General features: G+C 40.0%; 1 protein-coding gene across 1 annotated transcript; it reads right to left on the minus strand.

The window, feature by feature from the left end:
• Window positions 1-6,571: 6,571 nt before the first annotated feature.
• mtx2 (metaxin 2) lies at window positions 6,572-113,161 on the minus strand. The gene is made up of 10 exons (XM_043693536.2): window positions 113,028-113,161; window positions 93,672-93,719; window positions 92,898-92,944; window positions 45,879-45,951; window positions 24,298-24,374; window positions 22,786-22,878; window positions 22,550-22,588; window positions 20,887-21,012; window positions 11,843-11,919; window positions 6,572-11,176 (listed from the first exon to the last, which is right to left on the minus strand). Exons 1-10 carry the CDS (start codon window positions 113,065-113,067, stop codon window positions 10,966-10,968), a joined length of 831 nt encoding a protein of 276 aa, XP_043549471.1. The 5' UTR covers window positions 113,068-113,161; the 3' UTR covers window positions 6,572-10,965.
• Window positions 113,162-137,718: the final 24,557 nt, after the last annotated feature.

The following is a 137,718-nucleotide window of genomic DNA, read 5'->3' on the forward strand; positions in this document are numbered from 1 at the left end:
CCTAGGTTAAGGGTGAGAGGGGCAAGAAATAAAATACACTTAAGGCACAACATTTTCACGCAGAAGGTGGTACGTGTATGGAATGAACGTAGACTTGCATATCTAAACTAATAATAATTATATCCAAAACCAATACTTTCCAAATTCAATTAGGCTTTAAAGGGTCCATTAAATGGATTTTTAATGGACCCTTTAAAACCCATAAAATTGCTTTTACAGGGAAAATTATTCCCGCAAGACATACTTTAGAAAAACATCATTTGAATGCCATTTCTTTTGGGCACTATAAATAAGATGTCTCAAAAATAGGGGTCTAATTCCAACTATGAATTTTAAGAGAAAGTGAGGACTGCAGATGCTGGAGATCAGAGCTGAAAATGTGTTGCTGGAAAAGCGCAGCAGATCAGGCAGCGTTCAAGGAACAGGAGAATCGACGTTTCGGGCATAAGCCCTTCTTCAGGAATGAGGAAAGTGTGTCCAGCAGGCTAAGATGTCTTAGCCTGCTGGACACACTTTCCTCATTCCTGAATAAGGGTTTATGCCCGAAACGTCGATTCTCCTGTTCCTTGGATGCTGCCTGACCTGCTATGAATTTTAAGAAACTAGCTCCAACCATAGCAAAGATACTAACCATAGCCAAATCATTTTGACTGCTTTAACATCGAAACATAAAATATAGGAACAGGTGTAGTCCATTGGGCCTTTGCAGCGTGCTTCACAAGTCAATAGGATCATGGTTGACCATCCCATTCCGTGTTTTCCATATATTTTTTGATCCCTTTGCCCTGAAGAAATATATATAATTGCTTCTTGAAACCATTCAATGTTTTGGCCTTCATGGTTTTCTGTGGCAAAGAATCCTGTAGACACACTACTGTCTGGGTGAAGAAATTTCTCATCTGTCCTTAAACGCCTACACCTTGTCCCAGCGTTTTCAACTCCCCATGCACCAAGATCATTCCTGCATTTAACCAGTCTAATCTTAGAGTCATAGAGATGTACAGCACCGAAACAGACCGTAGCAAAAACAGACCTTGGAGTACAGGTTCATAGCTCCTTGAAAGTAGTCGCAAGTAGACAAGATAGTGAAAGCGGTGTTTGATATGCTTTCCTTTATTGGTCAGAAATATTGAGTATTTCATCCATGCTAAACTCATCCATGCTAACCAGATATCTGAAATTAATCTAGTCTGGTTTACCAGCATTTGACCCATATCCCTCTAAACTCTTCCTATTCATATACCGATCAAAATGCCTTTTAAATTTTGTAATTGCACCAGCCTCCACCACTTCCATACACACTCCACTGTCTGCATGAAAAAAGTTGCCCCTTGGGTCCCTTTTAAATCTTTCCCCTCACCCTAAACCTCCAGTTCTGGATTCCCCCAGCCCAAGGAAAAGACTTTGTCTATTTACTCTATCCATGCACCTCACAATTTTATAAATGTCTATAATGTGCCTCCAACACCACAGGGAAAATAGCCCCAGCCTATTCAGATCTTGTTAAAATTTGATATGTTTTAATGAGATCTCTTCCTCATTCTTCTAAAATCTATTGAATACAGTCCAAACCAATCCAGTCTCTCCCTATACATTCCCAGGAAAGAGAATTTTTAAAAAGTCTTTCACCAGAATATCCTTCCTCAGATAAGGAGACAAAAACTGCACACAGTACTCAAAGTGTGGTCTAATCAATGCCTGTACAGTTACAGCAAGATGTCCTTGTTCCTGTACTTGAATCCTCTTGCTATGAAGGCCAACATACAATTTGCTTTTTTCACTGCCTGCTCTACTGCATCCTTACCCTCAGCGACTGGTGTTCAAGGACTGCTCCATTTTCTAACTTACCGCCATTCACATAATAATCTGCCTTCCTGTTTTTGCTACCAAAGTGGATAATCTCACATTTACCCACATCATACTTCCTTCACCATGTATTTGCCAACTTACTCAATTTGCCTAAATCACACTGAAGCACCTCTGTACCTCCTCATGACATACCCTCATCCCTAGCTTTGCGTCATCAGCAAACTTGGAGATATAACACTTAAGTGTCATAGAGATGTACAGCATTGAAACAGACCCTTCAGTCCAACCCGTCCATGCCGAGCAGATATCCCAACCCAATCTAGTCCCACCTGCCAGCACCCGGCCCATATCCCTCCAAACACTTCCTATTCATATACCCATCCAAATGCCTCTTAAATATTGTAATTGTACCAGCCTTCACCACATCCTCTGGCAGCTCATTCCTTACACGTACCACCCTCTGCGTGAAAAAGTTGCCCATTGGGTCTCTTTTGTATCTTTCCCCTCTCACCCTAAGCCTATGTCCTCTAGTTCTGGATTCCCCGACCCCAGGGAAAAGACTTTGTCTATTTATCCTATCCATGCCCCTCATAATTTTGTAAACCTCTGTAAGGTCACCCCTCAGCTTCCGAGATTCCAGGGAAAACAGCCGTAGCCTGTTCAGTCTCTCCCTATAGCTCAAATTCTCCAACCCTGGCAACATCCTTGTAAAGCTTTTCTGAACCCTTTCAAGTTTCACAACATCTTTCCGATAGGAAGGAGGCCAGAATTGCACGCAATATTCCAACAGTGGCCTAACCAATGTCCTGTACAGCCGCAACATGACCTCCCAACTCCTGTACTCAATACTCTGACCAATAAAGCATACCAAACACATTCTTCACTATCCTATCTACCTGCGACTCCACTTTCAAGGAGCTATGAACCTGCACTCCAAGGTCTCTTTGTTCAGCAACACTTCATAGGACCTTACCATTAAGTGTATAAGTCCTGCTAAGATTTGCTTTCCCAAAATGCAGCATCTCGCATTTATCTGAATTAAACTCCATCTGCCACATCTCAGCCCATTGGCCCATCTGTTCCAGATCCTGTTGTAATCTGAAGTAACCCTCTTCGCTGTCCACTACACCTCCAATTTTGGTGTCATCTGCAAACTTACTAACTGTACCTCTTATGTTCGCATCCAAATAATTTATGTAAATGACAAAAAGTAGAGGACCCAGCACCGATCCTTGTGGCACTCCACTGGTCACAGGCCTCCAGTCTGAAAAACAACCCTCCACCATCACCCTCTGTCTTCTACCTTTGAGCCAGTTCTGTATCCAAATGGCTAGTTCTCCCTTTAACCCATGAGATCTAACCTTGCTAATCAGTCTCCCATGGGGAACCTTGTTAAACGCCTTACTGAAGTCCATATAGATCACATCTACTACTCTGCCCTCATCAATCCTCTTTCTTACTTCTTCAAAGAACTCAATCAAGTTTGTGAGACATGATTTCCCACGCACAAAGCCATGTTGACTATCCCGAATCAGTCCTTGCCTTTCCAAATAAACGTACATCCTGTCCCTCAGGATTCCCTCCAACAATTTGCCCACCACCGAGGTCAGGCTCACCAGTCTATAGTTCCCTAGCTTGTCTTTACCGCCCTTCTTAAACAGTGGCACCACGTTTGCCAACCTCCAGTCTTCTGGCACCTCACCTGTGACTATCGATGATACAAGTATCTCAGCAAGAGGCCCAGCAATCACTTCTCTAGCTTCCCACAAAGTTTGCGGGTACACCTGATCAGGCCCTGGGGAGATATCCACCTTTAACCATTACAAAACATCCAGCACTTCCTCCTCTGTAATCTGGACATTTTGCAAGATGTCACCATCTATTTCCCTACAGTCTATATCTTCCATATCCTTTTCCACAGTAAATACTGATGCAAAATATTTATTTGACTCTAGCATTTTTTCCACTATTATTAACAAGCTAACTGATCTATAATTGGCTATTTTTGTCCACTGTCTCCCTTATTAAATAATGGGGTTACATTAGTTACCATCCAATTCATAGGAACTGTTCTAGAGTCTATAGAATTTTGGTAATCATTCATTATAGTTAAGTATAAATTATGTCTGATGAAGAAATTGATAACTCATTCCAATAAGTCAACGCTCATATTCTCTGGTGTGGCGGTAGCGGTGTTGGACTGGAATGGACAAAGTCAAAACTCATATGACACTGGGTTATATTCCAACAGGTTTATTTGAACCGGCAAGATTTTAGAGCCCCACTCCTCCTTAAGGTAGCTAGAAGGAGCGGGGCCCCAAAAGCTTGTGGTTTCAAATAAATCTGTTGGACTATAACTGGTGTCAAATGATTTTTGATATTGTTATGAGATGCAGAAAGAAAACAATAAATATATTTTAGCGAGTCATGTTATTGTGTACACCAGTAAACGAATTAATAAACACAAACAAAATGAGTTATTCCAAAACTGCAAGTTTTTTTTTGTTAATATCTTCTTGATTCTGTTGTGTTAATGTTCGCCTTTAGTTGACAACTGCGGTCAAAAGTTTAAGCAGTAATTGAATGTATCTTAACCTTCACCTATGTAGAAATGAGCATTTTGCTTTTAAGCTATCACCTTTCTAATGAATAGCTGAGGTTTATCATGGAAAGAAAATTCATGTTAACATCATATTTCCTCACTGCATCATCTCATTCCACTAGCACTGCATTATCAAGGGACAATGTATGGGAAGCTCCAAAAACAAATAAAATCTACAACTAACTCAGTTGAAGGGCTCTGTCAAATTGTTGCAAACTATAGTGGTACTGCGAATATCTTAATCTGGCACATTAGTACTTGAGTGATACCCTCTATTTGTCAAACTATTTGCAAATTATTTATGTCACTTTTCCAGTATTGTTTTAACAGTACATAAACAGCCTCTCTTGTGCCAGCAGAAAAAGCTGAACTGAGCTTTTTCCTACAGTTGGATGCTGAGCAATTGTACAGGGATGAATGTACACAGGGCTGTCATTTGTCCAAGACTGTACATGATCTGAAGGTTTTTTCACTTTAAACGCCAACCTATGTGGCAGATGATGTATGTGTTTCTTCAGTTCTGTGATTACCAGCTCAGAGCTGTGGTGCAGCACTCTTCACCTCATCAGTTCTAGGAGCTGCGCTCCAGCGTGGGTGAAGTATTCGCAGCAAGATGGCTTCTGACATTCAGTGAGGAGGTGGCATTCTGCTGTAATTTCGGTTTATAGATTTTTGAACAAATCTTCTGCTGCTGGCCAACTAAAACAATGTGTCTGCTGGACTATTAGTATCCATACATTATATTTGTGGATTTATCTTTTCAAAAAGATCTAACTTTTATAGAAAGCTGCTGTCACTATCTGAAAGTAGCAATGGACACAATTCTTCAAGCACATAACCCAGTTTGGATTTGTAAGACCAGATAATGAGCAGCAGTTTCTCTCTGTAGTGAATCATTAATCAGAGAAATGATCCTTGCTGGTGTTTAGATGTTTTACTTAATTCCTTACCTCTGGCCTGCTGCCCCACTAGTGTCAAAATTATTATTTCTCACCCAGCAGGTGATAAATAACAACTTCAGCCATGATTAATACTGTGAATTTCTCAACTAGACTGATGTAAAAAACAAAACCTGCAGAACAAGTGGGTGATAATTGTTGTGAGTGCCATGGGAGCTGTGGTCTTGCTTGTAAAAAAACTGCAGGAAATGAAGCGCACACTAGTATCCCAGCTGATCCTAAGAGGCATCATTAGAGGAACATCACTCGCAGCCTTCATTTGAACATCCTTTTTCTTTCCTCTCCCAACTGCACATTTGAATCATTTGGTCAAAAATCAGTTTGTATATCTGGTTGACATCCACTGAAAAATAGTAGAATTTTGTATGATTCAGAGGAGTGCTGCACTAACAATAACTACGATTATCAATTATGCCTAGTTAGTCATGAACATACAGCTACAAAAGGATATCACCTAGTATTTGATATGCATCTTCTTCAAGCTATTTCAGTGCTTGAGTAATGAATTGTAATGCATCGAAAAGTCCGCATATTTCAAAAAAGTTTAAAATATGCTGTGTTTTGTAACAATTTGAGCACTTCAAGTTTTTGATAAAATTGTGGGATTTGGCATTTAATTTCACTTTTGATTTTTGAACTGTGGTTAAACTGTGTTTCTTATTTTGCTTTCTTTAAACTTCCTGGCGTGATGTGCAAGATCAGCTCACATTAGGTTTATTCCAATTCTAGAATGCAAAAGATACAGCAAAATATATTTTAGCACATATCAGGCAAATTTTGGTTGGAATTAATACTTCCATTATTTTATAAAAGCTACCTTCTGTACTCAATTAGTATAAATTTTTTTTATAAGGTTTGCAAACCACACAGACTTTTGTTCACCCACTTCTTTGCTCCTGACTTACATGTCATCACTTGTTCTTTTTTAGCTTTCTTTCCAATATTCAAAACCTATCACACTGCCATGGGGGACTTGCAATCTCAATTCAAAACATTCCAGTCACATTATTAGTAATTCAAATATCTGCAAATTTAGAAATGAAATGGTTAGAAAGAAAGACTTAGAAAATTCTATTGTGTATTAGTTCTGTACAAATTACACTGCAAACAGTTTCTCATCAAAATGTCAGCAAATGTTAACATTTAAGAATGAAATTACTGAGTTATATAGTGAAACAAACAGATATTGACAAACGTTACACTGACTGCATTCAATTTTAATAGACAGGCAAGTCTCCAAAATACAGGTTTACAGATGGATTGTTGGAACAGTTAGATGTTTACTATATTCTGTAGGCTTTGAAAAAATTGAGATTAAATTTTCAATTTTGTGGAAATGTCTAGCACTAAGAGGAAATGGGATATCATTGTTGCAAGATTAGCTTAATTTTCGAATAACAGTGCTCTACATTGAAGCAGAGCCTGATATTTTGTAAAGAAAATCTATACAACTCATTAAACATACCCAAATGTGTTATGCTACCATGCAATATTAAGATTGCACAAAACAAATAATACAATAAATCCATCTATACATGCATAAAATATGCCACAGATCTTAGCTTTTCATCACAATCATTTCTTTGAACAAGAAAAGCAATACAACATTAAAGAAGCCTTCAGTAAATTTAAGTTAAGGTTCACATCAAAGTACACACACATACAAGGTGAAGACAGAACCTTATGCGGCTACATCTGATTGCTCCCTCAACCATGCCCATTAACTGCAATGCTGGCAGCATGCTACTGTTTTAAACAATTTCAGCATTGTTAGTTATTGTGAGTAGCCAGCACCAATTAAGGCTAGCCTGCACCACTTAAGGAGAAGTTGCAATATGGCTACTGCAGCTGACGGAAGACTCTGGTGAGCTTATTTTTTCTGGAAAACACTGAAGAGTGGTGCAACATGACAGCACTAACATTTTGAGATTCTTTTGCGGAGACCTTGGATGGGAGAGAATAAACGCCGTGTCTTCAAGGTCAAATCATCACTCAGTCACATGTTGGGGAGTGCAGAAAGTATAGTTATCAAGACCAAGACAGCACCATAAGAATTTCAATAACCTCAAGGTTAGTAAGCACAGCTTCAAAAGTCATGTCCTACCAATTGCAGTGCCAATATCAGACTGCTCAAAAACTAGATCCCCACTCGCCAAACAACTGTCTCTCTCGATCATGACTCACATCTGACAACCGCATGGCTCCCTCAAGATATTTAGCTCCACTGCAAACTGCATTCCCAAATCTCTCAGCTTTCACAGACTGACAAATATTTAACCACAGCATTGCACACAACACCAAAACAAAATGTACCACAGTCACTAACATTTCCTCACTCTTGCAAGACAAGGTGGTACGTCATTTGAGGCAGATCAAATGCCCTAACCCCTTAGCACTGAGGTTATGGGCAAAGCCATCAAAGTGATGATATTTTCACACCTAATTCTCTGCCTACCTCCCCTTCATCCTGTACACTCTTCTGATTTACAAACTGCAGATGGTGTAAGCATGCACCTCTTCACCACACAATCTTTCTGAACTCAGATATTTGAGAAATACATCTGGAGAGTGGAGGAAAGTGTGGAAGTGAAGAAGATAAAGCAGCAACAGCTGACTTCATACTCATAACTGCCAGCTCAGATAGTGGCAAAATGTGTAATCTAGAGGACGGTATGGAGACAGCATCTATATATGGTGTGATAAGAGGCAGTGGCAGTGACTTTATAGAACATGAAGCTGTTGTTTAGTCACTGTCACCACTCCATCTGTTGGTGATGGTTTACAGTTCCCAGTCAGCTAGACAGCCCACAGCTGCCCATACTAAGAAATATGAATTATGCAGTCAGGAATTCTTTGCCCAGAATTTCTCAAGCATGTTGTCTAAAGCCAATCTTCAGTGTTGAAAGTCAGCCGCTTTCCATCAATCATGCTGCAGGCACTGGGAAGCACTAGAGCAGGCAAATTAACATAAAAGACAGGCACTAAAGTAATCCACAAGGGTAATTAGTTCACATTATGATATGAAATTATATGCTTGATGCATTTATTTGTGCTGGCATTTATTTTGTATTCTGCACAAGTAGACACTATGATGGTCAGTGACATAACGGCAGTAAAATATTGAACCGTTAGTGAATTGGCAATTAGCGTTACAGATCTTGGCATTACACTTAGAGGAAATATTCGTGGACAAATTTTCATTGTATTCATTTGGTTAACTCTTCAAAATGCATATTCTTTTGAGAAGAATGTATTGGCCTTTGATAGAATGCAATACATATTAGAATGATACCTGGACTCCAACATTTAAGTGATAAGGAGTAATTAAACAAACTAGGTTTATAGTCTGTGGAATTTAGAAGGTAATGGTAATTGAACTGATTTACACAAGATGTTAAAGGGAACAGAGAGGGGATAGGTTGGGAGAACTATTCCCAATTAGTTGGTCAGTCTAGGGTTAAAGCACATACCTCAAAATTAGAGTCAGACTTATCGTGACAAAATTAGGAAACCGCTTCAAGCAAAGAGTGATAGAAGTTTGAAACTCTCTTCACAAATGACAACTGATGCTACACCTTTGTTAGCCAAAGGTATTAAGGGATATGGAACAATATTTAGGGTGCAGGTCAACCATAATCTCACCAAATTGGGGAATAGGTCAGGGAATAAATGGCCTATTCCAGTCCTATATTTATTACATCTGATCTAAACTAAGATGGCAGCCCTCTCATCGGAGAGTTATAATGTTATAGTTCAAATTCCACTTCAGGACTTGAGCATTAGAATCAAGATTGAGCACACTCTTAAATATCAGAGATGCCACTTCTTGGATGAGACATGAAACTGAGGTCCTTTCTGCTCTCTTATTTAGATGAGAAGATCCTATGGCATTATTTTGAAGATAAGTTAGGAATTATTCTGGGCCAACGGTTATCACTCAATATAAAAAGATTGGTCTTCATTACATTATTGTAGTGGAACTTTGCAACTTGTAAATTGTCTATTTTTACAATATTGTAACAGTGAATACTTAATTAACTATAAAGCACTGCAATAGAAATGTAGAAGCATTGGGGTTGGAGTAGGCATTCATTCAATCAATCCTGCTCTTTCATTCACACTGATCACTGCAGATCCTCCACCTCAAACACCATACATGTTTTATCCATATCCTTTTAGCTTCCAGAAATCTATTTCTTTCTAAAGTATATTCTTAAATATATACTTTTTCAGTGGTAGAGCATTTCACAAGTTCACCACCCCCGGAGAGAAGACATTTCTTATTTTGGTCTGAATGGCCTACTGTGTATCTTGAGACAGTGTCTTCTTGCTCTGGATTTCCCTGCCAAGGGAAACATAATTTCTGCATCAAATCTGTCCAGCCATGTCAGAATGTTACACATTTCAGCGAGATCCCCCACCCCGTTATTCTTCTAAATGCCAGTGAATATAGGTCTAGTTGAGGAGAAAGTGAGGACTGCAGATGCTGGAGATCAGAGCTGAAAAATGTGTTGCTGGAAAAGCGCAGCAGGTCAGGCAGCATCCAAAAAGCAGGAGAATCGACGTTTCGGGCTGTGCTTTTCCAGCAACACATTTTTCAGCATAGGTCTAGTTGACCCAATCTCTTCTCATTTATGAGATTAACCTGCAATGCCAGGATTCAGTCTGGTAAGCCTTTGCTGGTATATCTTTCCTGAGGTAAGGAGACTAAAACTGCATATAATAATCCTGGTATGTTTCAGTGTGTAGAAATCATGAAAAGTGCAGCATAAACCTAAGTTTATCAATGATACACCTGCAGGCCAAGGTATGCCCAGACCAATCAATCTGTATGAAGGCAAATTTAATTATAAAGATACATTTTAAACATCTCACTAAAATTAAATATATTTCTATTTTGTATTATATACTTACTCAGAAAATATCTAGGCAAAGCAAACCTCTCATAAAGGGAATTTTTGCCCAAATGTAGAGAAACCAGCTAATAGGGAGGACTCTGTTGCCTGTACTTGGACAAGCAAGCTACTTTCAAGTGGGCTGACCCTCTTTCCAAGTCATTTCTAGAGGGAGTAAGCCCATGAATGTTAATATGAAAAGGGGACTAATCACCTTGTAAAGCAAGGATCTTCTTTCAATACTTACTTGTTAAAACACAAAGAGAGCAGATTACCAGTTGAGCCTAGAACAGCTAACGTTATAATCCTCTAATGTGTAATGCAAATTGTACCCTTTTGTGCTTGTGGGGGATAATCAGGAGTCACTGTGTTTGCTCATATTTAAAAGCACTGTGATCAAAGAGGACATTTAGAGTTTCCCAATTACTCTTTAATTGGTTTTTCACAAACACAATTCCATCAAATTGTCATTAAATTTATATTAAATATAAAATAAAGCACAGGGTCATCTTGCTAATAATTAAAGTCTGCAGATTTTTGAATAATCTTACATGAAAAAATGTTACAGGAGATTGAACTGTAACTGTGTTAATCACACACAACTTGGAAATCATTTTTTTTCAACAGCCTTCAGTTTTTATGTAGTTTGATATAATATTAATTATTTCAATAATCATTCCCTCCTTTTGTTCTTTATTAATTACTTTGTGGAAGAACCTCTTGAACACCTGGATACTGAACTCAAAACACTCTCCTGATCATGCTCTTCAAAGTATTGTTGCTCTATTCTTCTGCAAAACTTGATGAGATTTTCATAATTTTTTACTTTTTCACAAAGTGCATCATCGGTCAGCTGAGTTGTAAGGATGGTGAACAGATGACCAAACACCAATGCATCCAGTTCTGTTGGCCTATGGCACAAACATGAAAGGGTTAGCTTATCATTATTTTCAAAGGCAACATTGATGCCTGTAGCAATATTCTGTTGCAAGGAAGAGGTTAAGAAAAGGTCATTGCAAGGGATATTAACATACTACTTCAGTTCCCCAAAAAGCTGTTGACATTTCCTAACTAAATTAGGCCAATCTCTATAGATTTCACAGACGCAGACCATCTTAATTTTTATTACTGTAATTTATTATACAGGTACATCAGCCTTATGAATAAACCTGCCATTAACAGATTAATTACATTTTTCCCAAATGAACATAAATTAAATATACCAAAATAGTACACTTAAAATGTGTGTAGGATAATGTCTTCTGATCACTGACAGTTGCTCTTCATTTCTCAGTGAAGAAAAAAAGGTCTGTGTCCTCTGAAGCTATTGTGCGTAAAAAAGCCATCCCTCATATAGAATGCTGCACTTCAAATAGCAAAATGCATGGCTTCTGAGTGCTTCATTTGCCAAAGTTTCTTAACGCTGTTGATGAAATGAAGTACACGGTGGTAGAATTCTTTTGTATTAAATATGTGGAACTAGCGAGAATACAACAATCAAGTGAATATGTCCCTCGTCTAAAAAGACCATACCTTTTCCTTAACATTATATCTTTAGTCATTCCAATGCAACTTACTGTTTGGTAAAGAAATAGGGTTGGGTACCCAGCCTTTGAGAGAGAGCTTGACAGCATCGATCCACATCTTCGAGCACCTAGCAGTCAATCAGAAGGAAAATGTTAAAATTTGTACAAATGATAGACTTGTAAAGCTTGGCATTGAGTGCCTAAAGGTCTTCTCGCTTTTGGGTTGAAAACTCTAAATATAAGACAGATAATATTCCTGACTGAATACTGTATATACCACTAGCATTTCATATAAATACAATATTCTTTGAAATTAGATTTCAAAAACTGCTAAATTTGTGGTTGGTAATACCCTACATCAGATTCTACATTGAAAATTTAATATCAGAGAAGTTCAGTAAACTTGTGTCTTGACGGTTCTTCAAAAGCTTTAAAAATTGTTGATTTTAAAAACCGAATCATCAAAATTAAAATAAGGCACTGGCATTAATTTCATGGCTCTGTAATTGAGAATTCTTATTAGAACAGTATTAGTAGTCTATTCTTAACCTGACAGGTGGCAACTTTACGAGCCAAAAGGGAGTTTTGAACTCCTATTTACAGAGCAAAATGTTGATATCAACTCTTTAGTAAAATAAGAAAACAAGAGGCAGGCACAGCAGACTTTTCCATTTTGTGGTAAGTGCTTCCATCATATAAAGGCAATTTTTTTCCCTTTATCCATTTATGGAAATTGGGGTCGCTGCTGGGCCAAAATCCATTGTTCATTTTCAATTGAGAAGGTGGTTCTTGAACTGCTGCAGTCCTTGAGGAGTAAGGATATCCATGTTGCGTTAGGGATGTAGTTGCATGATTTTGACCCAATAACAATGAAGTAACAGTGATACAGTTCCAAATCTGGATGCTGTGTAGCTTGGAGGGGACTGTATAGGTGGTGGTGCGTCCATGCAGCACCCTAAGCATTCACCCCTCTTACCAGCAGTACACTGTGGTAAGAGTGACTGCGCTTGACAATAAGGCAGCATTTGACCAAGTGTGGAAGCCTGAGTAAAACTGGATTCAGTTTGAATTGGAAGATAACTTTTCACTGGTTGAAATCTTACCTAGGACAAATTAAGGTAGTTGTGGTTGTTGGAAGTCAATCATCTCAACTACTTGACATCACTGCAGGAGATCTTCAGGATAGTGTCTTAATGTCAACCACCTTCAGCTTTCAACAACCTTCCCTCCGAATCAAGGTCCAAATCAATGCGGGCGTTCACCGATAATTGCCCAGCATTCATTTCCATTTGTTATTTCTCAGCAATCAGTGCCTGTATGCAGCAAGACCTGGACAATCTTCAGGCTTGAGTTTACTAAGCAACAAGTAATGTTAGTGCCTCACATGTACTGGGCAATGACCATCTCCTACAAAAGAAAATGCAAGCATCTCCCTTTCACATTCAGTATCACTACTAACATTTAAACTCCCATCATCAGCACTCTATATGTTTATTAATGATTTAAAACTCAACTAGTCCAGCCACATTGATTTTGCAATTACAAGAGCGGATCAGAGCCTGGGAATTATGTGCCAAGTGTCTAAGATTAGAGACATGAACACGTGGCTCAAAGATTGCCATGAGAGAAATAGGTTCAGGTCCTGGAGCACTGGGTTCAGACTGTTAGGAATGTCCCACATTGGAAGCATGATGGGATCAATGTTCTGGTGAATGATGTCAGTAGGGCAGTGTAAGGCCTTTAAAAAGTTGGGGGGGGGGGGGGGTGGATATCAAATTAGGGGAGATATAGTAAATTTAAGGAAAACAACAATTACAGCAGGGCAGGAAATGGGTAATGACTACCAGAGTATGACATGAAAGAGCAGAATATGCAAACATAAAAGGGCACCATTAAGCAAGGCCAGAGTTTGCAAAAATGTTTTAAAAATTGTATCTAATTTCAGAAAGCATTTGTAAGAGAAGTGATGAATTGCTTTCACACAAAGAAAAAAAGTATGATCTGATAAGCATTATAAAGACAGTTGAAACATGACCAAGACAGGGATTGACTGTTGAATCATGTTTCACATCTTGAAATCACATGAAGCTAGGAAAAAGTGGCAAATAGCTCTATTAATTAAAGACAGAATTACTTCAGTGTTAAGAGTTGACCTTAACTTGAAAGATCAAGGCGTAGAATCAGTTTGGGTAGAGATAAGAAATATTAAGAGGTCACTAGTGGGTGTACCTTATAGGCAGGCACCAGTGACCCTGCACAACAGAACATTCAAGAAGAGCTCTATCTTCTGCCAGAAGTGCCGAATGGATGATCCATCTCCTCAATTCCCCAGTATCATAGACGCCAACCTTCAATCAATTTAATTCATTTTAAGACATCACAAACAAGACACAGTAGGCTCTGGGCCCTAACAACAGTCCAGCAATCTTGAAGATTGTGCTCCAGGACTAGCCACTTCACTGTCCAAGCTATTGCAGTACAACTAGAAAACGCTCATCTACCTGACAATATGGAAAATTGTCCAAGTATATCCAGTTCACAGCATTTACCAAAACTGTTCACAGTACTCCAGATGTGGTTATTTAGACATTGTCACATGTACTCAAGTACAAAATTACAGTGAAAAGTTTTCAATGTCGCCACATATGGCGTCATCTTAGGTACAAGTACCTTGGTACAAAAGTTTAAGAACAAGGTAGAAAGAAATAAGAAACAAAGTTAAAAGTTAACACTGGAGTCCTTTGTAATATTAAATCAAAGAAAAAAGAAATAAAGCTAAACGTTCAACCACTGTAATCTTTCTTAAGTGCTCAGCTATGCTGATTTCTGCACTTCCTACAAGGATTTGATCTCCTTGTCTTTGGCATGCCTTCTCGCACTAGCTCGATCTCCTTGCTCTCATTATTGCTGCAGGCATCAGGGGAACCTCCACTGTCACGTTCATCTCACTCCTAGGATCTCAGACCATCAAAGTCCTGATCCAGGCACTACCCACACAGGGCCTTTGGCTTTACCCTTGGTCTGTGTGCCAATCCTTGGTCTCACCTTTGGTCCATGTGAGGGGCATCAGGAACTCATTGAGAATCCCAGATTGGGCCCTCTATCACTGCCTTGCAATGGATATCTAGCTGACTACCTGATGCAACAAACCTGATACTGCCACTGCTGCTGCCTCTCACCAGAAAATAAACTAGCAGGAAAAAACTTTTTAAAAAAACATTAAAACTAAAACAAAAAAAAGCAAAAAGTAAAAAAGAAGTTGTCCAGTTATAATTAGACTTCCCTACTTAGATGCCAATTTCTTGAAATAAGGGCCAACATTCCATTAGTCTTCCTGATTGCCTGTCACACTTGTGTGCAAGCTTTCAGTGTTTTGTGTACAAGTATACCCAAAGTCCTTTTGTGTTGCAGCTTTCTGCACATTTTCTCCATTTAAATAATGTTCTGTTCTTTTGTTCTCTCTTTCAAAATGAACAACTTTGCATTTTCCCACATTATACTCCATTTGCCAGCTTTTTTCTGCACTTACCTAATCAATCAATGTCTTGTATAAACTGTTGGTATCCCTCTCATAACCTGCCTGTTTCTGTCTTGTCCGCAAATTTGGCTCCAGAACATTCACTTGCTTCCTCGAAGTCATTAACATACATTGTAAACAGTTGCAGTCACAAAATGATCCCGGTGATCCCCCACTGGTCATGTGTCACCATCCTCAAAAAGAAACCCTTATAACCACTTTCTGTTTCCTGCATATGATCCAATTCTCTATCCATGCCAATGTTCTACCTCTAACACCATGGGCTTTTATTTTGTGACTTAACCTTTTGTGAGGTACTTTATCAAACACCTTCATAAAGTCCAAATACAGCATATCTACTGGTGACTCTCCATTTGCTTTGGTTGAGACTTGCTCGAAAAATTCTTAAAATAAAATTAGCCTGACACGATCTCCTTCTCATAAAGCCATATTGACTCTGCTTGGTTCGATTATCAATTTCCAAATTTTCTGTTATTACTTTCTCAATAATTAGTTCTAATACTTTTCAAACAATAGATGTTAGGCTATTCAATTTTCAGTTTAGAACAACAAGGCTACAGGCAATATCTTTCAGCAGAATTTAGTTGAAATGGTGTGTTGCCTAAAAGAATTAAACTATTGATAATAAAGGACCCTGTTCAGAATGAGTTAGACTTCTGGGATAGCCAAGCAGACAAAACATGCAAGCAAGCCAGTAAGAGAGCACAGGAGATAGCTTGCAGTACAGAACTCCAAAGTTAAAGAATAGTAGATCCAGAAGCCTGATCCAAGCCTGATCACATTTAAGATGTGGGACTAACATTATTAAAGATACAGGAATTATGTTATTATAGTGTCCAGATAATCACATTTTTAAGCAAGCTTAATCCTAGTCACCAAAAGCACTCCTCAGTTGAAAGGAAAGCATTGAGGTTTGTGTTAGCCCTTCAACAATTTGAAAAACTAACTTTCAGAAATATCAGAGACTGTGATCTATGATCCATCTACCACTCATGTTTTGAAGAAATTTAAATTTAAATCCAATAATTCCCATTTATTCATGAGAGAGAACAAACAGAGTGAGTGAAAGTGAGGGAGGCTGCTGAGGGTGAAGACAACTGTAGAGATTTCGATGCAAAACGCCAGAGTTGAAGAAGAGTAGAACCTTAATTGTCATAACCTGATGTTTAAGATGTCTGTGTTATAAAGCAGAGGTTGACTGCGCCTCCCCCCGAACTTAAACCAAAATACCCAAAGAGGAGCACCTCACCCTATAATCTGTTAAAAGGAGTGAGAGAAGGGGTGTAACCCGCTTTTCAGCAACTTCTAGTGGCTAAATAAAACAAACCCCTGACACTCATTTTACAATTAGCAATTTATTTATCTAACTTTAACAGTGAACAAATTAACAAAACTATTAACAAACCAAACAAATCCCTTCTCCTATTCCCAAACAACATAAGATTCAAATGGTATGCTGTTCTAATAAATACCAGTCCCACTCACATAAAAAAAAATAGAATTTAGTCTCAAAAATTATAGCCAGGCTCCATCTTCTGGAACTTTGTGTGTCTTTTCTACTGATCCTTCTGTTAGGAATGTTTTCTCTGTAGATTCTTTGGTCAGGAATTTAGATGGTGTGCTGCAATATCGTAATAAATAGATGGTGCTTTCTCTAAGAGCTGATAGCTATTAGCAGATGGCAGTTAGCTCTGGGGCTCTGTCCAACTACCTCCTTCTTTTACACCCAAGACAATATATCAATGTCTTAGAATAGGATTGGTCCCATGTTGTCAAAGCCATCAGATTTAAATTTAATAGGTTTTTGGTAGTTAAGGACCTGATGTAAATTAATTGGCTTAATTTAAAACCTGTTGTCTTGATAAAAACTGCTGCTTGGCCTTTGATACAAAATTTTTCAATTTGGGTATTCTGTGCATCTGCAAACTTTAAAGTTGCTGTTCAAACATCCATTATTAAATCTAATCTCTAAGCAGAGGGAAAAAAACACCATCTTTTAAAGGGACCATGTAATGCTTTTCCCGAGCATTTTACAAACACCAACTTGACAACACGAACAGGGAGTTTATAAACGTGGAACAGTCATCACCCCAAATCCTACTCAACTCACCCACCTACATTAGTTAAGAAAACTGGATCATTAAATACTTTCCAGAATATGCCAACTAGTGCTATAATAAATGGAAATGTCCTCTCCCCCAACTCTAACCCACTCAGAGCTTTTCAGGGGACTTTGCTGCACATTTCTTTGACAGCAATGATCAAAAGATCAGAAATGAAATGTACAGTACAGGTCAAGATAATCTTTATATGCAATGGCTCATAATTTTGCAATTGGTTTTTCAGAAAAGCCAATATGTTAAGAACGAATCTCTCAGAGGTCTACTGTGGATGTTGACCAGCTTATACACAAATAATTTATTTCAAAGAATTAACGTGTACATGGCGACAGTTTACAATCCATGAACATTCCAAGTCCATTACAGGCACTGAAGTAGTTTTGAAACATAGCCTGTAAATAAGGAATTATGAATGATTATTTGTCACTTGTACTCTACAATGAACAACACAATGAAATATAGTGAAACGCTTCAACTGTTACCAAAATCTAGGGCTATTTGAATATTTTACGAAGAATAAAAGATAAAGATGGAAGAAAGTCCTCTTTATTCCACTGCCTCGACCACAAGTCCTGTGTCCTGAACCAGCTGACCAACAACACCTGCACTGGACCCACCAGCAGTGTCATTCTTCAGGCACTATCACTTTGTTGCTGGGCCCACTTTGCAGATGGGTCGCTGAGGCCGGGTTTTATGCTGGACCAGCACCGGCCCCACAATCACAGGGCCCTGGCTCCAAGCCTACCACAATCACAAGCTGCCAGCACCACCACGCTGATAACCAGAAGATCCTCTCCAGGCCTACTGCAACCAGGAGTCCCTGGCACCACTACCACCTCGATGACACCTAGAATCCCTGCTGCAGGTTTATCACAACCAGGCGTCCTTGGCTCTGCTGAAGCTGCCACCTGGAGTTCCCACTCCGGACATACCACATCACCGCTGCTTCGAATGTTGTCTTGCCGAAGCCTGGCCAGGTCACTGCCTTGCCTGCTCTGGTTGCTCTCCTCCACAATGTCACATTCTTCGCCATCGCCAAAAGGAAGATGAAGAAGAAAATTAAAACCAAAGATGATGAAAAGGGTAAGGATAAATGGGCGGAAACAGCTGCCTGGAGTGGACAGGCCCAGGAGCCTGAACACTGCCTACCTTGCCGGCGCCAGAAACACAGAAGCCAAATTAAACAATGTAAGATTCCACAGATAAGAGAATAATCAAATAATCAGTTTTAGAAATATTTTTGGAGAGATAAATATTTACCAAGACTCAGAGAAAGCTCTCCTGCTCTTAATTTATCTAACTTTCTCTCAAGTGGGGAGAAAAGGCCTTTATTTAACATTGCACACTAAAAACAGTATTTATGGCGTATGCATTGAAGCTTCATATTGCATTATGTACTCATGTCATGGAGCAGGATTTGAATTCATGACCTTCTGATCCAGAGGTGACCATGCTACCACCAGCAAAGACTAAACCAAGGGTTGAGAGCAGCTGTAAATATGCCTGTCATCAATACAACCTCCTGTTCTATCAGTGCTGCTAAACAGTCTCAGTGATGTATCACAAACTTTCATGATGGCATCTTTCTATGTGTGACCACTCCGTCATCCTCAATCTCTACCGATGACCCTCTTCGTATGCGAACATTTCTGATTCACAAATTATATAAAAGGAACTCAAACTGCAATATTAAAATGGAATGGGTGTCAGCAGAGTCACCCAAATTCGAATGAACAGAAAATTAATCAGATAAAATTCAAATGGAATCCACAAGGACTGCAGCAGTTCAAGAAGCCAGCTCATCACCACATTCCCAAGGGCAATTAAAGATGAGCAATAAATGTTGGCTGTCCAAGCAACATTCACATCACATGAATGAATAAAATTAATAAAAAGAACACAGATTAAAGTTAATATGGTTAAATATATCATTAAACATTTAAAAAATGACGACTTTCTCTCCACAAATGGTAATGAACTCATTGACCTAGATAATGTTGAAAATGTTTCTCATTGTTCAGCAACAATTAACAAATGAAAAAAATGTTTAAGTAATTGTTAAATCAATAGAGTACAAGTTAGAGGATGTTGTGTTGAAACTATACGGTGATGACTAATATTGTGCGAATCATGTTACAGCTTTAAGTAATAAATTGTCAGAAGGAGTGTGCAAGGCAATAAACAGCTTCACAGTAGATTAGCTGCCAGAGCTACAGGCAATGGTGTTTAATCAAAGTGTAGGAGCAGTTTATTGCTACACACTTTATAAAGTCGAAAAGCATGAGTGAATTTAAAATTGTGGCATCCAATTTGGTTAAGTGTATTTTTGTTTGTCAAGATATTGTCATTTACTTGGATGGTATCAAGTTCGTTGGTGCCAATTGACACTCAATTGAATTTTAACTGAATATAACATACCATTTGGGAATTAATAGTCACAATATACAAGTGAATTTATAACAATAGCTTCATGCAGGTCTCAGATGTGGCTAATTTGATCATTTTGATAACTGGTATTTGCAGATGCATGGGCAACAACTTGTATTTAACGGATTCTTCACTTTAATGAAAATGTCCCCGAGCAGAAGTAAAATCAGTGAAAAGGTGCATTAAGCCATAGAAGAGGTACTAAGAGAGGTGGCCAATATTTGATCAAAGAGATGGGTCTTAAAGGATGAACAGAAAATGGAAATCTTCTGTTTGATAGCAATTGCACAGGAAGTTGTCTGCTCCTGATCAAATTGGCATTTTCAGCTGGGGTAGTAGGCAAGGTTTACAAATCTTCTAACAGGTGAGTTTGTCTGTGTGCATGTGGCTGTAGTAGTGGCGAAAGAACGACTCAGGCGAGAATGTACATGGGTACTTGGAAAAGTCTTCCAGTCAGAATGTTTAGATTGGAAGGGGTAGTGGACACAGGTTTTGGGAAAGAGCTGTGATGATTTAGGGGTAATATCGGGTATTATGCTCAGTTCTGTTACTCTGGTTAATTTCAGAGTCATGCTAGAGACTAAACTATGTTGTACTTGTCAATAAGTTTCCGATTAAGTCTCACATAACTGGCTAAATTTTCCAAGCCTGGACTTAGGGTCAGAGACATTTTCAAAGTACCTAAGGCAGCAAGATCAACCCATCTGAACTTTAAATTTCTCAAATAATAACAGTGCATGTGTTTGCTGAAAGTTTTGCAAGATTCTATCATGCAACATATATATAAGACCACAACTTGCTGGCCTGAAGATAGAACATACATAATGACGAACTTTTAGGGAAGAAACTCCAGCATTTGAATTCCAGTTTGAATCCAAAAAATCAATTCTATCTCAAAAATAATTTATTTTAAAAATAGTAAATACTTTCATGCAATACAAACTTTTGTATTATCGGCACTGAGTTAGAAAACAACTAATAAATATAACAATGGCAACACAGGGACTAACCTGCTTTAGAGATTTTCCACCCCATCCAATTGCCTTCATCTTGCGCCTTATTTCCCATTGTTTCTGATAGGCTAATATATGGTTTAAAGGCCAAGGATATGGTGAACCATACCTCGAACGAGTTATCTGAAACCATCAAAAGGTCCATTAAGGGTCTTTAATGTTACACAATATACAAAATATCAAGAACTATACAGTTGATCCTTTAGTTGGTGTGATAGACCACTTAAAAGTAGTAGTAAAATCATCCAAAACCATAAAAGTCTTAAAATCTATAAATGTACTAGTACCAGATAAACCTGGATCGCATACGGAGATTTTGTTTTCAGAATCATCCCTCCACCCACTTAATTAGATATTTTGAATTATCTGATGGCACTAGATGCACCAATAGGATCCCACGATTTGATAATTCTGACTCTTTCATCCCTAGCTTGTTCAAGTCTCATTTTTTAAAAAAACATGATATTGCGGTATAAATTCTATATTCATATTCACTCATCAGTTTCTTTCAAGCATAAATTATATAAATGAAAATTTTGTATTGGGGTACAAACATAATAGTGATTATATAAGTAAAGACTTACAAATTTCTCATTAAAACTAACATAACCCCAGATTGTGGTGTATACATTGACCTTTGAAGTCATCAGAATCTTTCAAAAAGCAGTGGTTGATTTATACATAATGTATAAAATGTGAAGTGCTAATGTGAGCTTGGATGGCCGCCATTTTGAAATGTTTAAAACATTGATAATTCATATCAAATTAATTAGGCATGATTAATTGAATGAATAAACTGTGCAAAGATACCTCTAACCACATCAAAATGCTTTAAAATACATAAAATTTGCTGTCTTCTGCATCTCATACAAAGGTTCATTAAATTCATTTTGTCCCTTCAGCTATAAGAACACCATAAAGTTCCCACTTTGGATTGCGCACAATGATTTTGTTTTCAGAATCACCTTCCACCCAATTAATTAGACATTTTGAATTTTTGAACAATCTGATGGCACTAGATGCACCAATAGGATCCAATGATTTTGATAATTAAACCTCACCAAAAATCAAGCAGGACAGCTCACATTTTTTAATCTATGTGAAAGCTTCCTATCAACTGTTCATCTATTCTATTTGGCATGAACATTACCATTGAATGGCTCGCTTAGGCATACATCCAAAGGATGAACCACAGATGTCAAACCTACAGGTATAATTATCGTGGCACAGCTGGATTTAAATTGGCAAGATGCTGACTAATTTTTTTGCCTGGTCAAGAAAACAAGCTTTGTAAAGTTCATTGCAGATGGAGGAATTTTAATTCCATTAATTCATAAATAAACTTGAGAAAAAATGCTAGTCTCATCAATATTGATCATTAAACTATTGGAATGTCTTCGAATTCCCTGGTTCTCTTGAGTCTGTCAGGGAAGGAAATCTACTTTCTTTGCCCAATCTGGCCTGCAACTTCAGACCCATGATAATGATAATCAGAATATTTATAAAGTTATTCTGTTTTAAAATGTTTGAGAATGCAATGCTTCTGAAATGGAAGAAAAATATGCAATAGTTTCTGTAGTGCTCAAGTTAACAATGTTGATGCTGACACAAGTTATAAGCTTATTTTGTTAAATTGTTGTGAATGCTGACAGTTTCTCACCTTTGCTGATGTACTATCATCACACCACTGAACGTAAAGCTGTAAGGTAAAGCATATTATCAAAAGTTAGTCAAGAATTAGTCACACTGTAGTAAATTGCAAAAATATATTAAACGTGACAACTTTAGCTGCAATCATTAATCAAAGGAACAGAAAATAACAATTGTGGTGTTAGTTATTGGTTTTCAGTATTAAGGGAACAAAAGATAAGGTTATAATTCTTTGAGCTAACTTACCTCTGCTGTCAACAGCATATTATTCACCAATTCTGTATAAGCTTTCATCTCAGCTTTTTGAATTTCATCTAGTCCGTCACTTAGCGAGTGACCCTAAAGAGTCATAATATTCAACAGTGGGTAAACTCATAAGTCAAGCCATAATCACCAATAGTAGAATTGCACTTATTTCCTTTCAATTAAACACATCACCAATACAGGTGTTGTGAAAAAGTGAGTCAAAATTGTTTTAATATTTGTAGATTGCATATTCTAATTATTTTACTAAAAAACAATTTATTTTCACAAAGTTATCATAGAGATGTACAGCATGGAAACAGACCCTTCGGTCCAACTCATCCATGCCGACCAGGTATTCCAACTCAACCTAGTCCCACCTACCAGAACCCGGCCCATATCCCTCCAAACCCTTCCTATTCATATACCCATCCAGATGCCTTTTAAATGTTGCAATTGTACCAGCCTCCACCACTTCCTCTGGCAGCTCATTCCATACACTACCACCCTCTGCGTGAAAGTTGCCCCTTAGGTCCCTTTTATATCTTTCCCCTCTCACCCTAAACCTATGCCCTCTAGTTCTGGACTCCTCCACCCCAGGGAAGAGACCTTGACTATTTATCCTATCCATGCCCCTCAGGATTTTATAAACCTCTATAAAGTCACCACTCAGCCTCCAATGCTCCAGGGAAAACAACCCCACAGCCTATTCAACTTCTCCCTATAGCTCAAATCCTCCAACCCTGGCAGCATCCTTGTAAATCTTTTCTGAACACTTTCAAGTTTCACAACATCCTTCCGATAGAAAGAAGACCAGAATTGCACGCAATATTCCAAAAGTGGCCTAACCAGTGTCCTGTACAGCCTAACATGACCTCCCAACTCCTGTACTCAATACCCTGACCAATAAAGGAAAACATACCAAACGCCTTTTTCACTATCTTATCTACCTGCAACTCTACTTTTAAGGAGATCTGAACCTGCACTCCAAGGTCTCTTTGTTCAGCAACACTCCCTAGGACCCTTATCATTAAGTGTATAAGTCCTGCTAAGATTTGCTTTCCCAAAATGCAGCACCTCGCATTTATCTAAATTAAATTCCACCTGCCACTTCTCAGCCCATTGGCCTATCTGATCAAGATCCCGTTGTAATCTGAGGTAACTTTCTTCAATGTCCACAGCACCTCCAATTTTGGTGTCATCTGCAAACTTACTAACTATACCTTTTATGCTTGCATCCAAATCATTTATCCTTTTAACTTAAACTCCAATGTTAAATTATTCATAGATTTAGAGGATTTGAAATGCCAGAAATTACCCATGACTAATTATCATGGACATTATAATAGTTTTGGACAATATTACGTATGGAAGAATAACGAAAAAGTACTTAATTAAAAATGGCAATAAATACTTTTTTTTAAAGATAGATGCTAAAACTGCACATGCCAAAACATTGACACATGAAGTCGTATTTATAGGTAAAATAATGCAAGTAGCAGTCATTTTTCTTACCTTGGCTTTTGCAAACTGTACTATGGGACCAAGTTCTGATACAACATGATTACCAACATGTATAAAGGGAGCCTTGCCTGTGTAAAATAAGATTACTTTAGTTATTACAGTAACTTTATAAAGGAAATGGAAACAATTGCCAAAAAGGCTTGCATAGATTAAAACGTTGAAATGTCATGAGAACAAAGAAAAAGCTAATAGGCTCAATTGCAAATCATATGCTAACATAAATATATACCCCAGCAGAAAAATGTGGTACTTCACTTTATTATAGAGTCATAGAGACATACAGCATGGAAACAGACACTTCAGTCCAACTTGTCCAGGTCAACCAGATATCCTAACCCAATCTAGTCCCACCAGCCAGCACCCGGCCCACATCCCTCCAAACCCTTCCTATTCATATACCCATCTAAATGCCTCTTAAATGCTGCAATTGTACCAGCCTCCACCACTCCCTCTGGCAGCTCATTCCATACACGTATTACCCTCTGTGTGAAAATGTTGCTCCTTAAGGTCTCTTTTATATCTTTTCCCTCTCACCCTAAACCTATGCCGTCTAGTTCTGGCTCCCCCACCCCAGGGAAAAGACTTTGTCTATTTACCCTATCCATGCCCCTCATAATTTTATAAACCTCTATAAGGTCACTCCTCAGCCTCCGAAGCTCCAGGGAAAACAGCACCAACCTAATAAACCTCTCTCTATAGCTCAAATCCTCCAACGATGGCAACATCCTTGTAAATCTTTCCTGAACCCTTTCAAGTTTCACAACATCCTTCAGATAGTAAGGAGTGCAGAATTGCACGCAATATTCCAATAGTGGCCTAACCAATGTCGCAACACAATCTTCCAACTCCTGTACTCAATACTCTGATCTATAAAGGAAAGCATACCAAACGCCTTCCTCACTATCCCATCTATCTGCGTCGCTGCTTTCAAGGAGCTATGAACCTGCACTCCAAGGTCTCTTCATTCAGCAACATTCCTTAGGACCTTACTATTAAGTGCACAAGTCCTGCTAAGATTTGCTTTCCCAAAATGCAGCACCTGACATTTATCTATTGTTTGTTTGCTATTTTCAAATCTACTTTACGTTTTTAGAATCACTTTGCACTGCAAGAATGTACATTTTGTTACATTCATTCAAGCTCACTTGTTTACAAAACTAATGGTGTTAGCAATTTTTCGAGGATGACATCAGTAATGAATACAAGTTCACCCTTGTAAATCCATGTATTTCAGCTGATCACTGAGACAGTGGAAAAGCCCACTACTGGGAGATCACAAATTAGTTTGAAGGATTCCAGTTTCCTTCTATTTCCCATGTATTTCTAATCTAATTTATAAAGCTAATCAAGGGTAGCTGTCCAGATATCATCAGTGGAAACAAACATCAGCAATGTATTTTCACTTGTCTAAAGGGGAAGTGTAAACACTGCTGCCAGCAGTTTGGTGCAATTAATTATGAATAAGTGCAGGATTGGAAGTCAATTTATAAATAGAGTCTGTGGAGTATTATTCTATACCTTTGTATACAGTCTTATTTATAATATTCAGAAAAGTTGATGAGCAGCACTGAAGTACTAAACAAGGCCCCCAAAAGGCTAACAACTTAAAAAATGAGAAAAATGGTCCCAAAGTTAAGCAACCAAGGTCAGTGCTACATCGAGACTGAATAAGTTAAATTCATTTTCAGTGAAATAAACTTCAGGATTTTGCTTGATGTTCCATAACTCTGTGTTTTCGCCATGAAATCCATTGTTGACATGCAAAATAAACAAAAATGGTATACCTTCATTTAAAGCTGTTACCTATGCACATTGTTCACAATAGCTATTGTCAGAACTGCTTCTAAGTCATTTATGTCCATTATGTAGTAAGGAGACTAAAATTGTACAAAATCCTCGAGATTAGGTCTCAGCAATGTCTGACTAAACGGTGGCAAAACATCCATCCTTTAGTATTCCATTTCCCTTGTAATGAACAACAACATTCTATTTGTCTTCCTGATCACTTGCTGTCCCTGCATACTAATCATTTACTCATGCATCAGGTCACCCATATCCCTCTGTACCCAAGAGCTCTACAATTTCTTAATTAAATTGTATGTTTCTTCTCTATACTTCTTGTCAAAGTGGACAAGTTCACATTTATCCACACTATATTCCTTTGCCAACTTTTTGTCAACTCACATATCTGTATCCTTTTGCAAGCTCACTTATGTCCTGTTCATAACTTATTTCCCTACCTGTTTTTTAAATCATCAGTGAACTTAGCAAAAATAGACTTGTTCCCTTCATCCAAGCCATTTATTTGGACTGTAAATAACTGAGGGCCCAACACTGATCCCTTTGGCTTGATCAATAATCACATCCTACAAGACAACTTAAAAAATCACGTCAAAGTTAAATATTTCAGAGATATGTATGCATAATTTCAGGACATTTTTGGATAAAGACAAGAAATAAAAGCAGTAAAAACTCAGTCAACAATGATTTGCAGACAGAGTTTAAGAAACAGTGGAAATAAGTGTTAAACATTGGTGGTTAGCATGGCAATTGTGGCTGCTCGGGAGAGGCCTCAGAAAATAAGCAACGGTTATAAAACCAGACAGCAATGAGGAATCAGTACTTGGGAAGAATAGGAAAAAGGTTATTCTCCCCTTAAATCTGCTATGGGTGGGAATATGTCAAAAGTGTGAGAAAATAAAATAATTAGCTAAGAACTAATTCTGAACAGCCAAGTGTATCACTAAGGCAGGAAGTGACTGAAATGAGGTAGGACTCATAAGAGGAAAGCACAGTCACATCTTTTAAGATGATAATTCAAAAATAGTGTAGGCATTTAAGAAATAATTTGCACGGGCTATTATTGAGGCAGGAAATTACTATATTTGCAAGGATACATGGTTTATCGAAAGGAGAGGCAAGAACAAGAGGTGGTGAAGTAACTTCATGAGAATGAGTTGGAATAAGTACATTAGCAAGAAATATCCTGGATAACAGGCAATAGACAATAGGTGCAGGAGTAGGCCATTCTGCCCTTCGAGCCTGCACCACCATTCAATATGATTATGGCTGATCATCCTTAATCAGTATCCTGTTCCTGCCTTATCTCCATAACCCTTGATTCCACTATCCTCGAGAGCACTATCCAACTCTTTCTTAAATGAATCCAGAGACTGGGCCTCCACTGCCTTCTGGGGCAGAGCATTCCACACAGTCACCACTCTCTGGGTGAAGAAGTTTCTCTGTCCTAAATGGTCTACCCCGTATTTTTAAGCTGTGTCCTCTGGTTCGGCACTCACCCATCAGTGGAAACATGTTTCCTGCCTCAAGTGCCCTTTAATAATCTTATATGTCCCAATCAGATCCCCTCTCAGTCTTCTAAACTCAAGGGTATACATGCCCAGTCGCTCCAGTCTTTCAGTGTAAGGTAGTCCTGCCATTCCAGGAATTGACCTCATGAGCCTACGCTGCACTCCCTCAAAAGCCAGAATGTCTTTCCTCAAATTTGGAGACCAGAACTGCACACAATACTCCAGGTGTGGTCTCACCAGGGCCCTGTACAGCTGCAGAAGAACCTCTTTGCTTCTATACTCAATCCCTCTTGTTCTGAAGGCCAGCATGCTATTAGCCTTCTTCAATACCTGCTGTACCTGCATGCTTACCTTCATTGACTGATGTACAAGAACACCCAGATCTCTTTGTACTGCCCCTTTACCTAAATTGATTCCATTTAGGTAGCAATCTGCCTTCCTGTTCTTGCCACCAAAGTAGATAACCATACATTTATCCACATTAAACTGCATCTGCCATGCATCTGACCACTCACCTAACCTGTCCAGGTCACCCTGTAATCTTCTAACATTCTCCTCACATTTCACCCTGCCATCCAGCTTAGTATCATCAGCAAATTTGCTAATGTTATTACTAATACCATCTTCTATATCATTAATATATATTGTAAAAAGCTGCAGTCCCAGCACTGATCCCTGCGGTACCCCACTGGTCACTGCCTGCCATTCCGAAATGGAGCCGTTTAGCAGTACTTTGTTTCCTATCAGCCAACCAACTTTCAATCCAAGTTAGTACTTTGCCTCCAATACCATGCGCCCTAATTTTGCTCACTAACCTCCTATGTGGGACTTTTCAAAAGCTTTCTGAAAGTCCAGGTACATTACATCTCCTGGATCTCCCTCGTCCATCTTCAGAGTTACATCCTCAAAAAGTTCCAGAAGATTAATCAAGCATAATTTCCCCTTCATAAATCCATGCTGACTCTGACCTATCCTGTTACTACTATCCAGATGTGTCGTAATTTCATCCTTTATAATAGACTCCAGCATCTTTCCCACCACTGAGGTCAGACTAACTTGTCTATAATTTCCTGCTTTCTCTCTCCCACCTTTCTTAAAAAGTGGTACAACATTAGCCACCCTCCAATCTGCAGGAACTGATCCAGAATCTATCGAACTCTGGAAAATAATCACCAACGCATCCACGATTTCTCAAGCCACCTCCTTCAGTACCCTGGGATGTAGACCATCAGGCCCCGGCGACTTATCAACCTTCAGACCTAACAGTCTCTCCAACATCAATTCCTGGCAAATATGAATTCCCTTAAGTTCAGGTCCTTCAGCCACTGTTACCTCAGGGAGATTGCTTGTGTCTTCAGAAGATATGGAATTTATATGGATGTAGGTAAGAAATAACAATGGGAAGATGGTACTGGTGTGAGTAGTCTAAAGGCCAGCTATTAGTAGCCATACTGTAGGAGAGGGAATAAGTCAGCATATGGCAGCGGGGGGGGGGGGGGGGGATGTAAAAAAATGAATATTAATCACGGTAGACTTTAATCTTTATGTAGGTTGGAAAAGTCAAATTGGCAGAGGTAGCCATGAGGAAGAATTCACAGACTGCATTCAAAACAGTTTCTCAGAACAACATGCTGCCCTTTCGATATGTCACAATTTCCTGAATTTTTAGTTATATTCAATATTTCTTGGACCATTGTAATTTCCTACCTTAATTAAGGCAAATTACCTATTAAATCCACCATGTTTTTTGGATTCTCATCTGAAAAAAAGTGGTTTCATCTGGGGAGCTTTCATTTTTGACAGCTCTCACCTTACTGATATACCTTACTATTCAGAATTCGTTAATAACCAGTTGAACTACAGTAAACTTTGTTTAAACCAGCACCTAATGAATCAACATTCTTGATCAATCGGCAAAAACTATATACCTGAAATACCGGAGCTTTACTGTGTTATCACGATGTCCAAGTAGTCAGTTGAGGATGTAAGTAAGAAAGCTGCAAATAAGTTTTATTTAAGACAAAGTTGCATCATTATTTAAGTGATTTATGCTACAAATAAAGTAGAACACTGATGTATGTATCCCGTGCATTACTTTTCTATTACTTAGTGTGTGTTTTTATATCGACTAATGTGGACGTCTTGATCAACCAGAATATTTGATCAACTGCCACACTCCTGGGCCCCACAGGTGCTTGCTAATAAAAGCTTTACTGTATTTTGTTTTCTCACACCTTTTTTGACTTATTTCCATCCATGGCAGTTCAAAGGAAAAAAATAACCTTTTTTCCACCTTTTCCCTTCAAAGTGCAGATTATAACCAAGCTACTGAATAGGGTGCAGAGCAAGTCTTCCAGGATTTGGTTGGGCCTGTTTTCAAATGACATTTAGAAGAATAGGAGGTAACCTCATCAATACAGATAAGATAGCTTTGAAATTTGATAGGGTGGATAAGGAGAAGTTGTTTCCTCTTCTGGGAGAGTCTAAAACCAGATGGTATAATCTGAGTAAAGGTTGTCCATTATGAGTCTGTAGAATTCTTTACTGCAGAGAACTGGAGATGCTGGGTTGTTAAGAGTATTCAAGGCTGACAGACCATATTTTAATTAGGAAGGGAGTCACAGGATGTGAAGAAAAGGCAGGAACATAAAGTCGAGGATTATATTAAATCAGCCATAATCCCATTGGATGGCAGAGCAAACCTAATGGTTGAATGGCCGACTTCTGGTCCTACATCTTATAAACTTATTACAATGCACATTTCCCAGGACTTGTGCTATTCTAATGGCATATTGACATTGTACAAGGGTACAAAAGAAAATGAAAATTACAGAGTAAGCTACTTCTGTCACTATTTTCTTGTGACCTTTGTGCCACTCATCATTACCTTTATCAAAGAAGTTAGGCAATTACCAGAACCCTGCCTCAATAAAATTAGCAACTACAAACTTAGAACATAGAACAATACAGCGCAGAACAGGCCCTTCTGTCCTCAATGTTGTGCCGGCCTGTGAACTATTCTCAGCTCATCCCCCTACACTATCCTATCATCATCCATGCGCTTATCCAAGCTTTGTTTAAATCTCCCTAATGTGGCTGAGTTAACTACATTGGCAGGTAGGGCATTCCATGCCCTTACCACTCTCTGAGTAAAGAACCTGTCTCTGATATCTGTCTTAAATCTATCACCCCTCAATTTGTAGTTATGCTCCCTTGTACAAGCTGGTGTCATCATCCTAGGAAAAAGATTTTCACTGTCTACCCTATCTAATCCTCTGATCATCTTGTATGTCTCTATCAAATCCCCTCTTAGCCTTCTTCTTTCCAATGAGAACAGACGCAAGTCCCTCAACCTTTCCTCATAAGACTTTCCCTCCAGACCAGGCAACATGCTGGTAAATCTCCTCTGCACCTTTTCCAATGCTTCCACATCCTTCCCAAAATATGGCAACTAGAACTGTACACAATATTCCAAGTGTGGCCGCACTAGCATTTTGTATAGTTGCAGCATTATGTTGCAGCTCCTGAACTCAATCCCTCTACTAATGAAACCTAACACACCGTATGCCTTCTTAACAGCACTATCAACCTGGGTGGCAACTTTCAGGGATCTGTGTACATGGACTTCAAGATCCCTCTGCACATCCACACTATCAAGAATCTTTCCATTGACCCAGTATTCTGCCTTCCTGTTATTCTTCCAAAAGTGAATCATCTCACATTTATCTGCATTGAACGCTATTTGCCATCTCTCAGCTCAATTCTGCAGTTTATCCAAGTCCCCCTGCAACCTGCAACATTCTTCCACACTGTCCACTACTCCACCGACTTTAATGTCATCAGCAAATTTACTAATCCATCCACCTATGCCTGCGTCTAAGTCATTTATAAAAATGACAAACAGCAGTGGTCCCAAAACAGATCCTTGTGGCACAGCACTAGTAACTGGACTCCAAGCTGAATATTTTCCATCAACCACCACTCGCTGGCTTCTTTCAGAAAGCCAGTTTCTAATCCAAACTGCTAAATCATCCTCAATCCCATGCCTCTGCAGTTTTTCCAACAGCCTACCATGTGGAACCTTACCAAAGCTTGACTGAAGTCCATGTATAACATGTCAACTGCCCTACCCACTTTTACATGCATGGTCACCTTCTCAAAAAATTCAATGAGGTTTGTGAGACACTACCTTATAGATTAGATTAGATTACTTTAGTGTGAAAACAGGCCCTTCGGCCCAACAAGTCCACACCGACCCGCCGAAGCGCAACCCACCCAGACCCATTCCCCTACATTTACCCCTGCACCTAACACTACGGGCAATTTAGCATGGCCAATTCACCTGACCTGCACATTTTTGGACTGTGGGAGGAAACCAGAGCACCCGGAGGAAACCCACGCAGACACGGGGAGAATGTGCAAACTCCAGACAGTCAGTCGCCTGAGGCGGGAATTGAACCCGGGTCTCTGGCGCTGTGAGGCAGCAGTGCTAACCACTGTGTCACCTGCGCCCTTGAAGAAACTATGTTTACTATCTGAAATCAAATTGTTGCTTGCTAGATGATTATAAATATTATCTCTTATAATCCTTTCCAAAACCTTTCCTACAACAGGAGTAAGGCTCATTGGTCTATAATTACCTGGGTATCTCTACTGCCCTTCTTGAACAAGGACACATTTGCAATCCTCCAGTCCTTTGGTACCAAACCTGCAGACAATGATGACTCAAATATGAAAGCCAAAGGCACTGCTTTCTCCTCCCTAGCTTCCCAGAATCCTCAGATAAATCCCATCCGGCCCAGGGAACTTGTAGACTTTCACTCCTTCTAGAAATGATAACACCTCTTCGTAACTAACCTCGATCCTTTCAAGTCTAATATCTCTTACCTCATTCTTCTCCTCTATAATATTCTCCTTTTCCTGAGTGAAAACCAATGAGAAATGTTCGTTTAGCACCCCCCAATCTCCCCAGGGTCCACACTCAACTTCCCACTTCTGTCTTTGACTGGCCCTATTCCTCACATACCTATAGAAAGCTTTAGGGTTCTCCTTTATTCTATTTGCTAAAGACTGCTTGTGTCCTCTCTTTGCTCTTCTTGACTCTCTCTGTAGCTGATCTGTAACTCTCCACTGCCTCATCTGAACCATCTTGCCTCATCAACACATAAGCCTCCTTCTTCTGCTCAACAAGAGATGCAACTTCTGTAGTAAACCACGGTTCCCTTACCTTATCATCTCCTCCCTGCCTGACAAGGACATACCTATCAAGGACACACACAATATCTGTTCCTTAAACCAGCTCCACATTTCCATTGTCTGCATCCCCTGCATTTTGCTACCTCATTCTATATATCCTAACTCTTGCCTATTCGCATTATAATTGCCCTTGGCCCATCGATAACTCTTGACCTGTGGCATGTATCTATCCCTTTCCATTTTTTTTCCCAGATTTAAGTCACCTTTCAACAGTAATGCTGCACAGACTTAAAACAATAGTCTAGGTGATCTTACAGGAGCCTGACTTCTTGTACCAAGACTGTGTTTAAATTTCCAGGTGTTAAAAACTAGATTACTGTTGCCAAGATTAAACTTAGGATCTTTGAATATCCACTCAGAACACCTGGGATTTTCAGTTTGAATACCATACGTCCAGAGTTCACTTAAATTAATATATAATTTTTAGAATTTAAAAGGCCATTTCCTCTCCAGTACTTAACCTCAGAATAGCCACCGACACACCAAACATATATTGCCATTAGTCTAATGCACATTACTTAACTTTAAATAAAATTGTAATTGTAATTTGTTGTATGTATACTTCAAATATATTTACAACCCATCGTTTCAGAGAAACGTTAGCCTACCATCATTTAAATTGCTGCTGTCTACAAAGATTTGAAATTTTGAGTGTCACTCAATAAAAAAGTCAAGTTCAAGTTAAAAATTCAAGGTTAGCTTGTCTAAATTAATCATTTATAAATGTAGTGACTTGGGAGTGGCCTGGATTCATAGATCACGCACACTGTAGCAAAAATGACAGAAATCTTAAACTTGCAAAGGGATGCATTTAAGAAGTTATGGTTTCTATTCACTGACACCCTCCAGTGGCTCTTAATGGTGAATGTGACAACACTGCAACTCTTAGATCACCGACCAATGATTGAGCCCAACAAGCTCAAGTGGCATACTCTAATTCGAAATGAAGCAAACTCTAGCATATTAGCAATGGCAAAACTGGTGCAACAGATAACAAGATTTGCAGTTATGTCACCAAATCTTGATTCCACACGTAAACCTGGGACAGTATTTCACAAAACATAGAAATGTAGAAACTAGGAGCAGGAGCAGGCTATTTGGCCCTTCAAACCTACTCCACAATTCAAGACGGTCATGGCTGATCAGCTACTGCAATGCTGCATTCCCGCTTTCTCCCCAAACACTTTGATGCATTTAGTATCTAAAAAAATGATCATTCTTTTTTCTGAATATATTCAATGACTTGGCATTGATCTGTAGGAGAGAATTCTACAGGTTCCCTACCCTTTGAGTGAAGAAATCTTTCCTCATCTCAGTCCTAAATGGATTGCCCCATATCCTAAGATTTTGTTCCCTGGTTCAAGATTACCCAACAAGGAAAAAAATCCTCCCTGCATTGAGTTTGCCTTGGCCTGTTAGGATATTATATATTGCAACCAGATTCCACCCCCCAACCCCCACATTCTTCTAAATGTTACATACCTAATTGAATCAATCATTCCATGTAAGACAGTTCTGTCATCTCTGGGATCAGTCTAATGCACTTCTGCTTTACTCGCTTTTTGCTAAATTTATTCTTTTTTGTGTAGGGAGACAAAAACTGCATTTAGTAGTCCAGATGTGGTCTCATAAAACCCTTTTTAACTGCAGTAAGATATCCCCACTCTTAACTCAAATCCTATTGCCATGAAGTCTAATGTACCATTCGCCTTCCTAATTGCTTACTGCATCGGATTGTCTCCTTTCATTAACTGGTGTAAAGGACACCCAAGATCCCTTTGTATATAGACACCCAGATCGGTGTGTACACCTATGTTTCCTAATACATCATACCATTTAAATAATACTTTGCCTATTTTTCACACCAAAGTGAATAATTGCATACTTAGCCATGTTGCACTGCATCTGCTATGTATTTGCCCACTCAATCATCTAAATCAACTTGCAGTCTCTTTGTATACTCCCTACAACTCACAACCCTGCCCAGTTTTAGGTCTTCAGTAAGCTTCAATATACTTCATTTGGTTTCATCATTTATATAAATGATTTGGATGTGAGCATTAGAGGTACAATTAGTAAGTTTGCAGACAATACCAAAATTGGAGGTGTAGTGGACAGCAAAGATTACCTCAGATTACAACAGGACCTTGATAAAATGGGCTAATAGGCTGAGAAGTGGCAGATGGAGTTTAATTCAGATTAAATGAGAGGTGCTGCATTTTGGGAAAGCAAATCTTAGCAGGACGTATACACTTAATGGTAAGGTCCTAGGGAGTGTTGCTGAACAAAGAGATCTTGGAGTGCAGGTTCATAGCTCCTTTGGAGTCACAGGTAGATAGGATAGTGAAGGCGGCATTTGGTATGATTTTCTTTATTGGTCAGATCATTGAGTACAGGAATTGGGAGGACATGTTGCGGCTGTACAGGACATTGGTTAGGCCACTGTTGGAATATTACATGCCATTCTGGTCTCCTTCCTATCAGAAAGATGTTGTGAAACTTGAAACAGTTCAGAAAAGATTTACAAGGATATTGCCAGGGTTGGAGGATTTCAGCTATAGGGAGAGGTTGAACAGGCTGGGGCTGTTTTCCCTGGAGTATTGGAGGCCGAGGGGTGATCGTATAGACATTTATAAAATCATGAGGGGCGTGGATAGGGTAAACAGACAAGGTCTTTTCTCCGGAGTGGAGGAGACCAGAAATAGAGGTCATAGATTTAGGGTGAGAGGAGAAAGATATAAATGAGCCCTAAGGGGCAACCTTTTCACACAGAAGGTGGTGCATGTATGGAATGAGCTGCCAGAGGAAGTGGTGGAGGTTAGTACAATTGCAACATTTAAAAGGCATCTGGATAGGTATATGGATAGGAAGGGCTTGGAGGGATATGGATCAGGTGTTGGCAGGTGGGACTAGATTGGATTGGGCTACCTGGTCGACATGGAGGAGTTGGACCGAGAGGTCTGTTTTCGTGCTGTACATCTCTATTACTCCATAACTCTATGTTTCACTCATCCAGGTCAGTCGTATTTATTGTGAACAGCTGGGGCCCAAGCGATATCTTACAGCATCCCCTCTCATCACTCATTGCCTGCCAGCCAGAAAAATACCCCTTTATTCCTATTGTCTATTTCTCATCTGTCAACCAACGCTCAATCGATTCTAATATATATTTTAATTTTGCCTGCTGACCTGTTATCAGACGTCTTCTTAAAATCCAAATACATCACATCCACGGGTGCTCCCTTATTTACTCTACCAGCAACATCCTTAAAAAAACTGCATATATTTAATAAGTATGATTTGCCTTTTATAAACCCGTGCTGACTTTGTTAATGCTTTCTAAGTATTCTGTTGTCATATCTTTTATAATATTCTAACATTCCCCCACTAATGATATTAGGCTAACTGGTCTAAAATTCTGTTTTTTGCCTCTATCTCCTTTTGTAAAGCGATGTTACATTTGCCACCTTCCAATGTGTAGGAACCGCTCCAGAATGTATAGAATTTTGGGAGACGCATCCAGCATTTCCAGGACAACTTTCTGAAGCACTCTGTGACATAGATTATTTGCCCTATGGTTTGTCAGCCTTTAACTCCATTAATTTCCCAAACAGTATTTTTTTGTTAATATAAAACAAAACGCTGCAGATGCTGGAGAAACTCAACAGGTCTGACAGGATCTGTGGACGGAAAACAGAGTTAATGCTTCCAGTCTAGTGACCCTTCTTCAGAACATTCTGAAGACCTGCTGAGCTTCCCCAGCAATTTCTGTTTTTGTTTGTTTCTTACAAACAGATGAAATGCATTAACAGATGGACAAGCTAGTACTTGAATTGTCTAAGGCTTCCACAGCTTGCAAGCCATGACTCAGCTGCATAACCTATTAAGTTAATGAAAGAGCATCTAACAATTAAACGCACATGTATAAATACAGAAAGAACATATTCTGCATGCTGGCAATGGGAAATAAATATAATGCTGAAAATACACAGATCAGACACATCAGTCTATAAAGTATTAATCATGACTGATTTATTTGAACATATTTTGTATGAACAAATCAAATTGGCAAATACAGTCTGGAAGATGAGTTTGCAAGCTGTTTGTAGACTTTTGTAAAGTTTCCTGTAACAGTATAATGTGGAATCAACTATGCATAAAGTTAAAATAAAAGCAGAACACTGCAGATGTTGGGAGGTCTGATGAGTCAGATCCAGTTAAAAATATTGATTCTGTTTTGCTTTACAGGTCTGCTAGACAAATTATTTCCAGCACTTCCTTATTTCAGGCATAAAGCTATTTTACACCTAATATTGCGCAATTAGGTAGGTTTAATTAGTAATCTTAAATTGTCAAAGATCCTCTAGGGAAAAAGTTATACAATGGGCTTCCATTTTAAATTTAAAAGCAATATCATTCAGTCCAAAACCAGAGTCAAAGAAAAAAGCCAATTACATAGGAATGCCAGGAGTGCTGGCTAAGGGTGAATGGATAAACGTTAAGAACAAGCAACTAACATTAGAGTTAAGCAGCCAGGAATATAATAATACTATAAGAGCTTTGACAAGTATGCAAAAAGGAGAGTAGCTACAGCAAGTATTGGTAATTTAGAGTCACATTCCAGGGTGTCAGTCTAAAAATCAAAGCTGACACTCCAGAACAGAACTCAGAAAACACTACTGTTGGAGGTTCTTCTTTTCAGATGACACATTAAACTAAGGCCCGAACTGCCTGCTCAGTTGGATGCAAAAGATCCCATGGCATTATTTCAAAGAAGAGTGGGCGAGTTATCCAGAATGGAATTCAAAATATACTTGAAAAGGATAATTTTGGAGATTATATGGAAAGAGTAGGTGAGTGGGACCAACTGAGTAGGTCTTTGCAAGATGAATTCAAAAATGAATGACAGAAGAACCGTATATTTATGTACATTTAGCGAATGGTTAGGATTTAGAATGCATTGGCTGAGAATATGATGGTGAGAAAATTCATCCACAGATATTAAAAGGCAATTAGATAGTTATCAAAACAGACAAGATTTACAGGGCAATGAGGATAAGTGGAAATGATGTTAGTGGAATTAGCTGAATAGCTCTCACAAAAGCTGATGTGGATATAACAGACTAAATGGATTCTTTCAGTACTGTAAACACTTTACAATTATACAGATGAAAGCTGGCTCCGCCTAGCCAACAAACCAAATGCCAATTTATGGGAGGTACCCTTTCTCATTCAAAAATTAGTCATATATTAAAGCAGACAAAACACGTCAAGAAACCCTAGCCACTTTCCCCTACATCAAAGACATATCGGAAATGACTGCCAGACTATTCAGATCCATTGGCATCATGGTAGCCCACAAACCCACCAACACATTAAAACAGCAGCTAATGAACTTGGAAGACCCTACACAGACAACAAGCAAAACTAATGTCATTTACAAATACCGTGCAAGAACTGTAACAAACGCTACATTGGACAAACAGGCAGAAAACTAGCCACAAAACGACATGACCCTGTCTCACTAGTATCCTTACATACAGTTAAGGAAGGACACCACTTCAACTGGGACAACACACCCAAACCGAGACACACACGAGAATTCCTAGAAGCATGGCATTCCAAACGGAACTCTATCAACAAACACATCGACTTGGATCCCATTTACCACTCCCTGAAAAAAACAGAAAATAATGTCACCACAGGAAATGACATCACCAACCCAAAGAAACCCAAACATATAAATAGTAAGCAGGAATCATGTACAGTGCTTCGCCTGGAGGCCCACTAAAGATGTTATCTAGTCGGGTGATGAAACGTCTGGAAATGAATCTTCCAGCTCAGCGAGCAAACCTACATCCAGAACCTCAACCGAAGCTACAAATCTTCTCAAAACTCGCTAGGATTAATTCTAGCTTTTTAAAAACGCACTAGAAAACGTATTTACGGAAAATCAGAACATGTATGTTCCTGAAAGAGGATAGAGAGATGTAGAGTAGGAGGGTTTTAGGGAAGGAATTCAAGAATATAGAGCTGAGGCAGTTAATGATAGATAGATTAGTCATAGAAGAGAAGGGTTTGAGTGAGAAGTTGTAAAACTGGATCATGTTACAGAAAGGTCCAACATCATGATGGACTAATAATCTAATGAAGTGATGAGAATTGAATTTGTGGTTGCAGATGGAAAGCAGGAGCCAAGGGGAGACAAATGACTTGGGTTAGGATGTGGGAAGTAGAGTTTGGATAAGCAAATGTTAATGGGGAAAAGAAACATGATCAGCAAAAAGAATGAATCTAGAAGAAACAAAATAAGTCATGCATCAGTATTTCACTTTAATTATTTAGTTCCTTTAAACACTCTATGGAGAAATTTCAAATTTACTTTTTAAATTTGATATCTCACTTGAACATGGCTCTAATGTAGTGACTGTAATGAGGTCAGCCAGATGAGTGTCACAGAATAGCAATTCCCTGACTGGGGCTGTTAATTTGATCTATTCATGGAGCCCTGCCCAACAGCTATGAACAGGAATGTCAGACATGCTCAAACTGAGAGAGCTGGCTCTGACAGCTCTGGACCAGCATCAAGGGCTTTTGATGTGTAAATAAAGGGTGACCTGGTGACAAGATACCAGTCTCTGTGGAGTTAATTCAGTGGTAACAAGAGTAAAGGCAAGTTCCTGAAGAAACTCACTCGCAATGGTTATCTTTGAATTGGGGTAAGGATTTCTGGCATCATGCCATTATTTGGGTAGCTTGACTCTTTTGATCCTGCCAAAGACTAGGCCCAGTGTGTGGAACGAATACACTACTTTTTCCAGGCAAACAACACTGGAGCAGATGAAATGCAACAATCAATTCTCCTGACAGCTTGAGGATCTGCAGCTTTTTTGATTATTAGGAGCCTAACCTTCCCTGAGGCACCAGATACTAAAACCTTTCAAGAGTTGATGGATTTAATTAAGAAATATTATAACACCAAACTTCCTCTAATTCTGAGACACTGTCATTTTTGCTCAGCAATTCGAGAACCAGGGGAAAGCCATATCAGGATTGACTAGGTTAAGTCAACTGGCAGAAGCAGGTGACTATGGTTTAACTCTCAATGAGATGCTGAGAGACCAGTTGGTGTGTGGGACTAATGATGTAATTATGCAAAAGTGCCTACTAGCTGAAGCCCAGCTGAACTTTAAACAGGCACTACAACTGGCTTTATCTTTGGAAAATGTGGCAAGTGTAACATATGGGTTGCAGGGTAATCCAATGGAAGTGGACACCTTCGCCAATCCGACTGAGCTTGGGGAACACTACTTGACTGAAAACAATTGCATAGCCTGACTCTGGACATATCCTAAATAGAGGAATTCTAAATCAGCCTGCAGCAAAACCCCAAAACAAAGATAAAGACAAACTTCAGCCAAATGGTTAACATTTTCTCAAGGATCTGAGCCGACAAGCCATTGTAGTTGCTGCCAGTATGTGCTCTCAAGACAACAAAAGAGTCCCACTAGACCCAAACTGAGTACGAGAACTCATAGGCTGGTAGTCAGGAGAGTACATACCCTAAAACATCCACCTACATCTGGTTTGGAACAGTTAAATTGCCTTGCAATATCCAAATCAGAACCAAAATAAACAGTTGGTTAAATGGTCATCTGGTTCTAATGGACGTCAATACCAGTGTAACTGTTCAGTGATTGCAGAACCATGCTTTAACAAAATTCAGTCTGGACTTCAACCCTTAAGTTTGTGCAAGGCTTCAGCTGGGGAGCCTTAACAGATTAAAAGGTACAAATCAATTCTGGTCCCTATGAGAAGCAACTGATTGTTACCACTGATTGTAGTAAAAGGCTTGGGCTCAAGCTTATTGGGGCATAATTCATTGATAAAGATTCACCTAGATTGGCTCAACATTTTTCAATTAGAAAATGACTGCCGAATGAAGTCCTAATTAAATACCAAGAAGGCTTTCAGAAAAGTCTAGGGACTATCAAAGCAACCAAGGCTACCTTGCATGTTGACCAAGAAGCAATTCCATGATTCTGCAAGGCCTTCCCAGTACTATTTGCCTTACAGGTCAAGGGAGAGGCAGAAATCAGAAGGCTAGAAAGTGAAATCACCAAACCAGTCCAGTTTGCAGAATGGGCAGCGACGGTCATACTCATGTTGAAGCCCAATGGGTGGTTTGCCTTTGTAGCATTTTAAACAAATGGTAAACTGCTTTTGCAGCTGTACAAATACCTAATCCCTCGCACACAGAATTATACGCAAAGCTGGCAGGGGGGCTATCCTCCACGAAGCTGGACGTGGGGCGTATGTACAGGTCGTTCTGTTATAGTACAAGTTTCTTCAATGTGAATTCACTGTAACATGATTGATGAATTGGGGTCACTGTTTCTAAAGCACAAACTTTTAAAATGCCAAATGTAAGTGCTGTTTATAAAGCAGAATTTTTTTATAACACAGGGTTGCACAAGAATGCAACCATTCAGTTATCGAATGCACGAGACTGCCATTTAGGGTATCATCAGCCTGTGCAATTTTTCAGTGGATGACGGAAAATATTTTGCAAAGTCTGCCTTAGGTCACCATTTATCTAGGTGACATGCTAATAACAGGAATGACCAATAAGGAACACGTACAGAACTGGGACATAGTCCTTGGGTGGTTTTCCTAGATTGGCATATGCCTAAGGAAAAGAAATGTGTGCTTCAGGCATCCCAAGCGACCTATTTGGGCTACAGAGCTGACAAGACCAGGTTACACCTGCTGGACGGCATTCAAAGCTGCCTTGGCTCCTTAGTCTGTAACGGTGCTTATGTCTTTCCTTGGGCTGAAGAATTGTTATGGAACATTCGTATGTTAACAGTTTTGGGCTAGTGATTCCCAGGTGTCTGTGGGAATGCCATATTCGCCAGTAAGGCCTTGAGGCTATCACTGAAGCACCTCCACTGTTCATTTGCCATTTCCAAGCTGGGAATACAGACCTGCTTGGAGAGTCTCATGTTGGCCCTGTGCACGACATGCCTAACCCATCATAGCCAATTAAGGGTGGTCAGTGCATCTTTCTTCCAAGCATATACACAGGATCTTGCACAGCAAAGCATTGGTGGTACTGCTCCAGTCCCTTGAAAGTCTAACTATAGACAGTGCACGTCTCAGAACCAAAAGAAGGTGGGAACCACCACCATTCTGTAAATCACAATCTTAGTGTTGGATCTGATGTTGCTGTTGTCAAACACCCATTTCCTCAGGCAGCCAAAGTCTGTGCCAGCAGACAGGAGGCGATGCTGGATCTCTTCTTCAATAGCTGCTTTGGCCGACAGGATACTTCCAAAGTATTGGAAGTGGTCAACATTCTCTTACACTTCCCCTTGGAACTTGGTAATCGGGGGTTTGGTTCACAATGACAGGCCAGGTTGATTGAGGACCTTCATCTTCTGGATGTTCAGGGAGAGACTCATGCTCTCATATGCTTTCATAAAAAAGTGCTGATGATGGTCTGCACTACGCCCTCTGAGATTGTGTATACCTAAGCATCATCTGCGTACTGCAGCTCAATGACATTGGTTGGGGTGACTTAGGTTTTAGCTTCAAGACAGCAGAGGTTGAATAATTTCCTACAGATTCTGTTAAATTAGGTCCACACCACTAGAGCTTGTCGGCGGTGAGGTGAGGCATTGCAGCGAGGTAGATCGTGTAGCCCTGCTTGACACAGGGCTGAACAGGGAATGGGTTTATTGTGGAGCCATTTGTCATTGCCACGACTTCCATGTCATCATGGAGCAGGCAAAGATGATTCATTTCTAAGTCAGAAGACTGTCCGTGAAGACAGTAGCGAATGCAGATGCTTTGAACCAACTACCACTGCAGATACACCACCAGACTGCTACTAGAAGAGTCCATAATTGTTTTAAATTTTCTGGATACACACAGTCACAGCTGACAATATCAGACTTTGGGCGCAGAAAGATCCGGTCTTGACAAACCTGAAACAGCTGGTGGTGATGAGGAAAACCAAAGGGCCGAGACCACCAGAAGTGAAACCTTTTTAGACCCGGAGAGACCAGATCACATATAGGACAGCATATTAATATAGAGAGCAAGAGTGAATATCCCAAGCAAAGGTCAGCACCAGCTAAACTCACCAAGGTCATCCGGAGTCTCCAAAACAAAGATGTTGCAAGAAGTTATCTTAGTTGGCCAGGCTTGAATGCAGACATAGGCATATAAGTGGGGCAATGCCAACAAGGGCAAATATTACCACCCTCATAGAATCACAAAAGCCCTACACAGTGTGGAAGCAGGCCATTCGGTCAATCAAGTCCACACCGACCCTCTGAAGAGCAACCCACCCAGAACCACTTCCCCACCTTATTCTATTCTACCCCTGTCACCCTGTATTTCCCATGGCTATCCCACCTAGCTTGCGCATCCCTAGATACTATGGGCAATTTATTATAGCCAGTCCACCTAGCCTGCACAGCTTTGGACTGTGGGAGGAAACCGCAACACCCGGAGGAAACCCACGCAGACAGGTTGATAATGTGCTTCCCCCACATTTGTGGAAACAGCCAGGTAAACCCCGGACTCAGTTAAATACCAACTATGCAGTCCCTTTCATCATCTCAATGTCCTTAGTCATAGTAGCTGCCCACTCAAAGTAGCTGGATGTGGATAGATTTTATTCGTCAAACACAAGAACAACAATAGGAAAACTCTGCACATCTTTTACGCTAAATGGACTCCGAGAAGTGTTTGTCTCAGATAACTGGCCATTGTTCACCAGCAGAGAATCTGAGTATTTCCTAAAAACAAATGAGATTTGACATATTAGCACAGCACCATAACCACCCATCATCCAATGGCCTGGCAGATAGAGCAATCCAAACCTTTAAAGCAGTCTTGAAGAAACAGTCTACACTTTTGCTAGATACCAAACTGTCCCAGTTCCTATTTGTGTCCACAAATTGTAACAAGGTCAGCCAGGTGGATCTCATAGAATAGGACATCCCTTAATGATAGTTGTTACTCTGGTCCAATCAGAGAGCCCTGGCTGACAGATAGAGGAGTGTCAGATATTCTGGCATGAAGAGCTGGTTTTGAGGGATCTGGGCCAGTGTCAATGACCTTCCTCTTGCAAATAAAGGGTGACTTAGAGATGGGATACTGGCTTTTTGGAGTTAATTCACTAGCATGTCCAATAACATTAATACACATTTCCCAACTTTACCCCTCCATTTCTGTAAGTCCCTAACTCGTGTCCCAGACTGCAAATCATATGTGCAAAAATGAACCATTGGAAATCAGAGTGGAAACCTGGCTATTTTTGCCCTCCCTTATCTCATAAAATTGTATGCTCTCTGTATGACTATATTATCCGCAACAGAAATAAGCTAATTCAACACAAGTAGAATCTGAGGTCTCCCTGATTCCAATGATTCAATAGTACAGAAAACAATGTACACGTTATAAGCAATTGCATTAATTCAATTTATTTAGATTCTTCCTCCAGAAAATACCATTCCGCAACTGTGAAGACAGGAATTCAGCTATTCACAACTTCTGTCAATGATGCTCTTGAGAACATTCATCAGAATATATAGCAGTAGGCCACCTTATCTTTATATTCTCCTTTTAGGTCAGGAGGGGGAGCAGCAAAAAAATCTTTTCAGATAGCCATCTGGGATTATAACCCATTGTGGGAACTGTATGAGCAATGAGACAGCAAATGACCATGACATATAGCATGTATGAAATCTACATTGAAATAAACTCTTTAGATTATATCCAAAACCACTATCTCAACTCTCAAGTAGACTTGGATCATGATTGAGACAATTGTGGTTAAAAATGTAAGTGGGTAATTAAAGTAGATTTAAAAGTTATCAAATCAGTTAGGATCAAACAATTAGCCTAATGTTCTCAGTCAACCGTTGAGGGGCCCTTGTACAATGTGAGATATCCCTTTTGAAATGGGAAGGCAGCTGATTTGTTCTAAGGTCTCTACCTATTACTGTTCGATAATCAACTGCTCGGAGGTATGGTTAGGGCAATTGCATTCTCCAATTTTATTTTCCTTTACTCAGCACCTGGTGCTACAGAATTATACGTGCTTTTTGGTAATTGTAAAATTTTCTTTTGATAGCACTCAGCAGTAAACATTTCATAAAATCTTCAGTTTTTGTTTAAATCAAATTTAACTGAACCACTAGTCAAGATTTTGTACAAACATATACACATTGTGCTTTGTTTCATTTCTTATCTTTTTCTTTTCAAAACGTATCTTACTCAAATGCACAAAACCTGCTGTTAAGGCCAGTTCATATACAGTTCACACTAACAGCAGGCTCTGTCATGCTTCTTTTAAATAGATTCATTCTTCATTGCCTTCACAGGCAGCCTGAGGGTAATAGATGAGGTAAACCGTATGAACAAAAGCCTCATCTGCATCCATATGATAAGTGTATCACAAAAGAAATGCAGGTCTCTTTGAACATAGTGATCTCTGAGCTTTTATTCATATGTGTTCAAGCACAAAGGAAATCCCAATAAAAGGCCAACAGCATCACATAGACACTAAGATCCAAGTGTTAATCTATGGAATTTTGAGTTTATCCACCATTTAATTTCCCTTTTCTTACAACTGTGTACAAAACAGCCAGAAGAGAAGTGAATTTTGCTGAAAAAGGTATCTATAAATCTGTGTTTTTTAAAAAAAAATTGGTAGGTAATATTTATAATTAACTGCTTGAACAATCATTCACACTGGAACATATATGGTTGTATAAGACAGTTTACACCACTCAATAAACATTACCAAACAACAGCAATCTTTAGTCATCTATTCCTCACATAAGCCAGGTTAAGAATGATAGAGTAATGTAAAAGCATATGAAAAATAGGCCTATAACCAGTACTGGTTGTAGACTACACGATTAGATATGTTGCCATGGCATCACACAAAACAACCCCTCCAGGAATTTAAGTCAGCTCCAGACTTACCAGATGGAGACATGTATTCTGCATTTGCCCGACAAACCACTTGGACTGGTAGATTGCACATCCGCAGAAACGCCTGAAATATAGCAACATTTTGTCATTAAACTGAAATTTCAAAACTAGACATTATAATTTATGATCATTCTGTACTCAAATGAAGAATAATTTGTGTAGACAAATAAAAGAGGAAACATGTCTTTGGCCAGCACAGGTATATTCTACTAGAAATGATTCAAAATAACTCGACATGACTTCCTCTCTGCCCCCGAACAAAACCTAACCCCATATAGACTACTTATCAGACCTGAAAATACTTCATTGTACTCAATCGGCACACTTAATTCTGATGATCTTATTGGCTAAAATCTAAAGACGAACCATAATTAATTATATTTTCAATTAATTGTTTATCAAAATAATTGAACTGTGTACACAGACATGAAGAGCTAAATGACTTCCTTCTGTGCTTTACACATGCTGTGATCTCAAATGTTCTTTTCAGTTTGTAGGGTGGTGAGAGAGAGATTTTGTGGATTTTGTATGATCTTATGTTAAAAATAACTTACCAAGGTCAAATTTTACTCTTAAAAGCGTTTACTTAGTTTTACAATCATTGAAATGATATTAATAATATTTGCTATTAAAAATGTGAAGAATTACATTTTAGTGACAGATTGCAAGTGTTTTCTCTTCATTAATTCTAACAAAACTAGCTTGGGATCGAAAAAATAAAATCTAACTAAAGTAACAGAATTTTTCAGGTTTGACACAAACCAAATTTATCCTTATTTTGCTTGGCACATATGCTGTGTGCACCTCCCCAAAGACTTTCAGGAGCATAATGTTATGGACAAACAATTTGTTGGCACTTTGCCTCAGTGCACAACGCTGCCAACCTTCAACCATGTTTAAATTTTTCCACCGACCATTCTGTGCTCTATATGAAAGCAAACTGTACTGAAGGTAACTAGCCTGAGGTAAGTTTTACAATTATGTCACCATAATGCTTGCTGCTGCTGCTGCTGCTCCTGCTCCAAGGAGCACGTTTTGAGCTGTGGTGTATTGATGATGCCAGCCAGCCAGCTGACTGCATTAGGCCAGAGTGGCACACTGAGAATGGGGTCCTGTGCTGAAGTGCTGGCATGGAATTCTCAGGATATTTGTATTTTATGTAAGATAAATGCATTGTCAATTTGCTGTCTCTAAAGAATAGGAACCACTTTATTTGGTTCTACATTGCGGAACTGGAAACTCCTCCACACATTTTCCTCTAAGAGCATCTGTTTGCATATCAGGGAGTAAAATCAAACTGAATCAAATGTAAAAACACTGCTGCATCACAGTGCCAGGGGCCCAGGTTCGATTCCAGCCTTGGGCAACTGTCTGTGTGGAGTTTGCACGTTCTCCCCGTGTCTGTGTGGGTTTCCTCTGGGTGCTCCAGTTTCTCCCACAGTCCAAAGATGTGCAGGTCAGGTGAATTGGTGACACTAAATTGCCCATAGTGTTAGGTCCATTAGTCAGAGGGAAATGGGTCTGGGTGGGTTACTCTTTGGAGGGTCAGTGTGGACTGGTTGGGCCACGGGCCTGTTTCCACACTGTAGGGACTCTAATCTAATCTAAACTGTACATCTTTACTTTATGTGGAACACAAGTTTGGTTTATCAAGTTCTTTTTATATAAGCTCACAAGGCAGGGTCACAAACAACAAAGTACAGGAATATGCAATACAATGGATAGGTGGATAAATGAACAGCACGGTGGTTCAGTGGTTAGCATTGCTGTCTCACAGGACAAGGGACCCGGGTTCAATCACACCCTCAGTTGATTGTGTGGAGTATGCACATTCTCCCGTGTGTGAGAGTTTCCTCCTGGTGCTCCACTTTCCTCCCACAGTCTAAAGATGTGCAGGCTGGTGGAATTAGCCATGGGAAATGTAGGGTTACAGGGATAGGGTTGTGGGGTGGGTCTGGTTGGTCTTCTCTTCAGAGGGTCAGTGTGGACTCAATGGGATGAATAGTCTGCTTCTACACTGTAGGGATTCTATGATTGTATGATCAGAACAAAGGCCAGGATAATTAATACAGAGATCCACAGAGCTGGACAATATACAGTAACCAAAGTAGTGCTTTACTGGGAACTGATGGATAGCAAAGAATAACAGGCCAGACAGCAAAGGTGTTATACAATGAAGTATGACAAAGCACTGTAACATGGTTGTTGATGCTTGCGAAATCCTGATCACTGACAGATGCCAATGGTGTATTCAAGTCGGGAAGGATGAAGGGCTTTCAGTTGCAACACATGCTAGCATGGAGACAAGGAGTGAGAGACAGAAGGATTAAAAAAGTCAGGAGCATTGACAGGAGAAGTGTCCAGATGTGAAACATACTGATGTGACATTTCTTGTAGATGTTATCTATCGTGTACAGGGTATAAATAATTTAAGTAACCTGTTCAGACATGTTATGACACACCTTTGAAGTAAGTGTGTCAAAAAATGCAGATGTTTTGACCCAGAGGTAGAGACACTCTCACTGTACTACTGCGTTGAGCTCTTGTACCTCCCGTTTACTGAAGTGTTTTAACTCACTAGACCAGATTGCAACAAACCATATAACACCTTCATCCTACAGTAAACAGGACATACTATATAATAACAAGAACAATAGTTGTATCATACATTTGTTTTCTAAATTGCAAGATAATCTGGCAAAAGCATACACTCAGCTTTCTGCTAGAACTAAACTGTTTAAAAATCTATTTATGACACAAATAATCAGTGACTCACTGAGGGTCAGCCAGACAGGAGTCATATCACGTTTATTTTTGATTAACAGCACCACTCCCAGGTAGAGAAATTACTCTATCTATCAACATGGAAGTGGATATGTGAAGGCTCTGTGGGGTAAACCCAAATCATAGATTTGGGTTGTAGACACTGGTCCAGTTTAATGTGATTAGAAGAGTTAGTGAAGCAAAATGCCTTTTGTTTTCTTGTGGCTGGGAACGGAAGGCACGATGCTGCTAGTCAGCAAAATTTTCTCTCTCAATTTTTTGATGTGTACTTTTTTTGTTGCTAACTTTCTAATAGATTTGATTTATGGTGCATAGCATAAGTCACATTGCCTACCAAGTGATTAACTCGTGTTAAATAAAGAGAAAGGAAACAGGAGGGGCCACAGATCATTTGCACTGACTAAAGTGGTGTCACAGGGTTGAGGATGCAGCACAACAAGAAAATCAGAATGGAGCTGGGAGTTAGGCTGGTGCAAAGAAGGAAAGTCACAGCAGGTTAGCCCAGGAGGGCTCCCAAGGAAAGCATTCCTCCTCTTACTGTCCCATGACAAATGTTGGGAAAGCAAGTAACTGATGGATCCAGCAGCTGCCAGTTTCCTAAACATTAGAAATTAGCCTTCAGCCATTAAATTCGAAAAGCTATTAAATTCTGAGCCACACAGATTCTTCAAAATAACTGTATTAGAATTACAATCTTGCATCTCAAAAACAGGTCACTTGCTTACTCCCACTCAGCTAAATCTCAGTAGGAATATTTTTAGAAGGTTGGAGTAGTATCTAACATACTTGTGTTCCATTTTGTTACAGTGAAAAGGGGGCCATTACAGCATTCTAAGCAATAAGTCTATTGGAGATTGTGCATATCTAGATGAGTGACTGGACTTGTTGCCAGAAAGAAAATCACTGCAATCATCTATTTTCTAGAATTTTATATCTTATTCCTTCACTGATCTTCTTCCATCACAATACAAATTATTTCTATAAGAACCTCTTTCTTATTCAGAACATCCATTAACAGTATTCTAGGCATTTCACAAACAAAATTCTTTGATTTATGCAGCATACATTGAGCAAGCAATGCATGGTAGGAATAGATGATATTTTGTCTTGCACAGACATGGACAAGATTCTGATTGGTACACAAATAAAAAAAACACGACACAGTTCAGTGATTAGGCACTTCTCTGAAGGAACTTTTACAACTCCATTCCAAAATGTACTTCTAAAAATACATTTCGCAATTCTGAGGAAACATACAAGACTTAGCAACAAATGCTGTAACTTTCCAGAAGCCCAGAACTTCCATTCTGAACCGTTTTTCAAGCTACTTAGTTAGTCCTGGACATTCTCTCTAATGGCCCTCAAATTTGTAAACCTCTCAATGTATTTTAGACCTCTCTGCTCTTTTTTTCCAGCCTCTTCTCGTCCAAACATTAGTGCCAGCAGTGGCTTCTTAGCAAAAATAACCAACACATCTAACTTGGATTGTGAAAAAGTAGGTATTTCAGGATTGCGGCATTTTAAGTTCTTCAGAAACAATTTAAACAATAAGAAATGTGCAAATGAATTGAACTGAAAAGTAGAGTTAACCTTGTGCAAAATCAGAACAGCCAGTGGTGAATCTTTGAATCTTGAGAAACGCTGGATGTGGTCTACAACATGCTGGGTCAGCAGTTTCATCAAGCTAAAACTGATTTGCAGCCAATTAGGCACAAAGCAAAAATCTCTTACATTAACCTTGAACACAACATTCAGAGTGAGTTGGTAAGCTATAAGTTTAAGCATCATGATTAACTTATCCAGAAGAGTTAGGAACATAGAAACATAGGAACATAGAAACATAGGAACAGAGGAACAAGAGTAGGCTGTTCAACTCATCAAATCTATTCTGCCATTCAAAGAGATCACGGCAGATCTTTGGCCTAACTATGTAAATCAGCTTTTGATCCATATCCCGTAATACCTTTGCTCAACAAAAACTTATCTATCTCAGAATTAAAATTAACAACTGATCCAGTATCCACTGCTGTTTACGGAACAGAGTTCCAAAGATCAACCATTTTTTGTGTGTAGAAGTGCGCCCTAACATCTCTCTCGAATGGTCTGGCCCTAATTCTCAGACAATGCCTCAGAGTTCTACAATCTTCAACCAGGCAAAACAATTTATCTTTTTCTATGATGTCTTTTCCTGTTAATATTTTGCAGACGTCAATCAGATCACCCCGTGGTCTTCTAAATTCTAGAGAAAACAGGTGTAATTTGTAAAGTCTCTCCTCATACCATAACTTCTGAAGTCCAGGTACCATTTTTGTAAACCTATATTGTACTCCCTCCAAGATCAATATATCCTTCAAAGTTGTGGTTGCCAAATCTGTTCACAGTACCCTAAGTGAGATCTAACTAGGGTTTTGCAGAACTGCGGCACAACTTCCATGTCCTTATACTCCAGTTCTTGAGATATAAAGGCCAGCATCCCATTAGCTTGATTATTTTCTTCAACTGTTTGACGCATTTTAAAGATCTTTGCACCCGAATCCCAAAGTATCTTTTAGACATACACTGTACTTACCTTCATATCATCTAGAAATTGCCCTGATCTACCCAATTGCCCTGATCTACCCAATGATTAAGCTCAAACTTAGTAGATTGAATTCCATCAACCACAGTTTTGTCCATTCTGCCAGTCTATCAATATTTGAGATTTTATACTCTCATGTACATACAACTGCCATGGGAAGATTTCTTGGTATTATTCCATATTGTCTATCTAAGTTAGACAAGATCTCAGCAATGCCACATCTTCATGGCAATTTTATTAGAAATTCAATTTTGCCTTTAAAATATTACTATTTCATCTATTTATCATCTATTCATCTTGCAACCACAAGAAAAAAGGTCATTTTTAAATTGGACCCAAGGACTTAATTATTTGATATCCAAGACAGGCATGAGAAAATAACCTCACCTACGTGATAGAAATAAGTGGTTCACATTCTATATGTCTGCAAGTTAAAGGTTAAGGCATTTCTATGTGACTAATCATAGAACAGGATCATATAGTTCAGGAGCACCATCAGTCAATCATATCTGTAGCACACTTGCATTTTTCCATTGAAAATGCCTTACAATAGAAGTATAAATGATATCAACCTTGCCCATACAATTCCTTTACCTCAAACATTTATTTCTACATAGAATAAACAAGGTGAAACTCCATTCACAATCTCCAGCAGACAGATTCCAAAAGGAGAAATATTTTTGAAATTATTATTTCAGTTTTAGAAATAGTTTAAAGTCATAAAAGTGAAATATCTACTTCTGTGTTATCAGCTGCATGCATTTTATTTCTGTATATTTAAATGTATCAAAAGTAAATTTGATTAGCTCCAAGGTGAAAAAGGCTGAAGTCACATTGTAAAGTGCTTAATACCTTCAGAAGGATGTCAAGCAAAACATCCACCTGTCAATGAAATAAAAGTTCACAACATTGAACTCTCAAATGAGCTAACTTTAAGTGTACACTTTTAATATAAAATAACTATTTACTTATTTTCCTTGATTTTGCATCTGCATCACCAAAACGCGTTGTAGAATCTAATATTTTCCAATTTTCAAAGCTGTTTTTCTTCCTTAGTCTATAAATCTGGTACTTGCCTTCTGTTCATTTATAGCAAAATTAATAATCTGCAGTTGTTTAATATTCATTCTTTTTGTCGATTTTAAAATTCTGCTTGTATAACTATACAATGACAGCTAGTGTTGATAGTAGATCTTAATCTTGCATTTAGCTAGCTTTGTAAAACAATTACAGAATAAAAACAGGAAACATTGAGAAAACCTGTATGTTTGGGCTGGCAGAACAACATCAAAGTCAGTCCACTGGACAGCCTGTGGCAAAGTAGTACTTCCATGTTAACCTGTGCTTTCACTAAATCCTGAAGATAAAGTCAGATTCGGACAATGGCAAAATATCCATAGGTGACATGAGGAAACATTTATTTTTAGCACTGACTGGTTTAGGACCTGGAATGCATTGCTTGACAGCATAATGAACACAGTTTCAATCTTGGCTTTCAAAAAAAATGGATAACCATCTTAAGAGGGAGAAAAAAAATGTTGAAAGCCAAGGTAAAAAATACTAGGGAACGGAGCTAGCTTAGTTGGTCTGACATTGATCCAGCACTGACACTATGGTTTAGTTGATTCAGGTGAGGGTGGAGCATTTGCCTTGTCCTACCTTATTTCTTTCTTTTATAGAAGGGTTTTCCCCTTTTTTTTGTGTTGTTATACTTCGTTATTACCTGCTGAGACTGTAACTTTATAGTGTGATATGTTTATACGTGGTATTATCGTTACTAAATGTATCTAGGTGTTGGCATGGGTGGGGGGGTAGGGTACTCACCGTTAACTTTAACTTTATAGTACACTTGAATTTTTTTCTATTTTATTATGGGGTGGCTGGGTCGAGGGTGGGGCACTGGTTGGGAGAGGATATGATGGGTTTTCAGATGGGAAGTGATGCCCCCTGGAAGCAAGGGGGAAAATCTCCTTTTAAATGTGTTTTATATTATTTTTATTTAGAAATAGTTTTTTTACTATATTGGCGTGAGTGTATTAAAGAATCTCTATTTTTGTGAATTTTCTATGCTTGGGGTGCTTTGGATGGGATTCTTCATCCCGGGGGGTCTTGGACTTGCATGGACGATTATGGTTCGTCATTCGATTAAATGGTGCACCTGGAATGTCAAGGGGAGTAATTTGCCAATCAAAAAGGAAGAAAATGCTATCAAACCTCAAAAAAAGGGTTGATATAGCTCTCTTACAGGAGACACATTTACTGATAAAGAGCACTTGAAATTCCAACAGGGAGGATTTGATCAGGCCTTTTTTTCATCTTTCAGTTCAAAAAGTAGGGGAGTAGTTATTCTATTCGGAAGAATCTCCCTTTCAAAATCCTAAGTCAGATAAAAGATGAATCTGGACGGTACATACTGATTAAAGCCCTTATAAATGGAGAGGAAGATGGGATTTTGAATCTTTATTTTCCTCTGGCACATCCTTTCAAATTCATAATAGAAGCATTTTCCAAACGGATGGCGTTTGGGGTTAGCTACACAATTATATGAGGAGCTTTTAATTGCATTATGGACCCAGAGATAGACAGGATACCCAAGAGTACTGCGGGTATATCCCCCAGATCAAGGCAATTGGCAGATTTGAATAAAGAGCTAGGATTAGTAGATGTGTGGAGGTGCCTCCACCCGCAAGGCAGAGATTTCTCTTTTTATTCTAATCCACATAAGTGTCACACTAGAATTGATATGTTTTTTGCCCCTCGACCATTTTGAATTCCATATTATCCTGCAAAATAGGTAACATAACAACTTCTGATCACGCTGCAGTGTATATGGAAATCAAGACTAGGAACAATGAGATGCCCTCCCCACCCCCGACATTGGCGTATGGATTCTTTCTTAATGAAGGATAGTAAATTCGTAAAATATTTCTCTCAAGAATTCAAAACCTTATTGAGAATTAATTCAGGTACGGCTAGTAACCCGTCGGTGATGTGGGAGACCATTAAGGCTTATGCGCAGGGTCTGATCATTTCAAAGTCGGCGACCCAGAAAAAACAAAAGGGAGAACAATAGCGTCTACTCGAGGCTCGCTTAAAGACAGCTGAGACAAACGCACATTGATAAGCCCTCTATTGCTAAGTTACAAAGGATTACAGCCCTTAAGACAGCCCTGAATCCCGCGCTTACCCAAATGGCAAAGAGGGAAATATTATTTGCAAAGCAAAGATTATACGAATTTGGGGGCGATAAGCCTGGTAGATATCTAGCGTCTCTCGCAAGGAAAAAAAAGTCCCCTCAAGCTATCACGTCCATCTGGGAAAGTGCTGGTACTTTGACTCACGATCATAAAAGGATCAACACAATCTTCAGAAAGTTTTACTTTGATTTGTATAAATCACAGGATTGTGAAGATAGAGCCAAGAAGATGGAGTCCTTTTTTAAAAGCCTGGCCTTTCCGGACTTAACCCCAGAACAGATGTCGATCCTGAATGCTCCCTTAACAACCCAGGAAGTACTTGACACAATCAGGCAGCTTCAGAGTAATAAAGCACCTGGCCCAGATGGATTTCAGGTTGAAATCTACAAAGAGTTTTCAGGAGTATTAGCTGGTCCACTTATGGACATGTACAACTATTCATATAGTCAGGGCTGCCTCCCGCCTTCGTTGAGAGAAGCGAATATTTCTTTCATTCTCAAGAAAGGGTAGGACCCAGAAGATCGTGCATCATACAGACCAACATCTTTGCTAAATGTAGATTTTAAAATTCTTTCTAAAACATTAGGATTGAGGCTGGAGAGGGTATTGCCATATATCATAAAAGAGGACCACACGGGGTTTATCAAGGGCCGTAGATCATCTAATAATATTAGAAGGGTTTTGAATGTGATTCAAGTCTGTCATCAGGAAAGAATACCAGGAATAGTAGTCTCGTTGGATGCGGAGAAGGCATTTGACACGGTTGAATGGTCATACCTGTTCTATACACTGGAAAGGTTTGGCGTTGGAAAGGTATTTGCTAAATGGGTCTCAACATTGTATAATGACCCCAAAGCAGCCGTGATCACCAATGGTTTAGGCTTGGATAACTTCAGTGTGGGTAGGGGCAGCCGTCAGGGATGTCCTCTCTCACCGTTACTATTCACACTAACAATTGAGCCACTTGCGGAAGCTATACGGGCTGATTCTCATATAACGGCCTCGAGGGTTGGCACGGGTAAACATAAAACTACCCTTTATGCAGATGATGTTCTTTTTCTTAGTAATCCTTTGATGTCCGTGCCCCATCTGATCCAAGTTATTAATTTATTTAGTGAATTCTCAGGTTACAAGATTAATTTCTCAAAATCAGAGGCCATGCCGATGGGTGGTCTCGCTGGTATGTCCCACTTATTGGGCAGACCTCATGTTCCCTTTTGGTGGTCTCTGGAGGGTTTGTTATATTTAGGTATTTTTATCACCCCAGTATTTGGTCAGCTGTAAAAGGTCAATTTTGTGTATCTACTGGAAAGGATAAGGCAGGACCTTCAACGCTGGGGGGATCTTCCAATTTCTTGGCTAGGTAGAATAGCTCTAATTAAAATGAATATCTTTCCCCCATCTCTGATACCCTATGAAAATGCTCCCGGTAATGCTGCCGAGGCCGGCATTGCGCAAATTATATGGTTGGCTTGGTTCTTTCATCTGGAATCATAGACGGCCCCTCATTAAGTTAAAGAAGCTACAGCTTCCACAAGCAAGGGGAGGGCTGGATTTTCCAGACTTTAGGAAGTATCAGCTGAGTTCTCTATTAAGCTACAAAGCCGATTGGGTCTCGTCTGGCCCGCAATCAATCTGGCTGGACATTGAGTATTCTCAAGTAAAGTGTCCTCTTATTAACCTCTTATTTTTAGATAAGAGGAAAGTCATTATGGACCATTGTAAAATTCCTATAGTATTAAACACAATTAAAGCCTGGAAGATAATGCGGCAAAACGACGGTAATTCACATAAAACCTCCCCTTTTACTCCTATAGTGGGGGCATGGCGTTTTCAACCAGGGCTCACAGATGCCACATTTAAATCCTGGAGGTCCAGGGGTATCTCCTGTTTTGGGGATCTGTTTGATGAGGCGGTCATGTCTTTTGAACAGCTGCACCAGAAATTTGGACTACGTAATGGAGACGTCTTTCGATACTTCCAAATTAGAGATTACATACAGAAGACGACCTCGTTATTAGATAGCCTTTATAAATCAGATAGGGAATGGAGTGTGTTGTGGCCGATGGGTTTACCCTCGGTCAGCACTCTCTATCATTTATTACATAATGAAGTCTCGGAAGACATGGAACGATTGCTCAGAACATGGGATCAGGAATTGGGGTTGGAAAAATCCACAGAAATGTGGACGACATCTGGGAAAGTGCCAGAAAAATAGAACCCAGCCATTCAGTTAAAGATACTCCATAGGACTCATATAGCACCGGAACGATTGGCAAAATTTAGGGCAGGAGCATCTCCAAAGTGTCCCATATGTAAAATAGAGATGGGCATTCTCTCACACTGCTTATGGACATGTCATAAGATCCGCAAATGCTTTGACAGAAATCTTGGGAGCAGAAATTAGAGTAGATCCAGTATCTCTTCTCCTGGGCTTTTCGAGCTTGCCTTCCCTGGATATGCATGGGAGGAAATTATTTTCCATTCTCTCCTTTTGTGCAAGGAAAAATATCTTAGTAAACTGGGTAGCTGAGGGCTCTCCGCGACTTTTGAATTGGTATAGGTTGGCCATGGAATGTATTACCCTTGACTTCCTTACAAATATGGCGCACCAAAAAACTGAATTATTCTATAAAATATGACAGCCCTTCCTGAATTATATAGATACAGATATTTCAGCCATTTTGTCAAGGGCTTTCATCTAGTTGGGGTAGCGATTCTGGCTTGTCCGGGGGCCCCCCCGCGGGGAGGAATCCCATACGAATACGGGTTTTATGATGACTTGATGTTAATTCATTCTGAGCATGTACTGCACAATTTAATTACTATGTTATGCTTCTTTTTCTCTTGAGTAATGTAAGATATCTTATTATATGCTCTGGTTAGTTATAGGTTAGATTATTAGTTAGTTGAGTTTTGTTTTCTCCTTTTTTTTTTACTTTATCTCTTTTTGTCTGTTAGGTTTTGGTTATTATTTATTTAATATTTAATTGTATATTAATGTTTGTATTTGTGCGTATTATTTTGTAAGTTTATAAAAACATTTTCAGTAAATATATCGATTAAAAAAAAGAAATATAATTACAATGGGTCCAAAAATATCCCAGTCAAAGTCATTATACACTGGAATCCAGCTATAACACACTTCATAAAATAAAATGCATTATAGGTGAGACTGTGACATGCTGATATTTTTACAAATGCATGACGTAAAGATTTGTTTGGTCAATTATAGGGAAATTAATTAATACAGCAGAGAAACTGCAAGTAAATATTGAGATGTGGTTGGCTATGATATATTGGGGCATGTTACATAGAGGGATGATAATAAAAGGTAATGACAAACATTCACACGGCGCTTGGGTGAACTGCAACAATTCATTCCCGTCTGGCACAAAAGTAAAACAGGAAAGATGGCCAAACCATGGCTTACAAAGAAAATTAGAGAGCGTGTTAAATCCAAGCAAGAGGCATACAAATTGGCCAGAAAAAAAAAACAAGAAACCTGTGGATGCAGTTTAGAATTCCACAAAAGAGGATAAAGAGATTAAGAAAGGAAAAATTGAATATGTGGGTAAGCTTGTGGGGAACATAAAAACTGACTGTAAACATTTCTATTGGTATGTGAAGAGAAAAAGACTAGTGAAGATAAATGTAGGTCCCTTACAGTCAGAAACAAGGGAATTTATAATGGGAACAAAGTAATGCTGACTAACTGAATATATATATATATATATACACAAACACAGAGAAGGATATAAGTAACCTGAAATGTTAGGTTAACACCTGGTTTCGTGAGATGGGGGAACTGAAAGATATATCAACTCAGGAACAGTTACTACAGAATTTGAAGATGACTATGTCAACCTCCTATTTAAAAAGATGTAGAGAGAAAACCAGGAATTACAGCCAGCCTTCCAGAATTAATGGGAAAAGTGCTCGAATCCATGATAACATATTTAAAGCTGAGCATTTGGAAAACAGTAGCAGTATTAGACAGAGTCAGCATGGATTTACGAAAGGGAAATCATGCTTGATGAATCTATTGTAATTCTTCAAGGATGCAAAATATCTGTTTTACACCTCTGCTATTTCCTTGTTCCCAAAACTGTCTCCCTAAGTGGCCTACGTTCACTTTGACCTTTATCTTCCTTTTTCATATATTTAAAAAAGCTCCTGTTGTCAGTTTATGTGATCTCAACAGTTTGCCCTCGTAGTTGATTTTCTGTCTTTATTATCTTTTGAGTCTTCCTTTGCTGGATTCTGAATTTATCTCAGTCTTCAGAGCAATCACTGACTTTGCCCCCCTTATATGCTTTTTTTTCCAACTTAATACTCTCCTGAACTTCTAGTTAACCATGACTGGTTTATCCCTGAATAGAAAAGTTCTAAGAGAATGTCACACCTCCACTACCCTTTGGGAAGCAAATTGTAAACATTAACAATCCTTTGAGAACAACATATTCATACTTACGGACGAAGGTAAGTACTGCAGATGCTGGAGATCAGTCAAGAGTGTGGTGCTGGAAAAGCATATTGCTCAGGCAGCATCAGAGAAGCAGGAAAATCGACATTTCGGGCAAAAGCCTACCTATATCCATCTTAAACAGGAAATCCCTTGATATTTGTTAAACTGTCCATTTCAGTTTTGAGTTCACCTTGACCATCACCAACCAACAAGAGACTGACTAACCACCATCCCTTGACAATTAATGGTGTTACCATCACTGAATCTCCCACTATCAACAGTCTAGGGTTTACCATTGGCCAGAAACTCAACTAAACTCACCACGTAAACATAGCCACTACAAGGTCTGGTCAGTGTCTAAGAATACTGCAGTGAGTAACTTACCTCCTGATACCCCAAAGTCTCTCCATCACCTAAAAGACACAAGGAATATGATGAAATACTCCCCACTTGCCTGGATGGGTGAAGCTCCAATATATTCAAGAAGCTTAACACCATCCAGGATAATGCAACCTTCTTGACTGACACCATATCCACAAGCATCCTCACCCTCCACCACCGATTCTCAGTATACATTGCTACTTCTATGTATAAAATGCACTGCAGAAAAATCACCAAAGAACCTTAGACAGAACCTTCTAAGTTCACGGCCACTTCCATCTAGAAGGACAAGGGCAGCAGACACATGGAAATACCACCACCTGCAAGTTCCCCTCCAACCCACTCAACATCCTGATTTGGAAATATATCACCATCCTTTCATTGTCAATGGATCAAAATCCTGGAATTCCCTTTATAAGGGCATTGTGAATCAACCTATAATACATGGACTGCAGCAATTCAAGGAGGCAGCTCATCACCACCTTCTCAAGGGAAACTAGGGAGGCAATAAATGCCAGACAGCCAGCGACACCCACGTCCCAACATCAAAAATCACTCCAGCCCAGAGCGGAAACATCCCCTCACACCTATCCTGTCCTGTCTCGTCAGAATCTTGTGTTGCAATAAGTTCATTCTTCTTTGTACTAAACATCAACAAGCTTCACCCCAATCTTCTCAACTTTTCTAGTAAGACCATCTTTCTATCCCAGAAATCAGCCTAGTGAACAGTCTCTGAACCACTTCAAATGCAAGTATATTCACTCTTAAGTAAGGAGACCAAAACTGTGCATTGGTAAGACTGCACTCTTTTTGTGGCTTTCTGCTCTCTTCTGAAGCTTTCCCAATCTTCTAGTTTCTCGCTGATCTTGGCCAGTTTGTATGTTTTCTCGTTCAATTTGTTTGCCTCCCTTATTTCCTTAGACACCCATGGCAATATACCCCTTTTTTTTTGCAGTCCTTCTTTTTCACTGGAATATATTTTTGCTGAGCACTTTGAAAAATTGCCTTGAAACTCCTTCACTGTCGTCAACTGTCCCACCATAAAGTCTTTGTTGCTAGTCTACTTTAGCCAACGCCTTCCTCATCCTATTGAAGTTTCCCTTGTTTAAACACAGGACACTGGGTATTGCATTTTACCTTTATTTTAAATTTAACCATACTGTGATCACTCCTTCTGCAAGGATCACTAACTATGAAGTCATTAATTATTCCTATCCCGTTACACAGCATCAGATCTAGGATAGCTTGCAGCCTCATCGGTTCCATTACATACTGTTCAAGAAAACTATCGTGGATACACTCAATGAACTCCTCCAAGGTTACCCTGACCGAGCTGGTTCGACCAATCAATGTGTAGTTCCTTCCTAGCCTTGTCTCAGTTGTTTGTCCCACATGGACCACGACAACTGGATCATTGCCCTCCTTCTCCAATATCTTTTTAAGCCAGTCGGAGATGCCCTGCACCCTGGCACAGGGCGGGCAACACACCATGCAAAACTCTCAATCCAGCTTGCAAAGGATACTTCCTATTCCCCCTAATTATAGAATCCCCTATAACTACCACTTGTCCTTTTGCTCTCCCCCTCTTGAATGGCCTCCTGCACTTACCTCCTGTAGACATTCTATGATCTCTCTGCACCACAGAATTCAGTAGTCTCTCTCCACTTAATTATATTTTGCCTTTCAAGTATTTTTACCAAAGTGGACAACCAAATAATTTTGTACTTTATACTCCATTTGCCAAAACATGCTCATTCAGTTAACAGATAAATATTCCTCTGAATCTTCAGCAAATGTGGCTACAATTCAATTTGTCTCTTTATCAAGACATTAATAATAGGTTGTAAATAGTTGAGGGCCCCACATCTTCACACTGGTTTCCATGACACTCCAACTGTTAACTTACAAACCTAAAAATGGTGCATTTAACCTAACTGTTTCTTATTCATTAGTCAATCCTTCAGCCATGCTAATATCAGTCCAACACCACAAGTCCTTAACATCTGTAGCAATCTTCTACAAAGCACCTTATTGTATGCCTTCTGGAGGTCAAAGTATGCTGCATTTAACAAAAAGCGAAAGAACTGCAGATGCTGTAAATCAGAAACAAAAACAGAAATTGCTGAAAAAGCTCACGAGGTCTGGCAGCATCGCTGGAAAGAAATCAGAGAGTTAACATTTCGAGTCCAGTGACCCTTTCTCAGAACACCATTCTATATCTATTTGTTCCCATTTATCTACTTGATTTGATACATCCTGACAAAAATATCAAATACGATTTCCCTTTTAAGAAATTATGTTGACACTTCCAGGCAATCTTATGATTTTATAAACGCCCAGCTACTACCTCCTTAATAATGGACTCTAGCATTTTGTTTAAGTTACAGACAATAGCTTTAAGTCCAAAATTTTGCATACACAAATTGAATGTGAAATTCTTTCAGGTCATGTCATATCATGATCACTCTTACCTAGGAGCTATGACACTATGAGGTATTTTAATATATCTCTTCACATACTATCAAGAATGGAATAGTGTTCCATGGTTGGCTTCAGAAACTACCAGAATACTCACAATAAGCTCATGCTTCAAACTGTCTCTATCAATTTGCCTGGTCTGCATGAAGATTACCATCTCCCATGATTCTTACAGTACATTGCTTGCAACCTCTCATTCTTGACTGACCTTTCTTGACTTATTTTCTTCATACATTGATGGTTAATCTGCCTTTTTAAGCAGGTCAAAAGATGTAGTGCAGACATGCATTCCATAGTTTACAGCTAAAAGAGGAAAACTGTAAGGATGATGGATTGTAATCAACATTTTAGTCAATTTCATTGTATTCAAATCAGAAAACCATCTAAAGTCTGATTGAAATGAATGTTCAACTTCTGATCTAAGTTTATTATACAAGAAATTATTTCATTAATTTTACATTCCTTCTGAGCAAAAAGTTCTTTCAAAACAAATTTATGAGTGTCAAAATCATTATCATGTAAACACAGGTTTTGGAAATTAAATTGAGGATGACTGAATGTATGTAACTACTGTTACGTTCCCAAAAATGTGTGCATCTTAAATTGACAATGTAACAAAAAGAGAAGTTGGCTTGTTTCCCCCCCAAGTGCTTAAGATAATCTCACTAGAAAATTTTAAACTTTACGACAGGGAAGTACTTTATGTCATGGATGCACTATAACAGAGGTATTAAAATATTCCAGAATAATGCTGATAATTTAGCAGAGCATGACATTCTGTCTTGGAACTGGCAAGGTAAATTTAATTTTGCTTTTGTACTGTTGATCAAGATACTTAAATGAAAGTTTTGTAAGGTAAGACAGACCAACTTTCTACTGAGTTCCATGTTATGCCAGGTCCCAATGTAAAACTTTTATAATATAAAAGGAGAGCCTGACTAGTGGTTATCTCAAATAAAAATTTCATGGTGTATTTAAAAATTGGCAAAACTTCCAAAACTAGTGTTGGAAAATGAAACCAGTGTTTGACCAGTGCAGAGTGGGCGAAAGGGCCTTTTACTGAGCTGTGGACCTCCATGATGATAGGAAAGACTATACCTTTCACAATCTAGATAGCAGCTATGAAAGCAATAAAAGCATACTTCTTTTTAGTTATTTCACAGGATGAGGACATCGCTGGCCTGGCTAGCATGCATTATTCTTCCCTAACCGTCTTCGAGGAGGAGGTGGTAAGTTGCCTTTCTTGAGCTACTATAGTCCACAAAATTCAAGTGAGAGTGTGTATAGGGTGTCAGTAGGCAGGGAAAGAGTTAAGTTCTGAGTTTTGTGAAACAAGAAGTTCAGCTGAGCATGACTCAGATCAGATAAGAACTTTGAGTTAACAGTGGGATGCTGGGGCAAGGAAAATGGGTTAACAAGGTAGAAAAGCAGTCATTATGTAGAGCCATTTAACAATATTGGAAGCATTCAGTATGCAAGGTTAGCTAACAAGGACAAAAGGTATCCATTTTATGAATTCAGTTAATTGGGTTAAGAACATTCATTGTATAGCAGTAAAGGGCTTGGTCTCCGCTACTGATACTCTATGATTGTAACAGTCACTCAATTAATATGTATGTTGCCTTATTTGGATGCTCCTCCTTGTAAAATGACTATATAGTTCATTGAGACACTGCTGTTCCAGAGAAGACCGTGAATTCATGTCCCTGTGCACATGGGCGATCGTTGTCTCTCTCTCTCTCCACAGCCCGGAATAAAGATGAAGGAGGTAAAACTATACCGTGTCTCTGAGCATTTTGCTTCAAGTCAGGGGGGAAAACGGGACGACAATATTGGCATAATCAGCAGGATTTGAACCTGCATGGGGAAACCCTAATAGATTATTGGTGTAGTCGGCAGGATCCAAATGAACAGTTACGATTGGACGGTGTCAGCGATCGGAACATTCGTGTCTCGAGAAGGACGGCATTCCAATACAATTTTTGTCTTACAGTAGAATGGTTGGCGGGGAAGAGAGTGCATGCATTGAATAAATTTCAACAAGATATAGTTTGCCCTAACAGGAAACTTGAAGACTTTTCTAAAAAGCAATAATTTTCATTGATGAGATATTAGCAAACACTGACAAAAAAAGGTACAAAGCAACAGAGCTAACTAAATGTTTGCCAACACAGAGATAGACAGAGATAAACTACGCTCCAAATGAATATCAACAGGCAAGGGTTGGGAAAGCTAAGGAGCTGAGTTTAAATAACATAGGCTTGTGATAGTCTCTCCCATTCTCCCTTGTGGAGGATTTTTATGGGGGTAGGAGGAGGAGGATGGAAGGTAGAGTGAAAGCAGGGGTAGAGAAAGGTGAATCGCACTTAAAGAACTACACACACAAATTCCCTCCTTTCATTCCATGTCCACTCTCTACCTCTGCCTCCCCACATGCTCCCTCCCTCCTTTATCTGCTCTCTCTCTGCCACCATTGGTGTGCCTCTCCCTTGCTAATGCCCTCTGCCTCCCACCACCTCCTGTGCACAAGCACTTGCCTTCTTACCGCCTCTTGAACACATGCCCTTTCCCTGCCTCTTATACACACACATCTCCTCCTTCTCTGCCTCTCAATGCACCAAACAAACTCACCCTAATTTCTCATTGATGAAAATTATTGCCTTTTAGAAAAGTCTTCATGCTTCCTGTTAAGGCAAATATATCTTGCTGAAATTTATTCAAATGGGCCACCCAAATGCACCACACAAACTCACCATCTCTCCTACTTCCAATTGTGATCATCTAAAAAGTTGTGTGATGTCCAATATACAGTTATTAAACCTAGCGACAGCTCACCAACTCTCTCAACTCATCCACAGTCTCCAAGTGATCACATTTCTTTTTTATCGTCCACTACAGGTGTGTGTAAAATAACAGGAAGACCAAATCCAATCATCTTTTGATCCTAGTCACAAATTCTCTTTTCTCGCTATCGACTCCATGTCTCTCCCGCCCAACTATCTGAAGTTTAACTATGCTATTGATAAATTTGGCATCATCATGTTTAACCTGGAGGTTGCTTCAAATCACACGGTATGAATCCCTATGGCAGTCAATACTGAAACACTCATCCATGCACTTGCAGAAAACTTCACTCACTCACAATCCATGTATGCACAAGCTTACATGTAAGACATGCCTGATATTTAACAGTTCAACTCTTGAGTATGGCTGAGAAAGAACATATTTTGTCAAAGTTTTTCACCTTAAATTCATCAGGACAATTCATGAGAATACCAATGGAAGTGGAAACCAACATTTATGACATATGAGAGAAGAGTGCTGATTAGTTGGCAAATGAACTCTAATTGCTGGAGGCATGCCATGGAGAAAGCACCTATTAATTCGGATAGACAGTTGCCCTATCGGAAATTTGTGCATACAGCCCATACCATTTGTGCAAATATGCTGCTGAAATACGGTACATCAAATCCTATGGGACAATGGCTACCCTAATAAAGACATTTCTTGCTACATATCATACAAACTCCTGAAAGATTTGTTCCTGTGCACAATCTGCTCCAGATTACTCTGGAAGAGTAACGGAAGGTATCACAAAGGTTTGTGCAATAGGCGAATTTAAACAAAGTCTGAAAGTTAACTGTTTATCACCATGAATTAGCATATTTTCCTTGGCAGCACCTATACCAATTAGAATCCATCTGCCAACCAATAAGCATTTTCTTCTCATGCAATATATATGTTGGTTTACCTTGAGTGGTATTTTTGGGAATTATCTTGATGAGTCTAAGACTCAACTTTGACAACACAAGTCTTTTTGCAGCAATACTCAAGTTCAGTCCTACAAAACAAAATATTTCATCTCTGTTTCCAAAGTCCTTCATAGTCTCTCTGCCAATCTCTAATCCCTAATAACCCTACAACCCTCATATCTGTATCATGCAATCAGCCACCTTGACTTCAGCTACCAAGACCCTAAGCTGTGGAATTCTCTCTCTAACGTACTCTGCCTTTCTTCTCTCCAGTAAGATTTGCCTTAAAACCCATCACTTTTAGTAAGCTTTTAGTCATCAGCCATCATCGTGGGCGGCACAGTGGCTCAGTGGTTAGCACTGTTGCCTCACAGCACCAGGGTCCCAGGTTCAATTCCAGCCTCAGGCAACTGTCTGTGTGGAGTTTGCACATTCTCCCAGTGTCTGCGTGGGTTTCCTCTGGGTGCTCTGGTTTCCTCCCACAATCCAAAGGTGCAGGTCAGGTAAATTGGCCATGCCAAATTGCCGCATAGTGTGAGGTGCATTAGTCAGAGGGAAATGGGTATGGGTGGGTTACTCTTTGGAGGGTCAGTGTAGACTGGTTGGGCTGAAGGGCCTGTTTCCACACTGTAGGGAATCTAATTTAATCTCCCTTGTAACTTGGTCAAATACTGTTTTATAACAACCCTATGAAGCACCATGTTATAGTATATTAAATTGGTATATGAATACAAGTTATATTCTTCTTGATATGCCATGTATTAGTGCACTACATGAAGGAGTGGCGGAAGGGAATTGGGTAAATAATTGAAAGAGGAAAAATAACTCTTGGTATTGAGGAAAGAACAGAGGAATAGATTAATTTGGTACTTCCTTATTGATCAGCATAGGCACAATGGGCAAAATGGTCTCCTCCTGTGTAATATTTATATGTTCAGAATTCTACGATTTTACACATTTGAGTGAGATACTGTATCATGCCATGATTAACAACTAACATTGAATTACAGTATAAAGGAGTGGAATGCACATACTCTAGTTTTTTTTAACAAAATGTCACTTTGAAACCATTCAGCTTTTATTCAGACAATATACAAAAACCATTTGTTGTAGCACACTTACCAAAGTACAAATATTAGAAAGCAATAAAAAAGATAATCAGACAGTTAAACATTCTCTTTTTAATACATTATACAATTCTGCAGCATGAACAATCCTCTGCGGGTCTCCTGATTCAATATTAGAAATCACATCTCTGATATGTATGTTAACTTTATGGAGTTCCACTTGCTTCAGCCAAACTCAGTGACACCGTCTAAAAGAACCTGATGACAGGATGTTCCTATTTCACGGAGGCTTCTATTTATTGAGTATGATTTGATTTATATCACTGTATTTTGGTAAACATGCAGATTAAATAGCAGACTTTGGATCTTATAGTGAACTTCAATTTCCATTCTGTAAGGTGTAGGTACAGGAACTGCTTCTACTTTAATTAAGAGTTATTTTAAAATTATATGCCATAAAAGTTTTTAAAAATTCCAAATTTGGCTCAGAATGAGAACCCTGAATTATGGACGGCACGGTGGCTAGCACTGCTACCTCACAGCGCCAGAGACCCGGGTTCAATTCAATTCTCCCCGTGTCTGCGTGGGTTTCCTCCCGTGCTCCGGTTTCCTCCCACAGTCCAAATAAAATGTGCAGGTTAGGTGAATTGGCCATGCTAAATTGCCTGTAGTGTTAGGTGAAGGGGTAAATGTAGGGGAATGGGTCTGGGTGGGTTGCGCTTCAGTGGGTCAGTGTGGACTTGTTGGGCCGAAGGGCCTGTTTCCACACTAAGTAATCTATGCTGAAGTTGATTGAAGAGTAACAAAAAAGTGATACAGTGGAAAATAACTTATGGATGAATGAGGAATTAGAACCTTTTCTCTATTACCAGGCAACCACAATTTATTTGACCTACGAAAATTACCAAAGACACTCTCCACTGAGTACAGCAGTCATCATAAGTCACAATTTAGCCTCACAATACAGCAAGGTAGTTGCTATCACCAGTTAGATGCCTCTTGGGACATTGTTAAGGCCACAGGCAAGCAGCAAACTGAAGATCCTAAGTTTAATGACATGTATCTGTAAGCCAAAGTTTTATCACTATTTCTACAAGAACACACAAGTTTCCCAGCAAAAAGAAAGGTGTTTTACCAGAAAAAGTAATTTCTATTAAAACATTAGCACTTCTCAGCATAACAAAAAGTATTAGTTTCACCTCTTTATGTAATCTGAGTATCACAGCATAAACTTGATAGGTATTTATAGCTTAAGGTTCATTTTGGCTTTTCCTCTGCAACAGGAATTAGGGACACTTAGAATCTACTTTAGCTGGTGATCTACTCATTTTAAATAAATTGTCAGTAATGTTGAGACCAACATTACTGAACACTTTGAAGTTCAATGAGATATACATACAGTACACTGACTAGATTGGTTGGGATATCTGGTCGGCATGGATGGGTTGGACCGAAGGGTCTGTTTCCATCCTGTACATCTCTATGAATCTATGATGCTGAAGCCACTTGCCTATTTTTCCCCAAATAACTGGAGAGAAAATATTGAACTTTCTAACTATTAAAAGAGAAATTTAACAAACTGTGAACCTAGACCTTTGACACTAGTCATTTTATAGTAAATTGACCATTGCTGCAAAAATATGAAACCCACACCATAAATGCTACAGTAAAGCCCTACAATTTGGAGGTCCAATAATTGGTTTCAATGCATCATACTGGAAAAATATAATGACAAGTTTTAAAAAGCTTCTGTCTTCACCTGTGCTGCTATCAAAGTTGAAGCAGCCTTTTCAATTAATAGGAAAGAGGGCATGTAAGAGGATGAAAGATTCAGATTACACTCTTCACCAAACAGTTGTGCAAGAACAAAATAGCATATATACTTGAGTAATAGTCCCAAATTTTTTGACTACTTTTTAAGGTTAAATTTATGGGGTTGACTATTACATGGATACTACTTCTAAGGGGCTAAAATTCATGCCCAATAAAATTCATACTGTATCAACTGCAGAAGCCCAACTGATCGCTAAACGAATAAAAGGGGAAAAAAGGCCAATTATGGTAATTCCGAAAACCCAGAACGGAACACAACAGCCAACGGACTGGACGACCGGGAGCGGAGCGATTACGGAACGGAACGGAACGGAACGACTGGCAGACTGTAAAGCTGGAGCAGGACATGACGGCCGGCACATTGATCAACGTTTGTGAGTCAGTTATGTGTGAAGAATTAGGGTTGATTTTTACTTGAGATATGAGGAAAATTTCAGATTATTTGGCCAAAAATAGGGGCTCGACTTTTACATGAGATTGATTATTACCCAAGTGTATACGGTAATTGCATGCAGAAAGCGATAGTCAATTAAATGGGACAAAAGAAAGAAAAAGGAAAAAAAATCTAAAGGAAACTCAAAAGATACATCACCCAAAATAAGTTCAAATACTCTGGTCTAAAAAGAATGAAATGAAAATTACATTTCACATTATGCTCATTTATCGCACAATTTCGACACATATGTAATGTTTCATCAAGCTCAGAAAATGTTTAAATACCTTTGCAACAAGTAGTTTACAAAAAACAAATGCAGCTTGGTTCTGTTACAAGCTTGTTTTATATTTTACAGTTACACTGTACATAATTGAACTAAGGTGGCTACACATAAAAACTGCATCATTCTTCATTTAAGAGTCCGAACAAATTCTTAATTTGATTAGTCTAATGGATCTATTTACAGTTTAACACAAATTAAGATGCTAATTCTATTACATACTATTTTGAACAACTAATTTCCTCAATCCTGTGAATGTAATTTACCATCCAGCTACAATCATTTTCAAAATCAATCTATTTTACCCTATGAACAGAGCAAATGGCGTAACTTAATCTTATTGTTGTTCTGCATTAGCACAAATGAGGTCTAGAAATGATAAATGATGACAGTCTACTCATCAGTAATTTTGGGATGTGTTTCCTCATCACTCGTAGAAGAAATTCACAGGCCATGGCTTTTTAAGCAAAAACATTCTGAATCAGTCAAGAAAAAAAAAGGAGGCAATGCAGCATGCTGTTCAAAGTTTGTGCGAAGATTTGTAGCTCGGGTGCTCGTTGTTGTGGTTCTGTTCGCCGAGCTGGAAGTTTTTGTTGCAAACGTTTCGTCCCCTGGCTAGGCGACATCATCAGTGCTTGGGAGCCTCCTGCGAAGCGCTTCTTTGATGTTTCCTCTGGTGTTTATAGTGGTCTGTCCCTGCCGCTTCCAGTTGTCAGTTCCAGCTGTCCGCTGTAGTGGTTGGTATATTGGGTCCAGGTCGATGCGTTTGTTGATGGAGTTTGTGGATGAATGCCATGCCTCTAGGAATTCCCTGGCTGTTCTCTGTCTGGCTTGCCCTTGATAGTAGTGTTGTCCCAGTCGAATTCATGTTGCTTGTTGTCTGCGTGTGTGGCTACTAAGGATAGCTGGTCGTGTCGTTTCGTGGCTAGTTGATGTTCATGTATGCGGATTGTTAGCTGTCTTCCTGTTTGTCCTATATAGTGTTTTGTGCAGTCCTTGCATGGTATTTTGTACACTACATTAGTTTTGCTCATGTTGGGTATCGGGTCCTTCGTTCTGGTGAGTTGTTGTCTGAGCGTGGCTGTTGGTTTGTGTGCCGTTATGAGTCCTAGGGGTCGCAGTAGTCTGGCTGTCAGTTCCGAGGTGCTCCTGATGTATGGTAGTGTGGCTAGTCCTTTTGGTTGTGGTATGTCCTCGTTCTGTGGTCTTTCTCTTAGGCATCTGTTGATGAAGTTGCGCGGGTATCTGTTTTTGGCGAATACCTTGTATAGGTGTTCCTCCTCTTCTTTTTGCAGTTCTGGTGTACTGCAGTGTGTTGTGGCCCTTCTGAATAGTGTCCTGATGCAGCTTCGTTTGTGTGTGTTGGGGTGGTTACTTTCATAGTTTAGGACTTGGTCTGTGTGTGTGGCTTTCCTGTATACCCTTGTAGTGAATTCTCCGTTTGGTGTTCTCTGTACCATCACGTCTAGGAATGGGAGTTGGCTATCCTTTTCTTCTTCTCTCGTGAATCGGATTCCTGTGAATGTGGCGTTGATGATCCGGTGTGTTTTTTCTATTTCCGTGTTTTTAATGATTACAAACGTGTCATCGACATATCTGACCCAGAGTTTGGGTTGAATTTGTGGTAGGACTGTTTGTTCTAACCTTTGCATAACTGCCTCTGCTAAGAGTTCCGAGATTGGTGATCCCATGGGTGTTCCGTTGATTTGTTCGTATATCTGGTTGTTGAATGTGAAGTGTGTTGTGAGGCACAAGTCCAGTAGTTTAAGTATGCAGTCTTTGTTGATAGGTTCAGCGTCCTGTTTTCTGTTCTGTATGTCCAGTAGGTTGGCTATTGTTTCTCTGGCTAGGGTTTTGTCAATCGAAGTGAACAGTGCCGTCACGTCGAATGATATCATGGTTTCTTCTTTGTCTATGTGTATATTTCTGATGATGTCCAAGAATTCCTGTGTTGATTGTATAGAGTGTTTGGATCCGCTGACCAGGTGTTTCAGTTTCTGTTGTAGTTCTTTGGCCAGTTTGTATGATGGTGTCCCTGGCAGTGATACTATGGGTCTGAGTGGGATGTCTGGTTTGTGTACTTTAGGTAATCCATAGAATCTGGGGGTGTTGTTGCTTTCCGGTTTCATTCTTTGTAGGTCAGCTCTGGTTATCTGTCCGTTTTTTTGTAGATTCCTTAGTGTGTTATTTATCCTATTGGTGAGTTGTGGTGTGGGGTCAAATTCCTTCATTTGGTAGGTGTTGATATCGTTGAAACTTTATTGCTGGAACAGCACAGCAGGTCAGGCAGCATCCAGGGAACAGGAGATTCGACGTTTCGGGCACAGGCCCTTCTTCAGGAAGGAGGGCCTGTGCCCGAAACGTCGAATCTCCTGTTCCCTGGATGCTGCCTGACCTGCTGTGCTGTTCCAGCAATAAAGTTTCAACTTTGATCTCCAGCATCTGCAGACCTCACTTTCTCCTAGGTGTTGATATCTGCAAGTAGTTGTTGTGCTTTTTGGGTGTAATCAGATTTATCTAGGATGACCGTCATTCTGCCTTTATCTGCTGGTAGTATGATTATGTTCTTATCGTTTCTTAGTGATTTCAGTGCTTCCCTCTCCTTGGTGTTGAGGTTATGTGTTTGTCTTTTCCTTATTATCATAGGTACGACCGTTTGTCTCACTGTTTGTTGTGTCTCTTCTGTCAGTCCATTGTTCCTGAGTGTGCATTCTAGTGCTGCTAGGAAGTCTAGGCAGATTTTGTCCAATGAAGATTCAATTCGAAAAATCAGAGTTTAACACTAAAGTTTATATTTTGTTTCCTTCAGTCTATGCCATATTAATGTCAGTAAAACTGAAATGTCCTTTTTTGATTCTGACCATCTACATGCATTTTGGCTTTGACTTCATCAACTACCTCAGCTGCCATCTTCAGCTAAACCTGGAGAATGGGTGTTTTGGCACCTTGTTCAATCAAACATGCAGCATTCTGTCTCCATTTTGTTGTGTTATTCATCAAGCTCTTTCTTGCACTTTCATTTTTACTTTCATTAATGTGATAAAAGATATGGATTAGACAATAATGTCTATACCCCAAATGCTATCTGCTTGAACCCATCCCCCACCCCTTTACCACAAAATGTAATTTATTCAGAATAGACACATTCCCAGCCATATACAATGACGCTTCCATTACCTCCACCCTGGTTCCCTTCACCCAGTACACAACATTTGAGCTCCAGTGTCAATTTTCAATCTTCAGACCAATTACTGTACACAACCACCACTCTTGATGCTTGATTATATTTATGGTTTTCCATTCTTCACAAATGCTGAATGGTATTTATGACTTTGCCCCAAATCTCTCTTGACTCTTTCGACTTGCTACTTCCTTCCTTTAAAAATCCAAGGACGGAATCTTACATTTTTGTTTATTTGTGGGATGTGCAATATGGGATGTGGGGAACGCTGGCTGGCCAGCCTTTACTGCCCACACCTCATTGCCCTTAAGTAGTTGGTGGTGAGCTGCTTTCTTGAATCACTGCTGTTCACCTGCTGTGGATTGACCCACAATGCCATTCGGGAGGCAATTTCAGGGTCTTAACCCAGTGTCAGTGAAGAAATGGTGATATATTTCCAAGTTAGGATAACAAGCTGCTTGGAGTGGAACTTGGAGGTGGCGGTGGGTGTTTCCATGTATCCGCTGCCCTTGTCCTTCTACATGGAGGTGCCGTGGGTTTAAAAGGTGTTGTCTTGGCATCTTTGGTGAATTTATGCAATGCATCTCATAGATAGTACACATTGCTGCTACTGAGTATCAGTGGTGGAGGGAGTAGATGCTTGTGGACGTAGCACCAATCAAGCAGGCTGAATGGCGTAAAGCTTAAGTGTTGATAGAGCTGCACCAATCGAACCAAGTGGGGAGTAATCCATCACATTCCTGACCTGTGCTTTGTAGATGGCGGACAACCTTTGGGGTGTCAGCAGGTGAGTTATTCACGGCAAGATTCAGAGCCTGTAACCTGCTCTTGTTGCCACAGTATTTACAAGATTAGTTCAGTTCAGTTTCTGGTCAACGCACAGGATGTTGACAGTGGGGGAATTCAGGACAGTCATGCTGGTGAATGTTAAGGAATGATGGTTAGATTTTTTTCTTGCTGGAAATGGTCATGGCTTCAAATGTTACTTGGCATCCGTCAGCCCAAATGTGGAAACTGTCCAGGTTGTGCTGTATTTGAGAATGGATTGCTTCAGTATCTGTGGAGTCGTGAATGGTGCTGAACATCATGCAATTATCAGTGCACATCCCCATTTCTGACCTTATTGGTAAAGCAGCTGAAGATGGTTGGGTTTAACGACGCTGCCCCGAGGAACTCATGCAGATATGTCCTGGAGCTGAGATGATTGACCTCCAATAACCACAACCATCGTCCTATATGCCAGGTATGGGAAGGTGAGTACCTAGTGGTATTATCGTTGGACTGTTAATCCACAGACCCAGGTAATAATCTGGGGACCCATGTTCGAATCCTGCCATGGAATTGAATTCAACTCAGCAGGTTATTGCTGAGCAGGTGTTGCTTGATAGCACAGTTGATGACATAATCCATAATTTTACTGGTGATTGAGAGGATACTGGTGGGGTGGTAAGGGACCGGGTTAGATTTGCTCTGCTTTTTGTGTACAGGTCATACCTGGGCAATTGAATTGAATTGAATTGAATTGAATTGAATTGAATTTATTGTCACGCGTACCGAGGCACAGTGAAAAGCTTTGTCTTGCAAGCAATACAGGCAGATCACATTGTTAAGTAGCATAGGTAGTAAATAATAGGTAAACAGCGGCAAAAATAAAGACACAGGACAGAGTATTCTAACAACTGTAGGAGTAGAAACTGTTGCGAAATCAGCTGGTGCGTGTGTTCAGGCTTCTGTTCCCCAATGGTAGAGGTTGTAGAAAAACATTGCCAGGGTGGGATGGATCTTTGAGAATGTTGGCGACCTTTCCTTGACAGGGGGCTGGTAGATGGATTCTATAGATGGGAGGTTGACCTTTGTGATTGTCCAGGCCAAGTTCACTACTCTCTGTAACCATCTCCGATCTTGAATGGTACAGTCGCCATACCAGGTAGTGATACATCCAGACAGAATGCTCTCAATGGTGCACCTATAAAAATTGGCAAGGGTATTCACCATCATGCCAAATTTCCTCAGCTGCCTGAGGAAGAGGAGACGTTGTTGGGCCTTTGTAACCAGTGCACCCCCATGAAGAATCTAAGAAAGCTTGTTGTGGATGACCACTCCCAGGAGCTTGACATTCTCCACTCGTTCCACCTCTGTGCTGTTAAAATGTAGCAGGGACATGAGTAACATCCTGCCAAAAGTCAATAATGAGTTCCACGGTTTTGCCAGCATTAAGAGCTAGGTTGTTCTCAGTGCACCATTTTTCCAGGTCTTCCACCTCCCATCTGTAGTCTGTTTCGACGCCATCTGAGATTCAGCCAACTATGGTGGTGTCATCAGCAAACTTGTAAATAGCATTAGTCTGGTATTTGGCGACACAGTCATGGGTATACAGTGAGTACAGCAAGGGGCTGAGAACGTACCCTACGGGGCTCCAGTGTTGAGTGTTAGTGACGATGAAATATTGTCCCCAGTCTTCACTGATTGTGGCCTGTGGGTCAGGAAACTGAGGATTCAGTTGCAGAGAGTGAGGCTTAGTCCAAGACCACTAAGTTTAGTAATCAGTCTCAAGGTAATAGTAGTGCTGAAGGCTGAACTGTAATCAATGAGTAGGATTCTTACGTAGCTGTTCTTGGTGTCAAGATGTTCTAGGGAGGAGTGAAGGGCAAGTGGTATGGCATCTGACATGGATCTGTTGGTCCGATAGGCAAACTGGAGTGGGTCAAAAGTAATGGGAAGGCTGGAGTTGATTAATGCCATGACCAGCCTTTCAAAGCACTTCATGACCACCGATGTTAGGGCCACTGGATAGTAGTCATTGAGACATGCTGCATGAGCCTTCTTAGGCACAGTGATGATGTTGGCCCTCTTGAAACAGGCAGGGACAGTGGCCTGCTGCAGGGAGAGGTTGTCCAATAAGACCTCTGCCAGTTGATCTGCACATGCTCTGAGCGCACGACCTGGTATTCCATCTGGTCCCATCACTTTCCTTGGATTCACACAAAGGAAAACTGATCTGACCTCTGAAGCAGTGACGGTTGGGATAGACTCGTCAGGACTTATCAGAATAGATGTTACCTCTCTGCTGAAATTCTGCTCAAAGCGAGCATAGATGATGTTGAGACGATCTGGGAAGGATATGTCATCATCTACTATCTTGCACTGTCTCTTTTTAGAACCTGTGATGTCATTCAATCTTGCCATAGTCACCAGGTGTCAATTTTCCACATTGTTGGGTAGATGGCAGCGTTGTAACTATACTAGAAAAGCTTGGTTAGGGGAGCAGCAAGTTCTGGAGCACAAGTCTTTAATACTATTGCCAGAATATTCATTGAATCTCAGAATCCATACAGTGTGGTTACAGGCCATTCAGCCCATTGGGTCCACACTGATCCTTCAAACAGCAGCCCACCCAGACCCAGCCACCTACCCTATCCTTGTAACTCATTTCCCATGGCTAATATACCTAGCCTGCCCAAGAGTAGAATCAAACCCGGGTCCCAGACGCTGTGAAGCAGCAGTACTAACCATGGTGCAATTTTGCTGCCTGTCAGGACTCCTATCCTTTGCAGTACTCAGTGCCTCCAACCATTTCTTGATAACATGTGGAGTGAATCAAATTTGCAAAAGACTGGTATCTCTCATGCTGGGGAACCACTGGGGGAGAGCACAATAGATTATCCACTCAGCACTTCTGGCTGAAGATTGCCACAAATGTTTCAGCCTCATCTTTTGCACTGCTGTGATGGGCTCTTCCATCATTGAGGATGGAGATATTTGTGGATCCTCCTCTTCCAATAAGTTGTTTAATTGTCCATCACCATTCATAACTAGTTGTGGCAGGACTGCAGAGCTTAGATCTGATCCTTTGGTTTTGAGATTGCTTAGCTATGTCTGTGTCTATCACAAGCTGATTATCCTGTTTGAGACATCATCAGGTCTGACGTCAACGTTGCAGACTCCCAGGGCAACTCTCTCCCCCAACTGTATACCACTGTTCTGCCACCTCTGCTGGGTCTGGCCAGTGGGACAGAACAAATCCAGGGAGAGTGATGATGATGTCCGGGACACTGTCTGTAAAGTATGATTCCATGAGTATGACTATGACTATGACAGGCTGGTATTTGACTAATCCGTTTGGCATCTCTCAGTTTTGGCACTAGTCCCCAGATATTAGATTAGATTAGATTACTTAGATTAGATTACTTACAGTGTGGAAACAGGCCCTTCGGCCCAACAAGTCCACACCGACCCGCCGAAGCGTAACCCACCCATTCCCCTACATTTACCCCTTTACCTAACACTACGGGAAATTTAGCATGGCCAATTCACCTGACCTGCACATCTTTGGACTGTGGGAGGAAACCGGAGGACCCAGAGGAAACCCACGCAGACACGGGGAGAATGTGCAAACTCCACACAGTCAGTCGTCTGAGTCGGGAACTGAATCCGGGTCTCTGGCGCTGTGAGGCAGCAGTGCTAACCACTGTGCCACCCATATTATTGAGGAGGACTTTGTAGGGTCGATAGGGCTTTTTCTGCCATGGTCTTTTCCGGTGCCTGGTAGATGCAATTGATACAACAATGCTGGGCCATTTCAGAGGGCAATTGAGAGTCACTCACATTGCTGTTGGTCAGAAGTCACATGTAGGCCAGACTGGGTAAGGATGGAAGATCTCCCTCGCTGAAGGACACAAGTGAACCAGGGGGTTCTCACAATCAATAATGATTTCATAGGTTTGTAATTCCAGATTTTTAAATTTGGATTGAATTCAAATTCCATCATCTGCTATGACCGGATTTGAGCCTGGAACCCCAGAACATTAGCCGAGTTTCTGGAATGATAGTCTAGCAAGAATACCACTAGACCATCGCCTCCCCTTTTGGCTGCACAAGAGTTTGATGAAGTGGAACCCACTGTGAGGCCAGGCACTTTTCTCACCACATCTCAGAAAACTTGCCACTTTAATCATTATTGCCAATCACAATGGCACATATGATACCGAATCTCCATTCCATCTTACCATGTGCCATTCCCATAAAAACTCACCACTCACCTGACAGTCATAAACTGGTCACTAGGTGGAAATGGCTGACAAGGCTAAGTTGGCACCTGTAGGTCCTGGCAGATGAAATGGTATACAGAAGGTTTCTCCTCTTACAAGAAGAGAGACTGAGGCGACTGCATTACCGCATATCGGTTTCCTGGTCAAAATACCTCACACTCACTCAATGTGGCACAGCATTCGCCTCACAACCAAGGTCTGCTCTGACACTACCTCTGTTACATGCAATCTCTTCCCTCATTTGCTTCCCTAACATAAACACACACGTACCGCCTACTGCCCACTCGTGTCTAACCCATTTGCCTCTGTCATTACAAAAACAACATCTCACAACAGGGTGAAGCAAAGACTAATGAGTGGGAATTGGAGAGGAGGGGACAGGTCCTTCAGGGACACACAACATCCATGTCCCAGCAACTGAGTAAATATGACATGCAGTAACATCAAAATGCTAAAATTTGCCAGTCAGCCTGTGTGCTGCATTGGGTATTGACTCTACCCACTGACCACAATGCCTTCTGTCTTTTGCGCCATTCTGTCTTTGAGGACATCAGCTGAGAGGCTGAGTGGTCAATGGGAAAAATAGGCAAAGGGAGTATGGGGTGCAAGGCAACTGAGGACCTCTCACCCATAGTTACACAGATGTGCAAGAGAGAAACGCCCCAGGCTACTGACACATGAAGGAATGCTACTGACCTGGCACGTTCTCAGCCTGCAGCAAGAGAAGACCCTGTGTCCCAGCGATGAGGAACTTCATGGACATGTTCATTGAAGAACAAGATTGGTAGGCACGCATTCAGGATGTTGTGGTTCTCCTCAGTGAGAACCTATAGCAATGCAGCCAATCCAACAAACATCTGGCTGCCTCCACTGACAGGTTGGCAGCAGTAAATGAGACAGGTCCATTTCGCTCATGGTGTGCTGGAATATCATGCAGACCTGTGTTCCATTGCACTGACCCTCAAGACCAAAGCCAGGGTGTGGACAAAGAGGCCAGTTTGCACAGAGCATGGGTCAGTGTCCACGTACCCCATCCTCAAAACGAATAACTGGGAATTTGAGTCAAAATCGGGATTCTGAGTAGAAGGGAAAAACTAAAAATCGCTTTAAGGAAACCAAAGTAGACAAGCAGTAGGCTGGAAGAACACAGCAAGCCAGGCAGCATCAAGAAGTGGAGAAGTCGGACGTTGTGGGTATAACCCTTCTTTAGAAATGGAGGTGGGGTAGGGGGAGTTGCAGATAAAGAGAGGTGGGGAAAGGGTCATGGGAGGGGAAAGGAGCAGAGAAGTGAGGTGGTGATATTTGTTAGGAGAGCTCAGATATCTGTAAGAATAATAGAGTGCTTATGGTAGGGGATTTTAACTTTCCAAACATAGACTGGGACTGCCATACTGTTAAGCATTTAGATGGAGAGGAATTTGTTAAGTGTGTACAAGAAAGTTTTCTGATTCAGTATGTGGATGTACCTACCAGAGAAGGTGCAAAACTTGACCTATTCTTGGGAAGTAAGGCAGGGCAGGTGACTGAGGTGTCAATGGTGGAGCGTTTTGGGGCCAGTGACCATAATTCTATTAGTTTTAAAATAGTGATAAAAAAGGATAGACTAGATCTAAAAGTTGAAGTCCTCATACAGTCATAGAGCCATAGAGATGCACAGCACGGAAACAGACCCTTCGGTCCAACTCGTCCATGCCGACCAGATATCCCAACCCAATCTAGTTCCACCTGCCAGCACCTGGCCCATATCCCTCCAAACCCTTCCTATTCATATATCCATCCAAATGCCTCTTAAATGTTGCAATTGTACCAGCCTCCACCACTTCCTCCAGCAGCTCATTCCATACACGTCCCACCCTCTGCGTGAAAAAGTTGCCTCTTAGGTCTCTTTTATATCTTTCCCCTCTCACCCTAAACCTATGCCCTCTAGTTCTGGACTCCCCGATCCCAGGGAAAAGACTTTGTCTATTTATCCAATCCATGCCCCTCATAATTTTGTAAACCTCTAAGGTCACCCCTCAGCCTCCGGCGGTCTAGGGAAAACAGTCCCAACCTGTTCAGCCTCTCCCTGTAGCTCAAATCCTCCAACCCTGGCAACATCCTTGTAAATCTTTTCTGAACCCTTTCAAGTTTCACAACACCTTTCTGATAGGAAGGAGACCAGAATTGCATGGAATTTTCCAACACTGGGCTAACCAATATCCGATACAGCCGCAACACGACCTCCCAACTCCTGTACTCAATATTCTGACCAATAAAGGAAAGCATACCAAACGCCTTCTTCAATATCCTATCTGCCACTCCACTTTCAAGGCGCTATGAACTGGCACTCCAAGGTCTCTTTGTTCAGCAACACTCTCTAGGAACTTACCATTAAGTGTGTAAGTCCTGCTAAGATTTGCTTTCCCAAAACGCAGCACCTCACATTTATCTGAATTAAACTTACCTGTCACTTCTAAGCCAATTGGTCCAGTCTCAGATTGATCTCTTTCCTCACTATCTCCCTGGACCCCACCCCCCCCACCTTACTAGCTTAAATTCTCCTGAATAGCTCTAGCAAATCTCCCTGCCAGTATATTAGTCCCCTTCCAATTTAGATGCAATCCGTCCTTCTTGTACAGGTCACTTCCTCTCTATAATCTCCCTTCAAAATCTCAACCTTTTCCCTTCCTATGTCATTGGTTCCAATGTAGACAATGACCTCTTGCTGGCCCCTCTCTCCCTTGAGAATATTCTGCACCCTTTCTGAGATATCCTTGATCCTGGCACCAGGGAAGCAGCACACCATTCTGATTTTTTGCTGCTGCCCACAGAAACGTCTGTTTGTACCTCGGTCTAAAGAGTCCCCGAACACAATTGATCTCTTGGAACTCAACATACCCCTCATTACATTAGAGCCAGTGTCAATACCAGAAACTTGGCTGTTCATGCTACGTTCCCCTGTGAATCGATCACCCCCTACATTTTCCAAAACAGCATACTTGTTTGAAATAGGGATAGCCACAGAAGACTTCTGCACTAACTGCCTACCTCTCTTACCTTTCCTGGAGTTAACCCATCTATGCAACTTTTCCCCCTTCCTACAAATGCCATCCATCACATACCGTAGCTGTTATAAATTCCTCATTGCATCTAATTGTCTCTCCAACCGATCCATTCCATCTGATCCGATTCGCAACCAACAGGATTTATTGCAGATATAATTCACAGTAACCCGTAAACTCTCCTTAAACTCCCACATCTGACAAGGAGCACATATCACTATACTAATGGCCATTTTTGCTCTTTCACAATCTACAGACCCAGAAAATAAAACTGCCTTATTCCTCTACAAAACACTGCTCCAGGTTAAATTAATACTTATGGCTTATATTTTAAGTTTAATCAAGAGACATATCTCAAAAACAAAAGCACAATCAAGAAAGAACCCACTCTACTCACTACTGCAGACTTTCTAAATTGGAGTAAGGCCAATTTTGACGGTATCAAGCAAGAACTTTCAAAAGTTGATTGGGGGCAGATGTTCGCAGATAAAGAGACGGCTGGAAAATGGAAAGCCTTCAGAAATGAAATAACGAGAGTCCAGAGAGAGTATATTCCTGTTAGTGTGAAAGGAAAAGCTGGTATGTGTAGGGAATGCTGGCTAACTAAAGAAATTGAGGGTTTGGTTACGAAAAAGAAGGAAGCATATGTCAGGTATAGACAGGGTAGATCAAGTGAATCCTTAGAAGAATATAAAGGCAGCAGGAGTACACTGAAGAGGGAAATCAGGAGGGCAAAAATGGGACATGAGATAGCTTTGGGAAATGGGGTTAAGGAGAATCCAAAGGGTTTTTACAAATATATTAAGGGCAAAAGAGTAACTAGGGATAGAATATAGTTCCTTAAAGATCAGCAAGGCAGCCTTTGTGTGGAGTCGCAGGAGTTGGAGGAGATACTAAACGAGTATTTTGCATGAGTATTTACTGTGGAAAAAGTCATGGAAGATACAGAATGTAGGGAAGTAGATGGTGACATTTTGAAAAATGTTCATATTACAGAGAAGGAAGTGCTGGATGTCTCAAAACACAAAAAAGTGGATAAATCCCCAGGACCTGATCAGATGTACCATCGAACTCTGTGGGAAGCTAGGAAAGTGATTGCTGAGCCTCTTGCTGAGATATTTGTACCATTGATAGTCATAGGTGAGGTGCCAGAAGACTGGAGGTTGGCTAACGTGGTGCCACTATTTAAGAAAGGTGGGAAGGACAAGCCAGGGAACTATCGACTGGTGAGCCTGACATCAGTGGTGGGCAAGTTATTGGAGGGAATTCCGAGGGACAGGATGTACATGTATTTGGAAAGGCAAGGACTGATTAGGGGAAGTCAACATGGCTTTATGCGTGGGAAGTCATGTCTCTCAAACTTGATTGAGGGTTTTCAAGAAGTGACAAAGAGGATTGATGAGGGCAGAGCATTAGACATGATCTATATGGACTTCAGCAAAGCGTTCGACAAGGTTCCCCATGGGAGACTGGTTAGCAAGGTTAGATCTTATGGAATATAGTGAGAACTAGCCATTTGGATACAGAACTAGCTCAAAGGTAGAAGACAGAGGGTAGTGGTGGAGGGTTGTTTTTCAAACTGGAGGCCTGTGACCAGTGGTGTGCCACAAGGATCGGTGCTGGGTCCACTACTTTTCATCATTTATATAAATGATTTGAATGTAAGCATAAGAGGTATTATAGTTAGTAAGTTTGCAGATGACACCAAAATTGGAGGTGTAGTGGACAGCGAAGGAGGTTACCTCAGATTACAACGGGATCTTGATCAGATGGGCCAATGGGCTGAGGAGTGGCAGATGGAGTTTAATTTAGATAAATGTGAGGTGCTGAATTTTGGGAAAGCAAACCTTAGCAAGACTTATACACTTAATGGTAAGGTCCGAGGGAGTGTTTTGAACAAAGAGACCTTGGGGTACAGGTTCATAGCTCCTTGAAAGAAGAGTCACAGGTGGACAGGATAGTGAAGGCGGCATTTGGTATGCTTTCCTTTATTGGTCAGAGTATTGAGTACAGGCGTTGGGAGGTCATGTTGCGGCTGTACAGGTCATTGGTTGGGCCACTTTTGGAATATTGTGTGCAATTCTGGTCTCCTTCCTATCAGAAGGATGATGAAAGGGTTCAGAAAAGATTTACAAGGATGTTGCCAGGGTTGGAAGATTTGAGCTATAGGGAGGGTTTGAATAGGCTTATTGCTCAAATTTTCAGTCTGATTCACTGTGGCAATGGAGAGGACTGCAGATGGTTATGTCAGTGAGGGAGTGGGAACAGGAGTTGAAATGGGCAGTAACCGGAAGGTCAGGCTGGCCCTTAACAGCTCAGCTGAGATGCTCAGCAAAACGTGCCCTCAGTTTACGTTTAGTCTCACCCATGTAGAGAACCAGGCAGTTAAGCAGGAGGATATCATATTTGATATTCAATTTTGGAAGCTGATGAAGGCAATACTAGTGCAGTGGCAGTCCATGGTACCACAGAAGACTCCACTGTACTGAGGTGGTGGAAGGACATTGGAACTTCAATACTTACAGGAAATTTCAGAGGCAGGGATCAGGTGGGCATGCGTGGCAATAAATGGTGTCTCCTGGATGTGTGCTACCTTTTAAGCGCCAGGGTCAAGAATGTCATGAAGCAGCCACAGGACATCCTTCTGGGAAAGTGGGATGTGCCACAAGTCATGGTCCACAATTGTACGAATGACATAGGTAGGAAGGGGAATGAGGTCCTAGATGTAGATTTCAGATAGTTAGGAAGGAAATTGCGAAGTAGGACCTGAAGAGCAGAAATCTCAGGATTATTCCTGCAACCACTTATAAATAAGCGTAACAAAAGGATTTATCAATTTAATATGTGACAGAGAAGGACAATAGGAAGGAGGATATAGAATTTCTGTGAAATCTGGTCCAGCTTTGAGGCAGGTGAGACTCCTACAACTTGGACAGATTACATGCTAATAGAACTGGGACTAATATCCTTGTATGGAGACTTGCTAGTACGAAGTAGGTGGATTTCAGCTTGTCGGCAGATGGGAACCTCAGGGGGTAATCCAAATTGGAAGGGTGCAGGAAAGTGAAAAGCGGAGATGGACACAAATGTAGTAGAAACAAAGCCGATTGTTTCAAAGTGGAATGATGTCAAAAAGAGAAAATTAAGGGCACTCTATCTGAATGCATGTGGCGTTCATAACAAGGGAGATAATTTAAAGACAAAAATAGAGATACATGGATATGATATCATTGCTATTACAAACACGAGGCTGCATGTGACCAGGACTGGGAACTGAATATTCAAGGATAATTGACATTTAGGAAAGACAGACAAGGAGGAAAAGATAGCGAACTTGCTCTGATAGTAAAGGGACAGGATTAGTATATTAGCAAGAGAGAACCCCAAACCTGAAGAATAAGGTGAAGATTCTGTTTGGATGGAACGAAGAAACAAGAGCCACAGACATTGGTTAGTTATTTATAGACCACCAAGTAGTAGTGGTAGAGTAGTGGATAGTATTAATCAGGAGATGAGAGAAGTAGATCGCATGGGATACAGTTATCATGTGTGAATGCAAAATATACATTGACTGGGTTTTCTTTATTCATTCATAGGATATATGAATCACTTGGTTTTTATTGATTTGGAGGTGCCAGTGTTGGACTGGGGTGGACAAAGTTAAAAATCACACAACACCAGGTTATAGTCCAACAGGTCTATTTGGAAGCACTAGCCCTCAGAGCGCTGATCCTTCAGATGGTTTATTGCCCATCCTTGAGGAGGTGGTTTTGATTGACTTTCTTGAACTGCTGCAGTCAGTCAATCTACTGTAGGTAGACCCAAAATGCTGTTAAGGAGGGAGTTCCAAGATTTTGACCCAGCAACACTGAAGGAACAGCAATAGATTCCTAATTCAGGATGCTATGTGGCCTGGAGGGGAACATGCAGGGGACAAAGTCCTCATGTATCTACTGCCCTTGTCCTTTGCAGTTGTAGGTTTGTAAGATGCTCTCTAAAGAACCTTGGGGAATTGCAGTAGTGCATCTTGTAGGTGCTACACACTTACTGAATGTTAGCGGTGGAGGGAATGAATATTTGTGGATGTGGTTCTAATCATGCAGGATTCTTTGTCCCGGATGGTATCAGGCTCGAGTGTAGTTGGAACTACACACATCTAGGCAAGTGGGAGTATTCCATCACATCCCTGACCTGTGCTTTGTAGACGGTGGACAGGCTTTGGAGAGTCAGTAGGTATGTTCCTCACTGCAAGATTCCAAGCCTCTAACCTGCTCTCATGGCAACAGTATTTATATGACCAGTTCAGTTTCTGGTCAATGGTAACCCACAGGATGTTGATAGCGGGGGAATTCAGTCATGATCATACTGTTGAATGTTAAGGGATGCTGATTAGATTCTCTCTTGCTGGAAACAGTCATGGCTTTGCACTTGCATGACACAAATGTTGTTTGGCATGAGTCAGCCCAAATGTGGATACTGTCCAGGTTGTGCTGTATTTGAACATGGATTATTTCAGTACCTGAGGAGTCATGAAAGATGCTGGAAATTGTGCAGTCAATGAACATCCCCACTTCTGACTTTAAAATGGAGGAAAGGTCATTGATGAAGCAACAGACGATGTTGAGCCGAGGACACTATCCTGAGGCACTCCTGCAGAAACATCCTGGAACTGACCCCAGCAACAACCACTTTCCTTGATGCCAGATATGACTACAGCCAGTGGGGAGATTTCCCCCAATTTGCATTGACTTCAGTTTAGTTAAGACTCTTTGATAACACAATCAGTTCAAGGGCAGTCACTCTCACTTCACTTTGGGAACTGAACTCTTTTGTCCATATTTGAAACAAGATTATAATGAGATCAGGAGCTGACTGACCTTGGCAGATCCCAATCTCAACACTGGAAAGCAGGTTGTTGCTAAGCAAGTGTTGCTTGATCGCATTGTTAACAACATCTTTCATTACTGAAGCTTGAGAGTAAATTGATGGCAATAATTAGCTGGGTTGGATTTGATCTGCTTTGTGTACAGGACATACCTGGGCAATGTTCCATATTGTTGTATGGATGCCAGACGTGCAGGAGTACGTTAGGGATTGTCTTCGAGAGTGGTATGTTGTGGAGCCGACTAGAGGACACATTATTTTAGATCTAGTATTACACTCAGAAAAAGAACTAATCAAAACGTTGCAAGAAAACCTGCAGGGAGAGTGACAACAACATGACAAAATTTTACATTATGTTTGAAAGTGAGATCGTTCATTCTGAAGGAAGAGTGCTAAATTTGAAAAAGGAAAATTATGAATGCATGAAGCACAAATTGGCTGTGGCAGCTTGGTAAAGTATATTAAAAGACAGGGTTCTACATAGGCAACAGATAATTTTTTTAAAAAACTAATACATGACTTGTAGCAACTATACATTCCTTCAAGGTGCAAAAACTCAAAAAATTAATTGAGTGTGTTTAACAAAAGAAGTTCAGAATTGTATAAGATTAAAAGAAAAGGCCTATAAAGGTTGCCAGAAAAAGCAATAATTCTGAGGATTGAGAGGTTTATTGAATTAAACAAAAGAACAATCAAAAAATTGATAAAGGAAAAGTTAATTAGCATATAAATGCAATCTAGTAAAAAACATAAAAGTAGTCTATAAAACATTCTATATGGACACAAAAGGGAATTTTTGGCTAAACCATATTTGGGTTCATTACACGCAGAGCCAAGGGAATTCATAATGGGGCACAGAGAAATAGCAGAGAAGTTAAATGATTACTTTGTGCATGTTTCCACTGAGGAAGATCCAGAAATGCCCCAAAACAAAGGAAGAATGAATACAAGGACACCAGCATTAGTAAGAAGATTATATTGGAGAAAGGAGTGGGACTGTGTGAGTAGGAGTGTGTCTCAGACAGTTCCTCAGCTACAACCATGCCAGGATGAGCCAACATGCAGTGAGTGGAGATGGCCATGGAGTACTCAGTCTGTATGCCTGCAATGTCAACATCTCATATTCAAGATGTTCTTCCCCTGTCAACACACAGTAACCTCAATGCAATCTCCTCCCTCATACCTCAGCTCAATTAAACCCCCCCCCGCCCATTATATGTTAGTTTGCAGCCATCCGTGTGAACACTGAAGCACATGAACACTGCACAAATTAGAAACAGCAAGCAATCCTCTGCCACTAGCTTTCAGCTTCAGCGTTAACCAAGCTGTGAGCACCAGCATCACCATTTCCCCACTAGGTGACAATTCTGTCAACCACAGGCCTCATATAGCCTGAGGTAAATACATCTACACTTGCCTCACAACCTCCATCCTCATTTTTCCAAACATTGTTTTAAATTGAGTGAACAATGATGACAGGTCAACCATGGCCCAGCTCCTGGGGGGATTTGACAGCCATGGCCTACACCTGCACCTACAAATCCTTTCAAAAATTCTAACCTGCACAGAACCTGACTGGTAACCACACACGACTCAAACATGGCAGACCTCCCTCTTAACCTGGTCCACACAGAGGCAAATGACTGATCATGACCCAGTCCCAAAACCAAAGGCACAGTTTTACTTTGCAAAGCCACTGAATTGAATGCCTGACCATTGTCAATGCTCAGGACTGGTATGGGAGCTGTTGATTAACCATGCTGTAACACATGGCAGCACCAGCCATACCAAACCCAGTGCATCTGCAACAAGCAGTGGGACATCACAAAGTCTTCAGGGAGTGGACTGCACCCAATTCCATGGGACATCCATCAATAGTTGCCTTTTAGCTCTGCCTTAAGTAGTTTCTTTTATTGGTCACCCTGAATGCGTATTTAGGACTAAAAATAGGGAAATAAATGCTTGTTTTATCATCAAAATATTCTCTTATCAAATTTTCCTCCTTGTAAAATAATTTGGCTGAGCTACCAAATGCAACAGCACCACCATATTAATATTTCCTAAAACTAATAGCAAATAACTGGGCCATGGTTTATGGGCGGAACGGTGGTACAGCAGTTAGCACTGCTGCCTCACAGCGCCAGAGACTCTGGTTCAATTCCCAACTCAGGCGACTGACTGTGTGGAGTTTGCACATTCTCCCAGTGTCTGCGCGGGTTTCCTCCGGGTGCTCCGGTTTCCTCCCACAGTCCAAAAGATGTGCAGGTCAGGTGAATTGGCCATGCTAAATTGCCTGTAGTGTTAGGTAAGGGGTAAATGTAGGGGTATGGGTGGGTTGCGCTTCAGCGGGTTGGTGTGGACTTGTTGGGCCGAAGGGCCTGTTTTCACACTGTAATCTAATCTAACTGATTTATTATAGATGTATTTACAGTCTTTCATGATCTCAAAAGCAATCTAAAGTACTTTACAGCCAATTAAAAACTTTTTGAAGTGTGCTGTGTTCTTTATAATGCAGCTATTACTTACTCCATTCTTCCAGAATTAAGAGTTATCTACGTGACAACCTTTTCTTCCAACTTTTGTCAAGATCTGAATGTAATGTTAAAAGGATAAATTATACTCTCTCTCTGGATATTAATGTAATGTTAATGGGTTAAACTGTACTGTCCATCTTTTTCCTGAAGCTGAACATTCTGAGCGTGGGGAGGGCTGACATTCATGTAGGAATGTGGATGATTCCCACTTCATTTAGGCAGCCATTTACTACTACTCTCCTGCTATTATCAAATTAAACTCTCATTCAGTCCCTTCCATTCAGAAATGTTTTCATAACCATCCAGCCAATCAAATTTGCTTACGTGATCATCCCCGGTACTGAAACAAATCACACCTGTATTTTTTCAAGTAGCGAAACCAGAACTCATTTGCAGATCCGCCCCAAAACTAGGACATATCACAGCTACATTGTCTTGGAGAATCACAGAGTCAGGAAATCATTTGCATTACGTGCCCCAGGCTTCAGGCATTTACACCTACATTATCTCTGAGGATGATCTCATCGTACCATTGTACCTGGGGTAACATGTGGTTATGGAGGGGGTGTGGCCAGAGTACCTGTGAGCATTACCAACTGACCTGTATAAAAAGGGGATGGGTTTTCTTTGTTCGGGGTCTCTTTTGATTTGACTTTGCACGCCTGCGAAGAGTGTCAAAGGGGATCACCTAGCTTGCGCAGGCTTTAATAAACATTTACTGTTTGCACAAATTGGTGTGTGCGAATTGCACCTAATGTGTGAAACCTCAGGAAAGGAACCTAACACTACTACTGATTTAAAATAACTCAGCAGGATAAACACATTAAAGATGTTTTAAAATCAGTTGCAGGTGCATAGACTGTAGTTGGAAGGATTGATCTCATCTAAATCTAGCACTGGTGCGAAGAAAACTGATCGGACATCAACTAGAAATCAGAGAATCAAATGGATCTTGAAAGTCAGCAACATGAAGGTGAACATCAGGCAGGCAGATAGTTTCTATGACAACCTTGGACGCATGCAAGAGCCATTATTCCTAATATTTAAAGGCAGGCAGAAAGAAAGCAGAAAAATGTTCCAGTTAAGGGAAAAGCTGGAAATCACAGGTGTATAAAAAGTCATCCTACAAGTTATATATGCACTGCCATCCAAAAAAAGGTGTTGAACAAGATCACGTTTTGTGGTTTTAATCACACCTGACTTGAAACCACTCCTTTGTCCACACATTGACAATGCAACTATCATCAAACAGTGTGATTAATAACTAGAGGGTGGAGGAACGAGGGGGGGGGGTGCGGGGGGAAAGAGAGGGGGAGGGAGGAACGAGGGGGGGGGGGGGGAGGAACGAAGAGGGGGGGAGGGAGGAACGGGGGGGAAGGGAGGAACGGGGGGGGGGGGAAGGGAGGAACGAGGGGGGGGGGAGGGAGGAACGAGGGGGGGAGAGAGAGGAACGGGGGGGGGAGGAGGGAGGAGACGGGGGGGGAGGGGGGAGGAGACGAGAGGGGGGGGGAGGAGACGAGAGGGGGGGGGAGACGACGAGAGGGGGGGGAAGGAGACGAGAGGGGGGGGGGAGGAGACGAGGGGGGGGGGAGGAGACGAGAGGGGGGGGGAGGAGACGAGAGGGGGGGGGAGGAACCGAGAGGGGGGAGAAAAGAGAAAGAGAGAAAGAAAAGAGAGAAAGAAGAGAGAGAGAGAGAGAGAGAGAGAGAGAGAGAGAGAGAGAGAGAGAGACAGACACATGATAATCCTATGCAGAAATATGAATTCTTAGAAACCAAGAATTACAATTTTAGATTTTAAAGATTACTTTACATAAAATACCCTAAGTAATGAAAAACTAATTCTAAGAGAACGCTGTGATTCACATTCCAAATCATAATTTATTGCTGTTATTTGTGAAAAATTGACAAATCGCCTTTGAAAAATTACTGCAGGAAAATGGCAATACCTTCAGGAATCAGCCCTTCACATACATGTTTCAAAATGACCAAGGGTATTTCTGTAGCAATATAAACATTTCATGCTGCCTGAACAGAAATGATGTTTTAAAACAGTTACTGCATATAATATTTTCTATATCGTAACAATTAACAATAGTATTAACAAACAATTTTCTAAGTTGAATTTAAGAATATTAACAAAATAACTGGATCTGAGGTGGTGCAATTTGGTTGAAGGACACATACCCTTCAGAAATACCGGTCTTAAAAGGAGTAAATAAATACGGGGTATAGGGTCCACAAGCCATCAAAAGTATCAGAGGTTTACAAAAGCTTTAAAAATATACAAACAAAGCACTGTGATTCATTTCCAAATTAATAATATTCAATAATAAAAAAGCCAATGTGGAATTTTGTTTAGATCACACTTATGATGTGTGTTCACTTCTAGACTCCACATTACAAAAAGGCTATAAAGGCATTAGAAAATGTGCATAAATGATTCATAAGACTGAGCACAGCTAAGAGATTGCACTTATGAAGAAAGAATTACCAGGCTCTCTCTTTTAGAGTCATAGAGATGTACAGCATGGAAACAGACCCTTCGGTCCAACTCGTCCATGCCGACCAGGTATCCCAACCCAATCTAGTCCCACCTGCCAGCACCCGGCCCATATCCCTCCAAACCCTTCCTATTCATATACCCATCCAAATGCCTCTTAAATGCTGCAATTGTACCAGCCTCCACCACTTCCTCCAGCAGCTCATTCCATACACGTACCACCCTCTGCTTGAAGATTTTGCCCCTTAGGTCTCTTTTATATCTTTCCCCTCTCACCCTAAACCTATGCCCTCTAGTTCTGGACTCCCCAACCCTAGGGAAAAGACTTTGCCTATTTATCCTATCCATGCCCCTCATAATTTTGTAAACCTCTATAAGGTCACCCCTCAGCCTCCGACGCTCCAGGGAAAACAGCCCCAGCCTGTTCAGCCTCTCCCTATAGCTCAAACCCTCCAACCCTGGCAACATCCTTGTAAGTCTTTTCTGAACCCTTTCAAGTTCCACAACATCTTTCCAATTGGAAGGAGACCAGAACTGCACGCAATATTCCAACAGTGGCCTAACCAATGTCCTGTACAGCCGCAACATGACCTCCCAATTCCTGTACTCAATACTCTGACCAATAAAGGAAAGCATACCAAACGCCTTCTTCACAATCCTATCTACCTGCGACTCCATTTTCAAGGAGCTATGAACCTGCACTCCAACGTCTCTTTGTTCAGCAACACTCCCTAGGACCTCAAGTAAATGCAGAAAACAAGATGCCTGGAATAAAGAGGGAGGTTCCAAAAGTAGGGGACAAAAGAGTAAAATAGTCATTGATAATTCCAAAAACAAATTCACAAGATGTGTCTTTAATAGTAAAGTAATTCAAATGTGGAACTTAATACTCCATGGAGTACTAGAGGTGAATCACATTGAATCACTTATGGGAAACTAGATAAGTATTGTAAGGAGAAAAAAACTGGAAAGGAAAGAAATGTTGATAGTGTGAGATGAAGCAATGTGGAAGGAGAAACATGTGAAACATTAACCCTGACCATGACCTGTTGGGCTGAGTATCCGGTTTCTGTGTAACTCGTCAGTAAAATGTAAGTAACTACAACTCACTGTACTTTATGTACAGTCTGAAGTAAATCAATATTTCAGATTAATGAGTAACTTGCAACACCTTATAGCTTTTTTTATTGCTCATTGTTTATTACTCCCAAATCCCTCATCCACAATATAGGTCTTAAAACAAACTAAGAGATCCCTAGTGAAGAACCAGTATCATCTAAAATTCATTGGTACTTCTGAGTTTTTCACAAGTGAATAAACAAAATAAGCCATACCGCTGAATGAACATCAATTTAAAACATTTTTGTTAAAACCCAGAAATTAAAATAATGAATATTAAGATAATTAACACCACTAATGGAGTAATTTGTAATCATATGATACCACTGGTTGAGTAACTTCTAAAGAACTTTAATCTTACTTTTTTTTAGTTAAAACTACCACTTTTACTGTCACCACTGTCACAATACCTAGAATAAGAGTGCTTCTTGATCAAATTCAATCTATCAGAAAAACGTGCAGCACCAATTCATTGAAAGATGTGAATTGAAATGTGTGCTAATATGAGGAAAACAGATTTAGAGGCAAGTGAGACAACTGAACTTAAGCAAAACCACCAGCAAAAGCTCAAGCATTATAATTGCTTACTTATACAATTTACAGTAATTTCAAAATACAGAAAAATAGTGGCATGTTTCAAATTATACAGCGCTGTTTGTCCTATTGTGCCAATGCCAGCATTTTGAAAACGTTGTCCGATTAGTTGACTGCTACTTTCTCCCTGCAGTCCTACAAATGTTTCCTTTTCAATTATATATCCAATTCCCTTTTCAAAGCCCTATTGCATGTGCTTCCACCCTTCGTTCACAGTGAATTTCTGATCCTCACAACCCTGAATGAAAATAAAGCCTCATCTTTTCTCTGTTCCTTAATTAAAAACCTATGAAAAAATGGCAAGCGCCAAAAATATTGAATTAAATATGACAGTCCTGTCAAGCAAATAACCTCTCCTAAAAGGGAAGTTTTGCCACAGTTGTAATCTACAATACGTTTTGTTAAAACAAAGTATAGTATAAGGTCTGGATTCAAGTCCCACCAGCTCCAACTGTGTCATAACATCTCTGAACAGACTGATTAAAAATATTTACCAGTCATCGAGCAGTGACCATCAAAACTCTGTGCATTTTTCTTTCTTTACAAGTTTTTCCAGAACTTTTCAGGGCCAACAACATTTAAAGAACAAAAAAAAAATTATGATACACCGTACAATATTTAAATTTGATCATCTATCTTTCCGATTGATCCCCAGGTGACCACTTTCTTCATGTATTATTTTCTGAGACATTCCTCTGCAAACTGAACAGATTTTCCAAGCAAACAAGCATTAATGAGTTTTACAGAAGTTTTCATACCACAGTATGTGTTTTCTCTCAAACTGATTAAGGATTTTGCATCCAATCTGATTAGTTGACCCTTAATACCAAGAACATAATGCTTTTATGCCTACCTGAACAGCAAGACAGGAAGCATTGTCTGACAGCAAAATCTGTTCCCCTGCATAATGAGAGGACAAAAGTTATATAGAAGGAAATTTTATCACCTGAATCAGACCATTAGTACACAATAATCTTTTAGCATTGCTTACCTAAAGCAAGAAAAGTCTCCAATGGCGTTCTAAAAAGCTATTTGAAGCTAACATTATAAAACATTTCAGTCTGTCAGAAGAAAGAAAGATGACAAGTTCACTGCAATAAAAATTCCTTGGTTTAGAGGACTGGGGCAGCAACCCATTAGTCTTCATTACTTTGCAGTCTACTGACAACTGGAGCAGGCTGCTGTGCCCCAAATGGGGGCCGTAACATGAGCTGATGATATATGAACAGCTGCTAAAGGAAAACTGAACTGTCTCTACCAATGTGAAGCATTTTAAAGTTCTTTTTTTTAATGAGAGCCACATTTGCCATAATATTTAAATATCTGATGGACCTACAAATCATTTCCCAACTGTTGGTAAACCTATCAATAGGGTTTTCAACCATATCATTTCACAACAAGCTATTTACTTGCTGAATAATAAATCATGAAGGCAAGATTTCATGAATGTCTTGTTTATTTGACAGACACATGTCAGCAAAATCATCTTAATAGGATGAAGTACCACCAAGTATTAAAATTTTCCACGACATGCACCGAATCTTTGATTGAAAAACACAATTAGTTGCAAAAACAAATGATGCAGTATAAAGTATTACAAGATTTAATTCTAAAACACAATGCCTACCTTTCAAGGGTTGATACAGTGTTGCATTTTCGGGCCAAGGTTCTGCAGCTGTAACAACAAAATAAATGCATGAAATGTATAGGCATAAAGAACCACATCTGAACTCAAAACAGTAGACCTAACTTCGGAGGAGAACTATCTCCATTTTATTACAAAAATGTGCTAAAAACATAAGAACATTAGATATACGTGCAGGAGTAAGCCATCGAGTCTGCTCCAGCATTAAATAAGACCGTAGCTGATCTTTTCACAGACTCAGCTCCATGTACCTGCCCGCTCACTATAATCATTAATTCCTTTACAGTTCAAAAATCTATCTTTGCTTTAAAAATATTCAATAAGGTAGACTCAAATGTTTCATTGGGCAGGAAATTCCAGATTCACAACCCTTTGAATAAAGAAGTTCCTCCTCCACTCAGTCCTAAATCTGTTCCCCCTTATTTTGAGGCTATTCCCCTTAGTTCTAGTTTCACCTGCCAGTGGAAACAACCTTTCTGCTTATGTATTCCTGTCATAATTTTATAAGTTTCTGTAAGATTCCCCCCTCATTCTTCTAAATTCCAATGAGTATAATCCCTCCCACAAGCCAATCCTCTCATGTTGAGGGTTGTACAAAACTCTGATGCAGTTGCACTTGGAGTATTGCGTACAATTCTGGTCACCGCATTACAGGAAAGATGTGGAAGTGTTGGAAAGGGTTCAGAGGAGACTTACTAGGATGTTGTCTGGCATGGAGGGAAGATCTTATGAGGAAAGGCTGAGGGACTTGCGGCTGACTTTGTGAGAAAGAAGATTGAGAGGTTACTTAATTGAGGCATATAATATAATCAGAGAGTTGGATAGGGTCGACTGGACAGTGAGAGCCTTTTTCCGTCAAATGATGATGGCCAGCATGAGGGGCCACACCTTTAAACTGAGGGGTGATAGATATAGGACAGCTGTCAGAGGTAGTTTCTTTACTCAGAGAGTAGTAAGGGGCAACAGTAGTAGACTCGCAAACTTTAAGGGCATTTAAATGATCATTGGATAAACATATGATTGAAAATGGAATAGTGCAGGTTAATGGTCTTCAGATTGGTTTCACAGGCCGGCTCAACATCAGAGAGCCAAAGGGCTTGTACTGCGCTGTAAAGTTCTATGTTCTCTCAATTCTGGAATCAACCTGGTGAGCCTCCTCTCCACCCCTCCATTGCCAGTACATCTTTCTCAAAAGATACACAGGTATGACCTCAAAAGAACCAGAAACAGTGACAGCTTAACCAACATGTTTTTAAACTCCATCCCTCTGGCAATGCAGGATAATATGCCATTTGCCTTCTTATTTACTTGCTGCACCTGCAAACCACCTTTGTTTGATTTTTTTTTATTTATTCATTTGTGGAATGTGGGCATTGCTGGCTGGCCAGCATTTATTGCCCTTGAGGAGATGGTGGTGAGCTGCCTTCTTGAACTGCTGCAGTCCACCTACTGTTGGTTGCCCCACAATGTCATTAGGGTGGGAATTCCAGGATTTTGACCCAGTGACAGTGAAGGAACAGCAATACATTTTCAAGTCAGGATGATGAGTGACTTGGACTTGAAGGTGATGATGTTCCCATATATCTGTTGCCCTTTTCCTTCTAGATGGAAGTGGTCATGGGTTTGGAAGGTGCAGTTGGAGGATCTTTGGTGAAATGTTGCAGTGCATCTTGTAGATAGTATACACTGCCGTGACTGAGCGTTGGTGGTGGAGGAAGTGGATGCTTGTGGGCTTAGTGTTAATCCAGTAAGCTGCTTTTCTTGGATGATGTCGAGCTTCTTGACTGTTGTTGGGGCTGCACTCATCCAGACAAGCGAGGAGTATTCCATCACATTCCTGACTTGTGCCTTGTAGATGGTGGACAAGCTTTGGGGAGTTAAAAGGTGAGTTACTTGCTATAGTATTCCTAGCCTCTGACTGTTCTTATAGCTACAGTGTTTATGTGGTGTCCAGTTGGGTTTCTGGTCAATGATAACCACCAGGGCGTTGATGGTGGGGGATTCAGTGATGGTAGCACCATTGAATGTCATGGGGCGGTGGTTAGATTGCATCTTATTGGCGATGGTTATAGCCTGGCATTTGAGGGGTGTAAATGTTGCTTGCCACTTGTCAGCCCAAGTGTGGATATTGTCCAGATCATGTTGCATTTGAGCACATCTGAGGAGTCACAAATGGTACTGAACATTGAGATTCATGAGTCCTATTTGTACAACATACTTTGTGACTTCAAATCACTGAAAAAGTTCTCTAATCCTGATAAATGATAAAACAATTCATTTAAATACACTAATGATTTTTGCTGAACTACAAATTTTATTATGTTTCCCAGCAATTAGCTTATCCAGTTGACATGACATGAGAAGTTTGAAATCAACTATCAAGTTAGTTAACCCAATCATTAGATCAAACAAAATAGTAATAGGCCAATTTACATCTTCAGCCAGCTCCACCAGTCAGTAAAATCATGACTGATCAGATTGTGGCCCCTATTCCATTTTCCTGATTGCATCTATAACCCTCAATAACGTTTTGAAAAAAAAAATCTATTGAACTCAGCTTCAATGGCTCTCTAAGATAAAGAGCAACACTAAGAAGAAATTTCTCATCTGTCTCAAATGGAAGACCCTTCATTTGCAAACTGCACATCATGTTCTTGACTCCCAAGGTGAAACATTCATTCAGCATTTACCGAGACAATCTGTTTGAGTCTCATATATTTAAATTAGATCATTCTTCTAAACTCTAATGAATATAAGCCCAACCTGCTCAACCTTCCTCATAAGACAGCTCTTTTATCCCAGGAATCAGCCTAGCCAACCTTTTCTGAACTACTTTCAGTAAGATTAAACAAAGCAACCAAAACTTAACATAGTACCTTAAACATGGTCTCATCAATGTCCTATTCAATTGTAGAAAGACTTGTCTACTATTATATACTTCATCCCCGTGCAATAAATACCAATATTACATTTGTTTCCAAATCACTTGCTGTACCCGCATGCTAACTTTTTGTCACCTAGAGCTCTCCATACCATAGCATTCCATGATTTCCTTCCATTTAAATAATATTCTATTTTTCTATTCTTCCTGCCAAAATGATCAACTTCACATTTTCCCCACACTTGCCTAATATTTACTTACCTACTTAAATCTACATTCCTTTCCAGATTCTTAGTATCTTATTCACAAATTGCTTGCCTACCTATTTTTTGAATTGTTAGTTAACTGAACATAACAGTTATCAGTGGGATTTTGAAAGCAAAACTAAAAACAAGGTGAAAAGACTTTGCAAGAATGAATGTGTAAGAGCATGATGGATAAAACAGCAGCAAGTAAGAGGAGAGTAATTAAAAGACAAAAGTCATAAGCAGAAAATGCCAAATGAACGTTCGAGCAGCGTAGGTAGTCCAGAAGGTTGAGGTGGTTCAATAAGACATGTAAAGCATGAATAAAGTTCCTGGAATTATTTCATAGAGATTATAGCTTTAAGATAAGGGACAGCAGATAGAAAACAGAAGTGAAGAAATTACTTCTCTCAGTCTGTGGAATTCACTACCCCACAGTATAACGGATGCTCGGACATTGAGTAAATTTGAGGAGGAGACATCGGGTTAGTCATTAGTCCTAGGGTTGAAAAGTGATGGAGAATGAGCAGGCAAATGCAGTTGAGGTCAAGTTGAGCTTAGTCATGATCATATCAAAATAGAACAGGCTCTAGGAGCTGAATTGCCTTCACCTGTTCCTAGTTGTTCTGTTATATTCATTGGAGCACAGAATTAATGGACCCTAGTGAACATCAAGATAACAAAGATCAAGAGACCTCAAAGTAGTAGAAAAATAAGGAAAACTTTTCAAAAGAAGCTGCAATTTGTAGAGGGAAAAGACCAGGAAAGTATTTGAGTCACTGAGCTGATAGTTATTAAAGATGTGAATAAAAATTATAGCGTCATGAGGAAGTAAACATTGAGACTTGCAAGGTAAAAGGTAGCAGAATGCAGTACAATGGTTTTACACACACATGCTGTCAGTATAGTAACCGTGTAGTTCTGTTACACCAGTGTACATTAGACACTTGTAATATACTAACCACTTCATAAGCCAGCTAAAAACTAGGCAATTCTCCAGATTACCTGGCTGTCAAAAATTAAATTCAGACTTTACCTTTTTTTCTACAAATACCACTAGCTAAAGCCAACTTTTAGAACACATTCCTCATTTGCTTGAAGTCACAAAAACAGAAATTAGCCATATAATTACAGGTCAGAAAACCTTCACTTACTATATTCATTTTATTAGCAGGATTTTTTTCCCCGACTCTGAGATGACAGTTTACCTTTAATATTTACTTCAAGCAAATAAATTATGTTAACAATGCTGACAACTTCAAAACAACAAAAGCTTTGTAAAGATTTAAATAAGTGTTACAATATTTTCCTAATAATTATGGTTAACCTGATTAGTCACCCTTAAAATAAACAATAATAAAAGTGTAAAAACTTCTCAAGAAAGTTATAAATCCAGTGGTTTGTCAAACAACAGCATGGTATTATTTTGTGATTAAGATGTAAAAAAACTTCCTATAATACCATACCTAAGTGATAAATTAATAATCCTACACTTCTAAACAAACAAATTAGGAGGAATAAAAAGTTTCAGTCCTACAACAAGAAATATATGTAACAAACACTAAATATATTTTATCTAAAAAAAAGCTTTTGTTAGCAACAGCGGATTAATACGAAACTAAATTCAGTAATATAAATATTAGTCATCTGTGAAACTCAAAAACAAATTATAAAAAAAGTGTGCATTGCATTTCAGTGACCATACACAACTTTATCTATATTTTGTTTCAAATGGAGAATCAAGTGAAACAGTGCCTCTATTTACTGGAATATCTTTAGGAATTATATCTGCAGAACAACTTCCAATACAAATTTTGATAAAACGGAAAAATAAAAATTTAATATAAAAACAGTTTTAATACCAGGAAATAGTCCATGTTTGAACCTTCTGTCTCTATGGATTGTTCAAGACCAATAAATAATGGAACAGTAAATATCACAGATGACAGCTACAGCTGTGATTTTCAGGCTAAAATAACAGTCTTGTACAAAACATGCATTTTAAAAGGTACTGAACATGATGTAAAATTTCTTATATCACCAAACACAAATTACATGTAGCTTAACCACACAAGCCTGTTTTCTATCACAGTGATTTATGACACAAAAAAACTCCACTAAAATCAAACTTCATTTATCCTTGGGCCACATATTTCCATAGCATATGGATTACAGTTTGCTACTCACTACGTCTAGAGCATAAAAGGAAATTTCCCCAAGGTCTTCTGCTTATCAATAGAGGTCTCTATAACATTTCAATATCTGATTTTTGTAATATGCAATTTAAATTAGGTTTGATAAAATCAAAATAGCAGGCATAAAGCAAAGTTTATTAGGCTTTCCACCTTCCATTCTTAACAAAGGCACTGGCATTTTGATTGGTATAGATCCACATAGACAAAGGAAGCCCTCTGCCACTTCACCATCCTGCCTAGTTTTAAGTGCCGAGACAGCAAATTTCAGGAGGTTGTTGAGCTACATAGAGAATTATAATCAAGATTAATATCCACACTTGTCTGTGTTCCTGTTAGGGCTAAGTCGATAGCAGCCGAGAGATTCCCACCAAATTTATAAACATCTAATACAGTTGCTCACAAATGTACATTCGTGAGCAGAATCATGTAAGAAGTCAGTTTTCTTTGCTGTTTGAGTTAACTGAATACTTAGCCAAAGGAACAATGTCAATAGCCAGACCATATTACAAGGCCTACAATTTTTGTGGATACAAACAATATTTCATTACATCAATGCCTGGGCTGGTAATCTCAGTTCATGAACCTGCTTGTGCCATCTAACTATTATTGCTGTTTCAATATTATTAGGCACTGTTCCAGTAACAAATATAAATACAGAAGATGCATTCACAAAAGCAAACACAAATTTGGCCTAGCCTGTTAAAGCTATGAACAACTGAGCTTCATAAAGCAAAATGTTCCCGGTTATTATTTCCAGTCTTTTATACAATGGAGCACTATAGCTCATCGAGCATCCTTTTTTTTTAAATGCACTCACAGGGTATGGGCATTGCTGGCTATGCCAGCATTTATTGCTTATCCTTCATTGCCCAGAGGGCAGTTAAGAGTCAGCTACATTACTGTGGGTCTGCAGTCACACATAGGCCAGACCAGATAAGGATAACATATTTCCTTGACTAAAAGGGCATTAGGGAACCAGATGGGTTTTTCCGACAGTTGACACTGGCTTCGTAGTCACCTATAGACCCTTAATTCCAGATTCTTAATTGAATTCAAATTCATTCATGGCAGGATTTGAACCCAGGTCTCCAGAACATTAGTTGAGTTTCTGGATAAAAATAAACTGATAACACCTTAACAGCGTACCTGTGCCTGATCAAGGTCAACGGGCAGTTACCACTGCAAGAAGAAAATATGTGATTGTCCAGTAAAAACAAAAATAGTTGCACTAATTCCCCTATTAGTTAACACTCACTGTCTAGATTGAGAAATGTGGAGTGCTACTTGACTGTGGTATCAGAGAATAACCAGCATCCATGAAACCACGTTTGTACAAGAACTGATATCTTCATTGCAAAAGGAAGGAAATAAGAAAAATTGGTTCAAAGAGAGGGAAATTGCCAAAGCAAACTATTTTAATGGATGCGTCCTTCCAGCAACATACTTTAATGTATCTAACTTACATTGATGGTACACAAAGTCTTGTAACTTCCAGCAACCCCAGAAAAAGTTCAAGGCGTTACAACCTGGTTCCTAGCACATATAAACGTACAACATAAAACTCAGCCATACTTTAGCAAAATTTGGTTAATCTTAAAGGATGGTTGAGGAGAGAGATGGTTCCAACAAGTTTCAGGGAACTTTTGTTTGCATTGGCTACTTCATACTAATCTGGAAAGGCTTTACGTTGACAGCGATCCCCAAATTGGAAAAACATTCCATTCCCAACACAAACATCTTGCCTTAATTAGAAGGATTATACAGTAACTAGCAGCATGCAATTTATGAAGCCAGTTTCAATTTCAGCACTAATATATTAACAAAACGTTCAAGGTTTCCTTCTGTATTGGAAGATTCAGCGATTTACATTAGACTGATAACATTATATGCATGTACAATAAATAGACTACAGCCTCATGCATCGTGCAGAAATGCTATCACTGAAATGGCACTGCCAAAAATTACAGAAGCTAGCAATTATAGTGAATTGAAATGGAGTGTTAATTTTAAGGCGGTGGAGTGACTTCGCTTACAGCCCAGGAGATAAAGAGCCCAAAGATACAATCCATGGTCTTGACAGTGTTGAGTTAGGAAGGAGAGAAAGCAAAGGCCAGGAAATTTCCTTGGAACTTCTTCCATATTGCAGCTCTAGCCTTGCCTAATAAACAGTGAAAACTTGTTCACATGTGGAACAAAAATAACTCCAAAAGAAATTCTTGCTGAGGAGGAACACAAAGAAAGTAGTTTTTCATCTTTATTCATCAGTGTCTGTTGGATCGACCGTCTGTGGGAATTAAGTTCCAACAAAATCTGAGTGTTGCCAGTTTAACAGTTTTCTGTTAAATTGTTTAACTTCTGCAAGGTTGGTAAGTGAAACAATGTTTTATATTGCCTCTAATCTCCTTTACATTCTATAGGTTCTCACCATATTTTTCCTTAGTTGTATTGAAGTTGACCACCAATCCTCTTAATTTCCACCTATTACACCTCTGAATTATTCAATTTCTTCTTGACTTATACATGGTGCTATGAAAGAAGAAATTTAATTCTGTTTCAAATTTTCTTTAAAAATTCTGGTCACGCAGAAACTTTTATTTTAAAAAAACACGTTGTTCCCCAATATAGCAAGCGGTGGAATTTGAATTCATTAAGAAAGCCTGAAATTAGCAATCTAACGATGACCATGAATCCATAATCAATTATCAGAAAAACCTATCTGGTTCACTGATGTCTTTTAGTCAAGGAAACTGCCAACCTTACCTGGTCTGACATACACATGACTCCAGACCCACAGCAATGTGGTTGACTTAACTGCCGTTGGGGTGATCAGAGATAAATGCTTGCCAGCCAGCAATATCCTCATCCCACTAATGAATAAAAACAAAACCAAGTGAGGAGAGGTGAATCGGCTCCTGTTTTTTCAACCTCATGGGTGGGCATAAAATTTACGTCCCTTTTCTTTTCTCCTATTGACTCCCAGACACCTACTGTATTCATTCCTCCCATTGACCGACCAGGTCATACCATCTACCTGCCTTCACCTATCCCCACTTCTCCATCCTGACCCCAAAACCCTCTCTATCTGCAGCGCCCCTATACCCAACCCCAGTCCTGAAGGTTTACCCACGAAACATCGTCTTCTCCACCTCTTGACGCTGCTTGGTTTGCTGTGTTCTTCTAGCCTCCTGCTTGTCTACCTTGGATTCCAGCATCTGCAGGGTTTTTTTGTCTCTGAGGCAACATATCTCTCCAGTTAAAACATAGGTAACCAGTTTCCAATGCAGCAGGAAGGGACCATATGCAAGGATTTCTTCAGTGAAACACAGCACAATTTTATTATCGACTAATCACAAGAAAAATAGTGGACACAACGTCAAGCATACTCACAGGCACAAAAGTTAGAACAAACATAGTGTCCAGTACAAAAGGAAGAGGAAAGGAACACACTGTCTATATGTACAGTAGAGACAAGTGTCTTTAAGGCACCAGATTTTAACCTAAAATCATGGTTATTTACTGAATGTATTCAATTATCAGCAGTAGCAAATACCACAAAGTTTTTTTCTAAGTTCTTCGCATCCAAATGATTTTTCTTCAATCAGTTCTGTCACTGAGCACTTGGCTTTCTTCAAAACCAGACAGCACTTTCTCCAGCTGGATCTGTTTCTACAATAGAATCCATTTCTCGTACTCTGACAAAAGCAACTCTGTGAAATACAAGATGGTTTGTGTATTTCCATGTCTGATGTATAAATGAAAATAGGAGCCAAGGATCTTTTTATACCTGACTGGGTTGACCAGTTTCAGCGCCTTTTGATAAAGCATTAAATTCATTTCAAGCCTTGTTTATTCCATGTTAGTTTCATAGAATATGGTTAACATATCTGGTCAGGTGACTTGTATCAAAGTCAGTGTTTCGTCCCTCTTCAAAATCATTTTAGTCCATGAAATTATTAAAATCAGAATGGAATTTGAATAGTGTGTATTTTATCACCATTATGACAGAACATGTACAATGAGCTCAACTGGAAGTATTTTCAAAATGGATATGCTGCAACATAATCTGCAAGAAAATAGTTCAAAATGACTTTTTGGGAAATAAGTAAATAAGAAATGCTAACAGTTCTTATTCCAACAGGTTGGAACATGCTTCAATCTTGGTATCTGCAAAGGCTAGATAGTATTAGATAATTTTGGCAAACACTACGCCATGCAAGTGTTTGTATTAAATCTTTGGAAAATGACCAAAAAATTGCACAACAGTTGTGGGATATCTTTGTAATTTTTGGTTCTGTTACAAGTGAGACTAACCTGAATTTCTATGTACACATTGTTTGTCAGGCCAGCATTTGTATTATTGAGCTCCAGTTGCTCTAAGGTGGTGCTGGCCTTGTTACTTGAATGATTGCAACCGTATCAGTTTGATTATAATGAAGTTATTCACCCAGAACAGGATTCTTTCCATTAAAAATGTATTTTTTATAACAATTAACGACTTTGTGCTCACTCTGATTGACCAGTTTGTTTTTGTCATCTTTATCATTTGTTAATTATGAAGGTGAGATCTGAAGTCACATGCATTCGATTACTGGCACAGGCTTCCAATTGCTGGACTGTTTTTGAAGTTACAAAAGAAGGACTGGCAGCTTAATGTTCCAGGATATAAATGGTACAGGAAGGATAGAAAGGGAGGCGAGAGAGGAGGGGGAGTGGCATTTTTGATAAGGGATAGCATTACAGCTGTGCTGAGGGAGGATATTCCCAGAAATACATCCAGGGAAGTTATTTGGGTGAAACTGAGAAATAAGAAAGGGATGATCACTTTATTGGGATTGTATTATAGAACCCCCAACAGTCAGAGGGAAATTGAGAAACAAACTTGTAAGGAGATCTCGGCTATCTGTAAGAATAATAGGGTAGTTATGGTAGGGGATTTTGGTAGGGGATTTTAACTTTCCAAACATCGACTGGGACTGCCATAGTGTTAAAGGTTTAGATGGAGAGGAATTTCTTAAGTGCGTACAAGACAATTTTCTGATTCAGTATGTGGATGTACTTACTAGAGAAGGTGCAAAACTTGACCTACTCTTGGGAAATAAGGCAGGACAGGTGACTGAGGTGTCAGTGGGGGAGCACTTTGGGGCCAGCGACCATAGTGATGGAAAAGGATAGACCAGATCTAAAAGTTGAAGTTCTAAATTGGAGAAAGGCCAATTTTGACGGTATTAGGCAAGAACTTTCAAAAGCTGATTGGAGGCAGATGTTCGCAGGTAAAGGGACTGCTGGAAAATGGGAAACCGACAGAAATGAGATAACAAGAATCCAGAGAAAGTATATTCCTGTCAGGGTGAAAGGGAAGGCTGGTAGGTATGGGAATGCTGGATGACTAAAGAAATTGAGGGTTTGGTTAAGAAAAAGAAGGAAGCATGTGTCAGGTATAGACAGGATAGGTTGAGTAAATCCTTAGAGTATAAAGAAAGTAGGAGTACACTGAAGAGGGAAATCAGGGGGGCAAAACGGGGACATGAGATAGCTTTGGCGAATAGAATTAAGGAGAATCCAAAGGGTTTTTACAAATATATTAAGGACAAAAGGGTAACTAGGGAGAGAACAGGGCCCCTCGAAGAACAGCAAGGCAGCCTTTGTGTGGAGCCACAGAAAATGGGGGAGATACTAAATGAATATTTTGCATCAGTATTTACTGTGGAAAAGGATATGGGAGATATAGACTGTAGGGAAATAGATGGTGACATCTTACAAAATGTCCAGATTACAGAGGTGGAAGTGCTGGATGTCTTGAACGGATAACGGTGGATAAATCCCCAGGACCTGATCAGGTGTACCCAAGAATTCTGTGGGAAGCTAGAGAAGTGATTGCTGGGCCTCTTGCTGAGATATTTGTATCATCGATAGTCACAGGTGAGGTGCCGGAAGACTGGAGGTTGGCAAACATGGTGCCACTGTTTCAGAAGGGTGGTAAGGACAAGCCAGGGAACTATAGACCAGTGAGCCTGACCTCGGTGGTGGGCAAGTTGTTGGAAGGAATCCTGAGGGATAGGATGTACATTTATTTGGAAAGGCAAGGACTGATTCAAGATAGTCAACATGGCTTTGTGCATGGGAAATCATGCCTCACAAACTTGACTGAGTTTTTGAAGATGTAACAAAGAATACTGATGAGGGCAGAGCAGTAGATGTGATCTATATGGACTTCAGTAAGGCGTTTAACAAGGTTCCCCATGGGAGACTGATTAGCAAGGTTAGATCTCATGAAATACAGGGAGAACTAGCCATTTGGATACAGAACTGGCTCAAAAAGGTAGAAGACAAAGGGTGGTGGTGGAGGGTTGTTTTTCAGACTGGAGGCCTGTGACCATTGGAGTGCCACAAGGATCGGTGTTGGGCCCTCTACTTTTTGTCATTTACATAAATGATTTGGATGCGAGCATAAGAGATACAGTTAGTGAGTTTGCAGATGACACCAAAATTGGAGGTGTAGTGGACAGCAAAGACGGTTACCTCAGATTACAACAGGATCTGGACCAGATGGGCCAATGGGCTGAGAAGTGGCAGATGGAGTTTAATTCAGATAAATGCGAGGTGCTGCATTTTGGGAAAGTAATTCTGAGCAGGACTTATACACTTAATGGTAAGGTCCTAGGGAATGTTGCTGAACAAAGAGACCTTGGAGTGCAGGTTCATAGCTCCTTGAAAGTGGAGTCGAAGGTAGATAGGATAGTGAAGAAGGCGTTTGGTATGCTTTCCTTTATTGGTCAGAGTATTGAGTACAGGAGTTGGGAGGTCATGTTGCGGCTGTACAGGACATTGGTTAGGCCACTGTTGGAATACTGCGTGCAATTCTGGCCTCCTTCCTATCGGAAAGATGTTGTGAAACTTGAAAGGGTTCAGAAAAGATTTACAAGAATGTTGCCAGGGTTGGAGGATCTGAGCTACAGGGAGAGACTGAACAGGCTGGGGCTGTTTTCCCTGGAGCCTCGAAGGCTGAGGGGTGACCTTATAGAGGTCTACAAAATTCTGAGGGGCATGGATAGGGTAAATAGGAAAAGTCTTTTCCCTGGGGTCGGGGAGTCCAGAACTAGAGGGCATAGGTTTAGGGCAAGAGGGGAAAGACATAAAAGAGACCTAAGGGGCAACGTTTTCACGCAGAGGGTGGTACGTGTATGGAATGAGCTGCCGGAGGATGTGGTGGAGGCTGGTACAATTGCAACATTTAAGAGGCATTTGGATGGGTATATGAATAGGAAGGGTTTGGAGGGATATGGGCCAGGTGCTGGCAGGTGGAACCAGATTGGGTTGGGATATCTAGTCGGTATGGACGGGTTGGACCGAAGGGTATGTTTCCATTCTGTACATCTCTATGACTCTATTACTTTAAATTCATCTTATTCACAATAGGCACCTTGCATTTTTCTGCTTCAATACAATAACCACATCTGAAAAAGTGGCTGAATGTGCTTCAAAAGTAAATCACAAAAATTTTCAAGTTACATGCTGTAACTTTTCTTTTTGGTATGAATCCATTGCCTTGTCAGTAATGTCAGAGAGAGCTGACGTATGATCATGAAGTTATGGATTGTGGTGGAATAAAATTTCACTGCTTCTGATGCCACACAGTTCATGAATGCCATAATCTGAATCTGTCCCATTGAACACAATGGTAGTGCCACACAATAAAACAGAGAGTATCCTTGACATGAAAATGTAAATTTGTCTCCCATGAGAGTTATGGTGGCCACTCTTTTTTGCCTAAGTTCATTCACAGGATATGTGCAATGCTAGTGTTTTTTGCCCATTCCTAGTTTTCATTGAAAAGGCAACGGTGAGTACATCTTGAAGTGCTGCAGTCTCTGGTGGAATGCTATTAGGAAGTGAGTGTCAAGACTTTAACCTCGCAATACTGAAGGAACAGTAATATAGCTCCAAGTCAGGATGATCTGTGGCTTAGAGGTAAACTTACACATGATGATACATCCTTACATCATTTCCTCTTGCCCTGCTAGGTGGTAGAGATTGTAGGTTTGAGAGCTGTTGTTGCAGGAGGCCTGGGAAGTTGCTGCAATGTATCTTGCAGATGGTATGCACTGCTGGTGATTGCGTTGATCAGCTATGTGGAAATGTTGAAGGTGGTGACTGGATGCCAAATAATTATAGGTCTCTGCCCTGTATGGTGTGTCAAGCCTCTTCAGCATTGTTGAAGCAGAGCTCATTCAGGCAGGTGAAGAATATACTATCATGCTCTTAACTTCATAGATTCACATAATTCATACAATGCAGATGGTGGCTGTTCAGCACATTGGTTCTTCAAACAAGGATCATTATCTCGTGTGAATTTCTGCTTTTTCCAATATTCTTGCACATTACTTCTGTCCAAATAAATGCAATGCTCTCTTGAACCTACCTCCACCACAGAATCAGAAACTAACTACAGTGCAAAAGGCCATTTAACACATTGTGCCTGCACCAGCTCTACTAACTATTCGGGCTCTATTATCTAGATCCTTTTCTCCAGATTTCTGAATACAATTACTAACCAAAAGAAAAATCCAGTGCACTTTTGAAAGCCTCAATTGAACCTGCTTCCACCACATTTCTATTCTTCTCACATCACACTTGCTTTGTTTGCACATCACGTTAAATCTATACCCACTCACTCTTGTTCTTTTTATAAGCAGGAAGGAACAGCTTCTCCCTATCTCCTATATCGAACCTGCTCAGGATGTTGTAAACCTCCATTAAGTCTCTCAGCCTTATCCCCTCCGAGGAGAACAGCCCCAATGTTGTCAATCCATTCTCACAACTAAACATTTGCATGTCAAATATAAATGGTGACCAGTTTCACAGAGCTTGGAAGTAACTCAGTTAGAAAGCTACTCAGTGCAGAATTTTTAGCCTCTTATCTGCTCTTACAGCCACAGTTTTTGGATTAGATTTGATTAGATTCCCTACAATATGGAAACAGGCCCTTCAGACCAGCAAGTCCACACTGACCCTCCGAACAGTAAGCCACCCAGAGCCATTCCCCCAACTTATACCTACCCCTGACAAATGCAACTAACACTATGGGCAATTTAGCATGGTCAGTTCACCTGACCAGCACATGTTTGGATTGTGAGAGGAAACCGGAGCACCCGGAGGAAACTGGGAGAATGTGCAAACTCCACACAGACAAACAGTCGCCCGAGGTGGGAATCGAACCAGAGTCCCTGGTGCTGTGCGGCAGCAGTGCTAACCACTGAGCCACTGTGCCGCCCCATTTATAAGGCTGAGCGCCAACTCTCAGACATTTCCTCCTATCATCTTATTGATCGGGACCTCACGGACTTATTTCCAGGACTGACATATACATTTAAGGGAAAGGTCCTGGGGAGTGTTGCTGAACAAAGAGACTTTGGAGTGCAGATTCATAGTTCCTTGAAAGTGGAGTCCTAGGTAGACAGAGTAGTGAAGGTGACGTTTGGTAAGCTTGTCTTTATTGGTCAGTGCATTGAGTATATGAGTTAGGAGGTCATTTTGCAGCTGTACTGGGCATTGGTTAGGCCATTTTTTGGAACAGTGTTCAATTCCGGTCTCCTTGCCATCGGAGATATGTTGTTAAACTTCAAAAGGTTCAGAAAACATTTACAAGGATGTTGCCAGGGTTGGAGGGTTTGAGTTATAGGGAGAGGCTGAACAGGCTAAGGCTATTTTCCCTGGAGCATCAGAAGCTGAGGGGTGACCTTGTAGAGGTTCATAAAGTCATGAGGGGTATGAATAGGGTGAACAGTCAAGGTTTTCCCCACAGGGTAGGGGAGTCTAAAGCTAGTGGGCATAGGTCTGAAGTGAGAGGGGCAAGATTGAAAAAGGAAGCTGATGGGCAACGTTTTCATGCAGAGGGTGGTGCATATATGGAATCAACTGCCATAGGAAGTGGTTGAAACTGATACAGTTACAACATTTAAAAGACATCTGGGTATATACTTGAATAGAAAGGGTTTAGGCAGATGTGGGCCAAAAATGGAACGAGATTTATTTAGGATACCTGTTTCCGCACTGTACATCTCTATGACATCATCTCCTCTGGACAGCTCATTTCCACAGCTTCCCACTTCATAGTCCCCCAATCCCACACAACAAACTCTACTTCCTTAACAAAAATCACGAGCAGCACTATCCTGGCAGAACTATTGTTTCAGAGTTTTTGTGCCCCACTAAACGTTATTCTTCCTACTGTGATTCTATTTTTGTCCCTTCTTTGTTCAGCCTTTTCCCATTTACATTCCGGATTCTTCTGATGCTTTATGTCAATTCTAAAGTTTCCAGCTTTCTGGCCCCAGATGCCTCTGGTTCACAATTAAATGAAATCCTTCGATATATTCATTGCCCTTGAGGATGGTCTGAAGACTCCCTGCTTCTTTCCTGAAGAGTCTTGAACAGTTCCCATCCACCTCCATTCTCCATCGCTTGGCTGAGCTCATATTCACTGTGAACAAATTTCGTGAAGTCAAAGGTGTGGCTTTGTGTTTTATATCTGTTCTAGTCCTACCTGGGCCCCCACCAACAACTTTTTCTTCAATACATCAATGATATCATTTGCGTTGCTACCTGCTCTTGTCTAGTGTTGGATAAATTAATAATTCTACTTCCAATTTCCATCCTTCTCTCACCTTCATCTGATCCATTTATGACTCTTCTCTTTCCTTCCCATCTTTGACTTCAATATTTCCATTTTTGAGGATAGGTTATCCACCAATATCTATTACAATGCACCATCTGCCATGGTTACCTTGACTGCTCTCCCTCACACCCTGCTTCCTTCAAGGTTTACATTCCATTTTCCCACTTTCTCCATTTCTGTTGCAGTGATGCCACCTTCCTCCAGAGTGCTACTGACATGTCCTTCTTTTTCTTCAACACAGGTTCCACCCCCCAATGTGGCTGCCAGAGGTCTCAACAGTGTCCAACATATCTTTTACACTTCTGTCCACACCCCTTCTCCTCCCTCAACAACAATAGGGCTCCCCTTGTCCTCACTTTCCATCTTACCAGTCTCTACCTTCAATGGATTGTCTTCTGCCATTATCGTCACCTCAAACAGGACATCACGGCCAAACATAATTTCCCAAGTTATCTGAGCATTCTAAAGGTATCATTTCTTCTGTGTCAGTCTGGTGCACTCTTCTATCACTCCTAACATTTCTTTACTCCCTCATGACAATTTCCCATGCAATAACACAGTGTAACATTTGCCTATTCACCTCGTCTCTCCTCACCATCCAAGACCACAAATACACTTTGCAGGTGAAGCAGCATTTTACTTGTACTTCTTTCAATCTGGCGTACGATATTCAATGCTATTATAACACTACTATTATAGGACAAGCCAAACAGAGAACAGCCAGGGAATTCCTAGAGGCATGGCACTCATCCACAGATTCTAACAGCAAACACATCGACCTGGACCCAATGTACCGGCCACTGCAGCAGACAGCTGGAACTGACAACCGGAAGCGGCAGAGACAAACCACTAAAAATGCCGGAGGAAACAACACAGAAGCGCTTCACAGGAGGCTCCCAAGCACTAAGGATGTCACCTGGACAGGGGACAAAACGTCTGCAACACAAAATTTCAGCTCGGCGAACAGAACCACAACAACGAGCACCCGAGCTACAAATCTTCTCACAAACTTTGAATTTTCAGCTGCTTCCGCAATGTCCCTCTTTCCATTTGGGAAGTCAGAGTGCAGACATTTGATGATGATTGCACAACATTTAACACCAATCATCATTAATCAGATACTGAAGCAATCCAAATCCAAATATAGTAAGACCTGGTCAATATCCAGGCTGAAGCTGACAAGTATTGTACATGCCACAAAACTACCAAGCAACAACCTCCAGCAAGAGAGAATCTAACCATCACCCTTGACATTCAGTGGTATTACCACTACTGAATACCCCATCATCAACATCCTACATTTACAATTGACCAGAAACTGAACTGAACTAGTCATATAATTCATGTAGTCACAAAAGCAGGTCATAGGCTCTGAATCCTACAGGGAGTAACTCACCTCCTGATTCCCCAGATCGTGTCTATCACCTACAAGGTACAAAACAGAAGTGTGATGGAATATTCGCCCCCTTGCTCCAATAATATCCAAGAAACTTGATAGTATCCAAGACAAACTAAACTACTTGATTGAGCACCACATTCACAAACATACACTCCCCCCACCATCCTGACTTGGAAATAAATTGCCATTCCTTGTGTTGCTGGGTCAAAATCCTGGAACTTCCTCCCTAACGACATTGTGGGTCTACATACAACAAAACACAGAATGCAGCAGTTCAAGGAGACACCTCACCATCACCATCTCAAGGACAACTAGCAATGGTGGAGCTAGCAACACCCACAACCAATGAGTAATTTATTTTTAAGAGCCAGGATAGTGTGTGATTCAGAAAGCAATTTTCACATAGTACAGTTCAAATGTATTTGCTGCCCTTGTACTTCTAGGTCATAGAAGTCTCAGGTTTGGAAGGTGCTGTCAAAGGAACCCTGGTGAGTTGTTGTTATTGTTGGAAGGGATTCACTGAGATATCTAAAAGGCCTATTTAATTGGAGAGTTAATTTATTACTGCTTGCATTTTTCCATAATTTATATATGAAATTAAATACTGAATAAATGTGACAGCTGGGGCTAAGCAAAGTAAACTTATCAAAACATCATCACAAATTAAGATAAGTAGGACTTTGTCGTTAGATCACAAGTAATATTGATTGCAATTATAATTTCAAGTACTAAAATGTGATCTTAAGACAGCTCCTATTAGGCACAGACCTAAAATGCTAATTCCTTTCTACAGATACTCCTGGATGCACTCAGCATTTCCAGAATTGTTTTTATTTCAGATTTCAATTAGTTCCAATATTGCCTTGCATTATATCATTCTAGATCTTCATTGATACAGCAGCAATATATATGCATAAATGGAGTTTATGGACTATTTTTGCACAAAAAGCATCTACTGCATACAAATTCCAGAAATTTAAGGTATAGTTACACAGCTTATTCATGATCATTTCATGCATTTCAGTACCTTAGAAATACAAGTAACTGATATTTGGTAATTTAAAGCACTAGAATTATCAGATAGTGTAATTTGAACCATGTGCCTGAGTTAAAAGCAGGAACCTCATGCTTATACCTTTGAATTGTGTACTGAAACATTAAAGTTGTATGGAACAGCATTGTTCAGTGCAACTTGACATTACAGTACACAATTCAAAGTCATGTAACTACAGTCTACCTATTCTGCATTTTGACTTGGGCAAAAGACTACTCAGGCACCGTTCTCAATTTTCTTTACCTTCAACTGTTTGCAGCCAAACTGTAAACAACATTGTACTTAAATCAAAACTCAAAATTACAAGTAACCCAGGTGGTTTACTCAATCATCCTCAAATTCATAATGTGGAAAACAGCCACTTTTCAGCAATCCTCAAAGCAACAGTAATGTTGTAGACTAATGACCAAAGAACCGTAGACACATTGAAAAAGTTACACTTTTGTTGATCAATGCATACATACGTGGGTTGTACAACTTAATGGAAAGTGCATAAATAGAGGCGACAACTGATCCATGATTTGGAGATGCCGGTGTAGGACTGGGGTGTACAAAATTAAAAATCACACAACACCAGGTTATAGTCCAACAGGTTTAATTGGAAGCACGCTAGCTTTCGGAGTGACAATCACCTGATGAGGGAGCGTCGCTCCGAAAGCTAGTGTGCTTCCAATTAACCTGTTGGACTATAACCTGGTGTTGTGTGATTTTTAACTTTGTACAACTGATCCAAGTTAAGTTCTCGCAATCCCATCCGTTCCTCAGGAGGTAGGATGAATTGAGAATCTCACTGGGTCAACAGACCCCGCCCCCGTCACCTTTTAGTTTCTCCAACAGAGACCAAGCTAACCCCGTTAATGACAGCACGAAGCGACTCTGAATTCATTACCTGCCATCTGGCAGACAAACATGTCTGTTGCTAGTGACATGGCACAAAGCTACTGCTGCTGCTCTCCTGGGCCGAGAGAAAGGCTTCACAATCTTCCTAAGACAATGTCAATCGCAGCAGACACTCACTTCCGGCGGTTTTGTGTCACATCCTGTCCAGCACTGCCAGTGCTGCGCATGCGTATTGTATGCTGCTGCCGGTTTCAGGGGAGCACATCGCGCAATGTAAAAATTTAGACAATGTGGCCTGTTTTATGGAGAAGTAGGAGAAGGTTGGGTGAGGAATTTCGATGTTTGGCTCCAAGACTGCTGCAAACACTATCGGTTGAGAAGAAAAATTGCATTCTTAAAGCGCCAATCGCGTCTCAAAACGCCTTATGGCCAATAGATTGTATTATGTGTAATCACTGTCGTAATGTATGAACAGCCACCACAAGTCTGTATAGCATACTTAACATGATCCCAGGCAGGGCACAAAGGAACAGAGGAGACATTAAATCGAAAGATTCTTCAAAGGGATAGTTTTAAGGGACATCCTAAAGGATGAAAATGATAAAGGGAGGATATTTCAGGGTTTAGTTTTAAGCAACTGAAAGGATAGTCACCAGTGGAAGCACAGAAAATGGCAGCAGGAGTACACTATACAGCCCTTCCAACCGTTCTGTCATTTAGTTTGATCATGGCTGATTATCCAACTCACTAACCTGATTCTACTTTTTTCTCATATTCTCTGATCCCTCTACCCCTCAAACTATATCTAACCCCTTGAAAACATCTAATATTTTGGCATCAACTGTTAGCTGCAGGAGAGAATTCTACAGGACCACCACTGCCTGGGCTAAGACATTTCTCCTAACTCAATTTGAAATGGCCAGCCCTATATATTTAAACTGTGACCTCTGGTTCTGAGTTCCCAGGACATCAGGAAAACTCTTCCTATGTTTACCCTGTCAGGTCTTGTTGGAGTTGTATAAGTTTCTCTGCTCCCCTCATTCTTCTAAACTCCGTGGAATGTAAGTCTAACTAATGCAATCTCTCTTCATACATCAGTCCTGCTAGCCCAAGAATCAATTGGTAAATCTTTGTTGCACTCATAGCTCTTCCTCAGATAAAGAGACTAAAACTCCACACACTACTTCAGGTGTGGTCTCACCATAGCCCCGAGCAATTGCAGCAAGGCATCACTCTTTCTCAACTTGAATCATCTTAATATGAAGACCAACATGGTCTTATCAGGGAGAAAGTGGGAAATGGGGTTGACCATGGGGTCAGCCATGGGGTGGAGCAGACACAATGGGCCGAATGGGCCAATTTCAGCTCCCTTGTCTTATGGTCTAATTTTCTAACATATAATTTGTCTTCTTCACTGACTACTGCACCTGCATGCATTTTTCAGTGACTGCTATACAAGAGTCATGTCTTGTTGCATCACCCTTTTCCCAACCTAATCACTACTCAGATAATAATCTGCCTTCCTGCTTTTGCTACCAAAGTAGATAACCTCACATTTATCCACATTAGACATGATGTACCATGCATTTGCCCAATCGCATAACTTGTCCAAAGTTTGTGAGGAGATTTGTAGCTCAGGTGCTCATTGTTGTGGTTCTGTTCGCCGAGCTGGGAATTTGTGTTGCAGACGTTTTGTCCCCTGTCTAGGTGACATCCTCAGTGCTTGTGGGAGTCTCCTGTGAAGCGCTTCTGTGATCTTTCCTCGGGCATTTGTAGCGGCAGATTCAAACCACTACAAATGCCGGAGGAAAGATCACAGAAGCGCTTCACAGGAGGCTCCCAAGCACTGAGGATGTCACCTAGACAGGGGACGAAATGTCTGCAACACAAATTCCCAGCTCGGCGAACAGAACCACGGGCGGCACGGTGGCACAGTGGTTAGCACTGCTGCCTCACAGCGCCAGAGACCTGGGTTCAATTCCAGCCTCAGGCAACTGTCTTTCTGGAGTTTGCACATTCTCCCCGTGTCTGCATGGGTTTCCTCCGGGTGCTCCGGTTTCCTCCCACAGTCTAAAGATGTGCAGGTCAGGTGAATTGGCCATGCTAAATTCCCCGTAATGTTAGGTAAGGGGTAAATGTAGGGGTATGGGTGGGTTGCGCTTCGGCGGGTCGGTGTGGACTTGTTGGGCCGAAGGGCCTGTTTCCACACTGTAAGTAATCTAAAAACCACAATAACTTGTCCAAATCACACAAGCATTTCTACATCTTCCATTCAATTCACCCTCCCAACCTTGTGTCTTCTGCAAACCTAGGAGATATTGCCTTTAGTTCCTTCATCTAAATAATGAAAATGTATTATGAATAACTGGGATCCTAGCACTAATCCCTACAGTATCCCACCAGGCATTGCCTTTTACTCAGAAAAAGACCTAATTATTTTTATAGTTTGTTTTATGTCTGCCAACTAGTTCCCTATTCTTGCCAGTGAACTACCACAATCCCATGCACTTTAATTTTACATGCTAATCTCTTACGTTGGACCTCATCAAAAGCCTTCTAAAAATCCAAGTAAACTACTTCCACTGGTCCTCCCTTTATTGACTCAATTAGTTAGATTGTCGAAAAATGTCCATTGATGGGGGCGGCATGGTGTCTCAGTGGTTAGCACTGATGCCTCACAGTGCAAGGAACCTGGATTTCTTGGTGACTGTTTGTGTGGAGTTTGCATGTTCTCCCCATGTCTGCATGGGTTTCCTCCAGGTGCTCTGGTTTCCCCCAACCATTCAAGATATGCAGGTCAGGTAAATTGATCATGCTAAATTGCCCATAGTTTTAGGTGTATGACTCAGGGGTAAATATAGGGTAGGGGAATGGGTCTGGGTGGTTACTCTTTGGAGGGTCAGTGTGGACTTGTTGAGCTGAAGGCCCTGTTTCCATACCATAGGGAATCTAATTTATCAAGCATGATTTCCCTTTTGTAAATCCATTTAGACTCTGTCTGATACATGCACTATTTTCTAAATGCTCTGCTATTAAATCTTTTATAGTGAACTGTAATGTTTTCCATCTACCAATATCAAACCAACCGGTCTATAATACCCTGTTTTCTCTTTACCTCATTTTTTAAAATATTAGAGTTGCATTTGCTGCATTCCAATCCATAGGAACTATAGTATAGTATAGAGTATATAGAATGTTGAAAGATGACCACCAATACATCCATTATTTCTACAGCCTGCCTTGACTGTTTGACTTACTCCTTTTCTCAACTACATCAGTCTCAGACTGATCTGTTTTCTCACTATTTCTCTGGGTCCTAACATACACATGCTGGCATGCAAGCACACAGCACTCCCAAGCAGCTCTGGCAAATCTCCCTGCAAGCATTCTAATCCCCTTCCAATGCAGGTGCAACCTATCCTCCTTATCCAGGTCACCTGTACCCCAGAAGAGATTCAAATGATCCAAAAACATGTGTCTTTGTCTTCTGCACCAGCTCCTCGTCCAGGCATTCATCTGCTCTAACCTCCCATTCCTGCTCTCAATAGCACGTAACACCAAGTGTAATCCAGATATGATTACCCTCAATGACCTTTTTTACTTCCTGCCTAATTTCCTATGTCCTTTTCTTTTCCTATGTCATTTGTTCCAATGTGTACAATGACCTCCTGCAGAGAAAACAGTGGAGCAGCAATGGCAAGAGTTTCTGGGGGTAATTTGAGAGGCACAGTAGAAATCTATTCCAAGGAAGAAGAAACATACTAAGGGGAGGTGAAAGCAGCCATAGTTGATAAAGGAAGCTAGGGACAATATAAAAGGAAATAAAAAGGCTTACAATGTGGGGAAGTCATGATTTGGAGATACTAGTGTTGGACTGGGGTATACAAAGTTAAAAATCACACAGCACCAGGTTATAGTCCAACGGATTTAATTGGAAGCACTAGCTTTCGGAGCACTGCTCCTTCACCACCTGATGAAGGAGCAGTGCTCTGAAAGCTTGTGCTTCCAATTAAACCTGTTGGACTATAACCTGGTGTTGTGTGATTTTTAACAATATGGGGAAGATTAGTGGGAAGCTAGAGGATTGGGAAGCCTTGAAAATCCAGCAATGGATAACTTAAAAAGCAATAAGGGGGAAGAGGATGAAATATGATGGTAAGCTAGCTAGTAATATAAAAGAATTTAGGAAAACTTTTGTTTACGTATATCAAAGGTAAGCAAGAGGCAAGAGTGAATATTGGACATCTGGAAAATGAACCTAGAGAGGTAGTAATGGGGAACAAAGGAATGGTGAAGGAATTGAGTAGGTAATTTGCATCAGTCTTCACAGCAGAAGACACCAGTAAGATACAAGAACTTCAAGAGAATCAGGAGCAGAGGAAAATGTAGTGGCCATCACAAAGATGCTGGGAAAGTTGAAAGGCCTGAGGTGGATATGTCACCCGGATTGGATGGGCTACTTCCCATAATTCTGTAAAAGATATCTGATGAGTTTGTAGAGGCATTGATGATGATCTTTCAGGAATTACTGGAGTCAAGGAGGGTCCCAGAGGACAGGAAAATAGCTAATGTAGTACCCTGTGTAAGAAAGGAGGGAGGCAGAAGATGGAAAATTATAGGCCGGTTAGCCTGACCTCAGTCATTGGTGAGATTTTAGAGTCCATTACTAAGGATGAGATGGCAGAATATTTGGAAGTGCAAAATAGGGCTGAGTCAGCATGGCTTCGTCAAGCGCAGGTCATGCCTGACAAATCTGTTAACATTCTTTGTGGAGGTAGAAGTCCGCCAAATAAGATAAGAGCCAATGGTGTTAGTGGCAAGGTAATGGCATGGATAGAAGATTGGCCAACTGGCAGAAGACAGAGAGAAGGGATAAAGGGGTCATCTTCAGGATGGCAGCTAGTGACTGTGGAGTCCTGCAGGGGTCACTGTTCGGACCACAATTATCCACGTTATGCATGAATGGTCTGATTGAAGAAATTGAGGGCATTGTTGCTAAGTTTGCAGATGACACAAAGATAGGTGGTTGGACAGGTAGTGTTGAAGAAGCAGGGAAGCAGCAGAAGCACAGGCCAGGAGAATGGGGAAAGAAATAGCAGATGGAATACAATGTGAGAAAGTGTGTGGTTATGCACTTTGGTAGAAGCCATAGACTATTTTCTTAATGGGGAAAGGCTTAGAAAGCACAAAGGGAGTCCTGGTTCAGGATTCTCTTAACGTTAACATGTAGATTCAGTTGGCAGTTAGGAAGGCGAATGCAATGTTAGTATTCATTTTGAGAAGGCTAGAATACAAGAGCAGGGATGTCCTGCTGACATTGCATTAGGCTCTGCTCAGACCACATTTGGAATTTTGTGAGCAGTTTTAAGCCATATCTAAGGAAGGATGTGCTGGCTTTACAAGGGGTCCGGAAGAGGTTCACAAGAATGTTCCCGGGGATGATGACCTTGTTATATGAGGAGCAGTTATAGAGGAATAGAGCTGTACAGATCCACTCTGACCAGATATGCTAAACTAATCCAGTTCCATTTCCCAGCATTTGGTTCATTTCCCTCTAAACCTTTCCTATTTCATTTATCCATCCATTTTAAAAAATGTTGTAGTTGTACCAGCCTCCACCACTTCCTCTGGCAGCTTATTCCATACATGCACCACCCTTTGCATGAAAAAGGTACCCTTGAGGTAGCTTTTAAATCGTAAGGGCAATTGAGGACTCTAGGTTAGTACTTGATGGAGTTTAGAAGGATGTGGTAGGGATTTCTTTGAAATTGACGGAATACTGAGAGGCCTGAATAAAATGTTTTCACTAGTAAGAGAGACTTGGACCAGAGGGTACTGGATTGGAGTGAAGGGATGACACTTTCGAACTGAGATGAAGAATTTCATCAAGGGGATGAATGTGTGGAACTCATTGCCACAGTAGGCTGCAGAGGCCAACTCGTTGAGTGTCTTTAGGACAGAGGTAAAGAGATTTTAAGGCCATAAGACATAGAAGCAGAAATTAGGCCATCCCAGCAACCGAGTCTGCTCCACCATTCAGTCACAGCTGATAAGTTTCTCAACCCCATTCTCCCGCTTTCTTCCCATAACCTTTGATCCCCTTGATACTCAAGAGCCTATCTACCTCAGTCTTAAATACACTCAATAATCTGGCCTCCTCAGCTTTCTGAGGCAATGAATTCCATAGACTCACCACTTTCTCGCTGAAGAAGTTGCTCCTTATTTTTGTTCTAAAAGGTCTAAGGTTATACCTTCAGGTCCTAGTCTCTCCTACCAATGAAAATATCTTCCCAACATCTACTCCATCCAGGCCATTCAGTATTCTGTATATTTCAATGAGATTCCTTCCCATCCTTCTAAACTCCATCGAGTACAAACTCAGAGTCCTCAAACGTTCCTCATAGGTTAAGCTTTTCATTCTCATGAACCTCCTTCAAACACGATCCAGTGCCAATATATCCTACTGGATACATGGGACCCAAAACTGCGGACAGTACTCCAAATGTGGTTTAACCAGAGCCTTATAGAGCCTCAGAAGTATGTCCCTGCTTATATATTCAAGTCTTCTCAAAATAATTGCCATCATTGTATTTGCGTTCCTAACTATTAACTCAACTTGCAGGTTTGCCTTGAGAGAACCCTGGACTAGAACTCCCAAGTCTCTTTGCACTTCAGACTTCTGAATTTTCTCCCCGTTTAGAAAATAGTCCATGTGTCAATTCTTCTTACCAAAGTACGTGACCTCACACTTTCCCACATTGTATTCCATCTGCCACTTATTTGCCCACTCTCCTAACCTGTCCAAATCCTCTGCAGCCTCCCCACCTCCTCAATGCTACCTGTCCTTCTCCCTATCTGTATCATTTGCAAACTCAGCTAGAATGCCCTCAGTTCATTCATCAAGATCGCTAATGTATAAAGTGAAAAGTTGTGATACCAACACTGAGTCTTGTGGAACACCACTTATTGCCAGCTGCCATCCTGAGAAGGATCCTTTTATCCCCACTCTTTCCTTTCTGCCAAACAGCCAAGTTTCATATCCATGCTGTCACCTTGCCTCTGATAAGTAAGAAGTTAAAAATCACAAACACCAGGTTATAGTCCAACAGGTTTAATTGGAAGCACACTAGCTTTCGGAGCGACGCTCCTTCAAAAGGTTTTGTGATTTACACATGAAAGAAGTGAAACTATCACTGTATTCTAACAGATGAAAGGCTTAACAGACAATCAATTTTTCAATGTATAATTTCAGTTACATCACACTGTAAATTTTTGCTATAAATTCTGTGTTACGATCGAGCCCTCCACTATCACCTGATGAAGGAGCGTCGCTCCAAAAGCTAGTGTGCTTCCAATTAAACCTGTTGGACTATAACCTGGTGTTGTGTGATTTTTAACTTTGTACACCCCAGTCCAACACCGGCATCTCCAAATTCTGATAAGTAAGGGCATCAAGAGTTGTGGGGAAAAGGCAGGAGAATGGGTTTGAGAAATATCGAATGGCAGAGCAAACTCGATGGGCTAAATTGGCTAATTCTGCTCCTGCATCTTTTGGTCTTATACATGCACTTTGATTATGATTTTTTCCTAACAAAATTTGCTGATCCATATTCCCTTTCCTTGGTGGCTGTCATTGAATTATCATCAAAACCTTCTGATTTCTGCTTTGACAGTTTTTGTGTTGTGTTGTGTTATAGAGCTGGAAATATGTATCCTTTGTGAATAACAATGAGTACTAAGATTTTAAATAAAGATGGACCTCTCTAGGGGTGTACATAGGTCTGTAATATGACAGTTCAAGCAGATAACCTAGCAGCATCCAAAACCAGAAACTACCTTCAAAAGCACCAACAGCTCAAAAATGCGTGTACAACAGAACAGCAGCTCAAAAGTGAAGTCAATGGCCAAAATCACCGTTAGAAGGTGACTGACTTTTGCTGCTTTTGATTTGAAATCTTTGCCACTGTATGGTGATCACTTTTCAGTAATTAAATGTTCTTTCTATCAAAAGTAAGTCTTCATTCTTCACACTGTAGCATTTAAAAAGTTGGTGACATCTTGCAAAATGTCCAGATTACAGAGGAGAAAGTGCTGGATGTCTTGAACCGGATAATGGTGGATAAATCCCCAGGACCTGATCAGGTGTACCTGAGAACTCTGTGGGAAGCTAGGGAATGATTGCTGGGCCTCTTGCTGAGATATGTGTATCATCGATAGTCACAGCTGAGGTGCCGAAAGACTGGAGCTTGGCAACCGTGGTGCCACTGTTTAAGAAGGGCGGTAAAGACAAGCCAGGGAACTATAGACCGGTGAGCCTGACCTCGGTGGTGGGCAAGTTGTTGGAGGGAATCCTGAGGGACAGGATGTACGTGTATTTGGAAAGGCAAGGACTGATTCAGGATAGTCAACATGGCTTTGTGCGTGGGAAATCATGTCTCACAAACTTGATTGAGTTTTTTGAAGATGTAACAAAGAAGATTGATGAGGGCAGAGTAGTAGATGTGATCTATATGGACTTCAGTAAGGTGTTCGACAAGGTTCCCCATGGGAGACTGATTAGCAAGGTTCGATCTCATGGAATACAGGGAGAACTAGCCATTTGGATACAGAACTGACTCAAAGGTAGAAGACAGAGGGTGGTGATGGAGGGTTGTTTTTCAGACTGGAGGCCTGTGACCAGTGGAGTGCCACAAGGATCGGTGCTGGGTCCTCTACTTTTTGTCATTTACATAAATGATTTGGATGCGAGCATAAGAGGTACAGTTAGTAAGTTTACAGATGACACCAAAATTGGAGGTGTAGTGGACAGCGAAGTGGGTTACCTCAGATTACAATGGGATCATGATCAGATGGGCCTTTAATATGTGTTTCTTAATGTATTTAACACATTGATTGTTGGTCTCATTTTGTTTTGATTTAGGCACTTTTGTTGGCAAATGTTCAAGTTCAACATTTGCCTTTTACTCAAGCCCAAACTACATGTTGTTTCAACTAGATATATCTCTTGATGATGAGGAAAAAATGAAAGAAAATGTAAAATAAAATGTTTGAGGTGCTTTTTAATTCAGAGAAAGAACAGCTCCTTCTTGCCAGAGGTCTGATGGCTCCTGAACCAAACATTCACATCTATAAGCCAACCTGAGAGCCAATCACATTGTTGTTGGCAAGCAGAAGGCCTTTGTTAATGGAACTGGTCTCCATTATCCAATGCAATCAGTTACCTGTTGCTGGCTGAATCTCCATTTGTACAAACCCCTGGGCTGCAGCTTGTCTGCATCTGGACCACCCCATGCCCTCTCCACTGCTTGAACATAACTCACAATGATGTCAGGTAACCTTCTTTTTAAAAGTATACTAATCCTTTTGACAATCTCTTGGTTTTTAAAATAGTTTGTTTCAGATTTCAGTCCACAAGCAAAAAATACAGAAAATTGTAAAGGTATGATCTTTACAGGTTTCATAAATTTTGTACAAACATAGTAAAGGTATGCTGAACCTTTAGAAAGGTCTGGTTCGGTCCCAACAGTTGGTATAGCATCCAGTTATGGTCTCACACTTAGGAAGAATGTGAGTATCCTTCAGAGGGTACTGAAGAAATGTTTCAGAAGTGAGAGATTTTAGTTACAATATTAGATTGAAAAAGATGGGTGTATTCTCCTTGAGGCACAGAAGATTAAGGAGAGATTTGATACAATGTTCAAGATTATAACAGACTTAAATAAGTTAGGTAAGGAGAGGCTATTCCCATTAGGTGGAAGAACAAAAACTGGGGACACAGCTTTAAGATTTTTGGTCAAGAAAGGCTGAATTAATGTGAGTAAGAAATGTTTGGCACTGAGTATGAATGACCTGCAACTCACTGCCCACAAGAAGTGAAATTGGAAACAATCAATGACTTCAAAAGGAAATTAGATGAATATTCAAAGGAATTAAACTTTCAGAACTGATATGAGATTGACTTGTCTCCTCTAGGTAAAGCAAGCTTATACTTGATGGGCCAAATTGCCTCCTTCTAAGCCATAAAGGTTTTTATGCTATTCTCTTCTCCAAGCATTTCCTTTGTGATACCTTGTCAAAGGATTTCTGAAAATCTGTGTACACCAGATGTACGGGACTTAATTCCTCCACCATATCAAAACTGATGTCAGACATAATGAACAATACAAACCTATGAAATTATTGGACAAGAAACAACCAGATGGACGATCCAACATATTCCAGATAGTTGTTATCCTTATTCATCTGGCCAAAAGCCTGCTTAATTTGGAGTAGTTTGTGGTCTTTTGAGAGATGTGAAAAATCTCGCAAATTCCTTTCCAAGCACTATTGGTAATCAAAATATGTTCAGGCAATCTTTTGGAAAGCTATGTAGGCTCCTTCTAATTATTTTCTCTTCATGCAGATATTTAGTAGTTTCATATTTAACTAAAGCTACCCAAATCTTCCTTACCCAAATCTACCACTGTTAAGGTGTTAAGTAAATAACGAATTGGCTTTTATTTCCCTTTTGGAATAGATATTACATCAGTCATTCTCTGCCTGCAAGCATCAATGTACAAAAGAACTCAAAAATAGAATTTTTATCCTCATTCTTTCTCTGCTTGTTTCCCTTAGAATCCTTGAATGTAGACTCCATTACTTTGCTAGTCTTTAGCTTAACTAACTTCTTCAAAGTTCTCTTGTTAGTTATTAAACCTTTCTTCCTATATTTAGCAAACTTAGGATTCACAACAACATTATACTTTTGCTTTATTTAACATAATTTGATCTAAAAATCTTTTTTTCTGATTTAGGCATTCAAAAATAATGCTTGAGGAAAGAATCCTGCATAAATTTTAGGAATTACTTTCTTCCTTATCTGTTTACTCTTTCCCTGTCTCAGTCAATAATTGATCACTTCCATAATATCTCCTGCTTCAACAGTTACCTCTCTCCATCATTCTGCAGCCTCAAAGCACATCTTTTTCAAATTGAGACTCTATTTACCAAACCATTTTTTAACTAATCTCCACAAATAGAAATATGGTCAAGAAACCACTGCCCAGATCTTAATCACTCTCATTATTAAACTGACTTCAAAATTTGCAATTGTTTTATTTGGATAGTATGAAATACAAATAAATAATAAATTAAATAAAGTTTGAATTTCCCACAGAATACAACATAATGATTGCAAGTTAACATTTGATTTATTTAGTTACATATAGTAACATTTCAGATATTATCATATTTATATTTCCGTTAAGGATCACATTGCTTGAAAACGGTAATATTGTTTTGTATCTATTTGTCAGCGTAACATATTGATTTTAAAATCACCCATTAATAGTACATCGCCTGGATTCTGAATAATTGTCTGAGTACAAGCGTTCTGGCCATAAATGCTGAGGTTAGAAATTAATAAATCATATGCAATGCTGAAAATATACCCATTTCTGTTTTAATATCTTTAGGAAAATCTTAATTTCAAATAACATTTATTGACAGAGAGTAATTATTTCCAATTATTTTGAAACTTATTACATGCTGTCTCTCAAAGTCTGACAACAGAATTGCAATAGTAAGATTAATTCCAAAATCAATAGATTATCATATCATTGGTTTAGATATGCAGCACAATTCATAGAACGTAAACATAATTATCAATAACTTAGGCACTTGAACAATAGCCAGCCAATTTCTATTTTAGGAGATCAATGAAAATATCAAATAAAAAAAAGCTACAGAAAATATAATCTATGGCTGTATTTTAGATGTCGCAGCTGTCAGAGTAGATATTAAATTAAGCAATACAAGGTGGCTGTGGGTAAAAAGAAGGTGTTAATATCCCAGAGTTTATTACATTTGAGATGATAAAGGAGTAATGGATGAGGTGGCTGCAATATGAGGCTAAGTTAATTTAGAGAAACCTCATAATGTGTCATATAAAAAAGTTAAAGAGGTTATCAGTTTTTTTTCCCCGACTCCAAAAGCAAGGTGTGATATTCTTAATGCTATTGGCAGGATTAACTAAGAATGTCTTGTCAGTCTAATCAATGTGTTTATTTTAACAGAATTTATAATGTGTATAATTTTATAATTGAGTTGCCAGTTATTTCACGGAAATTAGAACCATTTCCTGCAGACATAGGACTTTTATTTAATAAAATAAAGCCAGTATGTGGTGTGACATGGTGACAGGGAAAGAGAAACTAAAGAGAGCAGCAATATAAGTTATGTTGGCACAAATGTAGCCAATTTTATTTCAGCAATCCAATGCTTTTGTAGAAAAGTGTCAGTTTTTCATACATATCTTGCAAGTATTCAAAAACATTTACTCCAATAAGCAACTGCATAAATAATAATGCGCCAACAATTATTAAAAGGGTAAGGGGAAATGTACTTGAAGTGTACAAGAATGGTTTTCAACAGAATAGATAGGGGAAACTGGATTCTCTGGCAGAAGAGTTGAAAAACAGAGACACAAACTTAAGAGAACTGGTTTAAAAAGTTGAAATCAGTGGAGGGGAATCAAAGGGTGAAGAATGGGGGATTTTTTTATGTTATTATCTACATTGCAGATGGAGTTGGTGGAAGCAGATTCAAAATTAAGTTTTAAAGAAAATTGAGTGTATATTTGATAGGGAGGAATGTGCATATGTGACTAATTGAACCAGGAAAGCACAATAAACCAAATGGCCTCCTTTATTGCTGTATGATTACGTGAAAAGGAATTTGAAATGTTATTTGCCTTCCAAATGCTTAAAGGTCTCAATTGAAAGTGCAGGAACTCGAATCACAAAGAATATTTTAGAAGAGAAATGTCTTAAATTTGTACAGAACATTAGTTTTGAGACATGGTTACAAACAGATCAAAGCTGGGAATGCAATGTTATGGGGTATGTGACTTTTTGAAAGGTCAGACAGGAAGGACAAAGTGGTGGATAGCAGTGTTGGTATATACAAAGCAAGGAATGATCTTCAATCAGAAGATACAGAATCCATATGGTTGGAGGTAAGAAATAAAATGGGTAACGTCACAATTGTAGGAGCTGTCTACTGTATATGCCACCTGATAGTATTCCTGATGAAGGGCTTTTGCCCGAAATGTCGATTTTACTGCTCCTCGGATGCTGCCTGAACTGCTGTGCTCTTCCAGCACCACTAATCCAGAACCTGATAGGAACTGTACAGTTGGATAGAGATTAAATCAAAAGATAATGAGAGCATGAAACAAAGGCAGTACATTATTTAGACAATTCAATACTGTTTCCTATAACAAGATGTTGTTGATCCAACCAAGGATCAGGCTATGTTTGGATCTGGTAATGTGTAATGAGGTAAATTTAATAAATTATCTCAGAATGCATAACAACCTGGGAAATGCTGACTGTAAGATAGTTGAATTTAGCATTTAATTAGAGAGGGAGGACCTTGGATCTGAAACAAATGTGCTAAACTTAAATAAGAGTGATTACAAAATAATGAGAGTAGTTGGCTGGACTGAAGTAGGAAAGGATTTTAGCAGCTATGATAGTGGAGAAACAATGTTTGACATTTTTGGAAAATAGTTTGTAGTTCCCAACAAAGACATGTTCCAGTGAGGAAGACACACTAGGATGGTGTGAGCCTATCATGGTTAAATTATGGAAGTTAAGGACAGGATCAAATAAAACAAAAATCTGGCAAAGGTTAGTGGTAATCCAGAAGTTTGTGAAAGTTTTAAAAGGACAAAAAAATGAAACAGTAGAAAATAAACTTGAAAATAATATCAATAAAGGCAGCAAGAGATTTAAATACATAAAAAGAATGAAGGAAGTCAAAACAAATGTCAGCCCCCTAGAGAATGAGGCTGGAGAAATAATAAGGGGAACCAGGAGTCAAATTAGTACTTTGCATCAGTCTTCATAATAGAAGACACTAATACTGTTCCAAAATTATGAAATAATCAATGAGCAAAAGAAATAATGCAAGTGTATCACTGAAGAAAATGTGTTTGAGAAACTAATAGCTGAAGACCATTAAGTGCCTTAGACCTGATGGAATGTATGCTGAGATATTAAAGGAAGTAGCCAATGAAATAGTTGACGCACTGCTAGTAATCTTCTAAGAACCCTTAGATTCTGGAAAAGTTCCAATGTAACACCTTTATTTAAAAAAAGAAGAGCTAACTAGAGTCCAGAAACAGTATATTCCAATTAGGGTGAAAGGAAAGGCTGGTAGGTGTAGAGAAAGCTGGATGATGAGAGAAATTGAGCATTTGGTTAAGGAAAGGAAGGAAGCATGTCAGGTATAGACAGGATGGATCGAGTGAATCCTTAGAAACATAAAAAGGCAGTAGGAGTATACTTAAGAGGGAAATCAGGAGGGAAAAAAGGGGACATCAGATAGCTCTGGAAAATAGAGTGAAGAAGAATTCAAAGAGGTTTTACAAATGCATTAAGGACAAAAGGGTAACTGGGGCGAGAATAGGGCCCCTCAAAGATCAGCAAGGCGGCCTTTGTGTGGAGCCACAGGAGATGGGGGAGATAAATGAATATTTTGCATGAGTATTTACTGTGGAAAAGGACATGGAAGATATAGAATGTAAGGAAATAGATGGTGACATCTTACAAAATGTCCAGATTACAGAGGAGGAAATGCTGGATGTCTTGAAATGCAAAAAGGTGGATAAATCCCCAGGACCTGATCAGGTGTACCTGAGAACTCTGTGGGAAGCTAGGGAAGTGATTGCTGGGCCTCTTGCTGAGATATTTGTATCATCGATAGTCACAGGTGAGGTGCCAGAAGACTGGAAGTTGGCAAACGTGGTGCCAGTATTTAAAGAGAGTAGGAACAAGCCAGGGAACTATAGACTGGTGAGCCTGACACCTGTGGTGGGCACGATGTTGCAGGGAATCATGAGAGACAAGATGTCGATGTATTTGGAAAGGCAGGACAGATAAGGGATAGTCAGAATGGCTTTGTGCATGGGAAATCATGTCTCACAAACTTGATTGAGTTTTTTGCAGATGAAACAAAAAGGATTGATGAGGGCAGAGCAGTAGATGTGATCTATATGGACTTCGGTAAGGCGTTCGACAAGGTTCCCCATGGGAGACTGTGTACCAAGGTTACATATCATGGAATGCAAGGAGAACTAGCCATTTAGATACAGAACTGGTTCAAAGGTAGAAGACAGAGGGTGGTGGTGGAGGGTCTTTTTTCAGACTGGAAGCCTGTGACCAGTGGAGTGCCACAAGGATCGGTGCTGGGTCGTCTACTTTTTGTTATTTATATAAATGATTTGGATATGAACATAAGAGGTACAGTTAGTAAGTTTGCAGATGACACCAAAATTGGAGGTGTAGTGGACAGCAAAGAAGGTTACCTCAGATTACAATGGGATCATGATCAGATGGGCCAATGGGCTGAGTAGTGGCAGATGTAGTTTAATTTAGATAAATGCGAGGTGCTGCATTTTGAGAAAGCAAATCTTAGCAGGACTCATACACTTAATGGTAAGGTCCTAGGGAGTGTTGCTGAACAAAGAGACCTTGGAGTGCAGGTTCATAGCTCCTTGAAAGTAGTGTCACAGGTAGATAGGATATTGAGGAAGGCGTTTGGTATGCTTTCCTTTATTGGTCAGAGTATTGAGTACAGGAGTTGGGAGGTATTGTGGCTGTACAGGACATTGGTTATGCCACTGTTGGAATATTGTGTACAATTCTGGTCTCCTTCCTATCAGAAGGATGCTGTGAAACCTGAAAGGGTTCAGAAAAGATCTACAAGGATGTTGCCAAGGTTGAGGGATTTGAGCTATTGGGAGAGGTTGAACAGGCTGGGACTGTTTTCCCTGGAGAATCGGAGGCTGAAGGGTGACCTTCTTAGAGGTTTATAAAATCATGAGGGGCATGAATTGGGTAAATAGACAAGATCTTTTCCCTGAGGTGGGGGAGTCAGAACTAGAGGGCATAGGTTTAGGGTGAGAGGGGAAAGATATGAAAGAGACATAAGGGGCAACGTTTTCATGCAGAGGGTGATGGTGTGTGGGGAATGGGCTGCCAGAGGAAGTGGTGGAGACTAGTACAATCGCAACATTTAAGAGGCATCTGGATGGAAATATATAGGAAGGATTTGGCGGGATATGGGCTGGGTGCTGGCAGATGGGACTAGATTAGGTTGGGATATCATGGAATGCAAGGAGAACTAGCCATTTAGATACAGAACTGGTTCAAAGGTAGAAGTCAGAGGGTGGTGGTGGAGGGTTTTTTTCAGACTGGAAGCCTGTGACCAGTGGAGTGCCACAAGGATCGGTGCTGGGTCGTCTACTTTTTGTTATTTATATAAATGATTTGGATATGAACATAAGAGGTACAGTTAGTAAGTTTGCAGATGACACCAAAATTGGAGGTGTAGTGGACAGCAAAGAAGGTTACCTCAGATTACAATGGGATCATGATCAGATGGGCCAATGGGCTGAGAAGTGGCAGATGTAGTTTAATTTAGATAAATGCGAGGTGCTGCATTTTGAGAAAGCAAATCTTAGCAGAACTCATACACTTAATGGTAAGGTCCTAGGGAGTGTTGCTGAACAAAGAGACCTTGGAGTGCAGGTTCATAGCTCCTTGAAAGTAGTGTCACAGGTAGATAGGATATTGAGGAAGGCGTTTGGTATGCTTTCCTTTATTGGTCAGAGTATTGAGTACAGGAGTTGGGAGGTATTGTGGCTGTACAGGACATTGGTTATGCCACTGTTGGAATATTGTGTACAATTCTGGTCTCCTTCCTATCAGAAGGATGCTGTGAAACCTGAAAGGGTTCAGAAAAGGTCTACAAGGATGTTGCCAAGGTTGAGGGATTTGAGCTATTGGGAGAGGTTGAACAGGCTGGGACTGTTTTCCCTGGAGAATCGGAGGCTGAAGGGTGACCTTCTTAGAGGTTTATAAAATCACGAGGGGCATGAATCGTGTAAATAGACAAGATCTTTTCCCTGAGGTGGGGGAGTCAGAACTAGAGGGCATAGGTTTAGGGTGAGAGGGGAAAGATATGAAAGAGACATAAGGGGCAACGTTTTCATGCAGAGGGTGGTGGTGTGTGGGGAATGGGCTGCCAGAGGAAGTGGTGGAGACTAGTACAATCGCAACATTTAAGAGGCATCTGGATGGAAATATATAGGAAGGATTTGGCGGGATATGGGCTGGGTGCTGGCAGATGGGACTAGATTGGGTTGGGATATCATGTAATGCAAGGAGAACTAGCCATTTAGATACAGAACTGGTTCAAAGGTAGAAGACAGAGGGTGGTGGTGGAGGGTTTTTTTCAGACTGGAAGCCTGTGAACAGTGGAGTGCCACAAGGATCGGTGCTGGGTCGTCTACTTTTTGTTAGTTATATGGACAAGCTGGACTGAAGGGTCTATTTCCATGCTGTACATCTCTAAGCCTCTATGAGATTAAAAACCAGATGACTCTAGATATGTTAGCATAACATCTGTTATTGGAAAAATGTTCAAGTCTGTTATGAAGGATGTAACAGCAGAGCATTTAGAACATAGAACATAGAACAATACAGTGCAGAACAGGCATTTTGGCCCTTGATGTTGCGCCGACCTGTGAACTATTCTCAGCTTGTGCCCCTACACTATCCTATTATCATTCATGTGCTTTTTTAAGGATTGTTTAAATCTCCCTAACGTGGCTGAGTTGACTACATTAGCAGGTAGGGATTCCACGCCCTTACCACTCTCTGCATAAACAACCTGCCTCTGACATCTGTCTTAAATCTATCACCCCTCAATGTGTAGTTATGCCCCCTGTACAAGCTGACATCATCATCCTAGGAAAAGGACTTTTACTGTCTACCCTATCCAACCCTCTGATCATCTTGTATGTCTCTATCAAATCCCCTCTTAGCCTTCTTCTTTCCACTGACAACAGACCCAAGTCTCTCAGCCTTTACTCATAAGACCTTCTCTCCAGACCAGGCAACATCCTGGTAAATCTCCTCTCCTTTTCCAATGCTTCCACATCCTTCCCAAAATATGGCGACCAGAACTGTACACAATATTCTAAGTGCAGCCACACTAGCATTTTGTATAGTTGCTGCATGATGTTGCAGCTCCAGAACTCAATCCCCCTACCAATGAAACCTAATACACCATACACCTACTTAACAGCACTATCAACCTGGGTGACAACTTTCAGGGATCTATGTACATGGACTCCAAGATCCCTCTGCACATCCACACTACCAAGAATCTTTCCATTGACCCACTACTCTGCCTTCTTGTTATTCTTCCCAAAGTGCATCACCTCACATTTTGCTGCATTGAACTCCATAAAAATAGAAATACTCCATAAAATTAGAAATACTTAAGATAAAGCAGGGTCAGCATGGCTTTATAAAGTGAAATCATGCTTGACAATTTTGCTGAATTACTTGAAGAGATAACAAACAGGATAGTTAAAGGCCCATGGTATTGGAGGCAATAACATAAATAGAGGATTGGCTAACCAATAGAGAGTTGGAATGAGGGGATATTTTCAGGATGACACCCTATAACTAGTGAAGTGCCACAACAATCAGTGATTGGGTCACAATGTTTTAAATGATAAATTAATAACATGGATAAGGAAAGTAAACAAACTGTCACTAATTTTGTGAATGACACAAAAGTAGGTGGGAAGGTAAGAGGAGACACATCAGCCAAGCACATTGAGACTGACTTCCTCCTGTATCCAGTGGAGATAGCTTTCAGACAGAGTTCTCATTTTGGTGATCACACAGATTCTCTCTGTCTATCTGTGATAAGCATTGCAGGGAAGCTTGCAACCTGATCTCAATGGCAACATGAAATACATTAATCTTATGACAGAGTGGGAATTCAATCTGGCTATCCTTTGGAAACTCCCTTTCAGCTTCCGAATATTAACTGAAATTAATTATCAAACTTATCATGTAACACCTTTAAGGTCTACTCATCACACTCTCGGAGACTGCAGCTATTGTTTCCAAGACATTGTACACATTCTTTTCAGGAGATCAATCTAAGTTTTCCTTTGATCACTAATCATCAAACCACCCAGACTTATTCTCAGGCAGATTTCAGAACAGATGGTATAACTTCCTTCATTTGCTTTAAAGTTACAGTCCCCAAGTATAATAATGTTATAAACCCCATTATGTAATATCCTTTTATTTTCCCTAAGGAATGAATGGGGAAATGATTTTTAACATGATAGTTTTATTATGAACTGAAGACCCAACAACAGAATTTTAATTGCACCAATGTATTGTTTTCCAATGTCCCTCATTTCATTTTGGTATATTTCATTGTGGAGACTAATTTATTGCCAAATTCTAGGGAGGTTTCAGCTATGAGTTCAAATCCATCAGGGATTTCAACAGCAAGTGGTACATTTAAGACATAAGAATCTGTGGGAAAAAGGAGGTCTCTGGAGAAGTGAAGTGCAATATCATGGGAACCACAATGGTCCTCTGTGAAATGTGCTGGATAAATGTGTAGACTGTTTATTCTGAGGCTGTCACTTCTTTCACTGCTGTCATAAATGAAACTTAGTATTCAAGGATAAAAAATGTTAGTGTTCTTACTGTACATAAGCATGTCCTGTTCTACACAAGCTTAGTTTTAGTTTTATTGCATAAATTTGATAAATTCATTTGTAAAGAAGCTAAATTTGAGATATGCTATGCAAATAATCTACCCGGGTAATCTGATCAGTCATTGCTTGTTGTGGACATGCATGGTCAAGTATCGTATGTGCTGACTTCTCTGAATTAACCACAGAAAATTAAACATCAAAGCAGAGTAATTTTGACAAACAGAAATAATAGGTACCAAGATCAGATCACCAAGATTTTGTCCTTTTAAGCTAAATATTATGATTCCTAGAGATAGAACAATGCCACATCCAGATATGAATACATTGCAAATTTTAAAACAATTTTCAAATGTGGGCAATGTATTTAACATGACTGGTATGATGCTGTGGTGGTATACCTACTTTCGAGATGGGGAGGTCTTGGTTGAAGTCCCACCTGTTCCAGAGCTGTGTAATAATATCTCTGAACAGGTTGATTAGAAAATAGTTTTTTTTTCATATTGGGTGGTATTCTTCTAATGAAAATATCACATGACTGTGACAATTTCAGCTGCAGTCCGTTCCTGAAATCAGAAGTCACACAACACCAAGTTATAGTTCAACAGGTTTATTTGAAATCACAAACTTGCAGTGCTCCGAACGCTTGTGATTTCAAATAAATCTGTTGGACTATAACCCAGTGTTATGTGACTTCTGACTTTGTCCATCCCAGTCCAACATTGGCACCTCCACATCATTCTGGAAATACAAAAGCAAATATCAAATTAAAATGGATAATCACAGCCATATGTAGAATTCACACAATCCATGATTTAAGGATAAGCCATCAACAGAAAGTTAATTTGCCAGTTCTGAAGGAGGGTCACTCAACCCGAAACATGAACTCACATTTCTCTCCACAGATTCTGTCAGACCTGGTGATGCCTTTTCCAGCAATTTCTATTTATGTCTCTGATTTACTGCATTGACAGTTCTTTGGGTAGTTAGATATTTTGTCTTTTGTCTTCACCGAACAATATTGACATCAAATCTCAATGGGTGTTGGACAAACAAGGACTTGGATCTTATCAGTGTTTTTTTATTGGCACCTCACCCTATACATCAAGACTGTGGCTGTCTGAAATTGTCAGCCAGCGAAAAGGCACAACACTAGATGTTAATTGGACTGATGCACCAACATACTTAGCAAAGGACATTGGACTTGTAATAGGTCACATGGGTAGGCCAGCCAAGTTTGTAACCTGTCTTTACAAAAAAGCAGAAGTTGTCCTGGAATAGATATATCTGAAATACCATCTGGATTGTTATCAAAGCAACACAAAGACCACTACACAACAAGTAAAATGCAGTTTGAAAGTGGAGAACATCTTGTCAAAACCTTATCCAATTTTAAGTTCACCTGACATTCTAACAATTCAACTATATGAAACCTTCCTTTTAGATGAGACGAGAATTCTTTGCTTTTACAAGACCTCCTTTAAAGCAAAAATATTAGTGCATTGAAGAAACTTCAAGACTGCTATGAAAGAAACTTAAATAATTCCAAATTGTGAGCATTTTGTTTTTCTTCGTCTGTTAGCTTTTTTTTCTGTATATGATAGTGTGTGAGATATAATGTTCTAACCCTATGAGGTAAAGGTGTGAAGATAAATTTATTTTTTTAATTTACAAAAGTGTACTTCTAGACTCATTTAAATTGGTACATAACACTCTAAGGGGAAGAAAGCACAATAACATAACAAAAACAATTTGATCATAAACAGTAAAAGATATAGGTTCTCTAAATAGCCTGAGCCATGGAGACAGTGTTGGGAAATCTGTGAGATGATCAGTGAGGAGCTTCTCAACGTCAAGAGCAAAAAGTCACCTTTCCCAAACAAGTCTTGGTTGGCAAGACAAGATGTTTAAGGCAAGAGGGTAAAGATGTACTAAATATTGCATGCGCTAATATCTCATTATTAGTTAATCTTGCCTCATTTATGTGCAGTTTTCCATTCCCACAATGCCAGGTAGAAACTAGATGGTGACAATTCCTAATATGAAAGTCAAAGTGGTTACCTGGAGACTTCAGGCTCACCACTTGCTCGCCGTAGAATCATAGAGTCATAGAGATGCACAACATGGAAACAGACCCTTTGATCCAAATTATTCATGCCAACCAGATTACCTAAATAAATCAAGTCCTATTAGTCAGCATTTGCTCCATACCCCTCTAAACACTTCCTATTTGTATACTTGTCCAGATGCCTTTTAAATGTTGTTATTCTATCAAACTCCACCACTTTTTCTGTCAGCTCATTCCATACACGCACCACCCTCTGCATGAAAAAGTTGCACCTTAGATCCCTTTTAAAGCTTTACCCTTTATCCTTAAATGCTTGCCCTCCAGTTTTGGTCTCACCCATCCAGGGAAAAAGACCTTGTCTATTTACCCTATCCATGACCTCATGATTTTATAAACCTTTATAAGGTCACCCCTCAGCCTCCAACACTCCAGAGAATATAGCCCCACCCTATTCCGACTCTTCCTATCGCTCAAACTCTGCAAAACTGGCAACATCCTTGTAAATCTTTTCTGAACCCTTTCAAATTTCACAACATCCTTCCAACAAGAGGGACACCAGAATTGCACACAATAATCCAAACATGGCATAACTCCCCAGGACCTTATCATTAAGTGTATAATTCCTGCCCTGATTTGCCTTTCCAAAATGCAGCACCTCATATTTCTCTAAATTAAACTCCATCTGCCACTCCTAGGCCCATTGGCATTCTGATGAAGATCCATTGTACTCTGAGGTAACTTTTTTTGCTGTCCAGTACACCTCCAATTTTGGAGTCACTGGCAAACTTATTAACCATATCGCCTATGTTCACATCCAAACCATTAAAAAATAAGTTTCCTTTAAGATGGGTGATATTTTTTAATGAAAATATCACATGACTTTGACAATTTCAGCTGCAGTCCATTTCTGAAATCAGAAATCACATAACATCAGGCTATAGTCCAACAGGGTTTATTGGAAATCACAAACTTGCAGCACTTTGAAAGCTTGTACAATGGACCCAACACCAATCCTTGTGGCACACCACTAGTCACAGGCCTCAAATCTGAAAAGCAATCCTCCACTACCACCCTCTGTCTTGTACCTTCAAATCAGTTCTGTATCCAAATGATTAGTTCTCCTGTATTCCATATGATCTAACCTTGCTAACCAGTCTACCATGAGGTACCATGTGAAACATCTTACTGAAGTCCATAGAGATCAAACCATCCGTCTCTTTTACCAAGTACCAAAATCTCAGGCACACTCCATTGTCAGCAATCATATGCATTGGAGTCAAAAAGTGTGGCATTGGAAAAGCACAGCAGGTCAGGTAGCAACCAAGGAGCAGGAGAGTCAATATTTTGGGCATGAGCCCTACATCAGAAATATCATATCCATCCCCCATCCATGCACCTTGGCATCTGACACATAAACAGCCTCACCTCGTCCTAATGACACATTTCTGAACCATTTACAGTACGGTCTACACTTCAGTGCTTCACCTTGGAATGCATTGGTAAATATTATTGCAAGCTTGCTGCCAGGACAATTAGCATGTAGGGACAGGTACCAATCTCTTAGTTTCATCCTGGATGCAGCTCAAGAATACTCACTCACTCCTTTCATGCCTACCTCAATGTTTTGCCTTGCTTTAACTTTTTGTCCTCTGGGTCTTCACCTGGAATTTAAAAGCTTCCAGTATCTCTATCATGGCTTGCCCTTTTAATGCAGAGATAAAGTCAGGCAGGTTAATACAGTTTCCAACAATAACTAGTCGGGGGTGGATATTTGCTGTACATCATCATGCTCTGTCAATGTCACACATGCATCAAGTACCAGTGAATATGTGCCAAATACTGCATTTGAAATATTTACTCAGTTTCTCTTTCCACAATTGCTGCCAGGCCTGCTGACTTTCTCCAGCACTCTGTGTTTGTTTCAGATTCTGAGCATCTTCATTATATTTTCGTTATTCAAGTGAGAGATGATTTTACATTCAATAGTGAGAGTAGTAGATTATGAGCATTGGTGGGCTCAATATAATAGTGCTATCTGTAATAAAAACTTCTTTTAAAAGGAAATTACACAGTGTGCTAGTTTTACTTTTGAATACCTGTGGAATCTGATGTCAATATTTAATATTTGTGCTAATGTAATTTGTAAATATGTATGTGTGTATCATTGGTACAACTGAAATTTTTATATTTTCTCTAAAATAAAATACTCTTAATTTACTAACATGGTGCTAGATAGCAGCCAGACCTATAATTTACCCTTGCTGTTTCAGAAAAGCATGATCAGTGTTTTACAAATGTGATATAATGTTTTTGACCAGGAAGTCATTGTGAATCATGGAGAAAAAAGAGATGATTTTTATTACTTCCTTACTTTCTGACCAAAGAAGTAACATTTGCTTTAGTTGCTGTTTTTGGTACTCATGTGCTTACTTTATCGATCATAAACAGTAGCATCTAGAGATGAGATGTGCATTTTTTAGCTGCTATGTTATCAGTTCATGCAATAGTGCAATTGAAATCAAAGTAATTAAATTTGAACAATATTATTTCCATAAAGGTTAAGTGATCAGGATGTGCAATGAGGAGCAATCAATAAACGTATCAACAAAGAAGACAATAATATTTCTGTACAACTTTTTCATCAGTAAGCCATAGGACATTCATCATTAGTGGGATAGGCTGGATTAGCCTTTGTTTTCTTATATGGGTATAGATCACATGGTTTAGGTGGAATTCTAATGTAGAGCAGAAAGGCCTGTAACAGTGAGAAGACAAATTGCACGTTTTGGAAACAAAATTCCAACTTGTCGTGTAATGATCCATTCATATTTTCTCTCTGACCCTAGTAACTGCCTGATCATTCTCAAAAGTGAGAAAACTGCAGCAGTAGATAATAAGCAATGACCCTGTTGATGAATTGGAGGTGTCGATGTTGGACTGGGGTGTACAAAGTTAAAAATCACACACCACCAGGTTCTCGTCCAACAGGTTTATTTCGAAGACTCCTCGGTAATGCATTCGAGCTATTTTGAACTGTGAATATTCTTGTATTCACTGCAGCTGCTTGTTTACAAATAGCTACTTAATGGCTGA

This window comes from Chiloscyllium plagiosum, unplaced genomic scaffold (assembly GCF_037043375.1).
Source record: "Chiloscyllium plagiosum isolate Xiang-an unplaced genomic scaffold, Cpla_swu_hap1 HiC_scaffold_7, whole genome shotgun sequence".
Classification (NCBI taxonomy): Eukaryota; Metazoa; Chordata; class Chondrichthyes; order Orectolobiformes; family Hemiscylliidae; genus Chiloscyllium; species Chiloscyllium plagiosum.

Bases quoted from the DNA above. Each gene is read 5' to 3' on its own strand.
- mtx2 (XM_043693536.2), bottom strand. From the start codon at position 113,067: ATGTCACTAGCAACAGACATGTTTGTCTGCCAGATGGCAG. The intron at 22,879-24,297 runs GTAAGAAAAATG...ATGACTCTTTAG, and splicing joins TACAGTTTGCAAAAGCCAAG to GGTCACTCGCTAAGTGACGG. The intron at 21,013-22,549 runs GTGAGAAACTGT...TGATGGTTTCAG, and splicing joins ATGATAGTACATCAGCAAAG to ATAACTCGTTCGAGGTATGG.